The 144,179-nt window shown below is 44.7% G+C and overlaps 1 protein-coding gene across 1 annotated transcript; it reads right to left on the reverse strand.

Annotated features, from left to right (window-relative positions):
- Positions 1–12,534: 12,534 nt before the first annotated feature.
- LOC122942083 lies at positions 12,535–107,791 on the reverse strand. The gene is made up of 7 exons (XM_044299577.1): positions 107,734–107,791; positions 104,098–104,192; positions 98,308–98,444; positions 88,852–88,964; positions 55,428–55,497; positions 54,168–54,231; positions 12,535–12,621 (listed from the first exon to the last, which is right to left on the reverse strand). Exons 1-7 carry the CDS (start codon positions 107,789–107,791, stop codon positions 12,535–12,537), a joined length of 624 nt encoding a protein of 207 aa, XP_044155512.1.
- Between the last annotated feature and the right edge of the window lie 36,388 nt (positions 107,792–144,179).

A 144,179-nucleotide genomic window follows, 5' to 3' on the forward strand; every position in this document is an offset into this window, starting at 1 on the left:
GAGCCTCAAGCCCGGCCTGGTGGTGTGTGATAATGGGCGAAATCTCGTTGCAGCTCTGGGACTAGCCAATTTGACGCACATCCCTTGCTTGGCGCATGTGCTGAATTTGGTGGTGCAGAAGTTCATTCACAACTACCCCGACATGTCAGAGCTGCTGCATAAAGTGCGGGCCGTCTGTTCGCGCTTCCGGCGTTCACATCCTGCTGCTGCTCGCCTGTCTGCGCTACAGCGTAACTTCGGCCTTCCCGCTCACCGCCTCATATGCGACGTGCCCACCAGGTGGAACTCCACCTTGCACATGCTGGACAGACTGTGCGAGCAGCAGCAGGCCATAGTGGAGTTTCAGCTGCAGCACGCACGGGTCAGTCGCACTACAGAACAGCACCACTTCACCACCAATGACTGGGCCTCCATGCGAGACCTGTGTGCCCTGTTGCGCTGTTTCGAGTACTCCACCAACATGGCCAGTGGCGATGACACCGTTATCAGCGTTACAATACCACTTCTATGTCTCCTTGAGAAAACACTTAGGGCGATGATGGAAGAGGAGGTGGCCCAGGAGGAGGAGGAGGAGGAGGAGGAAGAGGGGTCATTTTTAGCACTTTCAGGCCAGTCTCTTCGAAGTGACTCAGAGGGAGGTTTTTGGCAACAGCAGAGGCCAGGTACAAATGTGGCCAGCCAGGGCCCACTACTGGAGGACGAGGAGGACGAGGATGAGGAGGAGGTGGAGGAGGATGAGGATGAAGCATGGTCACAGCGGGGTGGCACCCAACGCAGCTCGGGTCCATCACTGGTGCGTGGCTGGGGGGAAAGGCAGGACGATGACGATACGCCTCCCACAGAGGACAGCTTGTCCTTACCCCTGGGCAGCCTGGCACACATGAGCGACTACATGCTGCAGTGCCTGCGCAACGACAGCAGAGTTGCCCACATTTTAACCTGTGCGGACTACTGGGTTGCCACCCTGCTGGATCCACGCTACAAAGACAATGTGCCCACCTTACTTCCTGCACTGGAGCGTGATAGGAAGATGCGCGAGTACAAGCGCACGTTGGTAGACGCGCTACTGAGAGCATTCCCAAATGTCACAGGGGAACAAGTGGAAGCCCAAGGCCAAGGCAGAGGAGGAGCAAGAGGTCGCCAAGGCAGCTGTGTCACGGCCAGCTCCTCTGAGGGCAGGGTTAGCATGGCAGAGATGTGGAAAACTTTTGTCAACACGCCACAGCTAACTGCACCACCACCTGATACGCAACGTGTTAGCAGGAGGCAACATTTCACTAACATGGTGGAACAGTACGTGTGCACACCCCTCCACGTACTGACTGATGGTTCGGCCCCATTCAACTTCTGGGTCTCTAAATTGTCCACGTGGCCAGAGCTAGCCTTTTATGCCTTGGAGGTGCTGGCCTGCCCGGCAGCCAGCGTTTTGTCTGAACGTGTATTCAGCACGGCAGGGGGCGTCATTACAGACAAACGCAGCCGCCTGTCTACAGCCAATGTGGACAAGCTGACGTTCATAAAAATGAACCAGGCATGGATCCCACAGGACCTGTCCGTCCCTTGTCCAGATTAGACATTAACTACCTCCCCATAACCATATATTATTGGACTCCAGGGCACTTCCTCATTCAATCCTATTTTTATTTTCATTTTACCATTATATTGCGAGGCTACCCAAAGTTGAATGAACCTCTCCTCTGCCTGTGTGCTAGGCCTAAATATATGCCAATGGACTGTTGCAGTGGTGGCTGACATGAAGCCTGATTCTCTGCTATGACATGCAGACTAATTCTCTGCTGACATGAAGCCAGATTGTCTGTTACGGGACCTCTCTCCTCTGCCTGGGTGCTGGGCCTAAATTTATGACAATGGACTGTTGCAGTGGTGGCTGACGTGAAGCCTGATTCTCTGCTATGACATGCAGACTGATTCTCTGCTGACATGAAGCCAGATTGTCTGTTACGGGACCTCTCTGCTCTGCCTGTGTGCTAGGCCTAAATATATGCCAATGGACTGTTGCAGTGGTGGGTGACGTGAAGCCTCATTCTCTGCTATGACATGCAGACTGATTCTCTGCTGACATGAAGCCAGATCGTCTGTTACGGGACCTCTCTGCTCTGCCTGTGTGCTAGGCCTAAATATATGCCAATGGACTGTTGCAGTGGTGGGTGACGTGAAGCCTCATTCTCTGCTATGACATGCAGACTGATTCTCTGCTGTCATGAAGCCAGATTGTCTGTTACGGGACCTCTCTGCTCTGCCTGTGTGCTAGGCCTAAATATATGCCAATGGACTGTTGCAGTGGTGGGTGACGTGAAGCCTCATTCTCTGCTATGACATGCAGACTGATTCTCTGCTGACATGAAGCCAGATTGTCTGTTACGGGACCTCTCTCCTCTGCCTGTGTGCTAGGCCTAAATATATGCCAATGGACTGTTGCAGTGGTGGCTGACGTGAAGCCTCATTCTCTGCTATGACATGCAGACTAATTCTCTGCTGACATGAAGCCAGATTGTCTGTTACGGGACCTCTCTCCTCTGCCTGGGTGCTGGGCCTAAATTTATGACAATGGACTGTTGCAGTGGTGGCTGACGTGAAGCCTGATTCTCTGCTATGACATGCAGACTGATTCTCTGCTGACATGAAGCCAGATCCTCTGTTACGGGACCTCTCTCCTCTGCCTGGGTGCTGGGCCTAAATTTATGACAATGGACTGTTGCAGTGGTGACTGACGTGAAGCCTGATTCTCTGCTATGACATGCAGACTAATTCTCTGCTGACATGAAGCCAGATTGTCTGTTACGGGACCTCTCTCCTCTGCCTGGGTGCTGGGCCTAAATTTATGACAATGGACTGTTGCAGTGGTGGCTGACGTGAAGCCTGATTCTCTGCTATGACATGCAGACTGATTCTCTGCTGACATGAAGCCAGATTGTCTGTTACGGGACCTCTCTGCTCTGCCTGTGTGCTAGGCCTAAATATATGCCAATGGACTGTTGCAGTGGTGGGTGACGTGAAGCCTCATTCTCTGCTATGACATGCAGACTGATTCTCTGCTGACATGAAGCCAGATCGTCTGTTACGGGACCTCTCTGCTCTGCCTGTGTGCTAGGCCTAAATATATGCCAATGGACTGTTGCAGTGGTGGGTGACGTGAAGCCTCATTCTCTGCTATGACATGCAGACTGATTCTCTGCTGTCATGAAGCCAGATTGTCTGTTACGGGACCTCTCTGCTCTGCCTGTGTGCTAGGCCTAAATATATGCCAATGGACTGTTGCAGTGGTGGGTGACGTGAAGCCTCATTCTCTGCTATGACATGCAGACTGATTCTCTGCTGACATGAAGCCAGATTGTCTGTTACGGGACCTCTCTCCTCTGCCTGTGTGCTAGGCCTAAATATATGCCAATGGACTGTTGCAGTGGTGGCTGACGTGAAGCCTCATTCTCTGCTATGACATGCAGACTAATTCTCTGCTGACATGAAGCCAGATTGTCTGTTACGGGACCTCTCTCCTCTGCCTGGGTGCTGGGCCTAAATTTATGACAATGGACTGTTGCAGTGGTGGCTGACGTGAAGCCTGATTCTCTGCTATGACATGCAGACTGATTCTCTGCTGACATGAAGCCAGATCCTCTGTTACGGGATCTCTCTCCTCTGCCTGGGTGCTGGGCCTAAATTTATGACAATGGACTGTTGCAGTGGTGACTGACGTGAAGCCTGATTCTCTGCTATGACATGCAGACTGATTCTCTGCTGTCATGAAGCCAGATTGTCTGTTACGGGACCTCTCTGCTCTGCCTGTGTGCTAGGCCTAAATATATGCCAATGGACTGTTGCAGTGGTGGGTGACGTGAAGCCTCATTCTCTGCTATGACATGCAGACTGATTCTCTGCTGACATGAAGCCAGATTGTCTGTTACGGGACCTCTCTCCTCTGCCTGTGTGCTAGGCCTAAATATATGCCAATGGACTGTTGCAGTGGTGGCTGACGTGAAGCCTCATTCTCTGCTATGACATGCAGACTAATTCTCTGCTGACATGAAGCCAGATTGTCTGTTACGGGACCTCTCTCCTCTGCCTGGGTGCTGGGCCTAAATTTATGACAATGGACTGTTGCAGTGGTGGCTGACGTGAAGCCTGATTCTCTGCTATGACATGCAGACTGATTCTCTGCTGACATGAAGCCAGATCCTCTGTTACGGGACCTCTCTCCTCTGCCTGTGTGTGTGCTGGGCCTAAATATATGCCAATGGACTGTTGCAGTGGTGGCTGACGTGAAGCCTCATTCTCTGCTATGACATGCAGACTGATTCTCTGCTGACATGAAGCCAGATTCTCTGTTACGGGACCTCACTCCTCTGCCTGTGTGTGTGCTGGGCCTAAATATATGCCAATGGACTGTTGCAGTGGTGGCTGACGTGAAGCCTCATTCTCTGCTATGACATGCAGACTAATTCTCTGCTGACATGAAGACAGATTCTCTGTTACGGGACCTCCCTCCTCTGCCTGGGTGCTGGGCCTAAATATATGCCAATGGACTGTTGCAGTGGTGGCTGACGTGAAGCCTCATTCTCTGCTATGACATGCAGACTAATTCTCTGCTGACATGAAGACAGATTCTCTGTTACGGGACCTCCCTCCTCTGCCTGGGTGCTGGGCCTAAATATATGCCAATGGACTGTTGCAGTGGTGGCTGACGTGAAGCCTCATTCTCTGCTATGACATGCAGACTGATTCTCTGCTGACATGAAGACAGATTCTCTGTTACGGGACCTCTCTCCTCTGCCTGTGTGTGTGCTGGGCCTAAATATATGCCAATGGACTGTTGCAGTGGTGGCTGACGTGAAGCCTCATTCTCTGCTATGACATGCAGACTGATTCTCTGCTGACATGAAGCCAGATTCTCTGTTACGGGACCTCTCTCCTCTGCCTGTGTGTGTGCTGGGCCTAAATATATGCCAATGGACTGTTGCAGTGGTGGCTGACGTGAAGCCTCATTCTCTGCTATGACATGCAGACTGATTCTCTGCTGACATGAAGCCAGATTCTCTGTTACGGGACCTCTCTCCTCTGCCTGTGTGTGTGCTGGGCCTAAATATATGCCAATGGACTGTTGCAGTGGTGGCTGACGTGAAGCCTCATTCTCTGCTATGACATGCAGACTGATTCTCTGCTGACATGAAGCCAGATTCTCTGTTACGGGACCTCTCTCCTCTGCCTGTGTGTGTGCTGGGCCTAAATATATGCCAATGGACTGTTGCAGTGGTGGCTGACGTGAAGCCTCATTCTCTGCTATGACATGCAGACTAATTCTCTGCTGACATGAAGACAGATTCTCTGTTACGGGACCTCCCTCCTCTGCCTGGGTGCTGGGCCTAAATATATGCCAATGGACTGTTGCAGTGGTGGCTGACGTGAAGCCTCATTCTCTGCTATGACATGCAGACTAATTCTCTGCTGACATGAAGACAGATTCTCTGTTACGGGACCTCTCTCCTCTGCCTGGGTGCCGGGGCCTAAATATCTGAGAATGGACTGTTCCAGTGGTGGGTGACGGGAAGCCAGATTCTCTGCTATGGAACCTCTCTCCAATTGATTTTGGTTAATTTTTATTTATTTAATTTTTATTTTAATTCATTTCCCTATCCACATTTGTTTGCAGGGGATTTACCTACATGTTGCTGCCTTTTGCAGCCCTCTAGCTCTTTCCTGGGCTGTTTTACAGCCTTTTTAGTGCCGAAAAGTTCGGGTCCCCATTGACTTCAATGGGGTTCGGGTTCGGGACGAAGTTCGGATCGGGTTCGGATCCCGAACCCGAACATTTCCGGGATGTTCGGCCGAACTTCTCGAACCCGAACATCCAGGTGTTCGCTCAACTCTAATCAGGACTTGCCTTCTACGGGTTCCCAGGAGATCCAGCCTCTGGCTGGGTCTCCTAGGCAACCTGTTAGTGTATTACTCTGTGTAATACACTAACAGGCAATGCATTACAATACAGATGTATTGTAATGCATTGCAGGGGGGTTCAGACCCCCAAAAGTTAAAGTCAGAAATAAAGTTAAAAAAAATATTTTCAAAAATATTTAATGAAAAAAAAGTTTCAAGTTAAAAAATGAAAAAAATGCCCCTTTCCCCTGATTTTATAATAAAAAATAGAAAATAAAAAATAAAAAACACACATATCGGGTATCACCACATCCGTAACAACCGGCTCTTTAAATATATAACATGATCCACCCCGTCTGATAAACATCATAAAAGCCATTTTTGTCACCTTACATCACAAAAAGTGCAACACCAAGCGATCAAAAAGGCATATGTTCCAATGATACTGTGATGAAAACTGTCACCTCATCCCGCAAAAATTAACATCCTACCAAAGACAATCGGTCAAAAAATAAAAAAGCTATGGCTCTCAGACTATGGAGAAACATCATTTTTAAAACATCATTTTTTTGTTTCAAATATGCTAGTATTGTGTAAAAGTGAAATAAATAGGAAAAAGTATAAATATTAGGCATTGCCATGTCCGCAAAGATCTGCTCTATAAAAATACCACATGTACTAACCCCTCGGGTGAACGTTGTAAAATAAATAAATAAAAACTGTGGCAAAATTACCATTTTTTTGGTCACCTTGCCCCATAAAGTGTAATAATAAATTATCAAAACAAGCCTCCGCACAAGACGATTGGCAGAAAAAAAAAATAAGGCGTTTAGAAAATGGAGACACAAAAACATATTTTTCATTTCAAAAATGCTTTATTATGTAAAACTGAAACAAAGAAACAAAGAAAGTGAACATATTTGATATCATTGCATCTTTAACAATCTGCTCTATAAAAATAGCACATGATCTACCCAGTCAAATGAATGTTGTAAAAAAGAAAAAAAACTGTGCCAAAACAGACATTTTTTGGTTACCTTGCCTTACAAAAAATGTAATATAGAGAAATTAAAAATCATATGTACCCCAAAATAGTAGCCATAAAACTGTCACCTAATCCTATAGTTTCCAAAATGGGGTAACTTTTGGGAGTTTCTATTGTAGAGGTGCATCAGGGGGGCTTCAAATGGGACATGGTGTCTAAAAACCAGTCCAGCAAAATCTGCCTTCCAAAAACCATATGGCGCTCCTTTCCTTCTGCGCCTTGCCGTGTGCCCTTACGTCAGTTTACTACCACATGTGGGGTGTTTCTGTAAACCACAGAATCAGGGTAATAAATATTGAGTTTTGTTTGGCTTTTAACCCTCGATGTGTTAAAGAAAAAATTAATTAAAATGGAAAATCTGTCAAAAAAGTGAAATTTAGAAATGTAATCTTCATTTTCCTTTAATTCTTGTGGAATACCTAAAGGGTTAACAAAGTTTGTAAAATCCGTTTTGAGTAACTTGAGGAGTTAGTTTCTACAATAGGGTCATTTATGGGGGAATCCACTAAGTAAGCCCCACAAAGTGACTTCAGACCTCAACTGGTCATAAAAAGTGGGTTTTGGAAATTTTCTTCAATATTTTAAGAATTGCTTCTAAAATTCTAAGCCTTCTAACATCCTAAAAAATAAAATGACATTTACAAAATGTTGCCAACATAAAGTAGACATATGGGGAATGTTAAGTAATAAATATTATTTTAGGTATCACTTTCTGTTTTAAAAGTAGAGAAATTGAAATTTTCTAAATATTTAGCAAATTTTTTTTTTTCATAAATAAAGGTGAAATATATTGACTTAAATTTATGACCATCATGAAGTACAATTTTTCACGAGAAAATTATCTCAGAATGGCTTGGATAAATAAAAGTGTTTCAAAGTTATTACACATGTCAGATTTGCAAAAAATGGCCTGGGCAGGAAGGTGAAAATTGGCCCGGGGTAGAAAGGGTTACACATTTTAACTCATACTGTAAATTTGTTTTGTAAATGTGTTAGATTTTTCTCAATGGAACAAGTATAGTTATCAGCAGATCTGGATGGTTAGTGGGGTCACATTCTGTTCTTACCTTTCCCATTCACAACACATGCAGAGTTGAATCGAAGTGAGCTATGAATTGATAGTTAAAGAGCACCTGTCACCTTCCCAAACATGTCTGTTTTAGTAACTACAGGGAGTGCAGAATTATTAGGCAAGTTGTATTTTTGAGGATTAATTTTATTATTGAACAACAACCATGTTCTCAATTAGTGGCGTCGCTAGAGGGGGGCGAGGGGGGGCAATTGCCCCCCCTATGTTGTTCCTTGCCCCCCCAGGTGCCCCCCCGCTGATTCCCCCGAGTGAATACTAATGAGCGCTTCCATTAAGGAAGCGCTCATTAGTACAGAAGGACCAGGAAGTGGTGAACGCTCTGTACTCACCACTTCCTGGTCCTCGGCTGTCGGCTGTGCAGGGCTGCGCACAGCGTGAGGTCGCTCTGTGACCTCACGCTGTGCGCGCCAGTTTAGAGCACGCACAGTCGACTGAGGAGGGAGAAAATGGCAGGCGGAGTCCGTCCAGGAGCAGGAGAGGTAAGTGTTTTTTTTTTTTAATTTTATAAAAAATGTGGCTGCTGGGGGCATTATGGGGGCTAATAGGAGGCATATGGGGCTAATTGGAAGCATATTTGGGGGCTAATTGGAGGCATATTTGGGGGCTAATTGGAGATGTATGGGGGCATTTGGAGGCATATTTGGGGGCTAATTGGAGGCATATTTGGGGGCTAATAGGAGGCATATGGGGCTAATAGGAGGCATATGGGGCTAATAGGAGGCATATGGGGCTAATTGGAGGCATATGGGGGCTAATAGGCATATGGGGCTAATAGGCATATGGGGCTAATAGGCATATGGGGCTAATAGGAGGCATATGGGGGCTAATTGGAGGCATATGGGGGCTAATTGGAGGCATATGGGGTCTATGGGGCTAATTGGAGGCATATGGGGGCTAATTGGGGGCTAATTGGAGGCATATGGGGGCTAATTGGAGGCATATGGGGGCTAATTGGAGGCATATGGGGGCTAATTGGAGGCATATGGGGGCTAATTGGAGGCATATGGGGGCTAATTGGAGGCATATGGGGTCTATGGGGCTAATTGGAGGCATATGGGGTTAATTTGAGGCATATGGGGGCTAATTGGGGGCTAATAGGAGGCATATGGGGGCTAATTGGAGGCATATGGGGGCTAATTGGAGGCATATGGGGTCTATGGGGCTAATAGGAGGCATATGGGGCTAATAGGAGGCATATGGGGGCTAATTGAGGCATATGGGGGCTAATTGGAGGCATATAGGGGCTAATTGGAGGCATATAGGGGCTAATTGGGGGCTAATAGGAGGCATATGGGGGCTAATTGGAGGCATATGGGGGCTAATTGGAGGCATATGGGGGCTAATTGGAGGCATATGGGGTCTATGGGGCTAATTGGAGGCATATGGGGTTAATTGGAGGCATATGGGGGCTAATTGGGGGCTAATAGGAGGCATATGGGGGCTAATAGGAGGCATATGGGGGCTAATAGGAGGCATATGGGGGCTAATTGAAGGCATATGGGGGCTAATTGGAGGCATATGGAGCTAATTGGAGGCATATGGGGGCTAATAAGAGGCATAATGGGGGCTAATTAGAGGCATAATGTGGGCTAATGAGGCATAATGGGGGCCAATGGGGCTAATAAGAAGAATAATGGGGGCTAATGAGGCATAAGGGCTTATATGGGGGCTGATATGGGAGTGATGAGAGGCATAATGAGGGCTAATGAGAGGCATAATGTGTCATCCACAGATCCCCCATAACAGTGTGTCTTCCACAGATCCACCATAACAGTGCGCCTGTGCACTGACGAGAGACAGAAAGAAGGGGAAAGAATCCGTGGAAGCAAGCAGAGGACAGCACAGCAGACGACTGAATAGCTTCTTTTGTAAGTAAATTGTTTTATTATAACTGTATCCCTGCAGACCGCAACTCTCTCGTATTTTGTAATCTTATTTTGTTTTTGCCCCCCCATTTTTGACTGTGGTATCTTTGTGCCCCCCCTATATATTGTTCCTAGAGTCGCCACTGTTCTCAATGAACCCAAAAAACTCATTAATATCAAAGCTGAATATTTTTGGAAGTAGTTTTTAGTTTGTTTTTAGTTTTAGCTATTTTAGGGGGATATCTGTGTGTGCAGGTGACTATTACTGTGCATAAATATTAGGCAACTTAACAAAAAACAAATATATACCCATTTCAATTATTTATTTTACCAGTGAAACCAATATAACATCTCAACATTCACAAATATACATTTCTGACATTCAAAAACAAAACAAAAACAAATCAGTGACCGATATAGCCACCTTTCTTTGCAAGGACACTCAAAAGCCTGCCATCCATGGATTCTGTCAGTGTTTTGATCTGTTCACCATCAACATTGCGTGCAGCAGCAACCACAGCCTCCCAGACACTGTTCAGAGAGGTGTACTGTTTTCCCTCCTTGTAAATCTCACATTTGATGATGGACCACAGGTTCTCAATGGGGTTCAGATCAGGTGAACAAGGAGGCCATGTCATTAGATTTTCTTCTTTTATACCCTTTCTTGCCAGCCACGCTGTGGAGTACTTGGACGCGTGTGATGGAGCATTGTCCTGCATGAAAATCCTGTTTTTCTTGAAGGATGCAGACTTCTTCCTGTACCACTGCTTGAAGAAGGTGTCTTCCAGAAACTGGCAGTAGGACTGGGAGTTGAGCTTGACTCCATCCTCAACCCGAAAAGGCCCCACAAGCTCATCTTTGATGATACCAGCCCAAACCAGTACTCCACCTTGCTGGCGTCTGAGTCGGACTGAAGCTCTCTGCCCTTTACCAATCCAGCCACGGGCCCATCCATCTCGCCCATCAAGACTCACTCTCATTTCATCAGTCCATAAAACCTTAGAAAAATCAGTCTTGAGATATTTCTTGGCCCAGTCTTGACATTTCAGCTTGTGTGTCTTGTTCAGTGGTGGTCGTCTTTCAGCCTTTCTTACCTTGGCCATGTCTCTGAGTATTGCACACCTTGTCCTTTTGGGCACTCCAGTGATGTTGCAGCTCTGAAATATGGCCAAACTGGTGGCAAGTGGCATCTTGGCAGCTGCACGCTTGACTTTTCTCAGTTCATGGGCAGTTATTTTGCGCCTTGGTTTTTCCACACGCTTCTTGCGACCCTGTTGACTATTTTGAATGAAACGCTTGATTGTTTGATGATCACGCTTCAGAAGCTTTGCAATTTTAAGAGTGCTGCATCCCTCTGCAAGATATCTCACTATTTTTGACTTTTAAGAGCCTGTCAAGTCCTTCTTTTGACCCATTTTGCCAAAGGAAAGGAAGTTGCCTAATAATTATGCACACCTGATATAGGGTGTTGATGTCATTAGACCACACCCCTTCTCATTACAGAGATGCACATCACCTAAAATGCTTAATTGGTAGTAGGCTTTCGAGCCTATACAGCTTGGAGTAAGACAACATGCATAAAGAGGATGATGTGGTCAAAATACTCATTTGCCTAATAATTCTGCACTCCCTGTACTTGCATTCCCTATGTAATAACAGTACTGAAGCATTTATTCTTGTAACACTATATTGTGCAATTCCTATATTATTCCTCCCAGAAGTTATGAATGAATTTCTAGCAGTGTTGATATACATACAAGGCAGCAGATTGTAGCAATAGTCAGACCAGTTTGATTTCTCAGAAAATGATAACTGTCATACTTTATTTTTATTTTTTTGCTAAAGTGTAGGGCAAGTGATAGGTAACAATTTTGCAATAGACTTTATTTAACCAAAACGTTTATTTTTGGTAGGAAACTGGGGCTGAAATGGCCCTTAGCAGCACTCTTCAAAAGAGCATTGCTAAGGGCCATCCGTCTCCTATTAGCAAAGGGGAGACGGGCTGTGCAGACGGTATGCTTCAGCCTCCCATGCTTCCCTGGGAAACAGAAGGCTGGGCACAGGAGTTTTAGGAGTTAAAATTACATGTTTTATTCCCCCTTTCTATGCAATCTAATGCTCTGTTACATTCACTGACCTGCGATCCCTGTGATAATTCTTCATGAAGCAGCCGCCGGAAGTAGAAGCACTGTGCGCAGTGATCCGGCTGCTGCTTCATGAATTATTATCACAGGGATCGCAGGTCAGTCTCCCCTTTGCTAATAGGAGACGGATGGCCCTTAGCAATGCTCTTTAGCCTCAGTTTTCTACCTAAAATAAACGTTTTGGCTACATAAAGTCTATTGCAAAATTGTTACCTATCACTTGCCCTACACTTTAACAAAAATATATATATATATGACAGTTATCCTTTAAAGCTGCATGGTTTGGTTTTGATCAAGGCATAAGGAGAAATCAGTGCAGATTCAAGCAGCAATGGAGTCAGAAAAGCCTAATCATCTTCACAGCTCAGAGGAAAACCACTATATATGAGAGTTCCACTGATGACTTCTCAAAGCTTGAAGATACCAATATTATATATAAGAAATCCCATAATATTACTTTACAGCAGTATGCATGAAGACTGATATAAATTGTGTTATACATTACCCCCTAAATGTATCCAGAGAAAGCAACCGCCTGTGTTTGGGAACTTCAGTATTTTGTCTTTGGCTAACAGATACATCATCTTCCTAAAAGAGAAGGAGATTAGTCTCTTGTGCAAAATATAAAGCTTAGGCTACATTCACATCTGCACCATTTTTTGTTCCATTGTAGTAACAGAAAAATGAAAATAGACAATCACCAGATCAGTCGTATAATAGAAACCAACTGTGTCTGACAAACCCCTCTGACTATAATAGAGTCCATCAGGATTCTGTCAGAGAAACCAGAATTTTACTGGACAAGATTGCTCAACATAATAGCTTAATGCAGCTACAGAATAGTTCAGAGTTATGTTTAAAGAGAATGTGTTATAAAGATAACTGTTTTTGTAATGATGTCAGTTGACAACTGAAATCTCCGATGATAAGGTATTATTGCCTGGGGAAGCTGTGGCCAACGATATAGTGCAGGTGAATTTCTGTATTATACGATATGGCAGCCATTCAAATGGATGTTTGTCCATGTCATTTATGGATAAGCTAATTGTGGGAACTGTTGGTGCTGACTCATAGAAGGAGATCCAGAATAGAAGACCACTTTCTACAACATACAAATGCCTCAATAGAAGAGCTTCACTTTCATCACAAAAATAAGTTATGATTTGCTTGTGCTTACTCCTAAAAGCAGCACTGTAATGGGCTAATTCAACCCTTGTGTTCTGTACATAGATGAGAACTTTAAATAAATCATCTAAATCATGACCCTCCCTACACTATAAATGTTCTCTTAGCTCCTCTCACCCTGTGTTTATTATAAATTAGAGCTAGGATGGGAAGCTTCTGCTGTTAGGATTAAGGGAAAACAGATTAAGGTTAGAAATAATAAGTTAATTTATTTCCTGACCAGCAGCACAACATTGGGAATCTTGCAAGAAGCAGTCCCTTTGGGTGGGTCCTCTTGGCAGATGAAATTTAGAATAGATCACCCAACAGCTGTTCTTAGAGAAATCCAAGTATCTAGTCTGTAATGGTTGCCAAAAGAATTATGTGAACTACAAGAAGCTATATTACATCAGCCCAGGAAGTAGAGGCTATTGTAATTTTATGGACCCTCACAAGGTCAGAATGCACGGAGCCCTGGGCGTTCTATGCTATCCTAACGACATCCTTAATTCATCTACTGTAGCGATAGATGGTTTAAAGGCTTTGACACCGTTGTTTCTCCTATCAAAGAGAATGAAAATATTCTTCACCCTCTATATTGATTCACTTCTAACAAAATCAATCTTTAGGCAAAGAGGTATGTTTAATGATTAAAGATTAGATTCTTCATCAGAGGAGGGGTAGGGGAAAAAAACTAAAATAAGAACCTGATTAGCATTGAGAAAGGTCTTTAGGTAAAAAAAAAAAAAAAAAAAGGTAACTACTGGAGCAGCACCCTGTCTGGAAAGAATATAGGTAATGACCACCCTGTAATGCAGAAATGGCCATATTTGCACACTGTAGATAACATCCTCAGCCTATGCATACTTCCATGGTCCCAGCCACCAGAGAGACCAGTACCTTTACCTATAGTGTGCAAGCACAGCCACTACTGCTGGATTGCAGGGTGGTCATAACCCCTATTTATGAACATTGTATAATGTGATAGAAAACTTAATCAAGCCAACAAAGGAGGCAATATGGATAATCACAATACATTAGTAAGTGCCTTCAGTAACTTCCTCTACATAATAAATGCTATTTGCTGAAGTGAGACAAGCCCTTTAAGTGGCCCTGGGAAAAAAACTAAAAGTGGCCCCATGTTATAGGCAGGTCCAAATTGACAGAAGGCAGGGCAACACAAGTAGGCAGTGCATCAAATACCATATTTCAGCACAAAAAACTTCCCCAGCAGATCCAAATACCTCAGTGCAACACAATTAACTGCCTTGTCTACATAAATGTAATTTGCTGAAGTGAGACAACCCCTTTAAGGATCAATGGTAAGTCCCACGATAGTATTGGCTTTAGGATGAAATTCTCAATCTAGCAGATCCCTTTGGGAATCTTTTGATGAGAGGTTGCTGAGAAATAGGTCTGTCCAGGAAGCTTAAAATGGCTGCCACCTGTACTCTCAAAGTAGATGGGCTAAGGTCCCTTTCCATCCTATCTCAAAGGACATTTTGCAGTGCCATAATACTGATGACCTATCCTCAAGGAATGTGTTGAGCAGTTTTAATTATACTGAACCACCACTTCAAAGAAGTGGTAAATTTTGAAAGGAAGCAGAGCTCACACAAGCCACCAGACCACTTCAATCAGCTGATCGGCCAGGAGTCAGCACCCAGCCGACCTGATATTGATGGCCTACACTAAAGATAGTGTACAACACAGCTTCAAAAATCCCTCTGGATCTAGGTGTTAGCAGTGTACCAGGGTGGCCTCCCCAGGATACAGTGAAGTCACGAACGAGGAAAGCAACCCCAACACCAGCTTTTGACAAAACAGAATTTTACCTAAATGTGGCAATAAACACAACCACAAATGCTGAGAACATACAATCAGTTTACATACCCCAAGCCCGAAGGCCGAGACCTTTGTGCTGCACAGCACGGCACCCTCCTATGGATGCAGAAGGAAAGGGCAGTAATTTACCTACTGGCGGGCACAACTAAACCGCCACACCTTACCTGTTATTACCCCAAAATAACAAGAATCACTGTATGGGTGTTTGGTACGGGCCGGCCTGGGGTGCAGCACAACAGCTTACAATCTTACACAGATCTCCAGTATTCCCCCTCCCATAACTGGTCCTGTAGCACGTCCCTGAGTATTCCTCCTGAGCAAAATGCCAGCCTGGCTTGAGTTTGTGGGGATTTATTAGCTCTCCAAGGTGAAAAGTCCCGTTAAGTTATGGAGTCCTTGCAATGAACAGTATTAACAATTGTGGCCTGACACAAACAGAAACCCTAACTAACTGCAGGCCTGGTCTCAGTCTCTAGGCACCAACACTGTGATGAGGTGCATGCACGATCTTACCGACCTAGGTCTGCTTTGCATCCGCTGGTGACTCTGGACAGAACAAACGTCTCTCCAACAAGCATGCGGTACCGCAGTGTATGTTCCTTTGTTTCTCTGCTCTCATCAGCGTTCCTGGCTGCAATCTTTCTATCCCTGGACAGGATCAGGGTCTTGGACACGATCAGCTTCAGTCAGCTGCAGCTCTAGTCACACTTACACCTGGATGCCGTCAGATTCACTGCTCTCACAGTTCCTCGGTGTCTCTCAAAGTCTCCTTCTAAGATGGCTGCTGCCTTCCCCTCCAGACTCTGTGTGTAAAACCCCACCTCTCTCATGAATATGGAGATATGTGTGCAGTCTGTAGCTGTGTTAGGAAACAGCGGCATCTTGTGGCCAAACAGCAGAATGTCAGTCCAGAACATTTAATTTAATCACACAAACAGTGTTCAGACAAGAAGAGCTGTTTCCCCATCTCACATAGGGACTGGTCAACCTAGGCACAGGATTTTAGATGCAGAAGAGAGTGAGATCATGAGTATACAGTGCTAGCTGAAAGCTAAACAGTGGAGAAGTTATCCACGAGTAACGCCCCTGGGCACTTTCAGAATAGACACTTGCTATCCTCATTTGCATAAAAACTTCAAAGTTTGTTTTTGCAGATTTACAGACTCAAAAAAAGCCAAGGAAAGGTATCATCTGTGTTCTGTATATGTGCTCCACATAGTGGTATTAGCAGTTTAAAACATGCAAAGTTGCTGACAGACTCCCTTTAAATTTTACTGTGGCCTCTCTTGTCTCGTGGAAAGTAAAAATAAAAAAAATAAAAATAAAAAAAAACAACAACAACAAAAAAAAGTGGCATAGGCATTATAATCCAACCCAGCCACTGGAGAAAATCTACAGTGGTCTGCATATGGGATTACAGCAAATCTCTGAAAGCAGCATTTATTATTCAGTATAAGTATGGGACAATGGAGATATCTTTGGTTCTAACTGTCTGTCAGTGCCTCTGCAACCTTTGTATAAGTGGTTGAGGGCAGATGAGATTGCAAAGGGATAAACTCATTCCTAAAGAAGACTGCTACTGTATTTTAGGAATCTTCTGTTTAGGGAACAAAAGAGATTATGGAGGTAGGGGTCCTTTAAGTCAAGGATGGCCATGAAGTCTCCTCTTGCTAAAATGGTGACAACAGACCTGATGGTTTCCATTCTGAATCTCTTTTTGCAGATGACCTGCTTGGGAAACCAGAGATCTGTTATCATTTTCCATTCCCCTAATGGTTTGGGAACAAAAAACATTGGGGAGTGGACAAGGCCCCTCTTGCATAGATGAATATCCTCCAAAACCCTTTTCTGGAGGTATTCTGCGATAAAGACCTGTTGGTTTGCTGGAGCTAACACCAGAGTCTACACAAATCTTTTAGGAAGCAGGGAGCTGAAATCTACAGAGCAGCCCACCTAGACTACAGTATGTTTAAGACCCAGAGTCTACTGTGTTCTTAACAAACCTACAGAAAAGCAGACAAGCAACCACCAACTACAGGATCTGAAACAGTGTCTGGTACTGACATTTTTTCCAGAATACTTGTGGTGTAAAAAATCAAGCCTTTATTTTTTGGAGTTTTCATCTAAAGCAAAGTTCCATCTCTGTGGAACTATGTCCACCTCTAAACTGGTATCTGGAAGACTGGTATCTATGAAGGGTCCATCCCTCCTAGAGGGTCTATGTCTAACTCTGGAAAACTGAGGTAAGGACTAACCTTGTTTATCAGAAGGTGATTCCATTATTTGGTCTATCTGAAAGGCCTTTCTGGTTCAAATTTTAGACCATGCAGAGAATACTTACAAGAGTTATCCCCATACAAGGTTTTGGCTCTCCTATCAGCAGTAGATAAAGCTGTTGCCGTGACTAAGAAATGAATCTGCTTGGATACTACATCGCACAGAAAATCAGTCAAGCTTATCTGTCTGAAGGAGCTTGAGATGTCATCTCTGGGAACACCTGCATCAATATCCTCCTGAGTCTGGCACAGCCATTTGCAAAGATTACAAGCCACTTTATAAGTAGTAACAGCCACAGAATATTAGGTATAGGAAGTTCTAACAGCAGAATCCATACAGCAGTTCGCTGTGTCTTGTAAAGTGGAGTCATCTTCCAAAGGTAGTACAGTGTGATGAGACAACTTGGCAATAGCCTCTACTTTCAGGAGATGGTCCCCAGAGGTCCAATTGTTTAGAAAGAACAGGACTAAGGAGTGAATACATTCTGAACTAACCAGATTCATTATGAAATTCCCATAAATTCATCTGACAAATGACTCTGTAGCTTTTCTGATTTGCCATTTTACTGTCCATGTTGGCAGGCAAAGGAGGAAGAAGAAGGATGGTTACATGACACTGGGAAGAAGACGAGGGGCAATCTTGCCCTTATTGGCTTAGAGGCTGATATACGTCCTGTATCAGTCAATCAGGGGACAGCAAGCACAGAGGAACCTGGGCAGAACAAGCAGAACATAATTCTGCTTTGTACTTGCGACCTGGCAGGAAGCAGCACTGTGGCTCTGCTTCTGCAGACTGAAATACTGAGCTAGGGACAATATAATAATATTGTAGGGAGAGAATAAGTGATAGGGATGGACTGTATGAAACGATTATAGAGAGAGAAAAGGAGATGTATTTGGAAATTTTGAGAATATTAAATAATCTGGGAGAGATTAGTAATATGATGCACTTAATATGGGTTAATGTTAAAAAATTATTGGGTATAAATCACTCATTAAGCATTACCCCTATTTGGGGAAATATAAATTTAGGTGAGTTTCAGAGGTTGGATGATTATGTATTTGGGGGAAAAAATTGTATTAAGTTTGTTTCACAGATTGAGGTTAAAGTAAAGCTTAAGACATTAGAGGAAATGGGGCTTAGTATAGAGCTAGACCCCCTCACACGGTTTAGATATCTTCGACTAAAGCATGCATTTGACTCAACCGACAATAAAGAATATTTAATCACTAAATATGCAGAATTTGCAGAATTCTGCTATCACAGTATCGCCACTAAAATATCAATTTCACAGATATATAAAAATATTAAGAGGGGGTTGGGGGGTGTGATCAAATTTAAAAGTGAAAGCAAATGGGCACTAAAAGTGGAGCCTAATATTTTATATTGGAGAGGTATTTATAAAAGTATAAAAAGGAGCACTATATCAAGCCATTTCCGGCTGATACAGTTTTTTATTTTCCATTGCACCTATATAACTCCTTGGGTGTTGAGTAGGATGTATAAAACAAAGGACTCTGGATGCTGGAAATGCAGAACGGATAACGCAGATTTTTGTCCATTTGATCTGGTACTGTCCTCTTATACAGGTCTATTGGACCCAAGTATTTCAAGAGCTCACCAGAGCAACTGGTAGCATTGCGCCACTGGAGATATCCGTAGCTGTGCTTGGATGCGTTAGAGAAATTGGCCTGGAAAGAAAAAGTGAAATGAAAGGGGAAAAAGAATAAATTTTGGCGCGGGTTGTAGTGGCCAGTGAGTGGGGGGGCAGATGGACCACCAAATGTTGAAGAGTGGAAGAATCTATGTGAGAGGGTGTAGAGATACGAATATGCTTGCAAGAAAAAATGAAAGGAAAGGGGAAAGCAAATAGACAGAAGGAAAAGGGGGGGGGGGGAATGAGAGAGGAAGGAAGAGTTAAAAAGTGCCGAACTAAACAAATAAACGAATGAAGGATGACTGAAATCCCCGAAATGAGATCATGAAATCAACTTGGGGGGGGGGGGGGGGTAATATATCTTCTTTTCAGTACAGACCAAAAGTTTGGACACACCTTCTCATTCAGAGAGTTTTCTTTATTTTCATGACTATGAAAATTGTAGATTCACACTGAAGGCATCAAAACTATGAATTAACACATGTGGAATTATATACATAACAAAAAAGTGTGAAACAACTGAAAATATGTCATATTCTAGGTTCTTCAAAGTAGCCACCTTTTGCTTTGATTACTGCTTTGCAAACTCTTGGCATTCTCTTGATGAGCTTCAAGAGGTAGTCACCTGAAATGGTCTTCCAACAGTCTTGAAGGAGTTCCCAGAGATGCTTAGCACTTGTTCACTCGATTGGGTTCAGGTCCGGTGACTGTGGAGGCCAGGTCATCTGGCGCAGCACCCCATCACTCTCCTTCATGGTCAAATAGCCCTTACACAGCCTGGAGGTGTGTTTGGGATCATTGTCCTGTTGAAAAATAAATGATGGTCTAACTAAACGCAAACCGGATGGAATAGCATGCCTCTGCAAGATGCTGTGGTAGCCATGCTGGTTCAGTATGCCTTCAATTTTGAATAAATCCCCAACAGTGTCACCAGCAATGCACCCCCACACCATCACACCTCCTCCTCCATGCTTCACGGTGGGAAACAGGCATGTAGAGTCCATCCGTTCACCTTTTCTGCGTCGCACAAAGACATGGTGGTTGGAACCAAAGATCTCAGATTTGCACTCATCAGACCAAAGCACAGATTTCCACTGGACTAATGTCCATTCCTTGTGTTCTTTAGCCCAAACAAGTCTCTTCTGCTTGTTGCCTGTCCTTAGCAGTGGTTTCCTAGCAGATATTCTACCATGAAGGCCTGATTCACACACTCTCCTCTTAACAGTTGTTCTAGAGATGTGTCTGCTGCTAGAACTCTGTGTGGCATTGACCCGGTCTCTAATCTGAGATGCTGTTAACCTGCGATTTCTGAGGCTGGTGACTCGGATGAACCTCCGCAGCAGAGGTGACTCTTGGTCTTCCTTTCCTGGGGCGGTCCGCATGTGAGCCAGTTTCTTTGTAGTGCTTGATGGTTTTTGTGACTGCACTAGGGGACACTTTTAAAGTTTTCCCATTTTTTGGGACTGACTGACCTTCATTTCTTAAAGTAATGATGGCCACTCGTTTTTCTTTACTTAGCTGTTTTTTTCTTGCCATAATACAAATTCTAACAGTCTATTCAGTAGGACTATCAGCTGTGTATCCACCTGACCTCTCCACAACGCAACTGATGGTGCCAACCCCATTTATAAGGGAAGAAACCCCACTTATTAAACCTGACAGGGCACACCTGTGAAGTGAAAACCATTTCAGGTGACTACCTCTTGAAGCTCATCAAGAGAATGCCAAGAGTGTGCAAATCAGTAATCAAAACAAAAGGTGGCTACTTTGAAGAACCTAGAATATGACATATTTTCAGTTGTTTCACTTTTTTGTTATGTATATAATTCCACGTGTGTTAATTCATAGTTTTGATGCCTTCAGTGTGAATCTACAATTTTCATAGTCATGAAAATAAAGAAAACTCTTTGAATGAGAAGGTGTGTCCAAACTTTTGGTCTATACTGTATATATTTTTGTCTTTTTTATGTGAAATGAAAAAAACGATAAGGATAGAAATCTGATGTTATTAACGATAATCATGTAATACTTATTGTCTGTGTATACTTTTTGTTTCTTTATTGACTATTTTTTTATATACTGGAAATGAAAAAAAAAATATTTATAAAAAAAATAATAATAATAATAATCTGGGAGAGGGAGTGAGACCTGGTCACTATTAGGTGTATTTGCTGGCAGGCTACTGTCAGTTCAGCTTCTGGTAAATAGTTTTACATTACTGGTTCCTGTAAAAACAGGGGGGAAAAACATATTTTTTTGGAAAAGTTTCTTGTTCTTCAAGCAGCAAAGAATTGCCTATTTTTCTAGAAACCACTTTCTATTCACATTCTATTTACCTGTTTTGGTGAAGGGCCAGTATTGCTTCTTCAGAGCGTGTAGTTTAAACATGTTTCACTGCAAAAACTGCATTATTACCATTGTAATACTCTTTTAGCATTTGTGGAAGGGGAGTGATTCGGGACATTGAATAGTACCCCTGTTTTAAATTTACAGAAAAGGCACTTGCAATTTTGCTAGTACCATATCATAACCTGTGTGTACCAAACACGTGACTTTTCATGATAAAATGACTGCAAAATGTAAGAATGCAATGCAAAACAAAAGACCCATGCCCCATCCTCCCAGCCATGCAGCCATTATTATTATTATTATTATTAGTAGTAGTAGTAGTAGTGGCACTTGTAGTCAGGGTGGTGGGGGTAGGGAAAGTAGTAACAACAGTGACACTAGGGGCAAATACAGAGCAGGGAATCAGGAGGATGACAAGGAGCCCACAATGCCATATCACAGTCTGACAAAAGTCTGATAAAAGCCTTTTCATAGGCTTCATAATAAAATGTCTGCAAAATGGAAGAATGCAGAACAAAAGACTGTGCCTCGTCCTCCCACCAGTTATGCAGCTAGTAGTAGTAGTTGTAGTGGCACTTGTAGTCAGGGTGATGGGGGTAGAGAAAGTGGTAGCAACAGTGGCACTCTGGGCAAATACAGAGCAGGAAATCGTGAGGAGGCCAAGGAGCCCACCATGGCATATCACAGTCTGATAAAAGTGGCCGGGAGGGTGAGGACCATGATGATGATTGTGTTTCAGACATGACCTAGGACCCGGATCGGGGTACTGAGAAGGGGGTGAAATCAGAAGAGGATTTTGATTGTAGCAATAAACAGCAATGTACAGCCAGAACCATGCAACAAACAGTCAGGGCCAGATCTATTTTTGTTGTGGTCAGCTCAGGAACTGGTAATACCACTGATATTGTGGGCATAGGTTCAAAACATGACAGACAGGCTTAGCTGCCTCTAGCTCTGTGGGAGCATCTCACCTATGGTGTTTTTATCTCCACAATGCTGACACAGAAAGCCACAGCCATGTGAAAGATCTGCAGGATTGAAATAAGCCGTGGATTTTCAAACACAAACGTATGTACCAGGGCTCTATTGAAGCACATACTGTAAGGGAGTATCACTGGATACTGTGGGGAAATGGAACTGGCCAGCATTCAGAATTAGAACAAGTCTGCCCTCCTTCTCCTGGTCTTCTGTGTGGTAGCCAGCACGCATCCCCAAGCAGTACAGTGTCCTTTTCATGAGCTGCTTCCTCTCCTAACCAGACTCCTCCTCCTCCTCGTCCTTCGCTCCATCGTGGACATACATAATGAAATGTATGGTCATGAGAAAACTATTCTCAACCAGAAATTAGTTTGTGTGTAAGCTGAACTCTCACCTGTTCAGATTGCTGGAGATGCAGCTGCTGCTGTAAAACTTAATTGTGGGAATTGTGGCTTACTTCCACGTCTTTACCAAAATTGCATTTTTCTGGCCCGTGCTGTGTTGGACTTCGGGCCAGGCAAGCAAAAAACGAGATTTTTGTATTACTTACCAGTAAAATCTCTTTCTCGCTCTTTCCTTGGGGGACACAGCACCCACCCATTCATTGTTTTTTTCTCTGTACGGTTTCCGAGTTTTTTGTTACCCGTCGGGTTGTTGGCTTGTTGGTTCCTTGTTGGACTTTGCCTTTTCTCACTGCTTGGACACGCAACTGGCAGTCTCTCTCTCCAGGCTGAGGGTATAGCTGTGGAGGAGGGGCTTAACAGTCTTCACTTAGTGTCACGCCTCCTATGGAGATGAGCTATACCCCAAGGTCTTCTGTGTCCCCCAAGGAAAGAGCGAGAAAGAGATTTTACTGGTAAGTAATACAAAAATCTCGTTTTCTCGCCCAGTTTCCTTGGGGGACACAGAAGACCTTGGGACGTTCAAAAGCAGTCCAAAAGGGGGAGGGACCACAGCCCAAGGTGAAGCACCCGAAAGGCATCAATGAACCGCCGCCCGCAACCCCAGGCGGGGCAAGGCAGCATCTGCCAAAGTCAGAGTATGCACCCTGTAGAACACGGCAAGGCGCGTAAGGTAGACCCGTGGCCGCCTTGCCCAAATGCATGGCCGAAGCCCAATGCCTCCGGCCCAGGAGGCACCAACCGCTCTGGCGAAATGAACGGTGACACCAAAGACAGAATCCTGCCCTCGGTGCGGTAACCTCAGCAATAGCCAAACTGATCAAGCGGAGGAAAAACACCCCGGAGTCAGTCAACCCTATGCACAGACCTCCTGGAAACCCAAGAGGCTGAACGGCTACAAGAGTCGGAGAACCCCAAGTAAAAGCGGCAAGGCCCAAACAGGTGAGGTGTTGAAGCGAAAGGCAAACACCACCTTCAGAAGGAAGGAAGGAAGAAACGGGATGTAGAACAGCCCTGTCCTGGAAAAGACAGAAGGCTTGGAACAAAAAAAGGACCATTCCGGCACCCGTCAGAGACACGACTGATACGGAACACAACCGTACAGGACAGAAGGGGTAGAGAGAACTTCTGTAACGGCTCCAAGGACAAGATTGGAGCACCGAGAGCTCAGTATAAAGTCCCCAGGGCGGTACCGAAGGACAGCACAGAGGAACCAAAGAGCCACTCCGAGGAAGAAGGTCTTGGCAGGCCCAGGGGGCCGAGAACGCTGGAAGAGGAAGAACAGCGCCGACACTTGACACCTCAAGTAAAAGACCGAACCATGGGGAGAGAAATTCAGAGTGGGGAATGCACAGCTTCCCACAGAACCCCAGACAAAAAAACCTAAGCCCTACGACAGATCCTGGACGAAACACTGCCAGGAGTGGACAGTAGCGAACCCGCTAGAGTCGCCTGGCAAGCGGGCGAAAACCCAATGTGATCAGGCGCAGACCAGCAGCACAGGCAGAAGGGTCGACAAAAATAGTCCCATCGGCCCTCGAACAACGTTATCCCGTATCCACCCGAATGGGGAAGCAGAAGGACAGATGGAAAGAACCCAAACGATCCGCCAGATGCCAGGAGAAGACAGGCTAAAGTCCATGCTGACGTAACCACGTCGTACCGTCCCGGTGTGGGAGATCAGGAGAATCTGGAATGAAAAGGTAGTCCCCCCAAGTTATCGAGAAGGTAAGTCTACAGCAGGACCATCGTCTTAGAATGGGCCACGCAATCTGCACTCAGCGGGAGAACAGAACGCGGTAGACTCGGTAAATAGGCACACAGCTAATACAGCCAGTGTGAACAAGGGAGACAGTACGAGGCCAAAAGGAACACCGGAACCATCCACATGAACAACCATGCTCTCCCCAGAAGGGAGGACAACGAAGAACAGCCTCTGAAGTCAGGCGGGAAGCCACATTGGAGCGATCTGTACCGAGCGGGAGCCAAACAAGGCCGGCGAGATAAGGTAGTCGAGACAGAGGCCGGCATAACATCCTCCCACCAAAAGGAGGAGGAGTGGGCAACAGGGAAGCCATAGGACAGCTCAAAAGCAGAACCCACTATACTGTGAGACGCCCAGTCCACCGCCTCGCAGAAGGCGAATACCGTGAAGAACCCAAGGCGGAGGTCCTCCGGACCCGGGTAATCGAGCACCCAAGAGAAGTCGGGTGACCTTCCCGAGAAGAGCAGCCCGAACCTGGTAGCTGATCAGACAGAAGCGTAGAGGCGCCAAGAGGAAGGACTCATACCACACTGCATCCGAAGAGGAGGAAATTGCAGCAGGCAAGGGAACCGCAGTCCTGCCAGAGCCAACGAAGAATTCGAGAGGCGCTGCAGACAACAGCACTCTCGACCATGTGACCACCAGCGCAGGGAAGCAATGCCGCAGAAGGACGAATGGGCATGCATCTAGGACCCACGAACACTCCCTGGAATGAAAAGCCAACGAAATGAATGAGCACCACCCAGCTCGGTGCAGCAGAGAGCAATAGAACCTGTTCGGTCAGGAGGACAGAATGAACTCCTTAGGGACGAGTGCAAGGCTCGTGGCAAGCATCGCATCCCAAGAAACAAAGGTATGCCGCAGGAAGCAGGTGAGGCATACGTACGAGCAGCCCCGTAAGCAGCGAGAAGGCCAACCCACCTAGAAAAAGGGGGGCCCGCCCCAGAGTGCCACAGCATGTACGGAATTGCAAGTGCAACCTGAAAGGGAGTTATGCACAAACCTAGCATAGCATGCGATGGAACGCAACCAGTCCACCCCGAAAGGGGGGAATTGTACCAGGTCAACAGCAGTCGGCAAGAGTGCAAAGGCCCGTCCCAAAAGGAAGTGATGCCTAAGGCCGTACCTACTTCAGAGAAGCAGGACATACCCTATAAACCAGCAGGAACGCAGGAGGTCCACCTAGCGAAAGGGGAACATGCACAGGGTATCCCAGCATTAAGTGAGTGTGCCACAATGCACCCAACACTGAACTCAGCGAGAGTGCAACTACTCTGCCAACGAAGGGGGACATGTACAAGTCCAGCACAGCCATATAAGGACAGCCGTGAATCTCATGAGCGTGCCAAATTCTGCCCTTGAAATGAGAGGTGGTCACGCACAAGGCCAGCACCGTATCCAATGGAAGTGCAAGCGTTCCACCCCTGTTAGAGGGCCATTCACATGGCCAGCAATGTATCCGGTGAGAGTGTAGCATGCCGCCCAGAAAAAAAAAAGGGGGGTAAAGCACATGGCCAGCATCTCATCCAGGGAGAGTGCGAGCACACCGCCATGCATGGGAGTCATACACATGGCCAGCAACGTACTGGCGAGAGACAAACACAGTCACTAAGAATGCGTGCATGTCGCCTGAGGAAGGAAGGCAAGCCCCTGGCTGGCAGCGAATCCAGCAAGAGTGCGTACACCGCCCCGGAAGAGGGGTCATGCATATGGCCGACAGCGGATCCAGCGAGAGTGCAAGCACCCTTCCATGTATTGGGCACACGCACATGGTCAGTGACGTACCTGCGAGGAAACAACCACAGACAGAGGGATGTATGTAAGCTGCCTGAGGGAAGGAGGCATACCCAAGGCCGGCAGGGAATCCAATGAGAGTGCAGCATACCGCCTAAGAAATGGCCGGCAGCGAAACCAGTGAGAGTGCAGCATAATAACATAGTACCTAAGTACAACATAGCACATCAGTGAGAGTGCAGCATTCCGCCTATAGAAGGGGGTCGTGCACATAGCCAGTACCGTATCCGGTGAGAGCGCAGTATTCCGCCTAAAAAAGGGGGTCATGCACATGATCGGCAACAGATCCAGTGAGAGTGCTGCGTTCCGCCCAGGAAGGGGGGTCACGCACATGGCCGGCTCACGCACACGGCCGGCAGCGAATCCAGTGAGTGCTGCGTTCCGCCCACGGAAGGGGGTCACGCACATGGCCGGCAGCAAAACCAGAGAGTGCAGCGTTCCGCTTATGGAAGGGGGTCGTGCACATGGCCAGCACCGTATCCGGTGAAGATGCAGTATTCCGCCTAAGAAGGGGGTCATGCACATGGCCAGCCAGGGAGAGTGCAGTAGCCCGCCTAGGAGGGGGGGGGGGATGCACATGGCAGGCACCATAACTGGAGAGACGATGAATACTGCCTACAGAAGGGCCGAACGCACTTGGCCAGCGCCGTATCCTGGAAGAGGCAAGAAAACCGCCTAAAAGGGGAAATGCCCTAGCAGCAACGCAGGCTGGGAGCGCAACACCATGCCGCCCGTGGAAAGAGGTCACGCAGACTTGCAGCATTACTGATGAGGCTGCAGCGTCCTGCGCAGTCTAATAGAAATCATGATCTATTATTATTGAATTCATATATATTCTTCTTTTTTTATTTTTTATTTTTATTTATTTATTTATTGAAACACAGCCTCTGAGGCTAAAGGGGAGCCACCATATAGGGGCACCTGAGAGGCAGGAGAAAAAAGGGGGCCAACTAAACAGACCCATTTTTTGGGGGCCGGCCTGTACCCAAAGGGTTAACAGGAATCCGGCCTGGAGGGCGGCGTGCGATCCCCTGGGGGCGGAGGAACCTCCAGGCGGGAAAAATTCGCGCCTGGAGAAGTTCCCGCCCCCTCCACCAGAGACCGGAATATTGCGGCCTAGTAGGCCGCGAAGCCGGGGGCTAAATTGCGGCGCCCGGCCCGTTATACCGCCGGGACCTGCCGCTACAAACCGGCCGCGGGAGCCCACCCCGCGGGCCGGTCGGAAATGCGGCCCAGCAGGCCGCGAAGCATGGGACCAAATTTGCGAAGCCCCGCCGACCGGCACCCGCTGGGGCATAGTCAAGCCCAATGCCGGCCGCGGGAGCCCACCCCGCCGGCCGGAAGAGACCGGGACCCGGAATGGCGGTTTGCCGGCCGCGGGAGCCCACCCCGCCGCCGGACGAGACAGGGACCCGGAATGGCGTTTTCCGGCCGCGGGAGCCCACCCCGCCGCCGGACGAGACAGGGGCCGGAATGACGTTTGCCGGCCGCGGGAGCCCACCCCGCCGCCGGACGAGACAGGGGCCGGAATGGCGGCTTGCTGGCCGCGGAGCCTAATTCTCGCGGCGCCCGGCCGCACCGGAATATAAGTGCTGGCCGGAGGCGAGGCCTTACTCGACTGCAGCGTCCTGCACACTCCGGTAAGGCCCAATGTGATCAGGCGAGATGGGGACGTGACCCAGAGACGGGATGCCCGTGAGGAGAAGGCAGGCGACGGCCAACAGCCACTAGCTGCATCGCCGTATCCTGGTCCTATGAAGGCCAGGAAAAAAAGGCAGGGAGCAGATTGCCGTACTGCGGCACCCAGGGGCCAGCCTAGGTCCAGCAGGGGAAGGATCCAGAGGCCCAGTATGGGGGGGTCAGGCACGCAGGAGACCATTGGGTGGGGGGTGGGGGACGTAGGGCTGGAGAAGCCACTCTCTTACCACAGCCGTCTTCACCCTCGGTCCACTCCAGCAGGGTCGCCCCTTCAGCTACTGGCACCGTAGTGGCAGGACGCTGGAAGAGGGACTTGGCGTGCGGGCGACCCTTGCGCTGGCGGGATGCAGGGGAGCTGGGCTGCCCTGGTCCACCTTGCCTTCTGTGGGGGAGGCAGCAGTGCGGATGACCGGCACTGGCGCAGCTCAACCCCGGGAGAAAACAGAGAGGTCTAGTGCGTCTCTGTTGTCCCTGATGTTCTGGAACAAAAAGAAAAGAAAAAAGTAAAAATCAAAAATTTAAACAAGGAGAAAAGAGCCCTGCAGAGCAGGGAGTGTCTTGCCTCCTTGGACACTAAGCAAAAAACTGGCAGTCTCTCTCTCCAGGCTGAGGGTATAGCTGTGGAGGAGGGGCTTAACAGTCTTCACTTAGTGTCACGCCTCCTATGGAGATGAGCTATACCCCAAGGTCTTCTGTGTCCCCCAAGGAAACTGGGCGAGAAATATCAATTAGCTCATCGTTCTAAAAATGTGGTGCACTTCTGCACCTTCACCCCCATTTTAGCCAATACTAGTGTTGAGCAAATCGAAGTATCCAAAGTATCCAAAAATTTGATTTGCCATCAAGCTGAATTTCCTCGCGCTTCAAGATAACTAATCAATTTTTCCTAAAAAAAATTATACTCACTTCATCCACTTGATCGCGGAGAGGCAGTTCGCTTCCACTGTATATATATATAGATATATATATATATATATATATATATATATACACAGAGCCTTGCATAAGTATGCACCCCCCTTAACTTTTTTTCATATTTTGTTACATTACTGCCTTAAGTTCAATGCTTTGTTAATCTGAATTTTATGTGATGAATCAGAACACAATAGTCTAAGTTGGTGAAGTGAAATGAGAAAAATATATAAATAAAACTATTGTTTAGAAATAGAAAACAGAAAATTGGCATGTGTGTATGTATTCACCCCTTTGTTAGGAAGCCCATAAAAAGCTCTGGTGCAACCAATTACCTTCAGAAGTCACATAATTAGTGAAATGATGTCCACCTGTGTGCAATCTAAGTGTCGCATGATCTATCATTACATATATACACCTTTTTTTAAAGGCTCCAGAGGCTGCAATACCTAAGCAAGAGGCACCACTAACCAAACACTGTCATGAAGACCAAGGAACTCTACAAACAAATAAGGGATAATATTGTTGAGAAGTAAAAGTTATGGTTAGTTTGTAAAAAAATATCCAAATCTTTGATGATCCCCAGGAGCACCATCAAATCTATCATAACCAAATGGAAAGAACATGGCACAACAGCAAACCTGCCAAGAGATGGCCACCCACCAAAACTCATGGACCGGGCAAGGAGGGCATTAATCAGAGAGGCAGTACAGAGACCTAAGGTAACCCTGGAGGAGATGCAAAGTTCCACAGCAGAGACTGGAGTATCTGTACATAGGACGACAATAAGCCGTACGCTCCATAGAGTTGGGCTTTATGGCAGAGTGGCCAGAAGAAAGCCATTACTTTCAGCAAAAAAACAAAAAGGCACATTGTGAGTTTGCGAAAAAGGCTTGTGGGAGATTTCCAAAATGTATGGAGGAAGGTGCTCTGGTCTGATGAGACTAAAATTGAACTTTTAGGCCATCAAAAAAACCGCTATGTCTGGCGCAAACCCAACACATCACATCACCCAAAGAACCCCATCCCCACAGTGAAACATGGTGGTGGCAGCATCATGCTGTGGGGATGTTTTTCAGCAGCCAGGACTAGAAGAACTGGTCAGAGTTGAGGGAAAGATGGATTGTGCTAAATACAGGGATATTCTTGAGAAAAACCTGCACCACTCAGAGGTTCACCTTCCAGCAGGATAATGACCGCAAACACACTGCTAAAGCAACACTTGAGTGGTTTAAGGGGAAACATGTAAATGTGTTGAAATGGCCTAGTCAAAGCCCAGATCTCAATCCAGTGGTCAGACTTAAAGATTGCTGTTCACAAGCGCAAACCATCCAACTTGAAGGAGCTGGAGCAGTTTTGCAAGGAGGAATGGGCAAAAATCCCAGTGGTAAGATGTGGCAAGCTCATAGAGACTTATCCAAAGCGACTTGGAGCGGTGATTGCCGCAAAAGGTGGCTCTACAAAGTATTGACTTTAGGGGGGTGAATAGTTATGCACATTGACTTTTTCTGTTATTTTGTCCTATTTGTTGTTTGCTTCACAATAAAAAATAAATAAAAAATCTTCACAGTTGTGGGCATGTTCTGTAAATTAAATTATGCAAATCCTCAAACAATCCATATTAATTCCAGGTTGTGAGGCACCAAAATATGAAAAAAGTCATACTTTTGCAAGGCACTGTATATGCACATTATCTCACAAAAGTGAGTACACTCCTCACATTGTTGGAAATATTGTATTATAACTTTTCATGGGACAACACTGAAGATATGAAACTTTAATACAATGTAAAGTAGTCGGTGTACAGCTTGTATAACAGTGTAAATTTGGTGAGCCCTCAAAATAACTCAACACACAGACATTTATGTCTAAACCTCTGGCAACAACAGTGAGTACACCCCTAACTGAAAATGGCCAAATTGTGCCCAAAGTATCAATATTTTTGTTCTGTCGACAGAACTTTGTTTTCTGTCCTGCATAATGGAAAACAGACGAATATTTTATACTTGCCCATATTATGACGGATCAAAATGGAATGCCTCTTAAAGGCTTCCGTTTTGCATTCCGTCTTATGAATTCCATTATAACCATGGAACCCGCCCTAATACTGACATGTAATGTAAGTACACTGGCTGTTCAGACCCTCTCATTTTGACCATAATAGGGAGTAACAAGGAAAATACAGGGATATTCAAAAGTCTCCAAACATCGGAAATAGTTGGTGCTGTGTGGTCCCTGAATTGGTAATGGCAGAATCTGGTCTTAAAAGGACCATGTCACATTGAAAATGCAGTGCTATCTGCAGGCAGCATGGTATCGAGCAGAGGAAGCTGAGCAGATGGATATATAGTTCTGAGGGAAAAGATTCAGTACAACTTATCATTTATACATTTAAATCCCTGCTCTTTCTGTGCTAGGAGTCTAGTGGATGATCACAGTATGAATGTGCATATCGCGATAGTGGGGCTGACTCATATATGAAAGTCCCAAAGAGATGAAAGGAGAGGCACCACACATGCTGGACCACTGTTCCATTCATATGGGGGGGGGCACAAGACTCCCAGTCTTATGATAGGGCGTCCAGTTCCAGCAGTTGTACCACCAGTAACTTGTTGTTACTGGATTATCCCTGTAAATATCTAGGCCTAAATCATTGTTTTACTTGTGTGTACAATTGAAGTCCATTGTGCACCAGACATGGTAGATTTGCTCAGAAATGTCTGCAACTTTTACATTCATCTGAATAAAGCATGCAGGAATCCTTGTGCTTGCTTTAGAAACCTCATTCAGCCGCAATCATTTTTGCAATAAATCTCAGCATGTGACTATACCGTACCATTCTCCATGTGATAGAGACATCTCTGTTTCATTTCAACCAAATGGAATCCATATTGAGCAATGCCTGAATCAACCCACATATTGGCAGTATTTGCACATCTTTTACATTGATCTCAAGTTTATATAATGTAATGAATTGTCTATTTTAAAAGCAAGGGTCTCGTGCTAGAATCCTTCAATAGGTGTTACCATCGTCCAGTGTGGAGTATATATCCACAAGGTAGCAAAACTAGCTCCTCTAAAAATTAAACGCAAGAAAAAATTTAATCTTACGTCTGACTCCAGGTTCTAATTTTCTTTTCCCAAGAAATTTCACTCTAATGTTTGCATGGCACCAAATAAAGCACAGTCCTCATCATATGAGAAGGCTTTCACCCTGAGTCTCTGCTGGGCCTCAGCAGAGATTGAATTACTATGTACACAGAGCAGGAAGGATGCTCTGTCTAATTCCCTGTGATGGATCTACATGTCATTCCCAGATGCCTGATAGCCGAGGCTAAACTAGCAAGCTGAGCCTCATCTGCTAGCAGACAAATAGCAACAAGCAGAACTCCTTTCATTTAGCTTTGATTAAACTTGAAGTTTGCATTCACAGCCACACCAAATGCCTGAGATATTCACAGAGATATCAGTCTAATGGAAATGTATGAATTGCTCACATAGAGGAATGCTTCCAATTCACAGAAATGTTCAAGCGCTTAGAATTCAAAGAAAGGGAAAACATTTCTGCATACAATTACACATTTCCATGACTGCCCAGAAACGACATGAAGGAAACATTACAGATAGGTCCATCTAACTATTTCTCTAGGTGAAACCAAATGTATGTAAATGCCTTTTCTTATAACTGCAGGAGTGTGGGAAGTACTTCAGGAATCTACTTAGGAATCTTATCTGCTGATTCTCAAAAGGATTAAAGAGCTTTTCCGAGTAATGGATCTTGACCGGCCCAAAGGACTTCAAAGGTAACACAAACAAGAGCAGTCTCCTGATGGGATGCTATGGAGATGCCGAGATTGATTGGAACTTGTGCAGATACAAAAACTCATTTCCTAATTCCTAAAATCAGCACCTGCTGGTCAAAACCTGCTGCTTTTAATTTTCATGGAGTGACTGGCCTTAAAAGTGAGGAAGACATTTAAAGGGATTGTCTCACTTCAGCAAATGGCATTTATAATGTAGAGAACGTTAATACAAGGCACTTACTAAGCTCTAGTGACGTCATGCTGCCTTTAATAGGAAGCTGAATATTGTGAGCTTATCACACTGAACTTCCTCTTCTTAGGACTTGTTCACATCCCACTACACTTCCACTAATCATTGCCATTGTCTTGCTCAATCACAGAAGCAGTACAATGACAGATGTGCCAGACCTGTCAGATAATGTACAGCGATGCTGCCTAATGGACTTCATCAACTATAATGCGGTCCATTTGGTTTCCACTAAATCTACAAAGAATAGAGTCACAATATCCCATAAAATATATTTTATTAATCCATTGCAAAAAAAATTGGTATCTTTATTCAGGCTAGCAATTAAAAGTCCATAGATAACTATAATTTTTAATAAGAATTGTTTGCCCTTCTGGAGAGTTGTTCCATTTATTCCAAGTGACGTGGACCCTTGCTTCTGATCGGAACCCCTGTTGGGGCCTAATCTGTGCTAATACAGTTGTTATGGCCGATCACAACAACACCAGGTAAGCCCTTCCAATTTGTGCTTATCTCTATATACTCTGTCACAATGGGTATTATTTTATGTAGCGTTCTGCCTCATTTTTTATATATACTGTAGCTTTTATTAATCCATGTAATAAATTATTAAAGTATCACAAATGGACAAAAACATGATGAGTAGAAGAAGAAAGGATGGCATAACTAGTTAGCATAAGCACAGAAGATAGACGGATACCAGGTAGTAACAGATGACAGTAATGTCAGCACATGGAAGCATATGGCACTGTGGCAATGAAAACGTCCATACATCAATAAATCAGATATATGAAAATCTCACAATATAACAATGCCCCATGATAATGGCTTGACTACATGCACAATAATAACCACAAAATAAGGCAGGAAGGATAATGTATTCCAGATTCACAAGCTCGTTTGCAAAAAAAAAAAGGTTATTATCTATGGCTGATGCTTGAGCTGGATGGCACCCACCCGGATGCGCGCTTTGGTGTACCTTCATCTGGTGGTAACGTCATAACTGCTGGGCACCACATTTAAAATGACCCACATCAATCCCCGTAAAGTGTAACATCCCAGAGTTATGTTATGAAACACTTTTTCCCCGCTACTATTTGTTGGTAACATGTGCCTTGTCATCTCATACAACCCGGGATGTAAATGGAGGGCAGCATAGAGGTGAATGTGCATGTGTGCTTTTCTTCACTTTCGTGGGCCAGTTCTGGAGATAGGATCTGACTTTGGAAAGGACATAAAGAAAGAATTCATGCACTGCCCATTAAGGCTATGTACTAGGCATAACAGAGTTGTTCAGATTTACTGATGTTTCTGTGCCAAAAATCTGTCTAAAAAGTGGAGCAATTTGGCACATCTTGGGTTTCTACACTTTTTTCTGAAGTGGGGCTGAGCAGAAAGGGATGATGCTTCATGGGAAAGGGTGTGTGGCCTAAGATGTGATTTTTGTGCCAAAATTGCACCACAATTGTGGCATGAAAATCTGTCTTAAAGTAAGCCAGCCAATAGATGGTATAAAGTCAGAGAAATGTACGTGTCTATCCCTCACCAGATTTATCATTCAACCTGAGCCCCTCTATAAGTCTGGTGAAGGTCTAGAGTAACAGCCTGTCTAAGCTTACACCATCTATAAGATTAGTAAATCTGGGCCAATGGGTTGCAGGTTTTTCTAGGAATCTTTGCATAGCTTACAACTAGAGATGAGCTATCCGCCGAATTTTACCCAAAAAATCACTTTGTGACTAATTACACTACGAAGCACATTTTTTTGTAAATAGCAATGGGCAGCGACAGCGCAGCCTGCGTCATTGTACCCTTCAGATGCCGCGTTCTTACATGATCGCGGCATCTGAGTGTGAAAACAGTGTAACATTAACAATAAAAAAAAATCGAATCAAACTTACCGCCTCCATTTGCTCGCGACGGGACGACCAACACTATCTTGCTTGAAGATGTAGAGCAAAATGTTGCGCGGTGCCAGATTACGTCATCAAGCCAGCCAGCACGGGATTTCGGCCGAGATCTTCAATCAAGATGCAGGCTGCCAGCCCCTCATGAACAAACGGAGGAGGTAAGTTTGAATTTTATTATTTTATACACTATTTCAGGTTAAATCAATTCACTGACACGAAGCACGAAGAAATTCAGCTTCGAGGCGAATCGAATTTATCCTGAAATTCATTTATCTCTACTTACAACCTCTCCCCAAATTGTCTTTTCTGCTGTGGTTGAATCCGCAATAAATTACAGTACAATACAAATGGAAAGGGTTTTAAAATTCCCATCCACAGAAAACAATCATGAAGTTCAGGGCATGCTGTTGAAATCTGTGCCCAAAACAAAACATATGCCGAGTACGCCATAAATTCAGCATGGATTGCAGAAAAATCTTCTATATATGAATGTGCAGCGAGCCCAGGAGGAATGAGTGGAGGATGGGAGTAGTACTGGCTGTGGAAATTATAGTTGTACACATAGATCACAGTGGCAATCCGCACACTGATTTCGCCTGGGGCCATTTAGTGTCTGGAGGGCGCACCTTTTCTTCCCTTGGTGCATACCCTGATGTTGGAGCCTCTGTGTTGGTTGGGTGCAAGGCAGGAGGTGTAGGTGCAGTGGCCAGCATTTGGAGGAGTCAGTAACCAAGCCAGTAAATAATGAAATCTCTCTCTACTAAACTGCAGGATAGAAGTAGTCATACAACCAACAGAAACAAGATATAGTTCCAAGTAGTTCGCAATGCAGTTCTACCCAATAGTAATGTAAGGATAGCAGCAATGATGGGAGTTGTGGCACTTCTTCTCTCTGTCTTTCTAAAGAAGGGGTCTCAAACACCCATCAGTTTGCAGTGAGCAACGGAAGCCATTCAGTCTGCAGTAGTTCGCAATGACATCACCATGACCTCCTGGGCACTATGGGAGAGCAGTAATACAGGCCAGAACCCTATTGGGGAGCATTATAATACAGGGGACACTAATACATTTTGGAGCCCTACAGGGGCATTATAATACCAGGGGAAGCAATTGTAATACAGGGTGCATTGCAAGGGGGGCATTAATATTTGCCAGAGCACTATAAGGGGCATAATACAGACCAGAGCACTACAGAGTGGGCATTATAATACAGGAGGCAGTACAAGTGGGGCATGTATACTGGACTGAGCACTACTGGGGGCATTATAATAGAGGGGGCTCTACTAGAGGAATATTAATATAAGCCACAGAGCTGCAGGAGGCATTTTAATACAAGGCACACCGCAATGGGGGCATTAATATTGTCCTGAGTTCTATAAGGAGCACTACAAGGTGGACATTAATATAGGCCAGAGCACTACAGAGGGCATTATAATACAGGGGACATTAATACAGGCCAGATTGCTACAGGGGGCACTACAAGGGAGGGGAGCATTAATATTGGCGAGAGCACTACATGGGGCATTGCAATACAGGGGGCACTACAAGTGGGACATTAATATTGGCCAAAGCAGTAGAAGGGGCATTAATACAGACCAGAGGGATGTAGGGAGCGCTACAAGGGGTCACTAATACAGGCCAGAGTGCTGGAGTGGACATAATACAGGAGATACAACAAGGGGGCATTGCATATACTGGCACTATAGGGGGAATAATAATACAGGGGGCACTATTGGGAGGTTATAACAGCAAGAGGGCATTATAACTTCAGGGGACACTGCAGGGAGGCTTTATAAATACTGGGGCTACTAAAGGGGCATTATAACTACTGGAGCTACTGCAGGGGGGCATAATAAATACTGAGGCCACTACAGAGGGACTTGAAACGACTGGAGCCAGGGGGCTTTATTACTACTGTGCCTTATATAGGGGCCTTGTTACTGCTTAGAGCACTATTACTACTGGGGTACTGAAGAAGCATTATTTTTGGGCACTTATTATCGATATTGAGGGTATTGTATGAACACTATTACTATTGAGGACTGCGTGGGAGCACCAATTATATGGGGGGCTATCTGTATGACAGATATTATTTTTGCAGTATATTATTTGTGGGCATTGGGAGCACAGTGGGCATAGTATTGGGGATAGCAGCATGATGACAATGTTGGGGCACCAAGAGGGGGAGGAAGTTGTAAAAGTAAGGTGTCATGCCTTGCTCAGGTTAGGCTTCATTCACACCAGCATTCAGCGAGGACGGATCGGGCACATAACTGAGCGGAGCGGAGCCTACGGACCCCATAGACAATCTTCTGAGCGTAAACCTAACGGACCCCATTATAGTCTATGGGGTCCGTAGGCTGCGTTCGCCTCAGTTATGTGCCCAATCCATCCTTTCCGTTCTCCTGCTCCTATAACGGAGCAGGAGAACGGAAAGGCTGAACGCTGATGTGAACTCAGCCTTATGTGCGGAGGTCTGCCAGGTTAGCAGCACGTGTGTAGTTTGTTTTGTTTTAGGTTTGGATTTGGGCTGTATCCTCCTCCTTTCAGGTGCATTGGGTGGGGTTGTTTGAGTTTAAATTACGCCCCGTCCCAGTGTCCTTTGCGTGTTATAGCTTCTATCTTGCTCTGTGGAAGGAAGTAAGGAATTGCTGTTTCTGCTCTGATTCAGATAAGTTGGTTTTGCTTCTATCTTGTTAACTGTCTAGTCTGTAAGGGAGACTCCTGCTCCCGCCTTGCTTGAGGAAGCAGGCTGACTCTCTTCTCCTTTTCCACCATCTAAGGGATTTCAGGGTTTCTTCAGCCTTAGGCACGGGGGCACGTTTATTCCCATCTTCAGGGTCTGAACGTGGGCACAGAAGTCCAGGGACAGTTGATAGGGATTTGTCAGGAGGTGACCTTTATCCACAGCTTCTGGCCTAGACACTAGTTTTATGGTTTTCTGTGTTTCTATTGTATCTTGTATCCTACCCAGCGTGACATAAGGAATCTGTGTCAAACTCTGCAGAGTCAAGACAAAGCAGGAAGAAGTAATTATGGCGATCTGGTCCAAATGAAGAAGATAAAGGAAAGTGAATGCCTACATCAGATGAGATGTAATAGGTTTGTGGTAACAATAATAATGTATTGTATCATATTTGAAATGAACACTGCCCATCAACAATTGTTTTTTTCTGTAGTCAGCTCATATATCCTGTAGAAACAGATAGATGTAATACTGCTACGGATGGTGTTGCAGAAAACAAGAAGTAACAAATAAAGATCCGACTGACTTGATCCCAAACTAAGGAACAAAAGGGTGAGCCATATTAAAGCACTATAGCTCTCCCTGACTGCTCAGCCCATGCAAAGATCTCTGTGATAGAAAGTTGCATGTCCACATACCTAGACTGAGTGACACCTGAAAACCCTATAATAGTGAGGGGACACGACCACCGGCTCCCTGCACTAAATACGGAGGGAGTCAGGGTCACCCAGAATCAAGCCAACAGGAAAACACAAATAAAGAAACACAAATCAGAACTTCTCAGAGATCTGGCGGTGACAAATACTAACGCTCCCGCCACCGACTGGTGGTCAATCCTTTTATTAACACTTATTGACGCTGCTTCTGGGTTTGTACGGGTGGATTGCGGACCCCCGAGATGTTATATAGGTATATGGATAAAAGAGCTGTAAAACCTGCGCTGACTAAAAGTGCTCAAATATGTCCAATGTTCCTGATTAATATATATTATTACTTAGTCACAGTTAGAGTTTTTACCTGCTCCAGGTGTGCTCAGCTATGCCGGATTACATACAAGCTGGTTGGTGCTTGTGTCCTCTCGTGGTCATTCCAAGGTAGCTTTGCGATATCTTTAGGCTTCTGTCATTCACGTGCGTGCGGCTCCGGCTGGTAGCTCGCGCATGTGGGGAGAAGCCGCTTGATGTTGTCATGGATACAGCTTCTTCTGTGTGACATGACACTGTTCTTGCTACGGGTGCCTCCTAGGTTCACACTACTGCCGACGCGTTTAGAAATTCACGGATTTCTTCCTCAGGGATAGATGTGGATCCCGCTACCTGGAGTTATATGGAAATTTGTTTCCATAGTAACCAGTCTTTTACATGTAAACAACTTGTACAGAGCACTGTGTAAAAATATATATATCATTCAAGAGAATTTAATGTCTTTGGGGGGCTTCCAACCTCCCCCTGGTAGCATAAATCATACCATGCAATGTACAGATGAGTCAGAAGAAAGGCTGAAAAAGGTGTTTCCAGAGCATCTCCTACAAATGTCAGTCAGTTGACTTTAATAGGCGTGTTTGGTTCCCATCAAGGACAAAGAAGTTTCATGTTTCTGTTGTTTTCCCAAGGTTCCACCACATGGGCAGAGATGAGTGCCAATCTATGATATAACAAGTCGATCAGCACTCATTTGAAGGGCCTTTTACACAGACAAATGAAAACTGGAGATTTACCATTGTATGATCAAAGTTAAGTCTAGTCTTAGACTTTATAATAGCAGTGAGACCCTCTCTTCAGTTATTGCAATACCTATATGATATGACATGAGATCAATGCTAGAAATACTGCTCACAAACTGAATTTATGGAGCTATAAAAAGTCTATTATTTACTAAGGACAAACCTGGGGGAAATATAAAATTAGTCTAGCTAGAAAGATTAGTGCTGATGTGTCAAAGGCAGTTTCGAAAGTGAAAATAAAGACCCTGTTGATTTCTACAGACAACAGCTGGTATTTCCCTTCCACTAGATCTTCTAAATATCGTCCATAATGTACCAAGGGTCTTAGTTAAGTTTTTTTTTTTTATTAGCTTCATATACTTGATAATAGTTTAAAAAAAAAAAGACACCAAGACAAACTACATGATTCCATCCCCATGACTGCAGGGGAATAGACACTGGGGGAGCCTTGAAATAGTTAAGTGACTAAGACAAGAGACCAGTACAGATGTGGTGTAATATCTCATGACAAACCTCAATTCCTGCCACCGTGATGAATGACAGAGGCTTGCTGGCTAGTGGTATGATTTCATTTTATCATTACAATGGTATCTGGGCCAGCTGGGCCGTGTATTCCAGCCCACGCCACCCGCTCCTCAGAGATGGGCTCTCATTTGTCTTTGGAATGGAGGAACTGGGCTGATTACTGCAGACTACCTGCTGGTGATCGAAACAATCCCAAAGCTATATTTCATCATCATTTACTGTGCAGTCAGTGGTTAAAAAGTTCCTCAATCAAGTAACTCATACTTGAGTGTCATTCAGGATTCTAGGAAAGTTGGGTTATAAGGCACTTTTCATACACAACATGTACAGCATTTATGAAAATCCTATTTACACAAAACAGCCAATACCTATTCTCCAGCTACTGGAATTTCTTAATTTTTCATCCATTGACGGGAAAGACTCTGGTATTTTTTTTCTGATTTATTTTATATTACATCACATTCACACATAGTTATCTGCTGCATGCAGGGACATAGGTATCGGGGCCTGAGCTAAGAAGGTGCCCGAGAGCAATAGCCGGAATGTGGGTGTCACGGGACGCCAAAGGCGCACTCGGTCTCCCATCAGCCGCAGACCTGCTGCTAAGCTTCAGGAGCAAGGATCTGTGTTTGCTAGCTTGGAGGCTCCCTGCTCCTAGGTCTGCCTTGAGCGCCGAGCTGATCACTCGGTGCTCGACTTGTCTGTCTATGGCCACGTCACATGACCCTCAGACCCCACTATAAATACAGGCAGCCTGCTGGCCAAAGGTTGCCAGTTAATTCTAGGTTCCTGGCTATTTTTTGGACTACTGAATACTCACCTGATCCTGTTCCCTGATGATCCTTTGCCTGCTCCTCCTGTACTGTGCATCCCTCCTGGTATTGTGACCTCGGCTCCACCTGACTACTCTTTGCGGACTCCTCTGGTACTTCTCTACTCTCCTGGCATTTGACCCTGGCTTCTCCTGACCATTCTTTGCTTAACCCTTTGTACTGCGTAGCTCTCTTGGTTCTGACCCAGTCTGTTCACATTCCGTATTTTGTCTTGTCTGTCTTCCCTGCACATATCCTAAGTAAGGGACTGTCGCCCAGTTGTCCCCTGTCATCAGGACTCGTGAGGCAAGTAGGCAGGGCCAGGGGTGAGGGTGGAGCACAATGGTCACTATCCTTCCCCCTGTGTGTGTGTGGACGTGACCACTACAGTGGGCAGCACTCCACAGCATGTAACTAGTTTGGGGCCCAGCAGGGGGTGGCACCAGTATGTACATTTTTTCGCCTCACTCCCTGGGGAAGAGGGGCTTTTAACACTGCAGCCCATACTGAGCAAGAAGAGAGGGGAGACAGATTATCTTACCTCTCCTCTGCACTGCTGCACTGTGTTAGTGGAAGCTGCTGCTCTACCAATCTCAATCTTTCCAACTTTCAACTCTCTCAGGGCCCTCTCAGAAGAAACTCAATGTGGACCCTGGATACGCCGACCAGTCACAATATGGTGATATTATCCTGTCACTGTATGGCAGTGTTATACTGTAACTGTAAGGCGATGTTATACAGTCACTGTATGGTGGCGTTATCCTGTCACTGTATGGAAGCATTATCCAGTCACTGTAAGGTAATGTTATCCAGTCACTCTATGGTAGTGTTATTCAGTTACTGTGTGGCAGTGTTATCTTATCACTGTATGGGGGTGTTATCCAGTCATTGTATGGAGGTGTTATCCGGTCACTGGATGGCACAATTATCCAGTAACTGTATGGCGTGTTATTCAGTCATTGTATGGAGGTGTTATCCAGTCAATGTATGGAGGTGTTATACAGTCACTGTATGGCAGTGTTATCCAGTCACTGTATGGTTGTGTTTAGTGTTGGGTGAAATGAAGCATCCAAAGCAGAATTCCATCTGAAGTTTAGGAAAAATTTGATTCTCCATAAAGCCGAATTTCCTTGCACTTTGTGGTAACAAATCAATTTTTTTTTCTATAATGGCTGCAACGCATGTTACAAAGTGAAAGTAAGAAGTCTATTAATGCAATATGATCCATTTTGACGTGCAGCTAGCCAATCATCAGATTGTGATGTTACAGCCCTATAAAAAGCCTCATCCTGTGCGGTCTCTGCTATTTCACTGTGAGCTGAGTTTAGGGAGTAACGTGTTACAAAAAGCTTTTAATTGTAGAATAATGGATAGAATACAGCGACAGTTTTTGGAGATCGTAGGGAGAGTTTTTAGACACTGAAAGGAGAGCATAGGGAGACTGCAGGGACAGTGCAGGTTGAGTCTAATTGCCGTGTGCATCTTGTTCACCTGATGCCACAATCCCAGTTAATCTACTATTGTTACGACCAGAGGATGTGGATCCTCTGTGTCAGCTGATAGAGGACTGGAATTAGTCCAATATTGCTGACTACTGACTCTCAGAGACAGGACCCTGGTGTCTGCACCTGTTACCTTGAATGCAGCTACCTGCAGGGGTGTGAACAGAGTCCAACAAAGGCAGAATAAAGGAACATATGGTCTTTACTGGCAGACAGTATTCAAAAGTCACTTGACAGATACAGGTAACACAAAGTTCAGAGCAATATAGCATGCAGATATAAGCAGTCTCATAGGCAGTGCAGGGTCTGGATCCAGGCAGACTTTACAGGAGGAGATGGGCAGATGCGTAATCAGGCAGTGCAGATATAAGCAGTCTCATAGGCAGCACAGGGTCTGGATCCAGGCAGACTTACAGGAGGAGATGGACAGATGCGTTGTCAGGCAGTACAGAGGTCTATAATCCAGGAGGTCCAATAAACAGACAGCAGGCAGATGCGTAGTCAAATGAAGCGGAGGTCAGAATCCAGGAACTCCAATAAACAGCCACAGTGGAGTGCTTCAGCGGGAGTCAAGAGGTACAACAACCACGCTTGGGCACTTCATGATGAGTGAAGCTGCCTTAAATACAAATAGTCCCGCCTCCGGGTGGGGATGGTAATCAGGAACCAGCTGCCTACTCCTATAAGAAAGGGAGAGGTGCGCGCGCGTGCTATAGCTCATCAGATGACACCTGGCAAAGAGGACGGATGCGACGGTATGCTGGCGGGCACCTGCGTCTCCTACAAGGTAAGCCAGTACTGGGACCCATAGTGCTGCAATGTGTAGACAGCAATCTGCCACCCTGCAGTGGAGATGCAGATCCCATACTGACAGTACCCCCCCTCTTACGCCCCCTCCTCCACACGGCTGACCTGGAGAGAAATTTCTTCAGCAACAGAGGGGCATGAATATTCTCTGCAGATTCCCATGACCTTTCTTCAGGCCCGTAGCCCTTCCAGTCCACCAAATAGAAGGTCTTACCTCTGATAATCCTCCTGTCTAGAATGTCATTAACTTCAAACTCATCATCCATAGTGACAGGAGGAGGGTTCTGTGAAGTGCCTTTGCAAAACCTGTTAAAGACAGCTGGCTTAAGTAATGAAACATGAAATGAGTTGGGAATCCGCAAGGTAGTTGGTAGTTTGAGCTTGTAGGCAACAGGATTAATTTTCTTGATCACAGAAAAAGGTCCCAAGAATCGCAGAGCCAGTTTGTAAGAGGGAAGTCTGAGACGGATATTCTTAGAAGAAAGCCATACCTTGTCTCCAATGGCAAACTGAGGAGGAGGTCTGCGCCTCTTATCCGCAGACCTTTTCATCTGGTCCGCTGTTCTCCGAAGCGATACTTTAGTGTCAGACCAGACCCGAGACAGCTGCTCCACACAGGAATCTGCCGCAGGAACTCCAGAAGAAGGCCGCACGGGAAGAGGAACACTTGGATGTCGTCCATAGACCACAAAAAATGGAGATTTACCTGTGGCTTGGTTGACTCTATTGTTATGAGCAAATTCCGCCCAGGGAAGATGCTTCACCCAGTCATCCTGATGGGCATTGGTGAAATGTCGCAGGAAGCTGACCAATATTTGGTTCATGCGTTCCACCTGGCCGTTAGACTGTGGATGATAGGCAGAAGAGAAGTCCAAAGAGACATTCAGAGACTTACATAAAGATCTCCAGAACCGGGAGGTGAATTGTACTCCTCTATCCGAGACGATATGGAGGGGAAATCCATGAAGGCGGAAGATATGTAAAATGAATAGCTCAGCAAGACGAGGAGCAGATGGCAGACCTGGAAGCGGAATAAAGTGCGACATCTTAGAAAAACGGTCAACGACAACCCAAATGACTGTACAGCCCTCAGAGACAGGTAAATCGGTTATGAAGTCCATACCAATATGCTGCCAGGGGACCTCAGGCAACGGAAGAGGCAATAATAAACCTGCAGGTTTCAGTCTGGGAGACTTATTCTGGGCACACAAGGTACAGGAAGCCACAAAGTCTACAATATCCGCGGTTATGGATGGCCACCAGTAATGTCTGGAGATGAGATTCAAGGTCCCCCGTTGACCTGGATGGCCGGCAATCTTGGATGCATGCCCCCACCGTAAAACCTTCCTTCGTTTAGATTCCGGAACAAAGATCTTACCTGGGGGAACCTTGGACAGGTTAATTGGAGCCACTGGGACTACTTTAGTTGGTTCAATGATAAACTGGGGTTCGTCTTCTGAATCTGTGGTTTCAAAGCACCTGGAGAGAGCGTCCGCTTTGATATTTTTGTCAGCGGACCGAAAATGCAATTGAAAATTAAATTGGGCAAAGAAGAGAGACCAACGGGCCTGACGAGGATTAAGTCGTTGAGTTGTCTGCAAATAGGTGAGGTTCTTATGATCGGTGCAAATTATGACTGGTAGGCTGGAACCTTCCAGAAGATATCTCCATTCCTCTAGAGCCAACTTAATTGCTAGGAGTTCCCTGTCCCCAATAGAATAGTTTTTTTCAGCAGCGGAAAATAACTTAGAAAAAAAACCACAAGGAGACATACGACCTGAGGCATTCTTCTGTGACAGGACGGCCCCGGCTCCCACAGAGGATGCGTCCACCTCCAAGAAGAACTGTTTGTTGGGTTCTGGGCGTCTAAGGACTGGAGCTGAAGAAAAGGCTTGCTTGAGGGAGGAAAATGCTGTCTCTGCTTCAGGGGACCATAGTTTGGGATTGGCACCCTTCTTGGTCAGGCCAGAAATAGGAGCTGTTAGGGTAGAAAAATTACGGATGAATTGACGATAATAATTGGCAAAACCCAGGAACCTTTGTATTGCCTTCAGGCCGGAGGGACGGGGCCAGTCGAGCACTGCTGCCACCTTTCCAGGATCCATTTTGAGACCATGATCCGAGATGATGTACCCCAGGAAGGGCAGGGACGACTTTTCAAAGACACACTTTTCCAATTTAGCGTACAGACGATTCTCTCGTAAGCGTTGTAAGACCATCTGCACATGCCTGCGATGAGTTCTGACGTCTCTGGAAAAAATAAGAATATCATCCAAATAGACAACAACACAAGAATAGAGCAGATCTCGAAAAATGTCATTGACAAACTCCTGGAAGACAGCAGGGGCATTACTGAGCCCGAAGGGCATCACGAGGTATTCATAGTGGCCATCCCTGGTATTAAAAGCTGTCTTCCATTCGTCACCCTCACGAATCTGTATTAAATTATATGCCCCCCGCAAGTCCAGCTTAGAGAAGATCCGAGCCCCACGGAGTCTATCAAATAATTCAGAAATTAACGGTAAAGGGTATTTATTCTTGATGGTGATCTTATTCAGACCACAGTAGTCTATACAGGGGCGAAGAGACCCATCTTTCTTTCTCACAAAAAAGAATCCTGCCCCTGCAGGTGAGGAAGACTTCCTGATGAAACCCCTCTCAAGGTTCTCCTTAATGTAATCTGCTGTTGCCTGCGATTCAGCAGGAGACAGAGGATAAACACGACCCCGAGGAGGAGAAGTCCCAGATAGTAAATCAATTGGGCAGTCATAGGGGCGATGGGGAGGTAGTGTCTCAGCCTCTTTTTTATCGAACACATCCGCAAAGGAATGATAGACCACTGGCAAGGCCTCCAGGTTTTTAGGGAGGGATATAGAGACCCTTCGTTGAATGGAACATAAGCACTTGCCTTGGCACAGCTGTCCCCATTGAAGAACCTCTCCAGAGCTCCACTCGATTACTGGATTGTGCATCCTAAGCCAGGGCAACCCCAGCAAAAGAGAATGGGACAGTTCAGGGAGCACATATAGAGAAATCTTTTCAACATGTAACCACCCTACCTGCAGTTCCAACGGCTCAGTGATGAACCGGACTGGATCCGTCAGTACTTGTCCACTGACGGCAGTCACCAGCAGGGGATTTTGAAGCAGGCGTACAGGAATGTGGTATTGACTCACCATAGCTTGGTGTATGAAGTTCCCCGCAGACCCGGAATCCAAGGAAGCAGATATGGAGACCTTGATGCCCCCAAGAACCAGAGTCACAGGAATTTGGAGAGTGGAACAGTTTTCGCCTAGAGCCGCCTCTCCCAAAGACCCTAAGCATTGGAGTTTCCCGACTTCTGGGGACAGTTGCGGACACGGTGACCCGAACCACCACAGTAGAGGCAGAGTCCAGAAGACATGCGAAGACGACGTTCCTCATCCGAGAGCCGAGTGGAATTCACCTTCATGGGTTCAGGATCCGAAAAGGAGGTGCGTAATGGAGGTTGAGACATATTAGACTTAAACAGTTGTTGTGGAAGTCTTTTCTCTCGACGGGCCTCCCGAGCTCGCTCCGAAAACCGTATGTCGATTTTAATAGCCAGAGAGATCAGAGCCTCAAGGGAGGTAGGCACATCACGACCTGCAAGTTCATCCTTAATACGTCCAGACAACCCTTCCCAAAAGGCCGCCACCAAAGCCTCCTCATTCCACAAAACTTCAGACGCTAAGGTGCGGAACTGAATCGCATATTGGCCCACCGACCAGCTTCCTTGACGGACGTGCAGCAGAGAGGAGGCCGCAGAAGAAGCTCGACCTGGCTCCTCAAACACCTTCTTAAAAGAGCCCATGAATAGTGCCACATTATTGGTGATAGGACCAGATCTCTCCCATATTGGATTCGCCCAGGCCAGAGCTTCACCCTCGAGATGAGAGATAATGAAAGCCACTTTGGCGCGGTCTGATTGAAAGTGATGAGGAAGCAGTTCAAAGTGAATTGTACACTGGTTAATAAAAACCACGACAGGCTTTCGGGTTGCCGCTGTAACGGGGCGGAGCAGATAATCGTGGTCCAGAAACGCTTGGCAGTGCTGCAGCCGCAACAGGGACAGCAGGAGCAGTAGGAGCCTGTGCAGACTGTGCTGTAGCAAGGGAATCCAGGCGAGCAGCTACATGCTGCAAGTAATTTATCACTTGTTTCTGGGTGGTACACTATTGTTCAAGTTCATGTAGTACTTCAGACATTCCTGGTTTAGAGCCAGCGGGATCCATGGCCCAAGCGTACTGTTACGACCAGAGGATGTGGATCCTCTGTGTCAGCTGATAGAGGACTGGAATTAGTCCAATATTGCTGACTACTGACTCTCAGAGACAGGACCCTGGTGTCTGCACCTGTTACCTTGAATGCAGCTACCTGCAGGGGTGTGAACAGAGTCCAACAAAGGCAGAATAAAGGAACATATGGTCTTTACTGGCAGACAGTATTCAAAAGTCACTTGACAGATACAGGTAACACAAAGTTCAGAGCAATATAGCATGCAGATATAAGCAGTCTCATAGGCAGTGCAGGGTCTGGATCCAGGCAGACTTTACAGGAGGAGATGGGCAGATGCGTAATCAGGCAGTGCAGATATAAGCAGTCTCAGAGGCAGCGCAGGGTCTGGATCCAGGCAGACTTTACATGGGCAGATGCATAATCAGGCAGTGCAGATATAAGCAGTCTCATAGGCAGCACAGGGTCTGGATCCAGGCAGACTTACAGGAGGAGATGGACAGATGCGTTGTCAGGCAGTACAGAGGTCTATTATCCAGGTGGTCCAATAAACAGACAGCAGGCAGATGCGTAGTCAAATGAAGCGGAGGTCAGAATCCAGGAACTCCAATAAACAGCCACAGTGGAGTGCTTCAGCGGGAGTCAAGAGGTACAACAACCACGCTTGGGCACTTCATGATGAGTGAAGCTGCCTTAAATACAAATAGTCCCGCCTCCGGGTGGGGATGGTAATCAGGAACCAGCTGCCTACTCCTATAAGAAAGGGAGAGGTGCGCGCGCGCGTGCTATAGCTCATCAGATGACACCTGGCAAAGAGGACGGATGCGACGGTATGCTGGCGGGCACCTGCGTCTCCTACAAGGTAAGCCAGTACTGGGACCCATAGTGCTGCAATGTGTAGACAGCAATCTGCCACCCTGCAGTGGAGATGCAGATCCCATACTGACAACTATATCTTAATATAATCTATCATATTATATATCTTATATAGCTCACATGAAGAAAAATAAACTTAAAATATAACTTTTAATCATACATAATAAAATATAATATAAATGACCCTCACATAAATTAATTACTTTTAAATTGAAACATATGCCCACAAAAAACTAGTGTGACTAGATATACTATAGCAGATACATAGGCATAACCAGGGCAAGTTGTATACAGACAATACCATATAAATACACAATGTGGGCCACTTGATTAAGTTACTCACGGTTCCCGTGATTTAAGAGTAGCGCCAATTGATGAAATTACTCATGGTTCCTGTGATTTGAGACTAATGCCCACTAGAGTATGATGTCACCGGAGAAAATGTTGTCGGGAGATGACCTGTCCCTGGGTGTCCCTTTTGGCTATACCTGCCTAAAAGTGGAGCACCCGCCCTGAAAGGGGCAACCCCACTTCTCGGTGGCTAAACCCTTAAAGATGATGTAGGCGCAGATATATGCCCAAAAGCGCCCTCATTTATACCTGCTGTAATCACTGTGTTTGAAAATGGCACTCCCACTCTCAGGGGCATGACCAGCCAGAAGAAGGTGAGGCTCCACCTAACTCCCGGTATATGGAACGCAAATGCGTTCCACAATGATATAATATTAATAGAGAGTAATCTGTTACAAAAGTCAATAATATAATTACAAATTCCTGCCAATATGAAGGCGATATGGATAGCTAGCAGGTTACATTAAACCCACTGATGGAGGAAAAAGCCGGAGCGTGTGCATCCACTGGAGAAAGAGCAACTTATGGATGGAACGCACTTCTGGTGTGTGGAGTGCACAGAGAAGTGTTGTGGAATGCAAGCTGCAAGATGATAGAATTACACTACCATATGCGTTCCATCTCATTATTAGGACTATTCCACCTCCAGCTTTAACCATATATTCATTAATATTTAATATAAAAGGGGAGTAACAACAGAGAAAATTGTGCACATTGTGGTATCTGGATCGGCTAGCGTGGTATTTCTGCACTATGGTACTGCTGGTCCAGCCTATTTCTGTTGTACTCACAAAAACCTACAAACACCTCTTTATCTTATTAAATGATATATCTTCTCTTATATAATTATATATCACACTCATGCAATTAAGTTACAGTCATAAATACTGTAAAAAAAAAAAAAAAGTCACCATGCCGGTATTAAATCTATAACGACACTTGATATCATATCTCCACAGTTGCAAAAGTTACTTATTTATTTCTATGGTTTTTCATGTTTCCAAATGACCATAAATCCTCTTCCCCCTCAGAGAAAAGAAGAAAGCAAGACCTAAATAAATAAACAAACATCCTATCATCTCGGGGATAGGTGGACTCTGTGTGAACGTCCTTCATTTGTTACGCATACAACGGATATGTTAATACGTCTGAATGGGATTCACTTGGAGGAAGGGACATATTTAGTCCAGCAATGTGGAATCATTATACACGTCTATATGCCATGACCAGGGAGTACGGGCATCGCGATTTTTTCTGTCTATGACAGATGTTGACAATGCGTTGATGGAATTTATTTGGACTTTATTGGAATTTATGTTAACACACAATTATTTCTTCTTTAAGGAATATCTCTTCCTACAGCTCCAGGGAACCGCAATGGGAGCGTCTTGTGCGCCCTCATATGCAAATTTGTTCCTGGGGCTGTGGGAGAGAGAAATTGTTCAAAATACTGTTGGCTATGATGCCGTGCTCCTATGATCAAGGTATATAGACAACGTGTTCTTCACCTGGCAGGGTTCTGCATTCCAATTGGATAACTTTCTTAATAACCTCAATGAGAATGAGTTTAATATCAAATTGGAACAAATGGAAAAATGTGATGTGAACCCACCCTTACATATGCACACATGCATTGTCAGGATGGTCATGAGGGAGGGGGGGGCATACAAAAATTTGCTGTGACGCTGAGTCAGTTCAAGCTACACCCCTGGCTGCACGGTCAATATGCATAACCTATCACAGACTCGACCTAACAAGAGAGCACACCCAAGAGAATCAAACAAACCTACAAAAATGATTTAGCAAATGCCCATAACAAAAACATTAATAAAAAGTCAAAAATATATATCCTTTATTAAATAATAATAAAAATACATATATGAAAGTAAAAAAAAGAAATAGAGGAATCCACACACTATTCTGTTGCAGTACATTTTGGATGCCATTATTTTTGGTTTCCCCAAATTCAACCTATGCCTGCATCTACACCATACTATAGTGTATGTTTACTGGTCTGCATTGAGTTTGACCCTCACATGATAATTTTCTTTCCTACTTTAGTGTGGATTCCTCTATTTTTTTACTTTTATATATATATATATATATATATATATATATATATGTGTGTGTATTTTTATTAGTATTTAATACATTATATATATTGTTGACTTTTTGTGACTGTTGTAGGTTTGTTTGATGGTCAATATCCGGGCCATTTTGACTTGGTGTCATTGCCTTTCTTATGAGACAATTTATAGTTAGTATGTTTGGTTAATAACATTAAGATTTCATAAAATTAGTTTAACGTAATTTTTTAAACTGAGATACCTAAAACAACTGATAAAATCACTTGCATTATAGTCTTTTATTGTTCCTACATCACACATCTTTCTCATTTGCTTCTTTCATGACTAAGCACAGCAACACCTTATACACAACACATTTATTCTTAGAACTGTGAGAGTTTTTTTTGTGCACATGAAAATGTTGAATTTTTTATTGCACCCTTCATTAGCATGAAGTTCCAGTTTAACCATAGTGTTAGGGAATTGCATTATGACCAGTTCAGCAATATATGGGGGGCAGCAGGAAAAATAGAACCTCCTAGAAGCATGTGTATCGGAAGAGTACATGGTCATTCTGTTTCACAGAGACTGATGCAGCATACAGCTGGCGTCTAATACCTGGATCCGCAAAACACGGACACCGGCCATGTGTGTTCCGCATTTTGCGGACCGCACATGGCCGGCGCTATGATAATAATGTCTATTCTTGTCCATGGCTGGGAACAAAAATAGGACTTGCTCTATCTTTTGCAGGGCCGCCGAACAGGAAGTGCGGAAATGAAATTGCGGAACGGATGCAGACGTGCGAATGGACCCCTAAGGGTATGTTCACGTGTGGTATAAATGCTTCAGATTTGTTGCCGTGGATTTTTGTGCAGCAAAACCACAGCATTTTGCAATGCTAGCAAAGTGGATGAAATCAAAAAAATCCTCCCAAATTTGCTGACCTAGAATATTTTTATTACAAAAAGTAAAAAGCAAAAAGGCGCACTCCCAAGTCAAGTGAACAAGATCCATCTGGACTCTTTATTCACCCATAATGCAAAAATTAAGCTTCATCTTTAAAATTGTTTGGCCTATTATAAGGTAGATAGATACCTTGCCTTCTCAAACACCAGGACTTGCAAGCAACTTCAGCAAGACCCCTTCAGATACATTCTTCTTTACTGGGCCAGACTTACAGAAGCAAAAGTCAACATAGTTAACCTGCAGTCATTAGTCACTGTAGACTACCAAGCAGTCTACTAGAATTTTGCGGACCGCACATGGCCGGCGCTATGATAATAATGTCTATTCTTGTCCATGGCTGGGAACAAAAATAGGACTTGCTCTATCTTTTGCAGGGCCGCCGAACAGGAAGTGCGGAAATGAAATTGCGGAACGGATGCAGACCTATTCATGCAGACGTGCGAATGGACCCCTAAGGGTATGTTCACGTGTGGTATAAATGCTTCAGATTTGTTGCCGTGGATTTTTGTGCAGCAAAACCACAGCATTTTGCAATGCTAGCAAAGTGGATGAAATCAAAAAAATCCTCCCAAATTTGCTGACCTAGAATATTTTTATTACAAAAAGTAAAAAGCAAAAAGGCGCACTCCCAAGTCAAGTGAACAAGATCCATCTGGACTCTTTATTCACCCATAATGCAAAAATTAAGCTTCATCTTTAAAATTGTATGGCCTATTATAAGGTAGATAGATACCTTGCCTTCTCAAACACCAGGACTTGCAAGCAACTTCAGCAAGACCCCTTCAGATACATTCTTCTTTACTGGGCCAGACTTACAGAAGCAAAAGTCAACATAGTTAACCTGCAGTCATTAGTCACTGTAGACTACCAAGCAGTCTACTAGAATTGGCAGTTGGTCTTTTAACCACATAAAGTGCAACCAAAAACTGTGACAGGTTGTCTTGTCACTTCCACATCTTCAAAAATTTCTAGTACTGTCACTAAAGTATTTGAATTTGGTCTTACAAAGGCTCTGTGCACACAGTCATAATTAATATAGCTTTGAGCAGGACCTGTATATTTGGTTCCAATGATCAGATCATAATGTCATAAATGTATTCCATCAAGTGAGCTGCATGAGTTGTTAATAGCTTGTTCAGTACTACATGGTAGATCATCATGTTGATGTCACAAAATCCTGCTGAATCCAGAGCTATGAAAACAACCAGTCACAGAAGACGTTGTCTAACAGACAGTGTGGCTGACCTTATCATTCTATGCCTGTTGTGCATACACGCATAATTCTTAGCAGGATCATACTGGTACTATCTCTACTGCATTTATATGTTTGCCGATTATTAAAGGGGTTGTCCCATCTGGACATTTATGGGATATGCCATAAATGAACGTAGTGAATGAAAAGCATGACATGCATGCGTGGCGTCCTTTCTATTCACTGCAATCGGATTTCTGAAAATAGCCAGGTCAGCACTTGGTGATGTTTCCAAAATTCCATAGCAGTGAAAGTACTGTAGAAAGTCACACATGCAGCATCCTTTTCATTTTCAGCAGGGCCCCGTTCTTGAGATCATTTGAACTCATGCCTTTCCAACATTTATGACTTATCCTGTTGAAATGACATACATTTCCAAGATGTGAATATCTATCTATATATCTATCTATCTATTTATCTATCTATTTTTCTAATGTTAGATGGTGGCTGGTAAAGTACTATAGAGGGTGTATATCTCACTCAGAATGCTCAGATAGGTGAGGTAAAAGAATCCAGGAAAGCCGTGTGGTTTGCTAGGAAACTTTTCTTTTAAGTGTTTTATGGGCCTGGAGTTTTATGGAATGGCATATAGATGTTGGTAGAGGGACTTGCCATTACCTCCCCACTCCAGTACAACAATTTCCCCTAGCCTAAGACAAACCCAGGTGTAACTACTGTCCTCATTACTGGGGGAATGAATACAGGACTGAAAAAGTCATTCAGTCAGAGCCTGGAATCTGTTTGACCAGATGGCTTGGTGATGTTTGATCCGCCTGAGTTTGGTGATGATATGTTTAGTTAGTGCCCAGATAGGCAAGGTCAGGGGCGTAACTACCATAGAGGCCAACCATGTGACTGCTATGGGGCCCAGGGCAAGAGGGTGCCCAGTCTTAATTGGGATTATCTCCTCTTCTACTGGAGGGGAAAATTTGGTCAGGACTCTACCCTAAACTTTTAACAAATGAGGAAGTGAAACAATGGCCCAATGTGGGGGGCCTGGTTTGATCCTTGCTATGGGGCCCTTACTTCTCTATGTACGCCACTGGGCAAGGTATTTTCTTTTCTGGTTTATGTGCAATGTCTGTGGAGTGCTCAAAGTGACTGCTGTACGTTGATACCACTGTGCCAGTTTGGACCAAAATAAAGCATTGTTAACCTGCTGAATTTAGTGAAATCTATCATTGCTGCCCCTGTCCCCACACACAGACCTGCAACTCTATTCTATCAATCAATTTATCTATCTATCTATCAATCTCCTCTATCTATCCACACAGTATAGTTATATAAGCATCTGCTCTTTTGTTTATGGCGTCATATATATGTGCACTACCACTTTGGCTTTTTGAAATGTTACACATTTTGGATTAAAACACAAGCCTTTCCATATATCTAATTTGGCTGCTGTGTGCTGAGCCTGCGGTTGGATGGAAATGTCTTTGTTTTGTACTTACATCTTTAAGCATACAGCCCATCTTCTTTTTCAACTCCTCTAATAACTTTTGAGTGCAGGCCAACCTGAAAAAAAGAGTCTCCTATTACCATTCATTACCATTTGCTGCAAACACAAAGTGAAATAAATGCAAATGTAACTGTATTTTCACAAGGACATGTACTAAGTTCTGTAGATGCTTTAATTTAAAGGGGCTGCACACTTTTCTAACAATTCATGTGTCCTTGCTGTGTGTTATTTAATACTTTCATTGTTTAAATGCCCATTTTCCTGATGCCTGTTTTTCTAATTCTTTTGTGGTTTTATTCCCAGATGTAAATAGTCCATATAGTGGATACCTTTCTTCATCCACCCGTCCATTCTGCACTGCTCACTCCAGTCCTTCGTTGTACTGAGCAGATAGTGGAGGAAGTATCCTGCACATGCCCAGTGTACTCCTGCTCCACTTCTTCACGTCTGACAGAGTAGTGCCTGATGAAGAGTTTGGCGCATGCGCTGTCTAAGCCCCCTCCTGTGCACTCTCCTTTAGGGCGCTTCCTCTGCCATCAGTGCAATACAGTGAATGACAGGAGCAAGCAGTGCATTATGGACCGGTGGATGAAGAAAGGCATCCACTATGAGACATCATTTGAAGGTGCCGTGAACAGCAGAGGCAATGTTGACATTTGGGGATACATCAGGAAAAAAAAGGTCATTTAATAACATTAGATAACATACAGTAAGGACACACAAAATGTTAGAAAAGTGTCCAACCCCACATTCTTATTTGCTGCAAGCTGATCCGGCTGCCTGATCTGACACAAATGCCGGCTGTCAGTTGGACCAAAATCCTCTGTATGCAATGTATTTTGTCTGGCTGAAGCCCTGCATTTATGCCGGACAGCAGAATCCAGTAATGCCGGATCCCATGAACTCCGGTAGGCCTGCCAGAGACGTTTACCGGAGACGTGAACGTGGCCTAAGCAATATTTGTGACACAGGAAATGTCTTTTCTAAGCCTCTACAGCAGCGAGAGCCGGTCCTGTAAGCACTCCGTTCGCCCTCATATGGGCAGTCTGCAAGCATATTCTTACCTAGGAGTAGTGCAACATCCCTAGGGGAGAGTGGGCCATAATACGGCATCATAATTCATATTCCTAAATCTTCCATGTTATTTCAAGCTTCTTTGATGACAGAAATGTCATGGAAGCATTTGATCGCTGATTGTTTTCTACACAGACAGCATGTGCACATTTATAGAAATGAATAGTACTCTACGTACCTGAAGACATAGGCTGTAAAGTAGTACAATCCCCAAACGCACAGCAGAGAGACAACGGCAGCCAGCAATGCTACACACAGAAACATGCTTTAGAAAGTAATAGGACTATTACAATAAATCCAAACATCCATAGTGAATTTGTGATTTGTTTATAGCATTCGGGGGTTGACAAGGTAAAGTGACATAGTATAATGACATATCCTCCTCACATCAGAAATAGACTTCCCCCTTGTAACATAGGCTCTCAGGTTCACTGCCCGGTAATAAAGACAGCCATAGTGCTCCCTGAAGAAGCCGCCAATACTCCCAATGTGCCTGTCAGCTGGGACATCCTCACCCATCCACTTCTACGTCTCATACAGCAATCTAATGTTCTGGATAGTGGACGGTCTTGTCCGTGCTCGTGTGATAGTTCAATGCAGCAGAAACCTTTGCCTCAATGGAGACTTGGCTAAATGAGAGAAGAAACCTGGTGCCCACCAGACTGTAGGAGTTTGTATAAATAAAGGATTTTTAAAAAGTATTTTAAAGATGTAATGGAACAAAAGCATAATACATGTGTTTCTTGTCACATTTATGAAGTTTTCCCTGTTGGGGACAAAAGACAAAAACTTCTGGTATTTAAATGAGATTTCATAAAGCCTTTTCTCATAGGTACTTCCATTCTGTTTCTCTTCCATCTTCAGTCTATTCTTGTCTTTCATTAACCCTTTAGTCGCCAGCCTGTTTTGTGCTTTAGAGACCATGCAATAATTTTTTTGTTCCAAGGGCTATAACTTTTTTTTTATTTTACATTCATATAAATGTACGAGGGCTTGTTTTTAGTGGGAAAAGTTGTAGTTTTTCAATGGCACCATTTTGGGGTCCACATAATTTACTGTGATGGGAAAAACGGTAATACTACGTTATAAATTTAGTTGCTTCTTTTTCTGCATAAATAACATGATATCTTTGCTCTCTGGGTCACAACAATTACAGCGATATCAAATTCATATAGTATTTTTTTTACAGTTACACTACTTTTGCACAATAAAAACACTTTTAAAGAAATCTATTTGCATTGCATCTGTAGAGGGGAGTGCCTAGTAGGCGTATATCTATATATATATATATATATATATATATATATACATATGTCCCATTGTTATCTATATATGTATATATATGCATATTGGGCCCTGTAGAGGAAAGTGTATTAAATATTCCCTAGATTCAATTCCCTATCAACTCTTATCAACTCTTCATCCCACCAGTTGACACAGGTCCATGTTTGGTGTGATAGCCTGTAGGCCATGGCTTGCATTGTTAAGGTTTATAACAGCTGATCAGTACCTAGTCCTCTATTGTGCAGACCCCAAACAAGCTGTTGGTGACATGCTGTTTTTTATAGCATGGGTTATCCACACCTCTGCCCCATGGCCCAACACCAAATAGTCCAGCATTTGGGACTAGGGGAGAGCTTATCACCACAAACAGAGGAAGAGTGGACCTGAGATGAGCTGAGCAGCCCCTCCTGAATCAGAGACTATGAACATTGGTTGAGTATCAATAACCCCTATACCCCTGTATTCCTGCAATCTCTGCATTTATCCCTAGCTTGCATTAACCCTTTCCTACTGCCACCAATGCATCTCCAATAACCCTTTCATCCCCAGCATTGCCCTGCAATCTATAACCCCTGCAATACTCCTTGAACCCCTGCTATATCCCTGCATTAACCCTTTCTTACCCTATATTCTTTATATCCCTGCATTAACCCCTGCAATAGTACTCTGTACTATTAACCCCTGCAAGTTTAACCCCCATAGCCCCATATCTCTGTTTCCCACATCTATATTGTATTAACCCCTTGCTACCCTGTAGGGACAGTATAGAGCCCAGAGGGAGCTGCCACTTAGCATGTGTATGTAAGTGTGTTATTTAGTTTGTGGGGTGGAATTTTAATTGTGTATTGTGTTGTGTTAGCGTAGTTTAGGTGTATTGTAGTGTTACTGTATTGCGGTGTATGTCTATATGTATATATATTTATAACCATTGATATAAATATATATAGAAAATATAATAGACTGCAGACGTGTTATTGGTTTAACCTCCTCCCGTCACACTAACGCCGAAAGGCGTCAATGCTGCGGCGCTCCCAGGTCACACTAACGCCGATTGGCGTCATCTCGCGTGAGCCGAGATTTCCTGTGAACGCGCGCTCACAGGAGCGTGCGTTCACAGGATTGCGTAGTTCACAAGTTCATCTGCAGCCTGCCGGCCGCGATCATTGGCTGGCAGGCTGTGGATTTTTGAATCATCCAATGAAATGGTTATGTCAGACGCTATTTTGAAAATAGCGTCTGATATAACTCCTGCCTGGTCCTCTGGTGGTCCCTTTTGCTTGGATCGACCACCAGAGGACACAGGCAGCTCTGTAAGTAGCATCAAATCACCACACTACACATTAGATATTACCCTGTCATTTATTTAACCCCTTATTTAGCACCTGATCACCCATATTAGACTCCCTGATCACCCTGATCACCCCCTTATCCACCCCCCTGTCATTGATCACCCCCCCCTGTTAGGGTCCCTCATCCCTGCCAGGTAGTTAGCTACTTGCTAGGTAGTTTAGCGCCCAGCCCACCGCACCGCAGTCACTGATTTGTCGCTGATCAGCGTCATCGCTGTCACTAATCAGCACTAGTACTATATAGTATCTGTAAGTGATCAATACTGATCGCAATCAGATCTATATAGTACATTAGGGTCACCTTAGGTTCTACAAAAAACAAAGTGTTCGCCCGATCAGGCCTGATCTTGTGCGCACACTTGCGTTCAGTCCGCCCCACCGCAGTGACAGAATTTTTTTTTTCTGATCACTGCAAAAACCGTAAAATCGCTGCGCCGCTATAAAAGATCACTTTTGAGCTTTTTGGATCTTTATTAGCGATCGCAGCTTTACTTCGCAAGCACTCCTTTTTACTAGGTAGGTTTGCTCTTTTTCCTGGGTAGTCTCAGAGGAATACCCCCCTAAATTTAGTGAACCCAAAATGTCAAACAAGGGGTATTCCGCTGAAGAGGCCCATGTTCTCTGCTGCAATGTCCAGGGCACGTTTTGAGGTCATCATGTGCTTTATGCATTTCGCGGACAATAGCACCTGTCATCCAAGAGGCCACCCTGCTTATGACCGGCTCCACAAAATTCGGCCCCTCATAAACCATTTGTCATCCAGATTTGCAGATGCGTATACCCCTAATCAAAACATCTGCATAGACGAGTCCCTAGTACATTTTACCGGGCGCCTTGGCATAAAACAGTACATCCCCAGCAAGCGCGCCCGGTATGGGGTCAAACTGTATAAGCTCTGTGAAAGGGCCACAGGCTATACATATCGTTTTAGGGTCTATGAGGGAAAAGACTCAAAACTGGAGCCGGTCGGATGTCCTGACTACCTGGGGAGCAGTGGCAAGATTGTCTGGGACTTGGTGTCACCCTTATTCCACAAGGGGTACCACTTATACGTGGACAATTTTTACTCAAGCGTGGCCCTCTTTCGGCACTTACATATAGTCGGAATTCAATGCTGTGGTACCGCGCGACCTAGTCGCCGGGGCTTCCCCCAACGGCTCGTTAGTACCCGACTTGCACGGGGGGAGAGGGCTGCCTTGTGTGACCAAGAACTGCTCGCGGTGAAGTGGAGGGACAAGAGGGACGTTTACCTTCTGTCCACCATTCACGCAGACACGACTGTACAAATTGAAAGGGCAACTGGTGTCATTGTGAAACCCCTCTCTGTCCACGACTATAACCTTCACATGGGAGGGGTGGACTTCAATGACCAGATGTTGGCTCCCTATTTAGTTTCCCGCAGAACCAGATGCTGGTATAAGAAGGTGTCTGTTTATTTGATCCAATTGGCGATGTACAATAGTTTTGTTCTCTACAGTAAGGCTGGGAGAACAGGATCCTTCCTAAAATTCCAGGAAGAGATCGTTTCGGAAATCCTGTATCCAGGAGGGTCCGTGCCCCAAGGCCCTGATGTAGTGAGCCGGCTACATGGCAGACACTTCCCGTCTGTCTATCCTGGTACCCCAACTCAACGTTCCACAAGAAAAAGATGTCGTGTCTGTAGCAGGGGTGGAATAAGGCGTGACACCACCTTTTTTTGTCCTGACTGTCCTGACCAGCCTGCCCTATGCATAGGGGAGTGTTTCCGCAAGTTCCACACTCAGGTACACTATTAGCATAGGGATTGCGTACACAGGACAGGCACACAGGGGTCTTAGGGCCCTTTCACACAGAGCTGCCACAAACCTCTACTTTCACCTGGGACAAAGTGCATAATGCACTTCGCCACATGTTTGGGCGATTTGCGCTTTGCACATTGTCCCATGGGGAAGGAGAGGTTTGTCCAATAAAGGTAAAAAAAACAAAACAAAAAAAAAAAATCACCGGTAAGCAAAAAAGTTATTGTTCTGTTTCAAAAGTTTAGAAAAGTTAATGTTCTCTAAAGTTAATGTTAATAAAATTATTGCGTTGCGGCCTGGTTTTTTTTTTTTTTTTTTTTTTTTTTACCTTCCAGGTGGACCAAGCGATCAAGCAGCTGCAGCACTGATGTGCATTCTGACTGAAGCATTGCGCTGCTGTCAGATTACACGCAAGTCGGTGTATGCGGCGCTGCAAGACGAGATTTCTACTCTGCAGTAACAGATACGTTTGCCGAAGCATACGAGCTGAGGAGGAGGCGGCGTTCCTATGCTTTGGCAAACACTTTGTATGTAAAAAAAATAAAAAATCCCGGCAATGATTTATTCATCCACATCGATTGATGTGAATGGAGAAATCTGGTTTGCCAGGGCATACGAGCTAAGTGGGTATGGATGTTGGGCGGAGCTCCTATGTCCTGGCAGACGCCTTTCCCCTCCTTTTTTTTTTTGGGCAGAGATTTTTTCATCCACATTGATCGATGCGAATGAAGAAATCTGTGCCGTTCATTTTTTTCTTTCAGCCCAGAGGCTGAACGGAAAAAAAAATCTCATTACCTGTATGCTCAATATAAGGAGAATAGCAGAAACTCCTAATGCTGGCCATACATGTAATGATTGCGGAGACCCTCAAATGCCAGGGCAGTACAAACACCCCACAACTGACCCCATTTTGGAAAGAAGACACCCCAAGGTATTCGCTGAGGAGCATATTGAGTCCATGAAAGATTTAAATTTTTGTCCCAAGTTAGCGGAAAGTGAGACTTTGTGAGAAAAAAACATCAAAAAAAAAATCAATTTCCGCTAACTTATGCCCAAAAAATTTTTTTTGATGAACTCGCCAGGCCCCTCATTGAATACCTTGGGGTGTCTTCTTTCCAAAGTGGGGTCACATGTGGGGTATTTATACTGCCCTGGCTTTTTAGGGGCCCTAAAGAGCCAGAAAAAGTCTGGGATCCAAATGTCTAAGAATGCCCTCCTTAAAGGAATTTGGGCCGCTTTGCGCATCTAGGCTGCAAAAAAGTGTCACACATCTGGTATCGCCGTACTCAGGAGAAGTTGGGGAATGTGTTTTGGGGTGTCATTTTACATATACCCATGCTGGGTGAGATAAATATCTTGGTCAAATGCCAACTTTGTATAAAAAAAATGGGAAAAGTTGTCTTTTGCCAAGATATTTCTCTCACCCAGCATGGGTATATGTAAAATGACACCCGAAAACACATTCCCCAACTTCTCCTGAGTACGTTGATACCAGATGTGTGACACTTTTTTGCAGCCTAGGTGGGCAAAGGGACCCACATTCCAAAGTGCACCTTTCGGATTTCACCGGTCATTTTTCACAGATTTTGATTGCAAACTACTTCTCACACATATGGGCCCCTAAATTGCCAGGGCAGTATAACTACGCCACAAGTGACCCCATTTTGGAAAGAAGACACCCCAAGGTATTCCGTGAGGGGCATGGCGAGTTCCTAGAATTTATTTATTTTTGTCGCAAGTTAGTGGAATATGAGACTTTGAAAGAAAAAAAAGAAAAAAAGAAAAAATCATCATTTTCCGCTAACTTGTGACAAAAAATAAAACATTCTAGGAACTCGCCATGCCCCTCACGGAATACCTTGGGGTGTCTTCTTTCCAAAATAGGGTCACTTGTGGCGTAGTTATACTGCCCTGGCAATTTAGGGGCCCATATGTGTGAGAAGTAGTTTGCAATCAAAATCTGTGAAAAATGACCGGTGAAATCCGAAAGGTGCACTTTGGAATGTGGGTCCCTTTGCCCACCTAGGCTGCAAAAAAGTGTCACACATCTGGTATCAACGTACTCAGGAGAAGTTGGGGAATGTGTTTTCGGGTGTCATTTTACATATACCCATGCTGGGTGAGAGAAATATCTTGGCAAAAGACAACTTTTCCCATTTTTTTTATACAAAGTTGGCATTTGACCAAGATATTTATCTCACCCAGCATGGGTATATGTAAAATGACACCCCAAAACACATTCCCCAACTTCTCCTGAGTACGGCGATACCAGATGTGTGACACTTTTTTGCAGCCAAGGTGGCCAAAGGGGCACATATTCCAAAGTGCATCTTTCGGATTTCACAGGCCATTTTTTACAGATTTTGATTGCAAAGTACTTCTCACACATTTGGGCCCCTAAATTGCCAGGGCAGTATAACTACGCCACAAGTGACCCCATTTTGGAAAGAAGACACCCCAAGGTATTCCGTGAGGGGCATGGCGAGTTCCTAGAATGTTTTATTTTTTGTCGCAAGTTAGTGGAATATGAGACTTTGAAAGAAAAAAGAAAAAAAAAAATCATCATTTTCCGCTAACTTGTGACAAAAAATAAAAAATTCTAGGAACTCGCCGTGCCCCTCACGGAATACCTTGGGGTGTCTTCTTTCCAAAATGGGGTCACTTGTGGCGTAGTTATACTGCCCTGGCAATTTAGGGGCCCAAATGTGTGAGAAGTACTTTGCAATCAAAATCTGTAAAAAATGGCCTGTGAAATCCGAAAGATGCACTTTGGAATATGTGCCCCTTTGGCCACCTTGGCTGCAAAAAAGTGTCACACATCTGGTATCGCCGTACTCAGGAGAAGTTGGGGAATGTGTTTTGGGGTGTCATTTTACATATACCCATGCTGGGTGAGAGAAATATCTTGGTCAAATGCCAACTTTGTATAGAAAAATGGGAAAAGTTGTCTTTTGCCAAGATATTTCTGATCGTTTTTCTGTTAGTGGCGAATAAGCAAAAAACAGCAATTCTGGGATTGATTTTTATTTTTTTATGGTGTTAACCATGCGGAATAAATTATATGATAATTGTGTAGTCGGCGTCAGTAGAGATGTGTCAATACCAAATAACTGGAGAGATTTTTATTTTTGAATTTTTTTACATTAAAACTATGTAAATTTTGTTTTTACAAATTATTAGTCCCACAAGGGGACTTTTATATGTGATCCTTTGATCACTCACATAGTACATAGAACCTAAAAGTCCATGTTGTAGGTCAGACCAAATTAACAGTATTATACAGTATACAGGGCCAGTATAAGTAGGCGAGCCAGCATTGCAGCATGAAATACCGCCCCAACAGAACTAAATATCAAAGTACAGCATAAAATACTGCCGCCACAGCTGCAGTATTAAACTGTATCACAATCCTGAGGATGACAATACAGTTGAAAGCCAGGTGCATAAGTACCTGATGTACCTAGTATTAACCAATGCTGAGAGCATCAGATCACTTTGTAGCCAGACAGTGGCACTCAGCAGGGCTTGGGCGGCCCTCTGGTCATTGGCCCACCAGGAAATTTCTCTATAGGGTCTATGGCCAGTCCGCCTCTGACTGTTCCGCTGCTATGAACTACCATGCTCTGTACCTCATGTCTGTGTGTAACCATCAAATTTATGGCTTCTATGAGAGACTGTCACAATATGCTAATTGATTCAAATTGCTATTCAAGTTAAACCTTGCCACGTCTGTGTGAGTTACTGTGCCATCCTTGAGCAATGCACCATGTAATAGACCACAACCAGTGGCGTACTGCCCATAGAGGCAGACCACGCCACTGCTATGGGGCCCGCGGCACTGGGGGGCCCGTAGCGCAGATAAGGCCCCGCCCACTCATGACCTGTAGCCGGCTATGCGGCTGCTTTTCTCCCCAGGGCCCCCCCCATGTTTAGCTGAATCGCCTCCCAGAGGCGCGGCTAAGGCCCTAGACACCCGCCCCCCTCCTCAGCGCGGTCTGCAAACACCCGATCCTCCTCTCGTCGGCGTCCCAAATCCCGCGCAGGCGCAGTGCCGGCGATTGCCTGCGCCTGCGCTCTGATAATACGGCTGAGGGCAACAGCTTCAACATCGTCACTGGGCATGCGCCGAGCCCAGTGACGATGTTGAAGCTGTTGCCCTCAGCCGTATTATCAGAGCGCAGGCGCAGGCAATCGCCGGCACTGCGCCTGCGCGGGATTTGGGACGCCGACGAGAGGAGGATCGGGTGTTTGCAGACCGCGCTGAGGAGGGGGGCGGGTGTCTAGGGCCTTAGCCGCGCCTCTGGGAGGCGATTCAGCTAAACATGGAGGCGTTAGAGTTTTCATATTTAGGCGGGCACGGCACTTCAGAGGGGCACCGTGGAGAAAGAAAACCGCCCCTCTGGGCTCCAGTCCTTACAGCGTCATTTGCTTATCCTAAGAATCGATTTTTAGAAGAAAGGACAAGACTGACATGGAAAAGAAGAACACAGATGGAAAAAAGGTACTTTATTAAACATGGATCCATGAGTACCTTTTTTCCATCTGTCTTGTTCCTTTGATTGTGAGTCTTGTCATTTCTTCAAAAAATCGATTCTTATGATATGTAAATGACGCTGTAAGGAGCCCAGAGGGGCGTTATTCTTTCTCCACGGTGCCCAGGAACGCCCCTCTGAAGTGCCGTGCTCGGCTAAATTTGAAAACTAATAACGCCTCCAAGTTCATCTAAATCGCCTCCCAAACACGATCCTCCTCTCGCTGGCATCCCAAATCCCGTGCAGGCGCAGTGCCGGCGATTGCCTGCGCTATGATAAGATGACTGACGGCACTACGCCTGCGCGGGATTTGGGATGCCGGCGAGAGGAGGATCGGGGTGTTTGCCGCAGAGCGGCACTTAGCCGCGCCTCTGGGAGGCGATTTAGATGAACTTGGAGGCGTTATTAGTTTTCAAACTTAGGCTACTTTCACACTAGCGTTCGGGCGGATCCGTTCTGAACGGATCCGCTCATAATAATGCAGACGGAGGCTCCGTTCAGAACGGATCCGTCTGCATTATTTTTAGCATAGAACAGCTAAGTGTGAAAATAGCCTAGTACGGATCCGTCCAGACTTTCAATGTAAAGTCAATGGGGGACGGATCCGCTTGAAGATTGAGCCACATTGTGGCATCTTCAAACGGATCCGTCCCCATTGACTTACATTGAAAGTCTGGACGGATCCGCACGGATCCGCACGCCTCCGAACGGCCAGGCGGACACCCGAACGCTGCAAGCAGCGTTCAGCTGTCCGCCTGTCCGTGCGGAGGCGAGCGGAGCGGAGGCTGAACGCCGCCAGACTGATGCAGTCTGAGCGGATCCGCCTCCATTCAGACTGCATCAGGGCTGGACGGCTGCGTTCGGGTCCGCTCGTGAGCTCCTTCAAACGGAGCTCACGAGCGGACCAGCGAACGCTAGTGTGAAAGCAGCCTTAGGCGGGCACGGCACTTCAGAGGGGCGTTCCTGGGCACAGTGGAGAAAGAATAACGCCCCTCTGCGCTCCTTACAGCTTCATTTGCATATCATAAGAATCGATTTTTTGAAGAAATTACAAGACTCGCAATCAAAAGAACAAGACAGATGGAAAACAGGTACTCTGTTAAACATGGATTCACGAAAAAAAAATTGGGGGTAAATTGCTAGTGACAGATTCCCTTTAAGGCTACTTTCACACTTGCGTTCAGAGCGGATCCGTCTGGTGTCTGCACAGACGGATCCGCACCTATAATGCAAACGCTTAGATCCGTTCAGAACGGATCCGTTTGCATTAACATGAACAAAAAAAAAAAAACATATTTTTTTTTGTTCATGATAGTGCAAACGGATCCGTTTTGACTTTACATTGAAAGTCAATGGGGGACGGATCCGTTTGAAAATTGAGCCATACTGTGTCAACTTCAAACGGATCCGTCCCCATTGACTTACATTGTAAGTCTGGACGGATCCTTTTGCCTCCGCACGGCCAGGCAGACACCCGAATGCTGCAAGCAGCGTTCAGGTGTCCGCCTGCTGAGTGGAGCGGAGGACAGATGGAGCCATACTGATGCATTCTGAGCGGATCCGCATCCACTCAGAATGCATTAGGGCTGGACGGATCCGTTCGGTGCCACTTGTGAGAACCTTCAAACGGAACTCACAAGCGGAGACCCGAACGCAAGTGTGAAAGTAGCCTAACATGGCACCCCAAATAAGGAGACCTGCAGGCTGCAGCAGATATCCCATGTGACAGGTCACCCCCAGGAAACCCCTAACAGTTTCTGTAGGTCATTAGTGTTGAGCGCGAATATTCGAATTGCGAATTTTTTTCTCGAATATCGCAATTTCGAGATTTCGCGAATATTTAGAATATCGTTCTATATATTCGCGAATTCGAATATTCGTTTTTTTTTTTTTATTATTAAATATTTTTCTTTCCCACTTCTCTAAAGTTGTTCTTACCTGTCCTTTGGATTCCTGGCTTCCTGGCTGCTCCAGTCAGTGGCGTTTTCAACTTACTGCTATATTCCATATTAGCTAAATTACAATCTAATCTATATGTGTATTTTACGAAATTTCGCAAATTGCGATGCGAATAATATAACACGAAATAATCGCATGAAGATTTCAATTTAGCACTGCTATATTCCATATTCTAGCCTAATATGGAATATAGCTGTGCTAAGTTAGCACTGCTATATTCCATACTAGGCTAGAATATGGAATATAGCAGTGCTAAATTGAAATCTTCATGCGATTATTTCGTGTTATATTACTCGCATCGCAATTTCGACTTTTGCAAATGTTCTTAATATTGCTCTAACTTCGTCTTTTAGAATATTACGAATATTCTAAAAGACGAAGTTAGAGCAATATTACGAAATTTCGTAAAATACACATATAGATTGTAATTTAGCTTATATAGTGCTATAATCCCTTTTTTTTTCCTCTAATTTTTTTTGCCTCTTCTGAATTTAAGTTTTGTAAAATATGTACACTATTAAAAAATATTACTATAGCAGTATATTAGCTTAAATACAATCTATGTGTATTTTACGAAATTTCGTAATATTGCTCTAACTTCGTCTTTTAGAAATTTCGTAATATTGCTCTAACTTCGTCTTTTAGAATATTCGTAATATTCTAAAAGACGAAGTTAGAGCAATATTAAGAACATTTGCAAAAGCCGAAATTGCGATGCGAGTAATATAATACGAAATAATCGCATGAAGATTTCAACTTAGCACTGCTATATTCCATATTCTAGCCTAGTATGGAATATAGCAGTGCTAACTTAGCACAGCTATATTCCATATTAGGCTAGAATATGGAATATAGCAGTGCTAAGTTGAAATCTTCATGCGATTATTTCGTATTATATTACTCGCATCGCAATTTCGGCTTTTGCAAATGTTCTTAATATTGCTCTAACTTCGTCTTTTAGAATATTACGAATATTCTAAAAGACGAAGTTAGAGCAATATTACGAAATTTCGTAAAATACACATAGCTTGTATTTAAGCTAATATACTGCTATAGTAATATTTTTTAATAGTGTACATATTTTACAAAACTTAAGTTCAGAAGAGGCAAAAAAAATTTAGAGGCAAAAAAGGGATTATAGCACTATATTAGCTAAATTACAATCTATATGTGTATTTTACGAAATTTCGTAATATTGCTCTAACTTCGTCTTTTAGAATATTCGTAATATTCTAAGAGACGAAGTTAGAGCAAATCACGAAATTTCGTAAAATACACATATTAGCCTAGCCATAGTCAATTAGCATAGGAACGTTGCCTTATACTATCAAGATAAATAATCGCAATACGCGAAAAAATAAATTCGTATATTATTCGCGATAATTTGAATAATTACGAATATTCGATTTCGACGAATATAACACGAATATTCATTCGAATATTCGCGAAATATCGCGAAATCGAATATGGCACCTCCCGCTCATCACTATAGGTCATGTATAAATTTATTTAATGGGGGTGTGGCATGGGAGGAGCAAAGTCAGGAAGTGGGAGGGGCCATGGTGGGTAGTGGGTGGGGTTAAGGGGCCCAATTCAGATTTTTGCTATGGGGCCCAGTGATTCCTATGTACGCCTCTGACCACAACCATAAGTTCTTAACCCTCTTAAATATTTTTAGCAAACTGAATCAGCCAAGAGCTGCATGTGAATTTCTACTCCCTTTGCACATCTGGCTGCAGGAGCATCAGCAGCCTGTAACATAGGAACAACCTGGTAATTCGGGAAATGTGATGCAAAGCCTTGGGTATGAGCCACAATGAAATATGATGTAAAATTGTAAAGTAATGGTTTAGATATGTAGTTAATGCTACACTGCATAATGTACTGTATGTTCAGTAATGTGTAAAGGTCTGATTATCTGAAGCTGCAGTACACAGACAAAGATGATCCTCTCTAATAAACAGATCGCTGGCGGCAGCAAATTAATTTCTAATTAAATTGACATTTCCCTGAAGAGCAGGTACTACACACTTCATGGTCAAACAGTGGACTTATTATATATAATACTATGTATTTGACAATCTATTGATTGTGTTCATCAGGAGGGCAGCCAAGCACTAAATGTGTTATTTTTGCATTGTAAAGTACAATGTCAATTAACGTCCCATAACGAGATTAAGCAGCTTGTAGATGTTTAATTAAAAATCAATGATGCCAAGACAAGATTGTCTCTTCAGAGCTAGATTTGTTTTCAGGCTGTGGACTGTCAATGTCTCGGCCTTAGGATCTACTCCAAAATCAGATAAACATCTGAAAGGTCATCCTGAACATTTTATCAGTCAGTGTATAAAATATCCTGTAAGACAGCACCGTGCCACCAAGCCTCATGTAGTGGTTAAGTTATTCACATAGTACTTACAAACGAGGAGAACTTGATACTTGAAAGTAATCTTCAGCAAAGTTTGATAGCACATCAAATACACATTACATAAGAATGTGATTGGGAGATCGGGCTGATGCAAAGCTCACTAATGCTGAGAATGGAGGGTGGGGATCACCTGTCCCTTTTCTCCACATAGATGTGGCTGCGTATTTATGGGTTCTCTACATTAGGTACTCCACAAAAGAATCCATGTGGCTCCTGTTGGTATTAGGGCATATAGCAATCAACCATCTACTACCTGCCAGATATTAAAGGGACACTGACAGGCCCAATTAGCATATTTAGGTATATATATGTCAGTACAGGTCTTCTAAAGTCTATTAAAATCATCTAAGTAGCCCCCCTGTCCACCTTATAAATACCGAAAAATATAAAGTTTTATAACCTGCTTGTCCGGTTATGCGCCCAGCCAGCCGCTCCCAACTGCCGTTCTGAAGCCCCGCCCAGCTCATCAATATTCACTTAGCTGGGCGGCGGCTACAACTCTCCCGACTCGCGATCCTGCGCATGGCCCTGTCACGGAAGGTGTACAGGAAACAAGACAATACAAAATGAATATATGACTCACTGGATCCAAAATTATGGAACAAAAAGGGAGACCCCTGCATAAGACCTGGCACTCTCCCTGACTGCTCAGCCTATGCGAACATCCCAATGGTAGATGATCGCATATCCTCGTACCTCGACTGTATAACACCTGAACACCCTACAATAGTGAGGGGACACGACCACCGGCTCCCTACACTAGACACGGAGGGAGTCAGGGTCACCTGGGATCCAGCAAACAGAAAATCACAAATGAATGTACAACACAATTATCTTGTAGAAGACTGGGAAATAGGATCAGCATGCACACACACTCCAGGAAGTTGTATAAACCGCACACTAATGCATTATGGGGAGGAATTTAAAGGGATGCAATCAGTCCAACTACATGACAGCTGAGAGAGGCTAACGAGATGAAGAACTGAAAACCAAAACAAAGAAAGCTCAAGGAGGAGGTTCTGAAAGGCATCTGTCAGAGCTTCTCAGATGTCTGGTTGTGACAGGCCCATTCAATCCTCTGGGCACGTGCTCCGTCCAATCTTCAGCGCATGCGCCCGGCCGGGGTCACATCGCGCCTGCGTACAGAGCGCTGCAGCCTCTGCTTTATGCGCATGCGCCGGGCACTTGAGTCGGGAGAGTTGTAGCCGCCGCCCAGCGAAGTGAATATTGATGAGCTGGGCGGGGCTTCAGAACGGCAGTTGGGAGCGGCTGGCTGGGCGCATTTTGACATGAAACGCCGCCCCTTGGGAAGATTGGTGACCGGACAAGCAGGTTACAAAACTTTATATTTCGGCATTTATAAGGTGGACAGGGGGGCTACTTAGATGATTTTAATAGACTTTAGAAGACCTGTACTGACATATATATACCTAAATATGCTAATTTGGCCTGTCAGTGTCCCTTTAAGTATGTCCTAATAATGCCACCAAAAGAGCTCCAAGCCATTATGGCATGGACTCAACAAGACCTCTGAAGGTGTCCTGTGGTTTATGGAACCCATAAGTAGGTAGCAGAAGTCCAGTATGTTATGAGGTGGGGTCTCCATAGACTTGTTTTCCAACATATTCCATAGATGCTCAATTAAATTGAGATCTCCGAAGTTTGGGGGCAAATGCAACATCTTGTACTGTTTGTTTCTCAAATGATTCCTGAATAATTTTTGCACTGTGGCAGGGTACATTATCCTGCTAAAAATGACCACTGCCATTTGATAATACCATCTCTATCAAGAAGTGTAATTGGTCTACAACAATGTTTACATTTTCCTGAGAAGGTGATGCGAAACACGTGTTGGGGTGTTTTTGGAGGAGCAAACTTCTTGGTCTGTATACTACTATGTATTATTTGCAGTGCCATACTTTGGTTATACTTATATTAACTCCTGTTACGTGTTTACATTACTGTCTACACTCACCTAAAGAATTATTAGGAACACCTGTTCTATTTCTCATTAATGCGATTATCTAGTCAACCAATCACATGGCAGTTGCTTCAATGCATGTAGGGTTGTGGTCCTGGTCAAGACAATCTCCTGAACTCCAAACTGAATGTCAGAATATGAAAGAAAGGTGGGCTACAACAGCAGAAGACCCCACCAGGTACCACTCATCTCCACTACAAATAGGAAAAAGAGGCTACAATTTGCATGAGCTCACCAAAATTGGACTGTTGAAGACTGGAAAAATGTTGCCTGGTCTGATGAGTCTCGATTTCTGTTGAGACTTTCAAATGGTAGAGTCCGAATTTGGCGTAAACAGAATGAGAACATGTATCCATCATGCCTTGTTACCACTGTGCAGGCTGGTGCTGGTGGTGTAATGGTGTGTGGGATGTTTTCTGGGCACACTTTAGGCCCCTTAGTGCCAATTGGCCATCGTTTAAATGCCACGGGCTACCTGAGCATTGTTTCTGACCATGTCCATCCCTTCATGACCACCATGTACCCATCCTCTGATGGCTACTTCCAGCAGGATAATGCACCATGTCACAAAGCTCGAATCATTTCAAATTGGTTTCTTGAACATGACAATGAGTTCACTGTACTAAAGTGGCCCCCACAGTCACCAGATCTCAACCCAATAGAGCATCTTTGGGATGTGGTGGAATGGGAGCTTCGTGTCCTGGATGTGCATCCCTCAAATCTCCATCAACTGCAAGATGCTATCCTATCAATATGGGCCAACATTTCTAAAGAATGCTATCAGCACCTTGTTGAATCAATGCCACGTAGAATTAAGGCAGTTCTGAAGGCAAAAGGGGGTCCAACACCGTATTAGTATGGTGTTCCTAATAATTCTTTAGGTGAGTGTATGTGACCTATGTTGTGGTTCCTCCATTGGCTGATCTGTCAATATATTATTATATGTTTGCAAATTTGAAATTATATTTAATAAAATATTGATTTATTTTCATAGAAATCTGTGTATGCAGTGTGCTTGATATTTATTTTTCGGTGTTTATCATTTATTTGCACCTGCCATTGAGGAACCCTTTTTCTAGGTGTATTAAATTTATTTTCTGTCATAACCAGTGTTAACATTTACAGCAATTTGGGCTACAGTAGCTGTTCTCTGGGATCGGACCAGATAAGGAGGCTTCAATTACCATATATATCAATGAGCCTTGGGAGCTTGTAATCCTGTTGCCAGTTCACCAGTTGTTCTTCCTTTTAGCATTTTCACTAAACTCTAAGGGCTGTTTCACATGAGCGGATGCCGTGCGTGGCATCCGCTCCGTGAAAGAGTGCCAAGACCCGATGAAGACTGCAGAGGCAAGGAGCATTAACATGACTGATAATGCTCCGTGCCTCTCTGTGATCTCTTTACTACGAAATCACAGTGACAACTGTCTTCATCGGGTCTTGGCACTCTTTCACGGAGCGGATGCCACGCACAGCATCCGCTCGTGTGAAACAGCCCTAACTCCTGCATACTGGAAACACCCCATAAGACCTGATGTTTTGAAGATGGTTTTTTGTCTAGACATCACAATTTGGCCCTTGTCTAAGTTGCTCAGATCCTTACACTTGCCCATTTTTCCTGCTTCCAAAATATCAACCTTAAGAAGGTTTTAATGTTGTAATTTCAAACTTAAAAGGGTTCTCCGGGAATTAAGAAAATAAAATCACTGAAAATTCTTAAATAATAATTTATTATAAATATATTTAAAAATACCTTTCATAAGTTATAATGACTTGTTTTATCTAGGGAACAATCTTCAGGAGAAAAAAAAAATGGCCGTTGTCCTATAAGTATACACAAAACCTGTCTTAATCACACAGTAGGACAAGTTACTATAGGGCAGAGCTGCCTCATCATCCTCTCCTATTTGTCAGGGACTATTATTCTAAATACAACTCATAAAAATTTTAGCCGAATCTCTGTGGGAATGGAGTTCATAAGGAGACAAGAGGATGGGCAGGACAGACTGTAGTAATGCATACAAGTGCTGCTGCTCATTAGCCACACCTCCTCTCTGAACTTCATGTCTCCTCATAAACTCTATTCCTACAGAGATTTAGCTGAAGATCTTATCATCTATATTAAGGATTATAATACCTGACAAACAGAGCAGAGATAAGGATGAGGCAGCTCTTTACCTCCGTGCTGAAGTAACTTGTCCTTCTGTGTGATTAGGACAGGTTTTGTGTGTACTAATAGGATGGCGGCCATTTTATTTCCCCTGATGATTGCTCCCCAGACAAAACAATCCTTTATTACTTATTAAAGGTATTTGGGAAAATGTTTATAATAAAGTAATATTTTAGTATTTTCATTTTCTTCATTCTTAGAAAACATCTTTAAAGAGGACTTTTCACTAGAATAAAACATCTAAAATAACTATACAGACATGGAGAGCGGCGCCCAGGGATCTCCCTGCACTTACTGTTATCCCTGGGCGCCGCTCCGTTCTCCCGGTATAGCCTCCGGTATCTTCATAGTTAGGCTCCACCCAGGGGAACCTGCCGGCGTCTCATTCGCCCATGCTGTAGCGCTGGCCAATCGCAGCGCTCAGCTCATAGCCTGATAGAGAAAAAAGCCTCTCAGGCTATGAGCTGAGCGCTGCAGCAGGTTTCACTGGGTGGAGCCTAACATATGAAGATACCGGAGGCTATAACGGGAGAACGGAGAGTCGCCCAGATATAACAGTAAGTGCAGGGAGATCCCTGGGCGCCGCTCTCCATGTCTGTATAGTTAGTTTAGATGTTTTATTCTAGTGAAAGGTCCTCTTTAAGTAACTTCCTGTTCTGCAACTACAAGAAACAGTTGAGCTTCCAAAATTGGGTGGGACTATTGATAGATATAGATATTGCTTTAAAGGAACACTAAACACAGAAAATGCTTGATAAAATAGAAAGTATATTATTGCTTCCTCTATTAATTGTCTGTATAAATTCATTTTCTCTGTATACCACTTAAGATCAGTCATGGCCACTCCTCTCCTCCATCGCTATCCAGTGGTGTGCTGTAAGATAACTTGCTGGAGTAGCAGCCTCCCTCTTTGCCTTGTCTGCAGTAATTAAAGATAAGTAAACGCCAACCCCTTTGCCAAACCACACCCGTCAGCAGCCAAAAAATTGAACAGATTAGTAGATTAACCACTGTGCTCTCTGCAGGATTTCGACAAAACTGCCTGTTTCAGGATCATTGAGAAAATGCTGCAGACTGATGAACAGGGAGACAACTATACTTTACTTTCATCATATATATCTAGGCTTAGTTCTCCTCTAACTGTTCTGAAAGACACAAGGTCTGTTAGCTTTCTGGTTTCTTTTAAAATGCAGTCATTTGCTTTTCCCTGCTGTTCTGAATTCAGAAGGATGTAGCACTGCAATACCTGAATAGCCATGGTCACTCTAGTCACTTTGGAGAACAAGGGATATAGGGCCAGGGCCTAGAGATTTATGGACTTGGCACTTACATTTGGTAATCATGTAAATTAAAAGCATATTTTATGCCATGACAACAAGGATAATATGAATGTGAGAGCTGTCCTTGGTTTTGAAATAATTTACAATTATGAGTTACATGATCACCCATAACTTTTTATTGTTGCATTTTAGAATACTGAACAGTGCCCATAAACATAAAACTTCAGACCTTTACAAATATGACTAGAAATAATATCTTGTTCCTCTGTCCTCGACATTAATCAAAAATCTAAATATATATATATATATATATATATATATATATATAAAAAAGCAGTGCTTCCTTTACAGATGTCCCCCATTGATTGCTTTAGTTAAGGGGGTACATTAAAGCTTTTGAGAAGATGGGGGTTAGTCCCGTGCCACGCTCAGCTGTCTGACACCATACTTATTGATTACAGAAACAGACTGAAATTCTTACTTTGTAATACAATATTTTAATTACTGCTCCGCACTGTAACTGACCTCTAGTTCATTAGCACTGATTAACACTTGACATGCTGGCAACAGAATCATGACTTTTCAACTGTACAATGAAAAGGAGGATTTTATTTTACAGATTATTTCGGTTTCACAGAGCAATAAACATTGCTAGTAACTCAAATATACCGTAATCTCAAACCAGTTTAATGACATCACCAGCCTGGAAATATAAATCATTCAGTAGACACAAATATTATACATTTTATTACAAAGCACATTTTATGCATTTTATCTGCTATATTGACTATTCTTTCTTTATGAGATTTGGAAAACATTATAAAACATGCACGTGCAGTGCACACAGCCAGCATGCACAGTTTTGACTTTTTTATTTCCTCATCTTTCTGATTTCCCTGCTGTATGAAATGCCCACTAAAGGATGGAAAAGTAAGCAGTGCAAACGGATGAGTCAGACAGAGCAAACAGGAGAACATCCTGCCGGGAGTCTATCCTGCTATCCACTGAGAAAAACTGTACTTTGTTAGAAGAAGCTTTTATTATTGTCTATATATATATATGTGTGTGTGTGCGTGTGTATATGTATATATATATTGTATCCTATATATATATTTTTTGCATTATATATATATATATACACATATACATATATACATATATATACACATATACATATATATACATATATATATATATATATATATATATCTATATATATATATACACACATTTACAGAAGGTAAACTCTCCACTCTACTCTCCAAATCTCATCTGACCACCTGTGCACTTGACCCAATCCCATCCCACCTCATCCCTAACCTCACTGCAGTGTTTATCCCAGCCCTAACTCATCTCTTCAACCTATCACTAAACTCTGGTGTCTTCCCCTCTGCTTTTAAACATGCTACCATTACACCCATCCTCAAAAAACCTTCACTTGACCCATCTTCCTTGTCCAGTTATCGCCCCATATCACTTCTTCCGTATGCCTCAAAGCTACTTGAACAACATGTCCATTCAGAACTGTCCTCCCACCTCTCCTCCTGCTCCCTCTTTGACCGCCTACAATCTGGCTTCCGACTCCACCACTCGACCGAGACTGCCCTTACCAAAGTCACCAATGACCTACTCACAGCCAAAACCAAGAAACAATACTCTGTCCTCCTTCTCCTTGACCTGTCCTCTGCCTTCGACACTGTTGACCACTCCCCTTGCAAACGCTCTCATTTCTTGGCATCACTGACCTGGCCCTCTCCTGGATCACATCATACCTCACAGACCGGACATTCAGCGTCTCCCACTCCCGCACCACCTCCTCGTCTCATTCCCTCTCTGTTGGTGTCCCGCAAGGCTCTGTCCTAGGACCCCTGCTCTTCTCTATCTACACTTTTGGCCTGGGACAGCTCATAGAGTCCTATGGCTTTCAGTATCACTCCTACGCTGATGACACACAAATCTACCTCTCTGGTCCAGACATCACCACCTTACTATCTAGAATCCCACAATGTCTATCTTCTATATCATCCTTCTTCGCCTCTCGCTTTCTTAAACTTAACATGGATAAGACAGAATTCATAATCTTTCCCCCATCTTGTTCAACCCCCCCCTACAGACCTATCTATCACGATCAATGGCTGCACACTATCCCCAGTCAACAAAGCCCGCTGCCTTGGAGTGATCTTGGATTCTGCCCTTTCCTTCCGACCGCACATCCAAGCCCTTTCCACCACCTGCCGTCTCCAACTCAAAAACATCTCCCGCATCCGCGCTTTCCTTAACTTTGAATCTGCGAAAATACTTGTACATGCCCTCATTATCTCCCGCCTAGACTACTGCAACATTCTCCTCTGTGGCCTTCCATCTAGCACTCTTGCACCCCTCCAATCTATCCTCAACTCTGCTGCCCGACTAATCCACCTCTCACCCTATTATTCCTCTGCCTCTCCCCTTTGCCAATCCCTTCACTGGCTCCCCATTGCCCAACGAATTCACTTCAAAGTACTTACAAATACATACAAGGCCGTCCATAACCTGTCCCCTCCCTACATCTCTGAGCTAATTTCCCGATACACCCCCACACGCACTCTCCGATCCTCACAAGACCTCCTTCTCTCCTCTCCTCTTATTGCCTCTTCCCACAATCGACTCCAGGATTTCTCCCGTGCATCCCCCATACTCTGGAACTCGCTACCCCAACATATCAGACTCTCACCTACAGTGGAATCCTTCAAAAGAAACCTGAAAACCCACCTCTTCAGACAAGCCTACAACCAGTGACCCTGCTGCCTCTATACCGCCACGACCTGCTTCACCCGCACCTACTGTGTCCTTCTCCCATACCATGTAGATTGTAAGCCCTCACGGGCAGGGCCCTCTCTCCTTCTGTACCAGTTTGTAACTCATTTTGTTTATGATTAGTGCAATTGTCTGTATTATGTATGTGCACCCCTTATCATATGTACAGCGCTATGGAATGAATGGCGCTTAAATAATAATAATAATAATAATATACTGTATATGGACAGTAAATGAAACAATGACATTTGTCGCATATACAGTAACACATGTTTTCCACTTTGTCACTAGGATCTAGATAAATACTATTAAGTAAAGTCTGTTTATCTTGCTTTTGCTGCATTTTTGACAAGTTTAGTCCTAAATCAACACACTCTGACCAAGCAGACTTTCATTCGTCATCTTCACTTGCTCTATGGTTACAGTGACGTAGGAAAGAGCTCATCACACATTTACAGCATCATTTTATATGATCAGCAAATGTTATCTCTTAGGGGGTGGTTTACCATTACATTTCATAAAGTTAAATGTTGACCAGACCTTTTCACCTTGATTATGATTCTTGATTTACTTCATATAAATAAAATGTAAAAAGCTGTTCCACTATAAGGAAATATTACATTTTTCTAAACTCAGTGCAAACTCTAAAGCCTGTATTACATCTGCAGATTTTTTGACAAATGATCACTAATGAGCATTCATAGTAACGCTCATTAGCGATTATCTGGCAGTCTAATACAGCCGATGATTGCCCGAGGAAAAAGCAATCCAAATCTTTTGACAGGTTAAAAAATCATTGGTTGCAGGCAGCAGATCAGGGTGTCAAGGACCATTGACACTTTGATTTTGATAATTACAAATGTGGATTTAAGGACATGAATCATTATATGAGTTATAACCATTATTTATATTTACGAATTCATAATGCAATCGATCAATCATAGTTTTTAATTATGATATAATTTTTTTTAACTATTGACAATCATGAAGTGTATATTATAATAATTATGAATGTGCCAATCATGGTTTATACATTTTTATATGAGGGTTATTGTTACAATCATGATATGTGTCGGGATTTAATTGGTAGGAATTTATTATATTTTTAGTGTAACAAGTAGAGATCAGCGAATTTCTCAACAATTCGATTCGGCCGGTTCGCCAAATTTTCAGAAAAGATTCAATTCGATCCGAATCTAGTTAAAAACCAGCTATTTCATGCCTGCAGAGAGCCTGTATAAGTGGTGTAGAACACTGTGTCTTGCAGTAAGACGCATAGGGAGTCTGCTGTGGTAGTGAAACAATACTGTGAGTCAGTATGACACGCACATGACAGGCGTTAGAATCACTGCTCACTTCACTTATTTGGGCGGTTACGGAACCAAAACTGACCAAATAACTCAAGTGTGAACTCAGCCTTACAGGTCGATGTTAGCGCCAGATATAAAGAACCGTGCAGAGACCCAAGATCCTACTGTAGCGTGAAAGAGCGCACTCCTTTTACACCGTCGTCAGATGATTCCACATAGATGTCTACAGAACCTGTTCTATTAAATGCTTATACAAGTAGAGCCCCCCTGACAGAGTGGAGAGGGTGTCAGCAGTAAGTTTGTGTTGACGTCACTGATTATTTTGCCCTTCCTCTGATCCATCAGACCACTAACCCCCCAAAAAACGGATCCTGTCTGTTGAGCATCTGCCTTCACTCGGTCAGCATTAAGTCAGTAATCCATCAGTATTGCTAAAGCCCCCAAAAAACAGGAGTCGATCCAAAACAGAGAATTGCATGTGAATTGAATATTTGCATGTCTTCTGTGTTTTGTTCCCACTCCTGGTTTTGGCTACCAAATTATAAGCCAATCCTGATGGGACAATACAGGCCTTACAGCTGCTACACAGACAGGATCCATTGTGCGTCTCATTTTTCCTTCTTTATGACTGATCAGAAGGGTAAAAAAAATGATGATGTCAACCAGGCCAAAAATGCAAAAAAGAGTGGGGAGGGTGGGAGAACATCTTGAAAAGTCCACAGAGTGGCCCAGGGACATAGTAAAGAGCTGGCAGCAGCAGCATGAGGAGATCAAAGAGTGGTGCATTTATATATTGTTGTGGTCGCAGCAGCATGAGGAAGCCACAGAGTGGCCCAATGACATAGCGTTGAGTTAGCAGCAGCATGAGGAGGCCACAGACTGGCAAGGTGACATAGTGTGGAAGTGGCAGCACCAGCATAAGGAGCCCACAAAGTAGTAAGGTGACATAGTGTGGAGGTGGCAACAGCGGTAGCATGAGGAGGCCGCAGAGTGGCACAGTGACATAGTGTTGATTTAGCAGCAGCATGGGGAGGCCACAGAGTAGAAAGGTGACATAGTGTGGAGGTGGCAGCAGCAACACGAGGAGGCCACGGAAAGGCACAATGACAGAGTATGGAGGTGGCAGCAGCATGAGGAGACCAAAGAGTGGCAAGGTGACATAGTGTGGAGATTGCAGCAGCAGCATGAGGAGACCACAGAGTGGCAAGGTGACATAGTGTGGAGGTGGCAGCAGCAGCATGAGGAGGCCACAGAGTGGCAAGGCAACATAATGTGGAGGTGGCAGCAGCATCATGAGGAGGCCACAGAATGGCAAGGTGACATAGTGTTGATTTAGCAGCAGCATGAGGAGAACACAGAGTGGCAAGGTGACATAGTGTTGAGGTGGCAGCAGCAGCATTAGAAGGCCACAGAGTGGCACAATGACAGAGTGTGGATGTGGCAGCAGCATGAGAAGACCACAGAGTGGCAAGGTGGCATGGTGTGGAGGTGGCAGCAGCAGCATGAGGAGGCCACAGAGTGGCAAGGTGACATAATGTGGAGGCGGCAGCACCGGTAGCATGAGGAGGCGCAGTAATATAGTGTTGATTTAGCAGCAGCATGAGGAGGTAACAGAGTGGCAAGTTGACATTGTGTGGAGGTGGCAGCAGCAGCAGGATGAGGAGACCACAGAGTGACCCAGTGACATAGTGTTGATTTAGCAGCAGCATGAGGAGACCACAGAGTGGTAAGGTGACATAGTGTGGAGGTGGCAGCAGCAGCATGAGAATGCCACAGAGTGGCCCAGTGACATAGTGTTGAATTAGCAGCAGTATGAGGAGGCCATAGAGTGGCCTAGTGACATAGTGTTGATTTAGCTGCAGCATTAGACCACAGAGTAGCAAGGTGACATAGTGTGGAGGTGGCAGCAGCAGCATGAGGAGGCCAGAGTGGCAAGGTGACATAGTGTTAAGTTAGAACCAGCATAATGAGGCCACTGAGTGGCAAGGTAACATAATATGGAGGTGGCAGCAGAAGCAGCATGAGGAAGCAACAGAGTGGCCCAGAGACATAATGTTGATTTAGCAGCAGCATGAGACCACAGAGTGGCAAGGTGACATTGTGTTGAGTTAGCAGCAGCATGAGGAGGACACTGAGTGGCAAGGTGACATAGTGTGGAGGTAGCAGCAGCAGAAGCATGAGGCCACAGAGTGGCCCATAGACATAGTGTTGATTTAGCAGCAGCATGAGACCACAGAGTGGCAAGGTGACATAGTGTGGAGGTGGCAGCAGCAGGAGGAGACCACAGACTGGCTCAGTGACATAGGTCATCACGTGCTCAGCAACAAATCAGACCTTCCAGATCAGGGATTTCATCAATTGTAGGAGTAAAGGGGCGATCTATATTTGCCAATGTAAGTGCCCAATGGACTACATTGGCAAAACGGTGAGAGAGGTAAGGAGTTCTGGAACTGGTACCTCCTTCTCCCCGTGGGGGTGACTGGGACAGAAAGATCCTTCAGAAGGAAAGTGAATGAATACATCGATTCCGGTCCCAGTCCCCCCACGGGATTAATTAAAGATTGACCTTCTTTTGCTTTCTCTGACCGCAAGTGTTGCTGCCCCTGTCTGAAAAGTGTTGCTGCCCCACTACTAAGAAGGCAACAGGTGCTGTGTATGGGGTGTCCTTGTCCGATTCGGCTTGGCCAACTGTAAAACTAAGTTTCCCTTTACTGGTCAGATGCGGGAAGCATCTTTAAATGATTATTATTGTTATCAATGAACATAATCAAGTTCATTGTTCTGGTTGACACCCCTTACTATTATGAGTGGGTGCTTATTGACAGTTATAGATGCTGGTTCCTTTAATCTGTATATACCCCATGCCTGCCTCGTCGTCAGTGCTGAGGATGATTTCTTTCTATCCCTTTATATGTGTCATCTTTCATACTCTGGCCCTGATTACACTGAGGCACCATGAGCATCTATGTTTATTGTTCGGGAATACCTGTGTTTATAGTCTACCTGCTATGAAAGTCCGGGGTCAGGCGACCGGATACACGTCAGCGGTACTCTGTGTTCAATTTACAGGAAGCAGGTGATCAGGCGTGCGCTCCACAGGCGATCATGTGAAGTATGGTCGCTTCAACTACCGGCAATGGCGCTCCAGAACTGTGTGACCGGAAGTACGTCAGAGAAACCTTGCGTTCCAATCACCGGAAGCAAGTGCTCTGGGATGCGTTCCACGGACTAGTTTGTGCTGTGTGTGTGGATCGCTTACTGGCAATGACTCACTCTGGAAGTGATGTTGATGGCTGAGCGACACGGTCGCAGCACTGGGGGGCGGGGAGTGTAATCGGCAGAGGGATATTTAAATGGGGGCTTGGGACCATTATGGTATCGGACCACTGGAGGAGTTGGCATGTTCTACCCCACAGCCTGACAACCAACAGTAGGGACATTGTTCCCCTGGTTAGCTTTTCATCACGATTAAACTTGCTGGTGATATTGAACATGCCCCTTTTTTATAATCTAGGATATCTACTGTGCCTTTCACCACCTGCGACTCATTTGGATACTACCTTATCTGTGGAGACTGTGAGTTTGATATGTGACTTGGGTGGCTAGTGGTGGTGGTGACAACTTGATGTGTTTACTATCGTTATTTGTGTCTCTCCCCCACCGATGCTTCTATGGGAATGTGAATGTATGGAGCAACTACCTGCCCCTGCCATGGTCGCTGCATAGTCCAATTGAGATTGCTCTCCTTCTGTTATCAAGTGATGGTCCCTTCATAACTAAGATGAATACATAATGGACACCAATTCACCAACATTGGTTGTCCTCACACAAATTACAGATGCTACTTTATAGTATGGGTATCCGTTATCTTTGATATCAGCTACTTGATCTTATCTACCCCCCTAATGTTCCCACACAGTGGGGGAAACACGTTGGGATTCTTTTTGTGTTTTGTGTTTGGGGTAATTTATATACTTTGATGTACTTTGTACCTTTGACTGTTAAATTCAGCATTAGTGCTGTATACAAAGTCCATCAATTTACCCTATGTTTATAGGGGAGTGTATTTGTATAGTGTCTTGTTCATGTTCTGTTTTTTACCGACAGGCACCAATCCTACCCTCTATCACTATCCTATTGGTAGGGTTGAGTTAGGATTTTGTTAGTCCAGGTTCGAGGACAGGGAGTCCCCACCATTAGGGGCCGTCCCTGGGCTGAGCATGAGACTAGGGCAAGACTACATGGTTAGTGTCCCCACCTGTCATTATATGTTTATATAGCTGCCTGCGGTAGATTTATCTGTTCAGCGTATCAGTTTTAAGGGTTATTATAATTGCTGGAATAATTGTTGATTTAGCAGCAGCATGAGGAGACCACAGAGTGGCCCAGTGACATAGTGTTGATTTAGCAGCAGCATGAGGAGGCTACAGAGTGGCACAATGACAGAGTGTGGAGGTGGCAGAAGCATGAAGAGACCACGGAGTGGCAAGGTGACATAGTGTTGAGTTAGCAGCAGCATAAGGAGGCCACTGAGTGGCAAGATCACATAGTGTGGAGGTGGCAGCAGCTACAGAATGAGGAGGCCACAGAGTGGCAAGGTGACATAGTGTTGAGTTAGCAGCAGCATGAGGAGGCCACAGAGTGGCAAGGCAACATAGTGTAGAGGTGGCAGCAGCATGAGGAGGCCACATAGTGGCACAATGACAGAGTGTGGAGGTGGCAGCAGTATAAGGAGACCTGAGCGGTGAGGGGGCAGCAGCATCAGGAGACCACAGAGTGACCTGGTGACACCCCTGATTCATCTTGATTCATCTTCAGTCTTTCCGAATTTTGGGTGGACAGGTGAGTTCTCCTTGAGTTATCAATCACCCCCGCCCCACTAAACACCGGCTCTGATGCTACACTACTGGCCCGGGCAGAACAGCTTTTCCAGGGCAAACTCGGCCAGTTGCGGCCACAAACCCAGTTTGACTGCCCAGTAGTCCAGCGGATCTTTAATAACAGCTGACAGGGTACACTCCAAGTATGCCACCACCTGCTGGTTCAGGTTCTGCTCTATGTCTAGCTGATGCTGCTAGTGAGTAGTTACTTCACTAAGCGGGTTAAGAAAGTTGCTCAACATTGACTCTAGACTCAAGCTGCTGTTGATGGAGCTGGTACTGCTTCTACTCCCCCACCCCGCCACAGCACCCATGGCAGTGGAACAAGAGCGCAGAGGACCCCCCCGGTCAGACCTTCAGCCAACTGACTACATAGGATGTCGCTATAGTAGTTCAGTTTGTCCTCCCTCTCAGCAGGTGTAAAAAAGGCCCCCATTTTGGACCGGTAGTGAGGGTTCAACAAGTTGGAGAACTAGAAGTCATCCTTCTGCCGAATGGTGACAATTCGTCTGTCACTACCCAAGCAAGTGAGCATGCAGCGTGCCATTTGCGCAAGTGATGTTCGTTTAGTCGGTCCAACATATGGAAGGTGGAATTCCAACAAAAGGTGGAATTCCAACGGGTGGAAACATCGCATATCAGCCTATGTTCGGGGACCCCGTTCTGCTGCTGCTGCAGCTCAAGGAGGGTGTGCTTAGTGGTGTACAAGTGGCTGAAGTGCATGCAAAGTTTCCTGGCCATTTTTAGGATGTCTTGCAGATGGGTGGAAGACTTCAGGAACCGCCTGACAACTAGATTGAACAAGTGCGCCATGTAGGGCGCATGGCTTAGCCCTCCTTGACGCAGCGCTGACACCATGTTCTTCCTGTTGTCGGTCACCATGGTTCCAATATTGAGTTTTTGCAGAGAAAGCCAGGATTCGATTTCTTGATGAAGGACACTGAGCAGTTCCTCCCCCGTGTGACTCCATTCGCACAGGCAAATGAGGTGTAGAACAGCGTGACACTGCCGTGCCCTTCACATGTAATATGCTGGAGGAGTAGTGCTAATTGTTCCTGCAGTGGAGGCTGAAGACACGGTGGAGGATGAGGAGGCAGAGGTGGACATTGTCGCAGGACCAACGGCGTGAGAACGTGGAGGGGGAAGCAGCGTCACCTGGCCAAGTTGCTGCTTTGGCTGGGCAGGTGCTACATTTACCCAGTGGGCCATAGAGGACATATATTGTCCTTGACCGTAGTTACAGCTGCTCCACAAGTCGGCGCTGCCATGCACTTAGCTGCTGACTCTGTAAAGACATTCAGCTACATCTTTTCAGAATTAAGTGTGGACCACCAGAATGTCTGGGTAGTCCGCAAGTGGTTAAAAAAAAACTTTAGGAAAGCAACTTCCTATTGCAAAACTGGATCCTTATATATTAACTTCATTGTCAATGATGACACCTTGAACAATCCCAACTTGTATAACTTCTGTGATATTGGTATTGATAACCCCCCTCTCAGACTATATTGTGTAGACTTTCAATTGCTCATGCCAGTAACTGTTGATATCATCCCCATTTACTACTGTATAAGAAAGCAATTCCCACTAACTATACAATTATACCTACATTCTTACAATCACACAGCAAATATATTTTATGTCACCTTTATAGCTATGAAGGGAATATCATTTTCTTAATATTTTTTATTTACAGGCATTATAATTCTCTGATCACAGAGTACCTACAGGACTGTCAGACCAGCCTCCATATATTCATCCCACTGGGATGGGGTATTGACTAACTCGCAGAATCTGAAAACTGAAGTAAGAAAACTGTTTGTCATCTTTAGGATGCTGGTTGAGCTGACAAAGAGAGCCCTCAGCGTATTGCCCCCTCCTCACCTGTGATAAAGGGTCTCTGAGTAATGCCAGACCTGCATAAACCTGGCTTTTAACTAACATCAATTCTTCAGTTAAGTGGCATCTTAATGCACTTTAAATTATGGTCCGGCCTCCCCGGTACAAGATAAGCACAAATAGAGTGATATACACTCAGTCACTTTCCCTCTCAATGTAGATCATAAGCATCATGTCAACAGTTCCTCCCACACAATGTTTGCAGCACACTTCAAGCTAGGTTTTCCTAATCATTATTTATACCTTTTTAGAACTAATCTGATACGAAGCTTTAGATTTAATAGGTTAGTAACCTCTTGGTCATTCAGCTTCATGGGTGTCTGCTCAGCAATATACATGCATATAGAAAAGGCTTCTATGGGGTTCCAACTACACGGCTCACACACCACAGAAAATAGTCAAGCCCATACTATTAGATTAGTGCAAGGGTTGAGACAAACCCACCCGATGAGAATATGTTCCTGTAAAGTCCTTAAAAGAGTATTGGATTTATTATTCTATTAAACAGATGGGAAGATGGAGCAGGCAGCTTCTTTGGGCTTCACTTCACTATGGGGCCCAATTTATAGATTCATTTGTACATAGATTCATTTGTACATAGACTTGGTCTCTATGTCAGAACTGCTAAACTGTGGATAATACAGATTTGCCGGAGTACAGTAAGCACTTCCTGTTAGTTGATGAGGGGATAACACTTCTCCCACAGGAAAATACTTTCACAGTGTGATAAGTATGTACTATGACAAAGCTTTCTTGTAGAGAGAAGTAGCTGGTTTAAGTAAGCAATAGTCAGATGACAGTCCTTTCATTTAGACAGGCATTGAGTTAGGTGCAGCAGACTACCAAAGTTACTTTATCTAGCATGCCGGATACCTCTGCACAGCAGCAGATCCCCTTTCACCATAATAGGATCCAACGGAAATTATAGTCAATGGGAGTCCAGCGGTGTGCAGCGGTATCCATCATGTTGGATATGGTAACTCCGGTAACTCCAGTACTCTGTTCCTCTATGGGACATGTGAATGTAGCCTTATGTGGTAGGGTGGTCCACTGGTCCAGCATAATCAACTGCACATGTTTGGAGGGGTTAGGTGCAAAGGGAAATAGGAATTTTGTATTATAAATTACAAAGGACTGGCTAAGGAAGGGGTATACAGCATTAAAGGGAACCTGTCACCGGGATTTGGGGTATAGAGCTGACATGGGTTGCTAGATGGCCGCTAGCACATCCACAATACCCAGTCCCCATAGCTCTGTGTGCTTTTATTGTGTGAAAAAACGATTTGATACATATGCAAATTATATTTTTATGTGAGTCAGTAAAAATAAAGTATAAAAGAGCTGATATGGAAAACAGACGATAAATAGAAACCAAACTATATTTACAATACCTGAGAAATTTAAGGATAACAACTAGGACACTCTCCCAAGTTAATAAGTAAAAAGAATATGCTTGTATCCCTTACAAATATTTTGTTGGTTCTTTTAAAGTTTAGACTCCATCGTGTGCATCTTCTAAATGAAAGGGTCAAATGAGGTCTTCTGAAATGTTCTCCATTGGGACTGACCATCTCCATATTTTGTTTAGTCTGACTGTCTCAGGTTAGGGAAAGTAAAATGCCCTCTTCTGGGGTCAAAAGTTTCAGATCACATCACAGGCTTGTCATCTAGTTTGACAGTAAATATTGAGCATTGGACTCCATGGAGATGCTTAGGTCAGCATAAGACTCATTCATTTTGCCTTTACTTTTACATTTCACATTTATCTAGGAAAATTCTATTTTGTTCTACAAAACTGTATTTTCATATTTCACTACATATTCACTATAAACTAGCTTATTAAAATACATTAAACTGGATTTCTTTGACAATACAGTTGTGTACTAACTCTTCCCATGCCCATATGTACAACAACCTATTTCCCCTAAACTCCACTCAACAAACACACGCCTTCTACAGAGGATTATAAAGAACAGAAAAGATACTGTAAAGGACACAAAAATATATCAGGTTTTGCCATTCTAAAGATTGTCATGAAAAACAATAGCTGTAATCTGACTGGTTATTATTTATGGTTTATTTACAGTGGTTTTACTTGAACTACCATACTTTATTTCCCTGCAAGGCAACAATCCATCAACGTGTACTCGTCAGAATCATTAATAAACTCATTTTAATAGAACAGTGTGCTTACGTTGTTTCTACCTGCAATCAGACTTAGGGTGGGTTCACTTCACGCTTCTGAGATCCGTTAAATGTATAAGTTGGGGGGAAAGAAGGATACAAAAGCGTAGCACACTACCCTTTTCTATCCTGCAGAGTCTGGTAAAAAAAAAGAATACGTTAACATATATGTTTTTGTTTTTACAATGGAACTCTATTGTAAATGGCATCTGTTTGCCATTTACGTTTTTTGTATATGTTAGACGGATGGAAAAAACATGTTGTGAACCCACCTTTAGCCAGCAAGAGTTTACATCCCAAAAGACTTTAAATATAATATAATCTCTAAGATTATGTTCCCCTCTGCACCGTGGTGTCCATTATAAACGAAAACCATGATGCAGTGCCAGATCCAACACACAATGCACACCAACAAGCCCAATTGCTTACAAAGGGATGTGTCTGGGGTCTGTCGTGGTGTCCATAATTTTGGAATGCATGTTATGCTATTCTTTCCTTCCAATATGGTGGAATCTACAATGGAGGTTTTGTAAGATTTTAAAGAGCCAGTGTAAATTCAAGAAAGACATGGATACCCAATCTTTTACCACAGTTGGTCAAAGTTGTAAATACAGTTACATTGCATGTTTAAGGTCTCTTCTACATAATTGGGAAATTTGGCCCTATTTGCAGCTTTCTTGAAAGCCCCCACACTTGTGAATCATAAATGCCAAGTTGTATTGTGCTCCTGGGAATTATTGGGCATCACTTAAAGGTGAAAGCCTTCTAGAATCATCTTCATATAGGCATGTCAAACATTGGCATTAGTCAAAAGCCTAGCATGCTGCTATGATCAACTTCTCAATTAGTCTGCATTAGTCTTTAAAGAGGTAGTCTTACTATGTCAATCCCTTTTTCAAAGTTGATCACCACTGGTACAACTTCTGCAGGGGAGGACTGGCAACTTAAGTGGCCCTGGAAAAAGCCTAAAAGTGGCCCAACCAAACCAGACAGAAGTTGGAGTAACACATGCAGGAGAGGGTCAGCCATACCATCTTCAGTGCAGGTCACAACCTTTTCCAGCTGAGGCCTTTCATGCCTGCGTCCCAATGTCATCTGTTCGCTTCCTCATAGGCCACTAACCTTGCTATCACATATAGTGACATACAGTACATATTCCTTGCAGTAGCCATAATGGAGTATTACTGCTTGGCATTCAGATAAATACATGGGCCGTCAATGTCTACCATATCTATGCTTTGTTACAGATTCATTGTTCTAGCTAATAGAGAGTATAGGCTCCTCCATCTGTGACATCCATATATAAAGATTGTATTTGTAAGCATAAAGCCCTAAATTTGGTAATAGCTTACAATAACCTTTACAAACAATTCAAAAAGATTTCTTTTTATTTGAATACATTTTTTGCGCCTCACTTTGGCCATAACAGTCAAAAACTTGAATATCTATCTATTACTGTATGGCATAACCCATTTCCTGATATGACCTTTGTTCTCCTATCAAATTAGCCCTGGGATTGAACCACATAGTGGAAGTTCAGGAAACCTTTCCCAAAGCAAGGTTTTAGGAATGACTTTTTTGCTCTAACATGACAGGATCCAATTCTATCCTTGGTACTAAATATAGGCCTCATGCATGAAGCTGTAAAGCCACCATTGGTATGAGCCATTAGAAAAGCTCATAAAGAGCAGATTAATATGCTCATATCGATTTGTCACTGTTGTTTTCAACAAGCAAATTAACTTAGTGATGAAGGACAAATCAGACACACTTACGCAAAAGATAGTTTGAGGGAGATCTGCTCACAAGGTTGTAGCACTGCATTGTTCGATTTTTCGACTGAATGGAAATTACGTAATGGCCATGTTCTTCATATAACTGCTTCCAGCTGTCAAGATTAGACATATAAGAGTTAATCAGTAATTAAGATAAATTAGCACCAACATAGTGATTTCCCCAAGTTCAATGGTGTGTCCTAGGCTGTAATGAGAAGCAGCCATGCATGTCTATAATGAGATACGAATCCTTTGAGCAATCAATGATTGAGAAGCTGCCAGGTCAACCACTGATCAAACACACGTGATATTGTGATGTATTGATATACATGGAACAAGATAAGGGATGCATCTGAATAAAAAAAAAGTCTCCTAGCAAAATGGATACACTGTGCTGTACCTAGTGAAGGGCCTGACGGGCAGTGAAAACAAGGATAATCACTGGTGGAATCCCTGTATCATGTATTTCCCATTTAGTCAACCAATGTATTGCTTGAGATTTTAGTTTTTATTTTAAAAGCATACAATCTTGGATTGTCTAGGATTCGATTAAAATAGAGGAGATCTCCAAAACTCCAAGCAAGTCTCCTACGATGTCTGCTAATAACTGCCAGCGAAAGCTTATGTTTTTTATGACTACCACAAATGGTTGTGGAAGCCTGAAGAAACACTTATTTGTGGCCGCAGGCAACAACATTTTTGTGAATGGAAACAGTATGTTGGCATTGGTAAAGAAAAGTAATTTTGTTAGCAGGGTGCATGGATAGGCACTTTGCTGGCATTCACCCCAGCAATGATATTGCATTACATTTCACTGTTGTTATGGCCTGTGCTTGTGGAAAGGCTTTTAGAGAAATGTTATTTCTCTGGCACGCAGTGCATCTTGAGTCTTCCTTAACATAAAGAATAATGTAGGTAAGCAAGAATACCTTTAGGCACAGTCCAATGTCTAGTTTAAGTTTTCTGGGTGATTTTTACACATTTGAGCAGATTTACTAAGCCCATAGATGGTGTAAACATGGGCACACATCTAGACATGCCTCCAATGTATCACAATGGTTCATGCTGGATGATAAATTTGGTGTAGAGCTACAACTTGGGGATAATTTATCATGTCCAACACTCCATAATTTGGGTTTCAGAAAGTCACATAATTTGGGCTTTTGAGACTTTTTGGGGTTAGTGCACAAAAATGTTGTACCTTTTTACATTTTTACAACACTTCTGAGTGAAAAATGGTTAGCTATATCACTCCAGATTTATAAAAAAAAAGTTGCAAATTCTCTTCAGTACAGAGGTGGTATAAAAGACTGGAGCAGCACTTCGTGGCAAAATTGTTAGGTTTAACGCCCTTCTCAACATCCACCAGGCCTCTTCAAAACTTCGGCGGATCCTCGCCTAGTTCTAAATTTAAGACAGCTTCCTTGCTGTCTTACATTTAGACCATTTTCTACACCTGAAACAGGTATAGAAAATGGTAAATGAGACGGGCCTACCGTCCTGCCCTCTTCCCCACTGATGCCCCTCCCACTTTTTAGATCTAGCGGGAAGAAGTCGCAATCTGCGCCTGGAATACACCTAATATAGGTGTATTTCAGCTTTATAAATGACCCCCTTACACCCAATCACAAAAGTATTCAGATTCATGCTGCTTTGAAAAATGTCTAATATTTTTCATGGGACAGCCCCTTTATCAGTGGAGGAAACAGATAATCTACAGGAGCATACAGGAGACTGATCATAAGCGCTCATGAATATGGCCCTTTGTTGGCCGTTCCATGCAAATTGTGGCCTCCAATACACGATTCCGCAGACGGATCCAGACCCGTTCAACTTGAATGGGTCTGTGATCCGTCCGCACAGCGAAAAAATAGAACATCTTCCATTTTTTTGCGGTGCGGAGGCACGGAAAGAAACCCCACCGAAGCACTCCGTAGTGCTTCTGTAGGGTTCCTTGCCTCCGTCCGGCACCAGACCTTCTGGATTGCAGACCCATTCAAGTGAATAGGTCCGCATCGGTGACGCAGTGTGCACATGGCCCGGTGCTCGCATATTGGGACCCGCTGTTTGCGGGGCGCAATACGGGCACCGCCAGACAGCGGCCATGTGCATGAGCCCTCATCCTGCTAAATGCAATGGCACCATATAAATTTGACTTCCCCTAGTGGCTACACAGCAGAAACATGAGGCCCACATATAGACATCACTATTTGAGACTTTAAAAGCTGTATTACACAGCCTGATGTGGCACCCTATTACATGCAGCGATCTCCTCCGCAGCACGGGCAGGAGTGATTGCTATGCCATCACTCGTCCCCATGCTTTGTGGTTTGCCCGTGGCAGATCGTGATTAGACACCACTATATGCCACCTGCAAACAATAATTTTTTAACATGTCAAAAGATTGGACTTGCCCGATGAACATTCATTGGGCAATCGGGGGCAGTATTACATTGCAGGGGTAATACAGGCTTAAGCCAGAACCAGAGTATCCCAGTACTGATTAATACAATACAAGCAATAAAACAGACTGTTTCAATTGAATGCAACAGGATATTGCCGCTCAGCTATAAATATGTGTATTTTCAACAAAGAAAAAAAATCTTACAAAAATACATGATATTAAAATCCCAAATGCAACACTAAAATAAAATAATAATTTTCCAATGTAATGAAGCTAAACTGAGGGAATAGACCCTTTTTATACAAGAGGCGACAGAAGCAGGCTGAACTCTGAATCAACCTCAATGCAGTCAACAAAGAGGCCAAGCCTGGGAATAAGTCATATGTAGGGCGGAAGGGGCTCATTGTATGATTATCACAGCATGCCCATTGCATTCCATCCTTATTCCTGGGCAGTGACCTTTCACCCATCTCAGCACAATGCTCCCTTTGAGGTGAGGTTCAACTTCTAGAGAGCTCTATCTAGATGTGTGGAGCATTGCTGTGGGTGTGCTGGCTGACCACCTGTGTCTTTTTCTTTTAAGAAAATAGCCGTGACAACGGTTTTCCAGCTTAAGTCACCAGAGCATAGAGTGTGTCACAATGCATTACACTTGCGTAGCGCCCTGATTCTGAAGAAGGAGGCATTCACTTTAACCTTTATCTACCAGGCCTTGGTGACCTGACCTTGCTTTTTCAGCCATAACTGTGGTCAAGTTGGACACATAAATGTAAAGGTGCAAAATTTGTAATGTTGGACAAAAAGAGAAGTCATGACCATATTTACAATATTAAAATTGTTTTAGTTGCACAGTTTTTTGTGTTGATATATTTAATAAAATTGTGTTTAATACATGGTGCAATACGTTAGCCCAATGTAATGATTACACCAAAGACTGTAGTGTATTTCTGACAACAGCTAGTGAACGTGAATGCCTACATCGTTAAATAGTAAGATTGAAAAAGAACATAGGTCCATCGAGTTCACTCAAGGAATGGATGGGGATGTAAATTTCAGGAAAAGGGAGCGAGACCCAGACATCTACACATTTTCATAAGCATCAATGTTATTTCATTTTAAGAAGTCATCTAAGGCTTTTTTTTTTAGCCATTTACTGTTCCTATCATTACGCGCCCAGAAGTAGACTACTCCACAGATTTACAGTTCTTACAGCAAAGAAGCTTTGTCGCCTCTGGAGACTGAACCTTTTCTTCTCCAGATGGAGGCAGTGGAGGTGATTTTACATGGAACAGCTTTTGACCAAATCTTTGGTATGGGCCATTGATATATTTATATAGGTTAATCATTTCGCCCCTTAGACGTCTCTTCTGAAGACTAAATAAATGTAATTCTTTTAATCTTGCATCATAACTAAGACCCTTCATTCCCCTTATCAGTTTAGTCGCTCTCCTCTGTACTTTTCCAGCTGTAGTGCGTCCTTTCTATGGACTGGTGCCCAGAACTGAACTGCATATTCCAGATGAGGTCACACCAACGCTTTTTAAAGTGGTAGTATTACATCCCTGCCCCGCGAGTCCATGCCTCGTTTAATGCCTGACAATATCCTGGTAGCCTAAGAAGCAGCTGATTGACATTGTATGTCTACTTTCACACTAGCATTTTCAATTCCACTAAAGAGATCCATCATATGATCTCAAAAGTGGATGAAAACGCTTTAGTTTTGTCCCCATTCATTGTCAATAGAGACAAAAAAAAACGAACTGAATGAAATGGAATGCACCAAAATGTATTCCATTTCGGCTTGGTTGTGCTCCCATGGCGGACAGAATAATGCTGCAAGCAACATTTTTCTGTCTGCGGTGTGGTGCGGAGCAAGACAGAGACTGAGTGGTGCAGAGAAAACAAATCCGTCACCTTCAACTTACATTGTGTGTCAGGATGGATCCATTTTCTTTGACACAATAGAAAATTTAAAGGGATTATCCAGTATCTACAACAGTCCCCCATGTGCCGGGCCCTGGTCCCCACACCGCCGCTGCTGCTTCTCCTTGTACACGGATGAAAACATTCAGTGTTTTCAGGGGGGAGCAGCCAATGGCAGGCGGGGACGGGCCTCTCTAGTGTCACCATCCTCGTCTGCCATTGGCTGCTTCCCCCCCGACACCGGATGTTTTCATCCGTGTACAGGGAGAAGCAGCAGTGGTGGTGCAGGGGGACCAGGAGCACCGCGGGGAGCGGAGTAAGTATATCTCCACGGAGGGGTCTGGCACATGGGGGGCTGTTGTAGATACTGGATAACCCCTTTAATACTATTTGCCAAGTGGATGTCCAATGACTCAGAGTGTCTGCTTGGCATTTTTAGACATCTTCCATAGACTGCACAGTACTACATAGCTTGGTGTCATCTGGAAAAATAGAAACAGTGCTACTAATCCCACCCGCAATATCCATTAACCCCTTCCTGACCAGCACTAGTAAGGCACTGGCCGGGTCTTTAAAGATGGCGCCTGCTCCTAAGCGGGCACCAGTCCCTAGAGAGTCTCTAAAACTTATGAACAAGGGCACAGCAATAACTGAACTGAGTTCTATAAGAACTCTTGTGTGTAATCCATCAGGACCTGGAGCCTTGTTTACATTTACCTTATTTTAAAGCTGTTTTCTTTTCTTTCTTTTTTTTAGCATTTATATATTTAAATAATTTTTTCAGATTAGTTTTGTTCTCTTTGGTCACCTGTCATTCATTTTGTATTTGTGCAGATTTAATCTTTTTTTTTTTTTTACAGATTTTATTACTGTAAGGCCTCTTTCAGATGGGCGTTGCAGGAAAATGTGCGGGTGCGTTGCGGGAACATGCGCAATTTTTCCGCGCGAGTGCAAAACATTGTAATGCATTTTGCACGCGCGTGAGAAAAATCGGCATGTTTGGTACCCAAACCCGAACTTCTTCACAGAAGTTAGGGCTTAGGATCGGTGTTCTGTAGATTTTATTATTTTCCTTTATAACATGGTTATAAGGGTAAATAATAGCATTCTGAATACAGAATGCATGGCAATATAGCGCTGTGTGCAGGAAAAGGACCTGTGATGACGTCACTGCGCTCATCACATGATCCATCACCATGGTAAAAGATCATGTGGTGGACCATGTGATGACTGGAGTGACGTCACGACAGGTCCTGTTCCTGCACACAGCACAGAAGACAGACAGAAGAGATGCCGGGCTGCGCGATCAAGTGGATTAAGGTGAATTAAATTTTTATTTTATTTTTTTAACCCCTCCAGCGCTATTGTACTATGCATTCTGTATGCTATTATTTTCACTTATAACCATGTTATAAGGGAAAATAATAATGATCGGGTCTCCATCCCGATTGTCTCCTAGCAACCGTGAGTGAAAATCGCACCGCATCCGCACTTGCTTGCGGATGCTTGCGATTTTCACGCAATACACAAGTGATGCATGAAAATCACCGCTCATGTGAACAGCCCCATAGAAATGAATGGGTCGGGATTCAGTGCGGGTGCAATGCGTTCAACTCACGCATCGCATCCGCACGGAATACTCGCCCGTGTGAAAGGGACCTAAGTCTTTTGTAAATTTCAGGATACAGCAGACCCTTCAGATTTGTATTTATAAATGCCTGTTATGTAGTGTATTGTTATTTTTACAGTACAGCCATATAGGTGTAATTTTAGTAATTTATGCTTGTTACCTACAGGATTAACTTTTGCAGTATAATTACTCAACATAGATTTAAAGCGCTGCCATTTATCTATGTTCTGAAATGCTGCAGTCAACCTGGGGAAATAAAACGTATTTTTTATAGTTCAGGAATATAATTATATTGTGGTCACTGTCACCTAGTGTTTCATGAACAGTGATAGTCCCAACAAGCTCTGTATTACCAAATTCTATAAGGTGGTCCTGCAACAAGTTGAGGAATTTTCTCCCCTTTGCTTTTGGGTCAGAACCATGACCCCAGTCAATATTTGGGAAATTAAAATCTCCTATTATGACCAGTATACTTGCCTGTGCAGCCTGCTCTGTTTTGGTTCTACAGCTGACCTATCTCCTCAGTGATGTTGGGGGAGAGATCTATACAGGGGCGGATTGGCCATAGACCTTACAGGGAAATTTCCCGATGGGCCGATGCCCAGGGTGCCGCCTGAGACCTCCTCATCGCCAGCCAGTGGAAGTTTTTGGGGACATATTTTGTGCTGCTGGCAGTATTGTGTGATGTACTGGGGTATTTGGCTCTGTTGATTTGGTATAATGTGCCGCAATATGGTACTGCTGACCCCGCCTACTTGTGCTGCCCCTGCATTCCATCAATTTGGACCCGACTACAAAATGAGGCCACTTTTAGTATTTTTTCCAGAGCTACTTTAAGTTCCCAGTCCGCCCCTGGATCTATAGATTACACCAAGTATTATTTTCATATTTCCCTCCTTTCACATATGATGGTACCATTTACTTTACGATATCTTGCATTGGAAAATGGGAAAAAAAATCTTTGTGGGGTAAAACTTGAAAAACAAAGCAATTCCACCATGGTTTTTGGGGTTTGTTTTTATGTGGTTCACTATTGAGCATTGTTTATTCAATTGTTAATATTTTTTTTTAACTATCATCTTTAGTCCTCTTAGAAGACTTGAACATGCAATCCTCCAATCACTTGTACCAAAGACTGCAATACAATACTACTGCAGCCTATGGGATTTTTTCATGGTTGCCTGTCAAGTCCTGCCACAGACACTGTTTAGCTGGCAGCTTACTAGGCCCATTACTAGGCTGACATTAGCAAAAGATTGAAGCCCTGCATTTTTTTCTGTGGGGTGCTCTGTTCGGAAGGCGCAGGTATGGATTGGTCATAGACCCTACAGGGAAATTTCCCAGTGGGCTGATACCCATCAGGCCACCTGAGCTCTCCTCACAACCACCATTCAGGTACATAATGATCTGATCCTCTCAGCGTTAATTAACGCTAGAAGCATCAGGTACTTATTACTTGATTGGTGGCTGCGGGCGCCTTCCTGAATTAAACTGTATTGTCATCCTGAAGTATTTTTTGCTCTGCCTACTTCTGCTGTCCCAGTATATGTGCGTTGCCTGGATTCTGTCAATTTGGACCTACCTACAACAGGAGGCCACTTTTAGTTTTTTTTCCCAGTCTGCCCCTGACCGAGAGAGCTCCCTCTGTCTAACAGCACAGATATCATGGTCACTATTGACTTTAATGATTGGGATTGGCACTATCTCAGATGCTGGTGTCATTTGATCATCTTGAGTGAATTATATATGACCATCCTAAAGCTGAAGCTCCATTCATTTGAATGGGGCTTGTAGAGGTGGTTTCTCTGCAATTACAATAAAATAAAATCATGGATTTGCAGTGAAACCATGGCAATTAGCGGTAATGCAAATGTAACTACAGCAGCTCGGCCACAATGTGTGTGGGCACCCTAAAACTGCTGTTTACCTGTAAATTGTCAGCCTTATTATATACCTATTTGCAATCAATTTGAAACTGCGCCAACTTGTGGTAAACTGCGCCAACGGTGGAATTTTCCGCCACATCTTATCCAAGTCTCGGCTGCCTGGCATCCGCGCCAATGCCATGCACTAACTTGCAGCCCAATCAAGCGTCCTATTAGATTAGCTGAAAAACATTTTATACTATTTGTAACTCAATCTGTAATAATAAAATGTAATATAACCTATCAACATCTACTGTATCAGTTACAGGGTGTGATGTAGAAGTCATTGCGATATATAACTGCACTTTTACTCATTTCTAGATTTGCACTTTGTAAGGTAATATTCTTTAAGCATAACTCCCTGAAGTTTTCTCATAGATCGGACAGGTATTGTTTTGTTGTACAGCCTGTGAGAGTCTCTTGTACTACTAGGGATAGCAGCTACAGAGCGCCACCAAGTGGGTGTTTGTGGTATCATTTTTAGCTGGATGCTTTGTCTGGCCTCCTCTGCATAATTTTCTATATCTGACACAAATACATTGTATTGATTACCCAGAGAGGATCTAGAGGATAATCAGCCTGGAGATAGCCCTTTATAATCATCTGATCAATAGTCACTGGAAAGTTTTGCTTTGACTAGTGTAAATAAATTTCGCACACAGGTCAATCATACATCTTATTATATTCATCTTCCATAATATGAATGATGTTGACAGACAAAAGCCTAACAATAATGTAAAATGATCTATAACTGGAATAAGCGAAAATCAGCACTTCCCCGGGTTGATTAATGGTGTGTCAGGAGGATCCCCGAGAAATATTTTCACAGTGATAGAACCTGATTAATTGGCCCATGTGCCCTGACTAGCCCTGGTCTGACAAGAGGTGTTGGCTTGGTACCACATAACCAACTTTTCCATACAATCTTATTTCCTGTATAACTGCATAAGAAGGAACATTCGGCAATCGGGATTCTGGCAGAGATGGCTGAAAAGGGGAGCACGGAGGGTGGTTTCACACACAGTGAGCCACATTTACTAATGTGAGTGTACCTAGATTCCGGAGTAAATTGCGCCAATACATGGCAAAGTTTGATGCATCTAGGTTCAGAAAAATTAAATTTGCCTAGCTCAACAAGGAGCATGCCTGACTTAAAGCATATGCTTTGTATGATGTAACAAAACAGGAGATATTTGGTGCCAAAATTGCACTACAGTTATGGCATAATACTGTCTCAAACTAAGCCAACTAATAGCAAGTATAAAGTTAGACAAAATATTGTAGCCCAGCACATGTATCATCCTGGCTGAACCACTGTGATATATGTGGTGCAAGTCCAGAAAGCTTGCCTACAGGATTAGTAAATCTGCTCCAGTATTTTAGGAAAACACAGTGGGAGTCATGTACTAACAGTGGTATGCAATGTTTTTGGTATAAAAAAAAAGTCTCAAGACGCCATTTTGTGACTTTGTAATACCCCAGAGCATAGGTCATCAATATTATTTCCAGGATGACCTCTTTAACTATGCATATGTTCTAAACCAAGCATCGGTGACAACTGCTGTGAAAACTACCTGCACACTGGATCCTGATTTCCACCTCCTCTCAAGACATGGACAGTCAGTGCAAACACCGTGCTGATAATGATCGTATTGTTTGTAGGCTGGAGGCTTTGGGCAGCTGGAAGAGTCATAAGTGGCTGTAAAAGACACTGGGGAAAATAAATCATACATTTAAGGATTATTTGGGTGGAAAAAAGGAAATGTATGATAAACTTTCATACAGCAACAAATAACCTACAGTTTTGTTCAAAATAATAGCAGTGTGCTTAAAAAAGTGAATAAAGCTCAAAATCCTTCTAATAGTTTTTATTTCCATACATAGAAATGCATTGGGAACACAACACATTCTATTCCAAATCAAAACATGAAGAAAAATATATAAAATTTGTGTTGTTCCTCTAAAACAATTAAAGAAAAGTGAATATTAGACTGTTCAAAAAAATAGCAGTGTTTGTATTCTTCTTTACAAACTCAAACATTTACTATATAAACTGAAAAATGTTTGAAGATTTTGCTTTCCTTTGAATCACTTATACTAATATTTAGTTGTATAACCACTGTTTCTGAGAACTGCTGTACATCTGTGTTGCATGGAGTCAACCAACTTCTGGCACCTGTGAACAGGTATTCCAGCCCAGGATGATTGGACTACATTCCACAGTTCTTCTATATTTCTTGGTTTTGCCTCAAAAACTACATTTTTTATGTCACCCCTCAAGTTTTCTATTGGATTAAGAGCCGGGGATTGGGCTGACCACTCCATAACGTCAATCTTGTTGGTCTGGAACCAAGATGTTGCACGTTTACTAGTGTGTTTAGGGTCGTTGTCTTGTTGGAACACCCATTTCAAGGGCATTTCCTCTTCAGCATAAGGGTCCATTCACACGTCCGTAAGTGTTCTGCGGATCCGCAAATTGCTGATCCGCAAAACACGGACACTGGCAATGTGCATTCCGCAATTTGCAGATGCGGATAGCACATTCCGGCCCCATTGAAAATGAATGGGTCTGCACCCGTTCCGCAAAATTGCTGAACGGATGCGGACCCATTTTGCGGACCTGTGAATGGACCCTAAGGCAGCATGACCTCTTCAAGTATTCTGATGTATTCAAACTGATCCATGATCCCTGGTATGCTATGAATAGGCCCAACACCGTAGTATGAGAAACATCCCCATATCATGATGTTTTTCGCCACCATGCTTCACAGTGTACTGTGGCTTGAATTCAGTTTGGGGGTCATCTGACAAACTGTCTCCGGCCACTAGACCTAAAAATAACAATCTTACTTTCATCAGTCCACAAAATGTCTCTTTAGGCCAGTCAATGTGCTCTTTGGCAAATTGTAACCTCTTCAGCACATGTCTTTTTTTTCAACAGTGGGACTTTGCGGGGGCTTCTTGCAGATAGCTTGGCTTCACATAGGCGTCTTCTAATTGTAACAGTACTCACAGGTAACTTTAGGCCTTCTTTGATCTTCATGGATGTGATTGTTGGCTGAGTCCTTTGGCTATTCTTCTATCCATTTTAATGGTAGTTTTTCGCTTTCTACCACATCTTTCAGGTTTTGGTTGCCATGTTAAAGCATTTGCAATAATTTTAGCTGAGCAGCCTATCATTTTCTGCACTTTATTATATGTTTTCCCCTCTCCAATCAACTTTTTAATCAAGGTACGCTGTTCTTCTGAACAATTTCTGGAACAAATTATTTTCCTCTGAATTTCTGAGAGAAATGCACTGTAACCAGCATGTACAACATTTTCTGCTTTCCTTCCTTAAATAATGGCAATAATTGCCACCTTTTTTCAAAGAATGAATGACCTCACCCATTGAACTCCACACTGCTATTATTTTGAACATGCCCCTTTCAAGTGATTGTGATTGAATTGCAGATAAGTGATTGAATTGCAGAGAATCAGCAGCATGCATGTCATGACTGTTGGGCTTCTATTACTCTACTACACCTGCTAGTAAATTATTTGCCATGTAGAAATATCATTTCTACCAAAACAGTGGTTGATCAGGTTAGTGATGTCTGACTGCTATTATTTTTAACACAACTGTATGCCATGAAGTCGGTCCAGGGATTAGCCATGGGTTTTCAGCGGTTTAAAACTGTCCCGCACCCTCACCAATCAGATCAATTTACCAAACAAAGTATACCTAAGGATAGGTCATCAATATGAATGTCTCAGACAACCCCTTAAACATATGGAGAATCTGGGTCAACCAGAGATCACAAAGAACTCTGGTTCATAGAGGCAGAAATCATCCTTCCATGATGACCATATGCCTCATTTCACCTCTGCCATCCATAACTCAGCATTATTCTAAATTCCATAGCATCTAATGGAAAAATACAGGTCAAAATTAGCATATTGTGATAAAGTTCATTATTTTCTGTAATGTACTGATAAACATTAGACTTTCATATATTTTAAATTAATTACACACAACTGAAGTAGTTCAAGCCTTTTATTGTTTTAATATTGATGATTTTGGCATACAGCTCATGAAAACCCAAAATTCCTATCTAAAAAAATTAGCATATTTCATCCGACCAATAAAAGAAAAGTGTTTTTAATACAAAAAAGTCAACCTTCAAATAATTATGTTCAGTTATGCACTCAATACTTGGTCGGGAATCCTTTTGCAGAAATGACTGCTTCAATGCGGCGTGGCATGGAGGCAATCAGCCTGTGGCACTGCTGAGGTGTTATGGAGGCCCAGGATGCTTCGATAGCGGCCTTAAGCTCATCCAGAGTGTTGGGTCTTGCGTCTCTCAATTTTCTCTTCCCAATATCCCACAGATTCTCTATGGGGTTCAGGTCAGGAGAGTTGGCAGGCCAATTGAGCACAGTAATACCATGGTCAGTAAACCATTTACCAGTGGTTTTGGCACTGTGAGCAGGTGCCAGGTCGTGCTGAAAAATGAAATCTTCATCTCCATAAAGCTTTTCAGCAGATGGAAGCATAAAGTGCTCCAAAATCTCCTGATAGCTAGCTGCATTGACCCTGCCCTTGATAAAACACAGTGGACCAACACCAGCAGCTGACATGGCACCCCAGACCATCACTGACTGTGGGTACTTGACACTGGACTTCAGGCATTTTGGCATTTCCCTCTCCCCAGTCTTCCTCCAGACTCTGGCACCTTGATTTCCGAACGACATGCAAAATTTGCTTTCATCCGAAAAAAGTACTTTGGACCACTGAGCAACAGTCCCAGTGCTGCTTCTCTGTAGCCCAGGTCAGGTGCTTCTGCCGCTGTTTCTGGTTCAAAAGTGGCTTGACCTGGGGAATGCGGCACCTGTAGCCCATTTCCTGCACACGCCTGTACACGGTGGCTCTGGATGTTTCTACTCCAGACTCAGTCCACTGCTTCACAGGTCCCCCAAGGTCTGGAATCGGTCCTTCTCCACAATCTTCCTCAGGGTCCGGTCACCTCTTCTCGTTGTGCAGCGTTTTCTGACACACTTTTTCCTTCCCACAGACTTCCCACTGAGGTGCCTTGATACAGCACTCTGGGAACAGCCTATTCGTTCAGAAATTTCTTTCTGTGTCTTACCCTCTTGCTTGAGGGTGTCAATGATGGCCTTCTGGACAGCAGTCAGGTCGGCAGTCTTACCCATGATTGCGGTTTTGAGTAATGAACCAGGCTGGGAGTTTTTAAAAGCCTCAGGGGGGCAGCGTGAAGCTCTGAATTTTATGGCAGTAAATCACTGTGGCCTAGTAATATAAGAAAACTAATCGCACAGAGCATATCTAATATACAGGCAGCGCGCAGCCTGTTGGCATAAGTGTGTATCAACTCAGTAACCTAGTCAGGTGACAGTCCTGACAAGGTGGTCTAATGTGATGTATAAAGGCCAGTGATCACTGAAAATTTTAACCAATTAGCTATTCACACCAGTAATATTAAATAATAGGAAATAAAAGTTAAGTCTTAGTTAAGTAGGTAGGTGCAGGAAAAAATGGTGGAATCTAGTCCATAAGGACATTAGTAGTAGTGTATGTTGGTTAATACACCATATCCCTGCTCTTAAAGGGGAAGTACAGTAATTGTAGGTCGGCAGTCTTACCCATGATTGCGGTTTTGAGTAATGAACCAGGCTGGGAGTTTTTAAAAGCCTCAGGAATCTTTTGCAGGTGTTTAGAGTTAATTAGTTGATTCGGATGATTAGGTTAATAGCTCATTTAGAGAACCTTTTCATGATATGCTAATTTTTTTAGATAGGAATTTTGGGTTTTCATGAGCTGTATGCCAAAATCATAAATATTAAAACATTAAAAAGGCTTGAACTACTTCAGTTGTGTGTAATGAATCTAAAATATATGAAAGTCTAATGTTTATCAGTACATTACAGAAAATAATGAACTTTATCACAATATGCAATTTTTTTTAGAAAGACCTGTATATACAGAACATGTATATTAATCCGCTAATGCAAATTGACTAGTGTTTCTTCAAAGCATTTGAAGTGGAATTCAGTCAAAAGTTTAGGAAAACTTTGATTCACAACAAATCTGAATTTGCCCGCCCCTCGTGGTAACAAGTCAGTTTTTCCTAAAATGGCGGCTGCATGTGTCACAAAGTGAAATTAAGAAGCCTGGGAACACAATATCACCCACAATGCCATGTAGCCAGTCAATCTGCAGTTAGTCATCCCCTGTGATATCACAGCCCTATAAAACCCCCATCCCGTGTAGTCTCCGCCATTGTCCTGTAAGCTGAGCAATTGAGAGATGTAACAAACGCTCATGTGCTAGGGAAAACTATTAATAGAAGAATATTGGAGAGGGAGAGTGCAGGGAGAGTTCAGGGAGAGTGTAGGGAAAGTTCAGTTTTATCTATTTATTCCTACATTTACTTATTCCTACATCAGCTGTAAATGTAATACAATATCAATAAGATGGAAGCCTTTATTATTCCTCTGCCAGTATGCAACCAATTCCATCCAGTCTGCATCCCTTAGAGGGGGGGCAGGTCTTAATGATCACCATCCTTATGTTTTGCTGGGTTTACTTCTTCAAAATCATCCTTCAATGTCTTCTTTTCCTAGAAAAGTCAGCAAGATGCAGAGAGAGGAGGAGATGGATGTTTCTGATTACATATTCTCATCGATGATGTGGAAAAGGAAGAAAAGCAGATGGCAGAAGAAGGGCTCCCACCTGTAGGGCAGGAGAGCGCTGGGGATTTGAGATGTGGGTATGCCAGAGCTGATTAATATTCAGTGTTTACTGTCAAATAACCTGCAGGAGATTGCAGTCATAATTTGTATATTGTCCCCCCACCTAACCAGCTAAACCCCATGGTGCTGCGTGGCCATTAACAATGAAGAAGGACTATACAGTGCAGTCTTCATTACCGTATCCTAAGGCAGAGTGGCCTAGGTATACCCAATTTATAGCAATTCAGGATGAATTAATTTGTAACTAATCACATTTTTGGGCTAACTTTGGCAAAGTTGCCAAATCAAATAAAAATAAAAAATTCGCTCATCTCTACTATTTATAATGATGTCATGCTGTATGGGATCTATATACCATACTATATCTGACCCCTAACAAAGGACTCCAGTTGTAATTACATCCTTTGTTTGGCCTTTAACCGTATATAGGCCTAGATGTCCTACTAATCTCATTGACAAAAAAAAAGAAAAGTACCTTGATAGAAATGTCAGATTGCTGCCAATCCCTTTAAGAAGGAAATGAAGAGCAGCTTAGAAAGCCATCTTAGCAAATGTGCCACATTAGGAAGTTATAGAAGAAATCTGAAGAGAGTCCCAATATAATATCTTACCTTATAGCAGTAATCTGAGACATAAAGTAAAGTTATGGGTTCAAGAAGATGATTGTTCACGGTTAATAAAGCTTCATCATATTTCAGTTCATTAGCTAAGAAATAAGAGGGTAGGAAGGTTAGGACTTCTCCGTGCATTCATTGCAACAACTTTATATATTTGTACTATGGATGAAAAAAGTAAATGTGAGCTCTCCTGACATGTCTGTTTTAGTAAATATTCCCAACCGCCATAAAATAAAAATTTGGGTGCTTTTTTCGTATAACTCTGGGTAGCACCGTTCCTCTGTTATTCTTCCTGGAAATGTATGAATAAACTGACAACTGGATGGTAAGGGTATATACATACAGTGCATATTAAGCACAGTTTTTCATTTCGAAAAGGCACAACCTAATCCAGTCCCAACTAAGTAAATGAGATTTTCTAAATCTCATATCCGCCGTGCACAAATTGACCTGCTGTGCAGTTTATGAAATCCACAGTATGTGAATCGTTTGAGTTGATTTGCTTTGCAAAAGGCCTCATGCACACGACCATTTTTTTTTTTTACGGTCTGCAAAAACGGGGTCCGTAGGTCCGTGATCCGTGACCGTTTTTTCGTCTGTGGGTCTTCCTTGATTTTCGTTTGGGTGTCCGCCTGGCCGTGCAGAGCCAAACGGATACGTCCTGAATTACAATGCAAGTAAATGGGGACGGATCCGTTTGACGTTGACACAATATGGTGCAATTGCAAACAGATCCGTCCCCATTGACTTTCAATGTAAAGTCAGGAGTCCCTTTTATACCATCGGATCAGAGTTTTCTCCAATCCGATGGTATATTTTAACTTGAAGCGTCCCCATCACCATGGGAACGCCTCTATGTTAGAATATACCATCGGATTTGAGTTACATCGTGGAAACTCATATCCGACAGTATATTCTAACACAGAGGTGTTCCCATGGTGATGGGGACGCTTCTAGTTAGAATATACTATGAACTGTGTACATGACTGCCCCCTGCTGCCTGGCAGCACCCGATCTCTTACAGGGGGCTGTGATCAGCACAATTAACCCCTCAGGTGCCGCACCTGAAGGGGTTAATTGTGCGTATCACATCCCCCTGTAAGAGATCAGGGGCTGCCAGGCAGCAGGGGGCAGACCCCCCTCCCTCCCCAGTTTGAATATAATTGGTGGCCAGTGTGCGGCCCCCCCGCCCCCCCTCCCTCCCTCTATTGTATTTAAATCATTGGTGGCCAGTGTGCACCCCCCCGGCCCCCCCTCCCTCCCTCTATTGTATTTATATCATTGGTGGCACAGTGTGCGGCCCCCCTCCCTCCCACTATTCTATTTATATCATTGGTGGCACAGTGTGCGGCCTCCGGCGGCCCCCCTCCCTCCCTCTATTGTTTTAATATCATTGGTGGCACAGTGTGCGGCCCCCCTCCCTCCCTCTATTGTATTTATATCATTGGTGGCACAGTGTGCGGCCTCCCCCGGCCCCCCTCCCTCCCTCTATTGTATTAATATCATTGGTGGCACCGTGTGTGGCCCCCCCGGCCCCCCCCTCCCTCCCTCTATTGTATTAATATCATTGGTGGCACAGTGTGCGGCCCCCCAGGCCCCCTCCCTCTATTGTATTAATATTATTGGTGGCACAGTGTGCGGCCCCCCCTCCCTCCCTCTATTGTATTTGTGACTGCGCTGTCTGTGACTGGTCGGGAGCTCCTCCTACTGGTAAGTGACAGGTCTGTGCCAGCAGGTAAGTATGATGCTTCTAATATTGCTAAGTAACCATGGCAACCAGGACTGCAGTAGCGTCCTGGTTGCCATGGTTACCGATCGGAGCCCCAGCGATTAAACTGGGACTCCGATCGGAACTCTCCGCTGCCACCAATGATCGGGGGGGGGGAGAGGGGAGGCCGCACACTGTGCCACGAATGATATAAATACAATAGAGGGAGGGGGGGGGCCGGGGGGGGAGCCGCACACTGTGCCACCAATGATAATACAATAGAGGGAGGGGGCCGGGGGGCCGCACACTGTGCCACCAATGATATTAATACAATAGAGGGAGGGAGGGGGGGCTGGGGGGGCCGCACTGGCCACCAATGAAATTGAAACTGGGGAGGGAGGGGGGTCAGCCCCGGATCTCTTACAGGGGGCTATGCTATGCACAATTAACCCCTTCAGGTGCGGCACCTGAGGGGTTAATTGTACGGATCACTGCCCCCTGTAAGAGGTCGGGTGCTGCCAGGCAGCAGGGGGCAGTCATGTACACAGTTCTCAGTATATTCTAACTAGAAGCGTCCCCATCACCATGGGAACGCCTCTGTGTTAGAATATACGGTCAGATCTGAGTTTTCATGAAGTGAAAACTCAGCTCTGAAAAAGCTTTTATGCAGATGGATCTTCGGATCCGTCTGTATGAAAGTAACCTACGGCCACGGATCACGGACACGGATGCCAATCTTGTGTGCATCCGTGTTTTTTCACGGACCCATTGACTTGAATGGGTCCGTGAACCGTTGTCCGTCCAAAAAATAGGACAGAATAAACGGATCACGGAGGCGGATGACAAACGGTACATTTTCCGAGTTTTCAATGGACCCATTGAAAGTCAATGGATCCGCAGAAAATCACGGAAAACGGAACAACGCCACGGGTGCACACAACGGTCGTGTGCATGAGGCCAAAGGGTAAGATCTGGGGTAAATCCTCCTCAAAATCCAAGATAAAATTATGTGCATGTACTTCAACTTTCCCCTTTTCAATGGCATGTGTCCCTACACACTGACACTTGACAAGGGGCATGTTAAAGGGGTTGTCCGGTTTCCTATAATCCTGTGAGTGCTGCCTTCTCTTCATTGTTTACCTGCTCGCCATCGACATCACAGTGGTGAGCAGGTGTCATTACGACTACACCATCCCCTTTCACTTGAATGGGACGGAGTGTAACTACAACTGCCCCTTCTCATACAAGTGAATAGGACAGAGGAGCTGTAATTATACCTACTCACCGCTGTGATGTCGATGGCGAGCAGGTAAACAGTGAGGAGAACTCCGCGCTCTCAGGAGCACTACTGTTTCTAGAAACCATCAAACAACTCTAAGCAACAGTAAAACAGTATATAGTATAGGCAATACCAATTAGTAATATGTTTTTAAAATTATCTTAGACTTGTTTTATATACAGTATGTGTGAAACAGATCTGGCAGCCTGTTAGATCTGTCCCTGCTGGGCGCAAGCGTGCGCTGCCGGAATTTTGTCCGGCCCCATTCACTATAATGGGGGCTGGTTGAGATCTGGCCACAATCCTGCAAATATGCAGACAAGTGGACAGACAAATAACGCTGAGAGCGGTACAGCTTTCCAATCTGTTTCACGCATATGTGAAAAAGCCTTACTTTTCAGTGTCATTATTAAAATGTCCAGTGACATGTATAATCAGATAGCATCCTGGAGGTAGGGCCCCCTACTGGTCACACTGAGGTCATGCCATTCCAGTCTTGAGGCAGTCAGGGATCAAATTATCTGTTGTTTGGACTTTACTAGTCCTCAGCGTAGCAGCATGGTAATCTGTATGTAATTGTATCACAGAGATTACATGGGCCACATGAGCACTAAATATATGGAGGTAAATAAATAAGCCATACCTGTTGCATGGCACAGCATAGATACCCCAAGAAAGAGAACTACGAGTCCTGCCGCCATTCTGATTTACTGAGCTTTGCCCTCTCTGGCTCAGGAAACCCGGCGAGCTATGATCACAGTCATTACAAAAGCGACATGAATATCTGGCACAGCAAGGGGCAGCCTGCCTTAGATAATCACTGGTTGAAGTCCAGTCATTAGTCTCGGAGCACTCAGCCCAGTTTATTGCATCTCCATTACTGTTCACACATTCACATGGTTCACCACTACATAAAATTATAATATTCACACGCATAGGTAATGATACAGGTAAGGAGCTCACAGCCTTTTCAATTTTCCTTAAATTGCATGTAAATTAGTCTAAGAAGCTGAGATACAGGGTCTCATTTATCAATACTGTCTAAAGCCTATATTAGGCTACTTTCACACTGGTGTTTCAGGGTCCGCCTGTGAGATCCGTTTCAAGGCTCTCACAAGCGGCCCCAAACGGATCAGTTTAGCCCCAATGCATTCTGAATGGATGCGGATCTGTTCAGAATGCATCAGTTTGGCTCCATTCCGCCTCCATTCCGCTCTGGAGGCGGACACCAAAACGCTGCTTGCAAGAGATATCCAAACAGACAAATTAGTGAATTTTCAATACCTGTCTACTAGGTATAGCAGTGGTTTCTTCTTCGTCCTACAGCAGCACAGAAGGGATATTTCCGTCCCAGTACTCCATTCTAGGACCACCCACCTAGAAATAATCCAATAATAAATCAATTAACCGGATTTAACACACCTTAGGTTCCCCTATATGAGGAACCAGCGTACTGCAGCAATTCGTGTTTTTTTCAGTCCTTCACTCCAGCAGGTGTATACCTCACCTTGCTACCCACCTAGGAATGGACTGTGGGCCTTACGTTGTCCAGGCTCCATCTTTTATGGCTAGTGTGTTCCTGGCTCAGACCTGGTATAGTGTATGGTGGCTATTTTTTGCCTGGTAATGCCTGTACCAGGTCGCCTGTCTACATCCAGTGCGGTTGCCTGGCTGACCGGGTCCCGGTAAACAAGATTCCTTCACACCGGTGCGGTAGGTGCATGGACTGCCAGTTCATTGTCTGGCCTATAATTTTTCTGCCGGACCATATACATTTACTGATTAAATGGTAAGCGCTGCCTCCATGCTGTATCTGCTCCTAGTCCTGAGCTCCAGTCAAGCCGCTTCCTCCCCTTTTGAGCGCTCTTCCGATGCGCTGGAAAACTTTCTAAGGCACGCGCTCAAAGCCTTATGCCTCTGCTCCGGTTTAGGTTCTCCGTGCGCATGCGCACTCTGCTCCCTTTCTCCTCTGAAGGCAGTCTCTTGACGCGCCTCAGAGGGGGAGGGCAGGGGGTGTGTGGCTTAATCAGGGTAGAGTCTGTTGCATATATATAAAGCCTCAGTTGCCTGAAGCACGCCGCTAATGTGCCAGGCAGCTGAGTCTGAGTTTGTCTAAGGTAGATGTTTCTCCTTGGGCATAGAGGTATATTATATGCAAGAATTATACTATAATAAATATATTTCTTATTTCAGATGTCGAGCCATAAAAGTCAGAGAAAAAGGAAACAGAAGTACAAGCACCGTATTTGTGCATGAAGCAAATTACCAATTCCAGAGGATTTGCATGATGACATCTGTGATTTATGTGCAGATAAATTGCGCACTCCTGTTTCGCAGCCTACTACAGAGAATCTATGTATTACATGTCTTCAACCCTTACCGCTGGGAGCAGTGTCTAACATTTGTAATGACTGTAATCCGCAAGATGGATTAGCAGAAGAAGCAAAAACATTTTTTGCCTGGTTTAGAGAAAATGTGCAGGAAGTTGCCTCTACTTCTGTTCCTAAAGGGAAAATAATCCTTCATCACCAAGATACAGATGAAATGTCACTTTCCTCAGTGTCTTATTCTGATTTATCATCTGACTCAGATGGAGGCGGTGGGTGAAGAATTTTTTCTATTAAAGGAGAATTCAGCAGAGAAGCTGAAAAAACTAGTAAAACGGTGTCTTAAAACCAATGAGGAAGAGGATAAAGGAAGTTTGTATTATTTTCCCAAAAAGAAATCCAGAGTTTTTCCTGCTCATCCAGTTCTTAAAACTATTATGGAGAAAGAGTGGAAGAGACCAGACAAGCGCTTGGACTTAGGTCTTCGCTTCAAGTCCCTGTATAAGCTAGATCCAGCAGCTTCTGAAGAATGGGAATTACCAGCAAAAATTGACCCAGCGGTCGCACGTTTGTCTAAGAGGTCTTTTTTCCCCTCAGAAGATTCTTCCTTACTAAAAGACCCAATGGATCGGAAGGCGAACACCGTCCTTAAGAGATCTCATTGTAATCTTGCCTCTTTGCAAAAAGGGGCGATGTCTTCAGTGCCGGTTGCGAGAACATTGAGGGTCTGGCTTAGTGAGATTTCAAGAGATATCCAAATGGGAGTATCAAGACAAGAACTGTCAGACCAAGTATTATCTTTAAAAACAGCTGCAGAATTTCTTAGCGATTTTCCTCTGGACGTAATAAGGATCACAGCTAAGAACATAGCTTTAGCAAACTCAACCAGAAGAGCAATATGGCTAAAGTCTTGGACGGGAGACCCCGCCTCCAAAGCTAATTTTTGTTCTCTTCCCTTTGAACCGGGAAGACTGATAGGCTCCCAACTGGACAAAATCCTGGAAGAGAATAAATAGGAGAAGGCACTGGCATTCCCACAGATGTTCAGATCTAGATCCTCAAGATTTCGTAACCAAAGAGGAAGGTTTTCCTTTTTGTGGACGTAATACTCAGGAACCACCAGGAAGAAGATTTTGTTCCCATTACCAAGATAAGGGAAAGAAGAAGCCCTCATATACCCCTGCCCCCAGCTCTAAATTCTGACATCAGGCCCTCCTGTAGGGGCGAGGTTGAGAAACTTTTACACAACATGGGAAAATGTCACGTCAGACAGTTGGATTTTGAATCTGATCAAGAATAGTGATGGCCTGAACTATTCGCCCGCGAATAGTTCCTGGCGAACATAGCTTGTTCGCGTTCGCCGCTGCGGGCGAACATATGCGATGTTCGGTCCGCCCCCTATACATCATCATTGAGTAAACTTTGACCCTGTACCTCACAGTCAGCAGACACATTCCAGCCAATCAGCAGCAGACCTTCCCTCCCAGACCCTCCCACCTCCTGGACAGCATCCATTTTAGATTCATTCGGAAGCTGCATTCACAGTGAGAGGAGGGAGAGTGTTGCTGCTGCTGATTCAATAGGGAAAGCGTTAGCTAGGGCATTGTTCTGTGTCCACAGACTCATCTGCTGTAAGGACAGTGTCCTGACAGCACCCCAAAAAGCCCTTTTCAGGGATGGTACATCAGTGTGCTTTTTTTTTTTTATATATATATATATATATATATATATATATTGCAGTTGCCTGGCTGCCCGTGTGTGAGAGGCTGCAGGCTCAGTCACAGACAGCACTGTGTGCACTGCACACCATTCATACAGGGTGTGACAGAAAATACCTCGCAGATAAAAAAAATCTATTTAAAATGTTTCTGTGATATAATCACATTTGCAAACCCGTGTGTGTCCGGCCGCCACATACTGTATTGTGGCCACTGGCTAGTGGCTAGGCCTGCACTCATACCGTTACAGGGTGTCATTCACTCAAATACCTTGCAGATTAAAAAAAATAATATTTAAAAATTTTCTGTGATATAATCACATTTGCAAGCCCGTGTGTGTCAGGCCCACACATACTGTATTGTGGCTACTGGCTAGTGGCTAGGCCTGCACTTATACCGTTACAGGGTGTCATTCACTCAAATACCTTGCAGATTAAAAAAATTCAATTTAAAATTTTTCTGTGATATAATCACATTTGCAAGCCTGTGTGTGTCAGGCCAACACATACTGTATACTGCTAGTGGCTAGGCCTGCACTCATACCGTTACAGGGTGTCATTCACTCAAATACCTTGCAGATAAAAAAATATATATTTAAACATTTTCTGTGATATAATCACATTTGCAAGACAGTGTGTGTCAGGCCCACACATACTGTATTGTGGCCACTGGCTAGTGGCTAGGCCTGCACTTATACCGTTACAGGGTGTCATTCACTCAAATACCTTGCAGATAAAAAAATTCTATTTAAAATTTTTCTGTGATTATAATCACATTTGCAAGTCTGTGTGTGTCAGGCCCACACATACTGTATACTGCTAGTGGCTAGGCCTGCACTCATACCGTTGCAGGGTGTCATTCACTCAAATACCTTGCAGATTTAAAAAAATTATATTTAATATAATCTATCTATAATCACATTTGCAAGCCCGTGTGTGTCAGGCCCACACAGACTGTACTGTGCCCACTGCCCACCACTTATATAGGTTGGCACAGTACCTTGCACGCATAGTACCACTTCACATAAAAAATAATAATTACAGGCAGAGGCAGGCCATCCCGCAGTGGCCGTCGTGGTCGTGGTGCTGTGATTTCCACTGGCCCTGGGATAATGCCCAGTGTTCAGAGGCCACATACCCTGAACCCCAAAAATTCAGAGAAAATAGTTGACTGGCTTACACAGGACACCCAATCTTCAACAGCTTCCGCTAAGAACCTTGACGCACCATCCTCCTCCAGCTCAGTTTTGGTCACCTGCTCTCAAGTTACCACTCTCCCGCCCCGCCACCACCACTACCACCACAGCCACCACAGCCGCTTCACTTGATCCCTCAGAAGAGTTATTTACACATCAGTTGTATGAAATTAGTGATGCGCAACCATTATTGCCAGGGGATGTAGATAACAGGGATATGTCTCAGTCAGGCAGCATTACACACATGGACGTACAGTGTGATGATGATGATGTAGTACCCGCTGCTGCTTCCTTTGCTGAGGTGTCAGATACAAGTGAAGTGGTTGATGATGACGATGTGTCCGTGGATGCCACGTGGGTGCCTGCTCGAAGAGAAGAAGAAGAGGGGGAAAGTTCAGAAGGGGAGACAGAGAGAAGGAGGAGACAAGTTGTAAGCAGGGGGAGGTCGTCGCAATAAGCTAGTGGCACAGTCAGACAGCATGTATCGGCACCCGGGGTCAGCAAGACAGCACGCCAATCAACGCATGCTGTTGCCACCACCAGAATGCCGTCATTGCAAAGCTCAGCAGTGTGGCATTTTTTTTGTGTGTCTGCCTCTGACAACAGCGATGCCATTTGCAACCTGTGCCAAAAGAAACTGAGTCGTGGGAAATCCAACACCCACCTACGTACAACTGCTTTGCGAAGGCACATTATCGCACATCACAAACGCCTATGGGATCAACACATGATGACGAGTAGAAGCAGCACACAAGCTCAAAGCCACCATCCTCCTCCTGGTCCAGCATCTTCAGCCACGTCAACCACTGCTGTCCTCCTTGCCCCCTCTCACCTTCAGCAGTTCCATCTCATCTGCCCACAGTCAGATGACTGTAAAGGAAATGTTTGAGCGTAAGAAGCCAATGTCACAGAGTCACCCCCTTGCCCGGCGTCTGACAGCTGGCTTGACGGAACTCTTAGCCCGCCAGTTTTTACCATACCAGCTGGTGGAGTCTGAGGCCTTCAAAAAATTTGTCGCTATTGGGACACCACAGTGGAAGGTACCAGGACAATTTTTTTTTTCTAATAAGGCAATCCCAAACCTGTACTCAGTGATTGAAAAGGAAGTCATGGCATCTCTGGCATACAGTGTTGGGGCAAGGGTCCATCTGACCACTGATACCTGGTCTGCAAAGCACGGTCAGGGCAGGTATATCACCTACACGGTGCATTGGGTTAACCTGCTGACGGCTGCCAAGCATGGAATGCGTGGCTCTGCAGCGGAGTTGGTGACACCGCCACGACTTGCAGACAGGCCTACTGCCACCTCCTCTACTCCTCATACTCCATCCTCTTCCATAACCTCCTCGGTTGAGTCCTCTTCTGCTGCGGCGTCTGGCTGCACATCAACTGAATCCCCCCAGCTCCCCAGGGGCTATTCCACATCCCGGATACAACAGTGTCATGCTGTCTTGGGGTTGACTTGCCTGAAAACAGAAAGCCACACCAGACCAGCACTCCTGTCCGCCCTGAACGCACAGGTGGATCAGTGGCTGACCCCGCACCAACTGGAGATTGGCAAAGTGGTGTGTGACAATGGAAGCAATTTGTTGGCGGCATTGAATTTGGGCAAGTTGTCACATGTGCCGTGCATGGCACATGTGTTGAATCTCATCGTACAACGCTTTGTGTCTAAGTACCCAGGCTTACAGGACGTCCTCAAGCAGGTCAGGAAGGTGTGTGGCCATTTCAGGCGTTCCTACATGGCCATGGCACACTTTTCAGACATTCAGCGCCGAAACAACATGCCAGTGAGGCGCTTGATTTGCAACAGCCTGACACGTTGGAATTCAACACTCCTAATGTTCGACCGCCTGCTCCAACAAGAAAAAGCCGTCAACGAGTATTTGTATGACCGGGGTGCTAGGACAGCCTCTGCGGAGCTGGGAATTTTTTTGTTGCATACGATGGAGCAGGTGGCGGCGAGGTTTGGGATCCCTTTAGCGGGTGAAAAAACTGAGGGGCCTGCCACGGTCTTGACATTTTTGGGGATTGAGATTGACAGCATGGCCATGGAATGTCGGCTACCAGACAACAAGGTGTCTGATTTGTTGGCTGAGGTTGTCTTCCAACGGAGGGCCAAAAAGGTACAGCTCAAGCGGGTTCAGTCGGTCTTGGGCAAACTGAATTTCGCTTGTCGTATTTTGCCGATGGGACGGGTTATTTGTTGGCGTTTGGAGTTGGCTACTGCGGGGGTCACTGCCCCGTTTCATTACTTGCGGTTACCGGCTGAGGTAAAGGAGGACTTGGCGGTGTGGGAGAGTTTTCTTGGGGAGTATAATGGGCAGTCTATGTGGATGGAAGAGGCGATTAGTAGTGTGGATTTGGAATTGTTTTTGGATGCGGCAGGTTCTGGTGGATATGGTATTTTTTGTCAAGGGCAATGGAGTGCAGAGGCATGGCCGGGGGGGTGGAGACGGGCTGGTTTCCTTGGCAACTTGGTATTGTTGGAACTTTTCCCTATTGTTTTGGCTATGGAGTTGTGGGGGGAATGACTGCGGAATCGACGGGTGCGTTTCTACTGTGATAATATGGGTGTGGTGCAGGCGATTAATAGTCAGACAGCCAACTCTCTGCCGGTATTGAATTTACGGTTTGCGGTTGAATGCATGTTTTGTTGCTATGCATGTTCCTGGGGTAGACAACTCACTTGCTGATTCCCTTTCTCGTTTCCAGTGGGATCGCTTCCGCAGCTTGGCGCCGGGTGCCGATGTCCAGGGGTTGCCCTGTCCCCAGTGGCTCTGGAGCGTGGCCTTGGGGTGTCAGCTGATCTGATTAGGCAGTCGCTTAGTAGAGGTACGTGGTCGGCCTACTCAGCGGTGTGGACTTTGTGGGAGGAATTGATAGAGCGGGTAGGGGGTTGTAGTTCTGTTGATGATTTCCGGACGTTGTTGGTTTTTTGGGTGGGTTCGTGTTTTGCGGCGGGTTTGTCTTTCTCGGTAGTGTCAAAGAGGGTAGCGGCGGTGGCGTTCTGGTTGCACTGGTGGACACTGGCGGATGTTTCTAAGTGTTTTGTGGTTAGGCAGGCGTTAAACGGTTACCGTCGTGGGATGATTCGGAGGGACACTAGAAGGCCAGTGTCTTTCGCAGTGTTGCAGTTGTTGTGGGAGAGGGCTGGGTCGGTTTGGGTGTCTGAATTTGAGGTGTTTTTGTTTAGAGCTGCGTTTTGGCTAGCCTTTTTGGGGGCATTTCGAATTTCCAAATTGGTAGCGGCTAGAGTTGAGCGAACACCTGGATGTTCGGGTTCGAGAAGTTCGGCCGAACATCCCGGAAATGTTCGGGTTCGGGATCCGAACCCGATCCGAACTTCGTCCCGAACCCGAACCCCATTGAAGTCAATGGGGACCCGAACTTTTCGGCACTAAAACGGCTGTAAAACAGCCCAGGAAAGGGCTAGAGGGCTGCAAAAGGCAGCAACATGTAGGTAAATCCCCTGCAAACAAATGTGGATAGGGAAATTAATTAAAATAAAAATTAAATAAATAAAAATTAACCAAAATCAATTGGAGAGAGGTTCCATAGCAGAGAATCTGGCTTCCCGTCACCCACCACTGGAACAGTCCATTCTCAGATATTTAGGCCCCGGCACCCAGGCAGAGGAGAGAGGTCCCGTAACAGAGAATCTGTCTTCATGTCAGCAGAGAATTAGTCTGCATGTCATAGCAGAGAATGAGGCTTCACGTCAGCCACCACTGCAACAGTCCATTGGCATATATTTAGGCCTAGCACACAGGCAGAGGAGAGAGGTCCCGTAACAGAGAATCTGGCTTCATGTCAGCAGAGAATCAGTCTGCATGTCATAGCAGAGAATGAGGCTTCACGTCAGCCACCACTGCAACAGTCCATTGGCATATATTTAGGCCCAGCACACACACAGGCAGAGGAGAGAGGTCCCGTAACAGAGAATCTGGCTTCATGTCAGCAGAGAATCAGTCTGCATGTCATAGCAGAGAATGAGGCTTCACGTCAGCCACCACTGCAACAGTCCATTGGCATATATTTAGGCCCAGCACACACACAGGCAGAGGAGAGAGGTCCCGTAACAGAGAATCTGGCTTCATGTCAGCAGAGAATCAGTCTGCATGTCATAGCAGAGAATGAGGCTTCACGTCAGCCACCACTGCAACAGTCCATTGGCATATATTTAGGCCCAGCACACACACAGGCAGAGGAGAGAGGTCCCGTAACAGAGAATCTGTCTTCATGTCAGCAGAGAATTAGTCTGCATGTCATAGCAGAGAATGAGGCTTCACGTCACCCACCACTGCAACAGTCCATTGGCATATATTTAGGCCTAGCACACAGGCAGAGCAGAGAGGTCCCGTAACAGACAATCTGGCTTCATGACAGCAGAGAATCAGTCTGCATGTCATAGCAGAGAATGAGGCTTCACGTCACCCACCACTGCAACAGTCCATTGGCATATATTTAGGCCTAGCACACAGGCAGAGCAGAGAGGTCCCGTAACAGACAATCTGGCTTCATGTCAGCAGAGAATCAGTCTGCATGTCATAGCAGAGAATGAGGCTTCACGTCACCCACCACTGCAACAGTCCATTGGCATATATTTAGGCCTAGCACACAGGCAGAGCAGAGAGGTCCCGTAACAGACGATCTGGCTTCATGTCAGCAGAGAATCAGTCTGCATGTCATAGCAGAGAATCAGGCTTCACGTCAGCCACCACTGCAACAGTCCATTGTCATAAATTTAGGCCCAGCACCCAGGCAGAGGAGAGAGGTCCCGTAACAGACAATCTGGCTTCATGTCAGCAGAGAATTAGTCTGCATGTCATAGCAGAGAATCAGGCTTCATGTCAGCCACCACTGCAACAGTCCATTGGCATATATTTAGGCCTAGCACACAGGCAGAGGAGAGGTTCATTCAACTTTGGGTAGCATCGCAATATAATGGTAAAATGAAAATAAAAATAGGATTGAATGAGGAAGTGCCCTGGAGTCCAATAATATATGGTTATGGGGAGGTAGTTAATGTCTAATCTGGACAAGGGACGGACAGGTCCTGTGGGATCCATGCCTGGTTCATTTTTATGAACGTCAGCTTGTCCACATTGGCTGTAGACAGGCGGCTGCGTTTGTCTGTAATGACGCCCCCTGCCGTGCTGAATACACGTTCAGACAAAACGCTGGCTGCCGGGCAGGCCAGCACCTCCAAGGCATAAAAGGCTAGCTCTGGCCACGTGGACAATTTAGAGACCCAGAAGTTGAATGGGGCCGAACCATCAGTCAGTACGTGGAGGGGTGTGCACACGTACTGTTCCACCATGTTAGTGAAATGTTGCCTCCTGCTAACACGTTGCGTATCAGGTGGTGGTGCAGTTAGCTGTGGCGTGTTGACAAAAGTTTTCCACATCTCTGCCATGCTAACCCTGCCCTCAGAGGAGCTGGCCGTGACACAGCTGCCTTGGCGACCTCTTGCTCCTCCTCTGCCTTGGCCTTGGGCTTCCACTTGTTCCCCTGTGACATTTGGGAATGCTCTCAGTAGCGCGTCTACCAACGTGCGCTTGTACTCGCGCATCTTCCTATCACGCTCCAGTGCAGGAAGTAAGGTGGGCACATTGTCTTTGTAGCGTGGATCCAGCAGGGTGGCAACCCAGTAGTCCGCACAGGTTAAAATGTGGGCAACTCTGCTGTCGTTGCGCAGGCACTGCAGCATGTAGTCGCTCATGTGTGCCAGGCTGCCCAGGGGTAAGGACAAGCTGTCCTCTGTGGGAGGCGTATCGTCATCGTCCTGCCTTTCCCCCCAGCCACGCACCAGTGATGGACCCGAGCTGCGTTGGGTGCCACCCCGCTGTGACCATGCTTCATCCTCATCCTCCTCCACCTCCTCCTCATCCTCGTCCTCCTCGTCCTCCAGTAGTGGGCCCTGGCTGGCCACATTTGTACCTGGCCTCTGCTGTTGCAAAAAACCTCCCTCTGAGTCACTTCGAAGAGACTGGCCTGAAAGTGCTAAAAATGACCCCTCTTCCTCATCCTCCTCCTCCTCCTCCTGGGCCACCTCCTGTTCCATCATCGCCCTAAGTGTTTTCTCAAGGAGACATAGAAGTGGTATTGTAACGCTGATAACGGTGTCATCGCCACTGGCCATGTTGGTGGAGTACTCGAAACAGCGCAACAGGGCACACAGGTCTCGCATGGAGGCCCAGTCATTGGTGGTGAAGTGGTGCTGTTCTGTAGTGCGACTGACCCGTGCGTGCTGCAGCTGAAACTCCACTATGGCCTGCTGCTGCTCGCACAGTCTGTCCAGCATGTGCAAGGTGGAGTTCCACCTGGTGGGCACGTCGCATATGAGGCGGTGAGCGGGAAGGCCGAAGTTACGCTGTAGCGCAGACAGGCGAGCAGCGGCAGGATGTGAACGCCGGAAGCGCGAACAGACGGCCCGCACTTTATGCAGCAGCTCTGACATGTCGGGGTAGTTGTGAATGAACTTCTGCACCACCAAATTCAGCACATGCGCCAAGCAAGGGATGTGCGTCAAATTGGCTAGTCCCAGAGCTGCAACGAGATTTCGCCCATTATCACACACCACCAGGCCGGGCTTGAGGCTCACCGGCAGCAACCACTCGTCGGTCTGTTGTTCAATACCCCGCCACAACTCCTGTGCGGTGTGGGGCCTGTCCCCCAAACATATGAGTTTCAGAATGGCCTGCTGACGTTTACCCCGGGCTGTGCTGAAGTTGGTGGTGAAGGTGTGTGGCTGACTGGATGAGCAGGTGGAAGAAGAGGAGGAGGAAGCCGAGAAGGAGGAGGTGGCAACAGGAGGCAAAGAATGTTGCCCTGCGATCCTTGGCGGCGGCAGGACGTGCGCCAAACAGCTCTCCGCCTGGGGCCCAGCTGCCACTACATTTACCCAGTGTGCAGTTAGGGAGATATAGCGTCCCTGGCCGTGCTTACTGGTCCACGTATCTGTGGTTAGGTGGACCTTGCTACAGATGGCGTTGCGCAGTGCACACTTGATTTTATCGGATACTTGGTTGTGCAGGGAAGGCACGGCTCTCTTGGAGAAGTAGTGCCGGCTGGGAACAACATACTGTGGGACAGCAAGCGACATGAGCTGTTTGAAGCTGTCTGTGTCCACCAGCCTAAATGACAGCATTTCATAGGCCAGTAGTTTAGAAATGCTGGCATTCAGGGCCAGGGATCGAGGGTGGCTAGGTGGGAATTTACGCTTTCTATCAAATGTTTGTGAGATGGAGAGCTGAACGCTGGCGTGTGACATGGTTGAGACGCTTGGTGACGGAGGTGGTGGTGGTGGTGTTGGTGGTACATCCCCTGTTTGCTGGGCGGCAGGTGCCAACGTTCCTCCAGAGGCGGAGGAAGAGGCCGAGGCGGCAGCAGCAGAATAGGCCGAGGCGGCAGCAGCAGAAGAGGTAGCAGGGGGAGCCTGAGTGACTTCCTTGGTTTTAAGGTGTTTACTCCACTGCAGTTCATGCTTTGCATGCAGGTGCCTGGTCATGCAGGTTGTGCTCAGGTTCAGAACGTTAATGCCTCGCTTCAGGCTCTGATGGCACAGCGTGCAAACCACTCGGGTCTTGTCGTCAGCACATTGTTTGAAGAAGTGCCATGCCAGGGAACTCCTTGAAGCTGCCTTTGGGGTGCTCGGTCCCAGATGGCGGCGGTCAGTAGCAGGCGGAGTCTCTTGGCGGCGGGTGTTCTGCTTTTGCCCACTGCTCCCTCTTTTGCTACGCTGTTGGCTCGGTCTCACCACTGCCTCTTCCTCCGAACTGTGAAAGTCAGTGGCACGACCTTCATTCCATGTGGGGTCTAGGACCTCATCGTCCCCTGCATCGTCTTCCACCCAGTCTTGATCCCTGACCTCCTGTTCAGTCTGCACACTGCAGAAAGACGCAGCAGTTGGCACCTGTGTTTCGTCATCATCAGAGACATGCTGAGGTGGTATTCCCATGTCCTCATCATCAGGAAACATAAGTGGTTGTGCGTCAGTGCATTCTATGTCTTTCACCGCTGGGGAAGGGCTAGGTGGATGCCCTTGGGAAACCCTGCCAGCGGAGTCTTCAAACAGCATAAGAGACTGCTGCATAACTTGAGGCTGAGACAGTTTCCCTGGTATGCATGGGGGTGATGTGACAGACTGATGGGGTTGGTTTTCAGGCGCCATCTGTGCGCTTTCTGCAGAAGACTGGGTGGGAGATAATGTGAACGTGCTGGATCCACTGTCGGCCACCCAATTGACTAATGCCTGTACCTGCTCAGGCCTTACCATCCTTAGAACGGCATTGGGCCCCACCATATATCGCTGTAAATTCTGGCGGCTACTGGGACCTGAGGTAGTTGGTACACTAGGACGTGTGGATGTGGCAGAACGGCCACGTCCTCTCCCAGCACCAGAGGGTCCACTAACACCACCACGACCATGTCCACGTCCGCGTCCCTTACTAGATGTTTTTCTCATTGTTATGGTTCACCACAACAACAAATATATTATTTGGCCCAATGTATTGTATTCAAATTCAGCGGGATATAAATTTGAGGCCTAGTATTTAGGCGCTGGGTGACCGGTATGGATTTAGTGACAGAATTAGACTTGGAAATGCACAGAAGCGTGTGTGTGAAGTTATTCTGAATGACCCAATGTGCACCTTGAATATTATATACCCTTTTTGGGATAGATTTCAAATAGCTCTGATATAGCAGGAACCACTAAATTATGAAATTGCTAAATTGGGAATTGTACTTCAACCCAGAACAAAAAATGTGCTTTGACGGGCACTAAATAACTTTCCCAGCTACAACAGTACAGCGGTAACGAGAGATTTAGAGGGATTTAAATTTGAGGCCTAGTATTTAGGCGCTGGGTGACAGGTATGGGTTTAGTGACAGAATTAGACTTGGAAATACACAGTAGCGGGTGTGTGTGAAGTTATTCTGAATGACCCAATGTGCACCTTCAATATTATATACCCTTTTTGGGATAGATTTCAAATAGCTCTGATATAGCAGGAACCACTAAATTATGAAATTGCTAAATTGGGAATTGTACTTCAACCCAGAACAAAAAATGTGCTTTGACGGACACTAAATATCTTGCCCAGCAACAACAGTACAGCGGTGGGTAACGAGAGATTTAGAGGGATTTAAATTTGAGGCCTAGTATTTAGGCGCTGGGTCACCGGTATGGATTTAGTGACAGAATTAGACTTGGAAATGCACAGAAGCGTGTGTGTGAAGTTATTCTGAATGACCCTATGTGCACCTTCAATATTATATACCCTTTTAGGGATAGATTTCAAATAGCTCTGATATAGCAGAAACCACTAAATTATGAAATTGCTAAATTGGGAATTGTACTTCAACCCAGAACAAAAAATGTGCTTTGACGGACACTAAATATCTTGCCCAGCAACAACAGTACAGCGGTGGGTAACGAGAGATTTAGAGGGATTTAAATTTGAGGCCTAGTATTTAGGCGCTGGGTGACAGGTATGGGTTTAGTGACAGAATTAGACTTGGAAATACACAGTAGCGGGTGTGTGTGAAGTTATTCTGAATGACCCAATGTGCACCTTCAATATTATATACCCTTTTTGGGATAGATTTCAAATAGCTCTGATATAGCAGGAACCACTAAATTATGAAATTGCTAAATTGGGAATTGTACTTCAACCCAGAACAAAAAATGTGCTTTGACGGACACTAAATATCTTGCCCAGCAACAACAGTACAGCGGTGGGTAACGAGAGATTTAGAGGGATTTAAATTTGAGGCCTAGTATTTAGGCGCTGGGTCACCGGTATGGATTTAGTGACAGAATTAGACTTGGAAATGCACAGAAGCGTGTGTGTGAAGTTATTCTGAATGACCCTATGTGCACCTTCAATATTATATACCCTTTTAGGGATAGATTTCAAATAGCTCTGATATAGCAGAAACCACTAAATTATGAAATTGCTAAATTGGGAATTGTACTTCAACCCAGAACAAAAAATGTGCTTTGACGGACACTAAATATCTTGCCCAGCAACAACAGTACAGCGGTGGGTAACGAGAGATTTAGAGGGATTTAAATTTGAGGCCTAGTATTTAGGCGCTGGGTGACAGGTATGGGTTTAGTGACAGAATTAGACTTGGAAATACACAGAAGCGTGTGTGTGAAGTTATTCTGAATGACCCTATGTGCACCTTCAATATTATATACCCTTTTAGGGATAGATTTCAAATAGCTCTGATATAGCAGAAACCACTAAATTATGAAATTGCTAAATTGGGAATTGTACTTCAACCCAGAACAAAAAATGTGCTTTGACGGACACTAAATATCTTGCCCAGCAACAACAGTACAGCGGTGGGTAACGAGAGATTTAGAGGGATTTAAATTTGAGGCCTAGTATTTAGGCGCTGGGTCACCGGTATGGATTTAGTGACAGAATTAGACTTGGAAATGCACAGAAGCGTGTGTGTGAAGTTATTCTGAATGACCCTATGTGCACCTTCAATATTATATACCCTTTTAGGGATAGATTTCAAATAGCTCTGATATAGCAGAAACCACTAAATTATGAAATTGCTAAATTGGGAATTGTACTTCAACCCAGAACAAAAAATGTGCTTTGACGGACACTAAATATCTTGCCCAGCAACAACAGTACAGTGGTGGGTAACGAGAGATTTAGAGGGATTTAAATTTGAGGCCTAGTATTTAGGCGCTGGGTCACCGGTATGGATTTAGTGACAGAATTAGACTTGGAAATGCACAGAAGCGTGTGTGTGAAGTTATTCTGAATGACCCTATGTGCACCTTCAATATTATATACCCTTTTAGGGATAGATTTCAAATAGCTCTGATATAGCAGAAACCACTAAATTATGAAATTGCTAAATTGGGAATTGTACTTCAACCCAGAACAAAAAATGTGCTTTGACGGACACTAAATATCTTGCCCAGCAACAACAGTACAGCGGTGGGTAACGAGAGATTTAGAGGGATTTAAATTTGAGGCCTAGTATTTAGGCGCTGGGTGACAGGTATGGGTTTAGTGACAGAATTAGACTTGGAAATACACAGTAGCGGGTGTGTGTGAAGTTATTCTGAATGACCCAATGTGCACCTTCAATATTATATACCCTTTTTGGGATAGATTTCAAATAGCTCTGATATAGCAGGAACCACTAAATTATGAAATTGCTAAATTGGGAATTGTATTTCAACCCAGAACAAGAAATGTGCTTGAACGGACACTAAATAACTCGCCCAGCTACAGCACTAGGGACAGATTTAGCTGGATATAAATTTGAGGCCTAGTATTTAGGCGCTGGGTGACCGGTATGGATTTAGTGACAGAATTAGACTGGGATATGGCCAAAAAATGAACAGACTATTGCTGGTTAAATGCACTTGGTGTGACAGCTTCACCCTGATGTAGGCTTTAGCCAAAAAACAACCACACCATTGAGGGTTAAATGCACTTGGTGACAGGCGCAGCTTGCCCCTGATTTTGTATATGGCCAAAAAATGAACAGACTATTGCTGGTTAAATGCACTTGGTGTGACAGCTTCACCCTGATGTAGGCTTTAGCCAAAAAACAACCACACCATTGAGGGTTAAATGCACTTGGTGACAGGCGCAGCTTGCCCCTGATTTTGTATATGGCCAAAAAATGAACAGACTATTGCTGGTTAAATGCACTTGGTGTGACAGCTTCACCCTGATGTAGGCTTTAGCCAAAAAACAACCACACCATTGAGGGTTAAATGCACTTGGTGACAGGCGCAGCTTGCCCCTGATTTTGTATATGGCCAAAAAATGAACAGACTATTGCTGGTTAAATGCACTTGGTGTGACAGCTTCACCCTGATGTAGGCTTTAGCCAAAAAACAACCACACCATTGAGGGTTAAATGCACTTGGTCGCAGCTTGTGCTGGCGCACCACAAGACACAAAATGGCCGCCGATCACCCCAGAAAAATGAGACTGACAAACGGTCTGTGCAGCCTAAAAACAGTGAGCAATTGAGGATCAGCAGCTCAATGATCCACAGCTGCAGATCGATCAGTTAATCAAGTCCTTTGGAGGAGTTAATCTGCCTAATCTCGCCCTACTGTCGCAGCCGCAACCTCTCCCTACGCTAATCAGAGCAGAGTGACGGGCGGCGCTATGTGACTCCAGCTTAAATAGAGGCTGGGTCACATGGTGCTCTGGCCAATCACAGCCATGCCAATAGTAGGCATGGCTGTGATGGCCTCTTGGGGCAAGTAGTATGACGCTTGTTGATTGGCTGCTTTGCAGCCTTTCAAAAAGCGCCAAGAAAGCGTCACAAAAGCGCGAAGAAAGCGACGAACACCGAACCCGAACCCGGACTTTTACGAAAATGTCCGGGTTCGGGTCCGTGTCACGGACACCCCAAAATTCGGTACGAACCCGAACTATACAGTTCGAGTTCGCTCATCCCTAGTAGCGGCAAGTCGCACGGGTGGTGGAGGTTTGTTGCGGGAAGATGTACTGTTGTGGGACGGTGGTTTGCGGTGTGTAATACGCAAGTCTAAAACTGATCAGGAAGGTAGAGGTGTGGTTTTGTGGCTTAGGCAGTTGGTGGGCTCGGTACTTTGTCCAGTGCGTTGCGTTGAGGAATTTTTGGGAGTGCGGCCCGATGGAGCGGGTGCATTGTTGGTTTACCAGGACGGGTCGCGGTTGTCTCGCTTTCAATTCATATCTGTTTTTAGGAAGTGTTTGTTGGCAGCAGGTATGCCCGTTAATGACTATGCATCCCACTTCTTTCGGATCGGGGCAGTAACAGGGGCGGCCAGGTGGGGCTGGGTGAAGAGGTTATCAAGCGTATTGGGCGCTGGGAGTCGGATTGTTTTCACTCGTATATTCGGCCTCATCTTTTATGAATGATTGGTGGGCAGGGCTGCTGCGTGTGGGGAGCGAGTTGGTGTTGTGGATCTAGTACGAATATGTTTGTTTTCTGTTTCAGGGGCAGCGCCTTGTCTGGCATGGATTTTCGGGCACTCGTACGTCCATTGGGGGGCCTTACGTGCGGATGTTAGGAGGAACGGACGCCAATTGGGTTTCCCCGACGGAGGAGTTGGTAATCTGGTGGATTGGGTTGAGGGGGCTCCTTTGGGGTCGGGTGTTGCCTGAAATTCATGTTAATGCCACTTTAGATCGGCCGCCTGATATATTAGTGCTCCATGTTGGAGGCAACGATCTGGGTGTGAGGCGATCTCGGGATGTGATCCGGGACATTAAGTTGGATGTGCTGCGCTTATTGTCGGATTTTCCTGATTTGTTGATTGTATGGTCGGAGGTGGTTGCGAGACGTTGCTGGCGGTTGGCCAGGTCGGTTGATCGTATCAATAAAGCCCGGGCGAAATTGAATAAGGAGGTGGGGCGTTTTGTTCGCGGGCAAGGTGGTTTGGTGGTGCGCCATCGGGAATTGGAGGCAGCGTCGCCTCAATTCTTGAGAGCGGATGGTGTGCACCTGAATGACGTGGGCATGGACATGTGGGCATTGGGTATTCAAGAAGGTTTGGAGACTGCCCTTAAGGTGTGGCGGGACGCCCACAGGTGAGGTGTCACCGGTGGTCGTTTGGTGGCTGCTTGATATGGGATCCTGGGGGAGCAATTCAATGGTTAAGAGATGCAGGACATGTTGGAGCCTGCATCTCATATGGTTTGTTAATACTGAGGATGGGGCTCCTGTTTGGGCTACAAGGCCTAAAGGAGGGATACTGGTATACTTCAAGGAGTTGGTGCCCTTGGGTCGGTGAGAGCGGCCAAGGGTAAGTTTGAAGTACGAGGTGAGGCGGTGAAGGAGGATACTGCTAGTTTGGGTTGCCCTCCAGGATCCTTGTTACGGTGCAGTAGGTGATAATGTTGAGGGATGTGTAAAAAGTGCCTGCTGTTGTTATTATTATTATTATTCATGTTATATGGTGAAAGATGTTGCTTGTAATGTGTGGAATAATAAAGTTTGGCCATCATGGTCATTTTACCAAAGCAAGTAGGTGTTGGTGTGATTATTTAAAGGGGATCAGGGTAGGTATTAGTAGACAGAGGAAATTCTTCCATCCTATTAAGTCATAGTACTACAGAAAATACCACTCATATCGGGTGTGACAGTAAATTGCGCGGCACAGACGCAGTGACCGTGGCGTGGATTCAAACAAAGGGGAGGGAGCCAGAAATTTTTTAACCATCTCCCCGTTCGAAAAATGCATTTAATAAATGGACCCCAGATTGGGGACGTAACAGGGATTAAACTGATGAGAAGAGAGAATTATAGAAAATAGCACTCATATCGGGTGGGACAGTAAATTGCACGGCACAGATGCAGTGACCGTGGATTCAAACAAAGGGGAGGGATCCAGCGTTTTTTTTACCATCTCCCCGTTCGAAAAATCTATTCAATTCACCTTTCCGGGACCGTTGGTGTTGTACGTGGCTGGGTGGAGGAAGAAACCTTAAATGACATCAACGGGACATGGCTAGCTTGGTATCCAACCTTGTACAAATGGGGAGTTTGCGGTTGGGCAAATAGACTGTTTGCGGTTGTTTGCGGTGCATTAAAAGGGGAGTTTGGTCTGTCAATGTCTGTGAAGTGGGCGTAACCCTTACACTACCAGATCGATACAACATCATACCTGATCGCATACACACATTGGATGTTTTAAACCACGTTGTTCAAAAAAAAATTGGATTGTTAGGTGATTTATGCCCTTTATGGATTAAAATCCAACTCTGCGTCAACTATGTAATTTTCCATGGGAGTTTTGCCATGGATCCCCCTCCGGCATGCCACAGTCCAGGTGTTAGTCCCCTTGAAACAACTTTTCCATCACTATTGCGGCCAGAAAAAGTCCCTGTGGGTTTAAAAATTTGCCTGCCTATAGAAGTCTATGGCGGTTCGCCCGGTTCGCGAACATTTGTAGAAATTTGCATTCGCCGTTTGCGAACGAAAATTTTTATGTTCGCGACATCTCTAATCAAGAATGGTTACTCTCTCGAATTCCATCATCTTCCAAGAGAAAGATTCCTTATAGAGGTCCTTCTAAAAAAATTAGCATATTGTGATAAAGTTCATTATTTTCTGTAATGTACTGATAAACATTAGACTTTCATATATTTTAGATTCATTACACACCAACTGAAGTAGTTCAAGCCTTTTATTGTTTTAATATTGATGATTTTGGCATACAGCTCATGAAAACCCAAATTTCCTATCTCAAAAAATTAGCATATCATGAAAAGGTTCTCTAAACGAGCTATTAACCTAATCATCTGAATCAACTAATTAACTCTAAACACCTGCAAAAGATTCCTGAGGCTTTTAAAAACTCCCAGCCTGGTTCATTACTCAAAACCGCAATCATGGGTAAGACTGCCGACCTGACTGCTGTCCAGAAGGCCATCATTGACACCCTCAAGCAAGAGGGTAAGACACAGAAAGAAATTTCTGAACGAATAGGCTGTTCCCAGAGTGCTGTATCAAGGCACCTCAGTGGGAAGTCTGTGGGAAGGAAAAAGTGTGGCAGAAAACGCTGCACAACAAGAAGAGGTGACCGGACCCTGAGGAAGATTGTGGAGAAGGACCGATTCCAGACCTTGGGGGACCTGCGGAAGTAGAAACATCCAGAGCCACCGTGTACAGGCGTGTGCAGGAAATGGGCTACAGGTGCCGCATTCCCCAGGTCAAGCCACTTTTGAACCAGAAACAGCAGCAGAAGGACCTGTAAATACCACAGAAGATATGAGAATGATGCCACTTCTTCAGGAGTTCCTACACATGGGTGCACTGGAAACAGTTCCAGAAGAAGAAAAGTTTTCAGGCGTTTATTCAAGAATCTTTCCAGTACCCAAGCCAGACGGCAAGTGGCGCCTCATCATAGACCTAAGGTTTCTGAACAATAATTTAAAAAAACAGGAGTTCAAAATGGACAACATAAGATCCGTCCTAAGCATCCTGCAAACCGGAGAAGTGATGGCGTCTATGGATCTAAAGGATGCGTACCTACATGTACCAATCCACAAAAATTCAAGGAAATATTTGAGAGTGGCAATCAAGACTCATCATCAGACGTGGCATTATCAGTTCAAGGCACTTCCGTTTGGGCTGTCTCCGGCTCCTCGCATCTTTACAAAAATTGTTGTGGAGCTGGTGGCTGCACTGAGGATACAAGGTCTAAGAATAGTCCCGTATCTGGAAGACTGTCTATTTGTAGCAGCATCCCCAGAAATTCTGAAGTCAAATCTTCACACTGCTTTGACTTTAGTTCAACAAGCCAGATTTATTATCAACCTACCGTATTTTTCGCCCCATAAGACGCACTTTTCCCCCCCAAAAAATCGGGGGGAAATGCCCCTGCGTCTTATGGGGCGAATGCTGACAATTTAACATCGCTGGATGCGATGTACAGTGAGCGGGGGCCGGGGGAGGGACTGGGAGGAGGAGCTGGGGGCCGGGAATAGCGGCGGGGTGGTGCAATCAATGTACTATAGCCCCGCCCCGGTTAATAATATTAAATGTCTTATTCAATTAAAATATATTAGATATGCCCCCTTACCCCTATATTGCTAATCGTACCTTAAATCCTATTCCTAGATGCTGTAATGCAGGCTGGGCGGGCGGCAGCATAACTCCTTGATGTCACCTGCCTGCGCCGCCTACTTTATGAATGAAGCAGGCGGCGCAGGCAAGTGACGTCAGCGAGTGACGCGCCGGCCGCCCGGCCTGCATTACAGCACCTAGGAATAGGATTTAAGGTACGATTAGAAATAGAGGCGTGAGGGGGCATATATAATACAATTTAATTGAATAAGACATTTAATATTCGTATACTGGGGGCGGCAGTGGCGGGGGCGGCGGCGGGGGGGGGGGGGGGGGGCGGCTTTGGATGTTCGAGCTGATCAGTGGATGGCACAGTTAAGGGGGGGGGTCTGTGGATGCCACTATTATGGGCTGGGGGGCTGTGGATGCCACTGTTATGGGCTGGGGGGCTGTGGATGGCACTGTTATGGGGTGGGGGGGTCTGTGGATGGCACATATATAACAGTGCCACCCACAGATCCCCCCCTGTAACAGTGCCACCCACAGATCCCCCCCCGTAACAGTGCCATCCACAGATCCCCCCCCTGTAACAGTGCCATCCACAGATCCCCCCCTGTAACAGTGTGTCAGTCATCCACAGATCCCCCCCCATAACAGTGTCCGTCATCCACAGATCCCCCCATAACAGTGTCCGTCATCCACAGATCCCCCCCCATAACAGTGTCCGTCATCCACAGATCCCCCCCATAACAGTGTCCGTCATCCACAGATCCCCCCCATAACAGTGTCCGTCATCCACAGATCCCCCCCATAACAGTGTCCGTCATCCACAGATCCCCCCCATAACAGTGTCCGTCATCCACAGATCCCCCCATAACAGTGTCCGTCATCCACAAATCCCCCCATAACAGTGTCCGTCATCCACAGATCCCCCCATAACAGTGTCCTTCACAGATCCCCAGTAATAGTGCCACCCACAGACCACCATTAGTTCCAAACCCACCAAAAGCACACCTTTTGGTTAAAAATAATTTTTTTCTTATTTTCCTCCCCAAAACCCTAGGTGCGTCTTATGGGCCGGTGCGTCCTATAGGGCGAAAAATACGGTAAATAAATCTCAACTGATTCCTACGATGAGAATTCAGTTCCTGGGCCTTCTGATAGACTCCGAGTTAATGAAGGTCTTTCTTCCTCCTCACAAAGTAACTCAGATCATCCAAAGAATTCACGCTTTGATATCTACATCAAGGACATCAATCAGGACATTGATGAGCACCCTAGGATTGTTGACGGCCGCAATAGAAGCAGTTCCGTGGGCAAAGGCTCATATGAGAGACCTACAGAAAGAGATTCTCTATTGTTGGGACAAGAATCCCAAATATTTAACATCCACGATAAAGATATCATGTGCAACTTGAAAAAGTCTTCTTTGGTGGACAAAGGAAGAAAATCTTCAGAAGGGTCGGGATTTTCGCTTTATGTAAAAAGTGGTAATAACCACAGACGCTTCTCGCAAAGGACGAGGTGTGCACATGGGAGATCGGTGGATTCAAAGGGAATGGTCAGCGGCCATAATGAAAAGATCCTCAAACTTCAGGGAACTGAAAGCAATTTAGTTAGCCCTGCAACATTTCGAGCCTTATCTCCACAACAAGGCAGTTCTCCTGCAGATGGACAATGCTATGTCAGCGTTTTATGTGAACAAACAAGGAGGAACTCGTTGCCTGTCTCTCCAGGCCATTTGCAGCAGAATCATGGCTTGGGCGGAACCGGTGCTACACAGTTTAATGGCAGTTCACATAAGAGGATCCGACAATATCACAGCGGACCGTCTCAGTCGAGAAAGAGTGTCCCTAGGAGAATGGGCTTTGAACCTCAAATACTTGCATCAAATAGTGGACAGATGGGGTTGTCCAGAATGGGATCTGTTTGCAACGAGGAACAACAAGAAAGCATTGAAGTTTTGTTCACTCAGGAGAACAGATAGACCCGGCTGTCTGGATGCCCTTTCTTTCAATTGAAGTCACAAGTGTGTTTGCCTATATCCTCCCACACCGCTATTACCTCAGGTCATAACCAAATTGATTAAGGAGGCACCAGAAGTGATACTGATAGCCCCATATCGCAGGGCTTGTTTTCCTGTCTTGTCTCAGCTATTGAAAAGCGATCACTGGACTTTGCCTCTGTACCCGGATCTTCTTCTACAGGGAGACCTCTACCATCCTCAGCTGAACAAGCTACATTTAACCGCCTGGTACCCGTTAGACCACCTGTACCCATCTGGGATTTTTCTTTGGTTCTGAACAGACTTACGGTCTCTCCCTTCAAACCTATATCTGATATAGATCTCAGTTGGTTATCCTACAAGATAATTTTTCTCATTGCTATCACATGTGCTAAGAGACTAGGGGAGTTACAAGCATTATCCTCAAGAGATCTAAAGATTCTACCTAATGGTGTCCGAATTAGAACTGTACTATCTTTCATACCAAAAGTTGCTTCCTCTAATAACAATAATAGAGAGTCGGTTCTTCCAGTCTTTTACTCCGAGCCAGAGTCTGAAGAAGAAAAAAGATTCCATACTTTGGATGTTCGTAGAACATTAATTTGCTATCTTGAGAGGGTAAAAAAAATTTGTAAAGAAGAAAATGTTTTCATTTTATTCTCCGGTCCAAGAAAAGGTATGAAGGCTTCAAAGGACACTCTAGGTCGATGGATAAAGACTGCGATCTCGAAGGCCTATACTTTAGAAGGTAAAGAGACGCCTATTCTCTTAAGAGCACATTCTACCAGAGCAACTTCAACGTCTTGGGCAGAGAGACAACTTCAGCTTTTGGACATTTACAATGCAGCCTCTTGGACGTCATCTTCAACGTTTGTTCGGCATTGTAGGCTCGACACGCAAACCAGGGACTCAGCCTTCAGCACAGCAGTATTGTCAGAAGTAAAAGCGAGCTATCCCCACTTTGATTTCTATATAGATCCCTTCTGTGCTGCTGTAGGCCGAAAAAAAGAAGTGGGAATTTTACTTACGTAATTATACTTTCTTTGAGTCCGAAGGCAGCACACTAACCCTCCCAATATTTTTTTTTTTTTTTTTTACTTGCATGAGTTTAGTCTATGTTATTACACAAATTGCTGCAGTATGCTGGTTCCTCATATAGGAATGCCTAACACATGCCTGTGTTCAATCTGGTTAATTTATTTATTATTGGATTATTTCTAGGTGGGTGGTCCTAGAATGGAGTACTGGGACGGAAATATCCCTTCTGTGCTGCATTCGGACTCGAAGAAAGTATAATTACGTAAGTAAAATTCCCACTATATCACACCCAATACATTTTTAATACCTGTCTACTAGGTATAGCAGTGGTATATGAGAGCCCAAAATTGATGAATTTCACCCAAAAATGTAACAGACAAATTAGTGATTTTTTTTTTACCTGTCTACTAGGTATAGCAGTGGTATATCACACCCAAATATTGGTGAATTTCACCCAAAAATTTAACAGACAAATTAGTGAATTTTTTTTACATGTCTACTTGGTATAGCAGTGGTATATCATACCCAAAAATTGGTGAATTTCACCAGAAAAAAATGGATTTATGAGGTTAAGGTCCATATGGGCGGTGTAGGTGGAAGCAGCGGTGGAGGAGGATGAGGTAGCCAACACTGGTTTTGGTTTTTATTTATTATTATTTTTTAAATTAGGGTACACTCCAAAAGAGTGTGAAATATCCAAAATACAAGAATGAGGAATTGCGCTGTAGTTGGCTGGTTAACCCTTTCATGACCAAGGGTCATTAATGCCCCAGTGTCCAGGTCAAAATTTACAAATCTGACATGCGTCACTTTATGTGGTAATAGTTTTGGAACACTTTTACTTATCCACGCCATTCTGAGATTGTTTTCTCGTGACACATTGTACTTCATGATAGTCATATATTTGAGTCAATATATTTCACCTTTATTTATGAAAAAATCCCAGATTTACCAAAAATTTTGAAAAATTCGCAATTTTCCAAATTTCAGTTTCTCTGCGTCTAAAACAGAAAGTGATACCTCATAAAATATTTATTACTTAACATTCCCCATATGTCTACTTTATGTTGGCATCATTTTGGAAATGTCATTTTATTTTTTTAGGATGTTAGAGGCTTAGAAGTTTAGAAGCAATTCTTACAATTTTTAAGAAAATTTCCAAAACGCACTTTTTAAGGACCAGTTCAGATCTGAAGTCACTTTGTGGGGCCTACATAGTGGAAACCCCCATAAATGACCCCATTGTAGAAACTACACCCCTCAAGTTACTCAAAACTGATTTTACAAACTTTGTTAGCCCTTTAGGCGTTCCACAAGAATTAAAGGAAAATGGAGATGAAATGTCAAAATTTCACTTTTTTGGCAGATTTTCCATTTTATAATTTTTTTTTTCTTTAACACATTGAGAGTTAACAGCCAAACAAAACTCAATATTTATTACCCTGATTCCGCGGTTTACATAAACACCCCACATGTGGTGGTAAACTGCTGTACGGGCACACGGCAGGGCGCTGAAGGAAAGGAATCCCATACGGTTTTTGGAAGGCAGATTGTGCTGGATTGGTTTTCTGAACGCCATATGTTTTTTATTTTTCTGCCGATCATCTTGTGCAGGGGCTCGTTTTTTGCAGAAAGAGTTGAGGTTTTCATTGGTACCAATTTTGGGTACATAGGACTTTTTGATCATTCATTATTACACTTTATGGGGCAAAGTGACCCAAAAATTGGCTGTTTTGGAACAGTTTTAATTTATTTATTTTTACAGCGTTCATCTGAGGAGTTAGGTCATGTGATAGTTTTATAGAGAAGATCGTTACGGACGTGGCAATACCTAATATGTATACTTTTTCTTATTTATTTAAGTTTTACACAATAATAGCATTTCTGAAAGCAAAAAAATGATGTTTTAGTGTCTCTATAGTCTGAGAGCCATAGCTTTTTAATTTTTTGGGTGATTGTCTTAAATAGGGTATCATTTTTTGCGGGACGAGGTGACGGTTTGATTGGTACTATTTTGGGGGTCATAAGCCTTTTTGATCGCTTGCTGTTGCACTTTTTGTGATGTAAGGTGACAAAAATAGCTTTTTTGCCACTGTTTTTTTAATTTAATTTTTATGGTGTTTATCGGACAGGGTCTATCATGTGATATATTAATAGAGGTGGTCGTTACGGACGCGCTGACACCTAATATGTGTATTTTATTTTATTTTTTCATTTTTTTTATAGGAAAAGGCCATTTCTTTTTTAATTTACATTTTTTTTTTTTTTTTATTTTTTTTTACTTTTATTCTTTTCACTTTTTTTATCAGTTCCCTCTTGGATCTTCAAGATCCAGTGGGGCTGATAGTTGTACTATACTTTGCAATGCTCTTTCATTGCAAAGTATAATACTTCCAGATTGCCTGTAGGTGGCAGCACTGGACGCCTTTCCATGGCAACAGGACGCTTTTGCAAAGCGTCTGGTTGCCATGGCAACCATTGGGTGCTGCAATCACAGCGCTGCAGCCCCGATGGTTGAGAGAGGGAGCTCCCTCCCTCTGTTAACCTCATGGATGCCGCAACCACGGCATCTATGAGGTTACAGGAGAGTGTCAGCATAGAGCCGCCGCCGCCATCACACACAGCAGGAGTATCGGGGGGCAGCGCTGGAAGGAGGGGGGGTCGGGAGGCTGCCCACAATATCGAGGGCAGGAGGGGCGGCTAGAAAATTAATGCAGGGGGCGGGGAGGGGGCGGATCGCAGCGCATCAGGGCAGGAGATGAGCGCAGGAGGCAGGAGAGGGGCACAGATCGGGGGGCACAGAGGGGCACCAAGGGCTTGGAGGGGAACAGATCGGGGGCATGAGGAACACTATCTGCTTTCAGGCTCTGATCTGCAGAGCGCAGATCAGAGCCTGAAACCGGCATTTTTTCACTGCCGCGATCCGATTGGTTAGTCTGCACAGACTAACCAATCGGATCGATTGCCGGCAAGGGGCCACTCTGATTGGTCCATTGCCAGCATTACTGCACTGTATGCTGTCCGTGACAGCATACAGGGCAGGGGCAGAAGCTTTAATCCAAGCGCTTTGCAGCGCTTGGATTAAAGAGCTGCCAGAACGTATATATACGTGGTAGCTGCACGGGGTATGTGCAGCTATCACGTATATATACAGATTGCAGACGTGAAGGGGTTAAGGCCAGTATATATATCTATTCTGCACACGGTACGGACAAGTCCTGTGGGATCCATGCCTGGTTCATTTTTATGAACGTGAGCTTTTCCACATTGGCTGTGCACAGACGGCTGCGCTTGTCTGTAATAACGCCCCCTGCCATGCTAAACACACGTTCAGATAATACACTGGCTGCAGGGCAGGCCAGCACCTCCAAGGCGTAATGGGCAAGCTCAGGCCATGTGCCCAATTTGGAGACCCAGAAGTTAAAGGGGGCAGACCCGTCATTCAGTACGTGTAGGCGTGTGCACACATACTGACTCCACCATGTTGGTGAAATGCTGCCTCCTGCTAAGACGTTCCATATCAGCTAATGGTGCTGGTTGTTGTGGCGTGCTGACAAAGCTTTTCCACATTTCGGCCATGTTAACCCTGCCTTCTGAGGTGCTGGTGGTGCCCCAGCTGCGTTAGCAACCTCTTCCTCGTCCTCTGCCTTTGCCTTGTGCTTCCACTGTGCCCCCGCTGTCAGGTGGGAATGCCACCAGCAGCGCGTCTACCAGCGTGCGCTTGTACTCGCACATCTTACGATTACACTCCAGTGAGGGAATTAAGGGCAGTACGTGCAGTGTCCCAGGGGGTCAGTAGTGTATGCTGGGCTTTGTAGTGCAGATTAACCCACTATCCTGGGATCCACTGTCGTCTTCAAATCTGGGCAGATACTGGAACAGGCAGGTATTTAATGTTCGTGACGCCAGTGTCAATTAAACGGTGACACGCCGTGTATAGTAATGTAGAAGAATGAAGCAACCACGGGATAGCCAACCAAAACGGGAACTTTACTGAATGTCAGTGAGAATCATACATGGACGCAGTTGGAAGCGCAGTTCCATGGAAGACAGTTGGTTTCTATTTGAATACAGTTGGTTCTTAGAAGTACAGACTGGCCGGTTTTAGCAATGTTCTTTACAGAGTGTTAATTACAGGAGATGCAGTACAGGCGGCTTGCACACTATTCCTGACTGGTCCTGAAACATGTGACTTATTCTCCAAGGTCCAATGCCCTATATCTGGCGTATCCTTGAAGCTGTCCTTATCTAGTACCTCCTCTGTTATCTTGAGTACCTCTTGCTTTACCAGACTGGCCTCTGTTGTATTCTGTGTCCCGGCTGGTTGCGTATGATGTTTCAGCTAAACGGATGATGACTCAGGAGGGGAACCTTTTCCTTGGATCCGGAACCCGGTTACAGGGTTTACTACCCTCTCCTAGTCGGCAGGCTTCAGGCCTGCTCTGCTCTCACAGGCCCATAGCCTGGCCTTGACTCAGACACAGGATCATCTCTGACTCCTTTTCCCACTGTCTGACCTACTACTACTTCCTGACTGGGCCTTATATAAACTAGGGTTCCCTAGCTCCCTCTAGTGACTCAGAGCTGGAATGACACCCTAGCCGGCCTGCACATGCACATTTCACAGTAACAGGAAGTACATAGCATTACATTAACAAGATATTTTATACCAACCTCCCCATAAATACAGGGGGAACGACAGTACCCAAGTGACCCTTCTGTAGTGACGGGGTATTACTCTCCCGTACACTACATACGTTGTACTTGTAACGGGGATCCAGCAGCGTGGCCACCCAGTAATCAGCCCAAGTTAGAATGTGGGCAACTCGGCGGTCATTGCGGAGACACTGCAGTATGTAATCGTTCATGTGTGGCAGGCTGCCCAGAGGCAACGAAAAGCTGTCCTCTGTGGGAGGTGTATCATCTGTGTCCTCTGTATCCCCCCAGCCACGCACCAGTGATGGCCATGAGCTGGTATGGGTTCCACCCTGATGTGTACATGGTTCCTCCTCCTCCTCCAAAACTGTGACCTGGCTGGACAATTGTGTACCTGGCGTTTGTGGGTGCAGGAACCCACCCTCGGAGCCACTTGTGAATGACTGGCTGGAAACCCTATGAAATGATCCCTCCTCCTCCCCCTGTGCCACATCCTCTTCCATCATTGCCAGCAGCGTTTTTTCAAGGAGGCATAGAAGTGGGATAGTAACGCTGAGAACAGCATTATCGGCACAGGCCAAGTTGGTGGAGTACTCGAAACAGCGCAACAAGGAACACAGGTCTCGCATGGAGGCCCAGTCATTGGTGGTGAAGTGGTGCTGTTACGCAGAGCAACTCACCCGTGCGTGCTGCAGCTGAAACTCCACTATCGCCTGCTGCTGCTCGCACAGTCTGGCCAGCATGTGCAAGGTGGAGTTCCACCTTGTACGCATGTCGCATATGAGTCGGTAAGCGGGAAGGCCGAAGATACGCTGCAGCGCTGACAGGCGAGCAGCAGCAGGGTGAGAACGCCGAAAGCGCGCACTTTCTGCAGCAGCTCTAACATATCGGGGTAATTTTTAAGGAATATTTGCACCACTAAATTCAGCACATGTGCCAGGCAAGGGATGTGCATCAAATCGGCTAGTCCCAGAGCTGCTACGAGATTTCGCCCATTATCGCACACCACCAGGCTGGGCTTGGGGCTCACTGGCACCAACCACTCGGTCTGTTGTTCAAGGCCCATCCACAGCTCCTGCGCAGTGTGGGGTTGTCCCCCAAACAGATAAGTTTTAAAACTGCCTGCTGTCATTTACCCCTGGCTGTGCTGAAGTTGGTCGTGAAGGTGTTACGCTGACCGGATGAGGAGTCGGTAGAGGATTAGGAAGCGGAGTAGGAGGAGGAAGCAACAGGAGGCAAACTGAAGCGCCCTGCAATCCTCAGTGGTGGAAGGACATGCGCCAAACTGCTATCCGCCTCAGGCTCAGCCGCCACTGCATTTACCCAGTGTGCTGTTATGAAGATACAGCATCCCTGACCGTGCTTACTGGTCCACGTATCCGTAGTGAGGTGCACCTTGCCACAGATGGCGTTGCGCAGTGCACACCTGATTTTCACCCCCACTTAGTTGTGCAGGGAAGGGGTGGCATGCCTGGAAAAGAAGTGGTGACTGGGCACAACATATTGTGGGACAGCCACCGCCATAAGGCTTTTAAAACTCCCCGTCTCCACCATACGGAATGACAGCATTTCAAAGGCCAGTAATTTAGAAACGCTAAACGCCAGGGATCGCATTGTGAAGATGCTTGGTGACCCAGGTGGTGGTGTTGCTGGCAGATCCTCTGTTTGCGGGGTGGCAGGTGGCACTGTCACTCCAGAGGTGGATGAAGAGGCCGAGGCTGCAGCAGAAGAGGAAGCAGGAGGAACCAGAGACCTTTCTTGGTTTTTGAGGTGTCTACTCCACTGCAGCTCGTGATTTGCACTTAGATGACTGGTCATGCAGGTTGTGCTCAGGTTGAGAACGTTGATGCCTCGCTTCAGGCTCTGATTGCACAGCGTGCAAACCACTTGTGTCCTGTCGTCAGCACATTGTCTGAAGAACTGCCACGCCAGGGAACTCCTTGGAGCTGGCTTTGGTGTGCTCGGTCCCTTGCTGCGGTGGGCAGTAGCAGGCGTACTGTCTAGGGGACGGCCGCTCCGCTTTTGCACCCTGCTCCCTCTTCTGCTGTGCTGGTGGCTCTGTGCGACCACCACCTCTTCCTCCGAACTAGACAGGTCATTCGCATAACCTTGATTCCATGTGGGGTCAAGGACCTCATCGTCCTCCACATCATCTTCCACCTAGTCTTCACCCCTGCCCTCCTTGTCGGTCTGCACACTTTCGAAAGCCCCAGCAGTTGGCACCTGTGTGTCGTCATCATCCGAGACATGCTGCGATGGTCCTCCTATGTACTCATCTTGAAACATAAGTGGTTGGGTATCGGTGCACTCAACTTCTTCCACTTCTGGGGCAGGGCTAGGTGGATGGCCCTGGAAAACCCTGCTAACAGAGTCATCAAAAAGCAGAAGAGACTGCTGCATGACTTGCGGCTCAGACTGCTTGGCTAATTTGCAAGGTGGTGAGGTGAAAGACTGATGGACATCAGCTGCAGGTGCCAACTCTGATCTTTCAGCAGGAGACTGGGTGGGAGACAATGTGAAGGAACTGGAGGCACTGTCAGCAACCCAATCTACTATCGCCTGTACTTGTTCTGGCCTCACCATTCGTAGAGCCGCATTAGTCCCGACCAAATACCGCTGAAGGTTCTGTCGCCTACTCGCACCTGAGGAAGGTGTTTCACTTGTGCGTGTAGCTGGCACAGATCGACCACGTCCTCTCCCTGCAACAGGAGCTCCACCAGCACACCATGACCGGGGCCACGTCCCTTATTTGACGCTCTCCTCATATTTCTCAAATTTAGGATCTTTCCCAAAATGGGTGTTTTTTTTTAATAGCAGAATAGAACAGAATCTAAAGGGTGTATCTCACACGCACGGATGCAGACTAGGCTGCAAAATTAAGATTTTTGCCCTAAATGTGTTTTTTTTTATACCAGAATATGACAGCAGTATATAACTCTTGAATTTGAACAACAGTATCTAAAGGGTGCATCTCACGTGTACAGATGCAGACAAGGCCGCAAGTTAAAGGGAACCTGTCACCGGGATTTTGAGTATAGAGCTGAGGACATGGTTGCTAGATAGCCGCTAGCACCGCCGCAATACCCAGTCCCCATAGCTCTGTGTGCTTTTATTGTTTAAAAAAAACAATTTGATACATATGCAAATTAACCTGAGATGAGTCCTGTATGCGAGATGAGTCAGGGACAGGACTCATCTCAGGTTAATTTGCATATGTATCGAATCGTTTTTTTTTACACAATAAAAGCACACAGAGCTAAAGGGACTGGGTATTGCGGATGTGCTAGCGGCCATCTAGCAACCCATGTCCTCAGCTCTATACACAAAATCCCGGTGACAAGTTCCCTTTCAGTATTTTGCCCAAAACGGGTGTTTTTTTAATACCAGAATAGCACAGCAGTATCTAAAGCGTGTATCTCACACTGAAAGATGCAGACATGGCCGCAAATTAAGTATTTTGCCCTAAATGGGTGTCTTTTAAAACCCAGAAAATTACAGCTGTATTTCTAGCTTAAATTGCACACTAACTAATGGCAGAGGCCCAAGATGAAAGTTATTGCCAAAAATGGGTGTTTTTTCAAAGCCAGAATATTATTGAAGTATTTTAAGCTTGTTTTAACAATAACAAATGCAGCAAAGGCTGCAATATTAAGTACTTTGCCCAAAAAGGGTGTTTTTTATAACAGAATATGACAGCAATATATAACGCTTGAATTTCACACTGACAGATGCAGACAAGGCCGCAAATTAAGTATTTTGCCCAAAATGGGTGTTTTTTTAAAATAACAGAATATGACAGCAGTATATAATGCTTGAATTTCACACGTACAAACGCAGCAAGGGCTGTAAGATTGTGCATTTTGCCCAAAAAGGGTCTTTTTTAAAACCCAGAAAACTAAAGCTGTATTTCTAGCTTAAAGGGAACCTGTCACCAGTTTTATGGTGTCCTAACTAAGGGCAACATAAATAAGTGACTGATTCGCTTATCAAAATGCTGGGTCACTTTCTTTAATTGATCCAGTCAATCTGCCAACATCTTGTATTGAAAAGCTCCAGCTGATAATGATGAGTCATGAATATTCATGAGCTCCTGACTCTCACCGCCCACCTGCTGCTGAGTGACAGTTTGTTGCTATAGGAATCAGCAGCAGGTGGGCAGGGGAGTGGCTATAGCTCTGAATTAAATATACGCTGGACTCGATGACCTCACGCCGGACTCGAAACAGCTCATTAGCATGTGGCATGCGGCATCTTTGTGTGTGTATTATGAGGTAACCATCTGTCACACCAGTAAGTGAATACATCTAAGGCACTTTTTAGTAGTTAATGATTGTATATAATTAGTTAGATTATAATCAAATATCCACATGACAGGTTCCCTTTAAATTGCACACTGACTAATGCGGCAGAGGCCCCAGATGGAGGGTATTGACAAAAATTTGTGTTTTTTAAAACTCAGAAAAATATTGAAGTATTTAAAGCTTGTTTTAACAATAACAGATGCAGCAAAGGCTGCAATATTAAGGGTGTTTTTTAAATAACAGAATATGACAGCAGTAAATAACGCTTGAATTTCACACTGATAGATGCAGACAAGGCCGCAAATTAAGTATTTTGCCTAAAATGAGTGTTTTTTTTACTAACAGAATAGGACAGCAGCATATAACGTTTGAATTTCACACGTACAGATGTAGCAACGGTTGTAAAATTGAGTATTTTGCCCAAAAAGGGTGTTTTTCAAAAACCCAGAAAATGATTGCTGCATTTCTAGCTTAACCCCTCAAGGACATGACCATATTTCACCTTAAAAGGGTTCACCGAGTTATGGAAAAAAAAATATATAGCACTGAAAATCTGATGGGCAGCAATATATAACTAAGCTAAGCAAGTTTTATGCCCAAAAAATATATATATTTCCTCATTTCCCTGGTTCTTTTCTGGCCCTTTGTTTACATGCAAAAAAAAAAACTATCTCTGCCCCTCCCCCTGCACTGCTAAGGGAGTGAATACAAGTGCTGCCCTGAGTGACATGTCTGCCTGCTGGGAGACTCAGCAACATGTTGTATGTGTAGGACTACAAGTCCCAGCTGTATAGTGACACTGCTAAGGGAGTGGATACAAGAGATGCCCTGAGTGCTGGGAGAATCAACAGCAACTTTCTCAACGCAACGTTGACATAACAACTTTGGCCAAGAGGGTGCAAGTTTCTTTTTACAGATGGCACATTCCTTCCCTCTGGTTTTTGAGACCGCCTTTCTAAGCCCCTCTTTTATAGTCTAAAAGGCAAGGCAAAGGGAAAGGACATTTAGCATGACTAAAGGAAAAAAAAAGGGATGGGGAATGATCCCCCTTACCCCACCAGGAGTACTGGTCTGCTCTCATGACCCTCCTGCTGATCGGCGCGTTAGGCACTCTCCTCCTCCATGGTGCTGTAGGATAGAGTTATTTCCAGAAACCAAATCCGGCTTCCTAGTAGGCTGGCTGGGCTGCTTCTGACCGCGCCTCCTGTGGGTGAAAACTTCCTTGGTCGGGTCCTGCTGGAGCTATCTGCGGCCTTTAATAGGAAATCTGCTTCCTACTTCCGGAACGCACGCTGCGTGCGTTCCAAACACCGGAAGTCCCGAAGCCCACATCCGGATCTCGCTTGTCCCGCAAATTTTGTCCCTCTGCGATGCCCTACGGAAGAGGGAGGTTCCGGTCCGCCTGACCACTGTCAGGAAGGGCCGGCATGCCAGAGGCACCTCCCAGTGCGGCTGGGACTGCAGAGTAGCGGCAGCGCGGCATAACCTGGACCCCAGAAGCAAGCACCAGACTTCCGCCAGCGGCTCCTAGAGGAGACTAACCCCTCTCCAAACCAAAACTCAGGGGCCCTGCAGGCTAAATATTCTGCTCTCCACGGACTGTCCTCTGTCTAGGACAGGAAACAGGAACTGGTGGTCTTGGGGCCATGCTCCTCCTTAAGAGCTCTCCACGAAAGTTCCTGTTTCCTGTCCTGGTTGGAGGCGTTCTCTCTCAAGGATGCTGTCATGGCGTAAGGGAAATGAGTGTTTTTTTTAAAACCCAGAAAATTATTGAAGTATTTCAAGCTTGTTTTAACAATAACTGATGCAGTAAAGGCTGCAATATTAAAGGGATTCTGTCACCAGGATTAACGATATGTAGCTATTTATATGTGCCCATTAGTCTTCATGCAGTGTTTACAATGATCTCTCTGTTTATGCTCTGTGTGCCTTATATTCTTATAAAAAGCTATCTTATTCATATGTAAATCACCTCTGTCAGGAGCCCAAGAGGTTGTCCCACGATCTCCTGGAGCCAAGCCGCGCCCATCGATCCGGAGCCAGCACCGCCTACTACTTAATTTATTCATTGCACTATCCTGACGTCATGTAATCTCTGCTTCGTAGCCTCGCGCAGGCGCAGTGGACACTATAGTCTGTGCCCATGCGGACTACTGGCACCGGCTTCAACGAGTCAACTGCGCATGCGCCGGCTCCCTCTGCGCGAGATTACAGCTGCAAAGTTTCAACAATATGCTGACCTCCCAGATGAGGTGCCACTATGGGACAATCCATTATTGGCAATGTTGATGCAGTGCGAGGGGAAAGGTATTTGGCAAGGGTATGGAGTCCTTACATTGAAAGATCTATATGAGAACAGGATCCTGTTCTCCATTACTCAGCTTCAAACAAAGGTACTTACAGTTGCGCCATGCACTTCAGGCGCAGCTGAGGTCTCTGAAGAAATCCATTTCAAACTACCCGCTCATTGGTATTCTTAAAAGTCAAGGCCCCAGTGGCATGATTTCAGCCTTATATACACATCTCTTGAATCTCAAAATGAGCTCAAGCTCTCTGCTGGCGGAGATTAGGTGGAGGGAGTGCATCCCAAACCTTACTAAAGAAGAGTGGAACGAGGCATTAGACGCCCCGTCAGGGGTATCACCCTTCCTTAACAATAGACTTATACAGTTATTTATACTTCATAGGAGCTACCTCACTCCGGTCAGATTATATAAAATAGGCAGATTATCACATAACGGGTGCCACAGGTGTACACAACCAGGTGCAGGCTTTTGGCACCTGGTGTGGGAATGTAACTATGTTCAGAATTTACTGGAGGGACAGTACTATCCACTATGATCCCAGGCACACTAGAGTTGTGCCCTAAAAAGTGTCTTTTGGGAGTAGTTGATGATGAGGCGCTATCACACTATAACTGTCTTTTTCTGAGGGAGACTCTCTTCATGGCTAGGAAAGTGGTTGCTCTCAGGTGGATGGCAGACAGACCACCTACGGTCACTCAATGGAAAGCCTTGGTAAATCATATAATCCCCTGGGAAAAAATTATGTTCTCCCATAGAAAATGTCCTCAGAAATTTGAGAAGGTATGGGGATCATGATGCTCCTCGCCATTGACTGTATCTTTAATGCATATGTATTCTACAGAGTAAAATCATTTTTGAACATATGTCTCCTGTCGACAACACAAAAGAGACAACGCATAATGCTCTGCTGTTGTACCTCCTTTATTGTTATTTGACATTAATGAGATATGGAGTGGTAATATGAAGTGCTCAATGTGTAA

Source organism: Bufo gargarizans, chromosome 6 (assembly GCF_014858855.1).
Source record: "Bufo gargarizans isolate SCDJY-AF-19 chromosome 6, ASM1485885v1, whole genome shotgun sequence".
Taxonomy (NCBI): Eukaryota; Metazoa; Chordata; class Amphibia; order Anura; family Bufonidae; genus Bufo; species Bufo gargarizans.

Coding starts and splice junctions, on each gene's coding strand:
- LOC122942083 (XM_044299577.1), bottom strand. CDS start 107,791: ATGGCGGCAGGACTCGTAGTTCTCTTTCTTGGGGTATCTATGCTGTGC. Junction 104,193..107,733: donor TATGCTGTGCCATGCAACAG/GTATGGCTTATT, acceptor CTTATTTCTTAG/CTAATGAACTGAAATATGAT. Junction 54,232..55,427: donor TTTACAGCCTATGTCTTCAG/GTACGTAGAGTA, acceptor TCTTTTTTTCAG/GTTGGCCTGCACTCAAAAGT.